This window comes from Leguminivora glycinivorella, chromosome 18 (genome assembly GCF_023078275.1).
Source record: "Leguminivora glycinivorella isolate SPB_JAAS2020 chromosome 18, LegGlyc_1.1, whole genome shotgun sequence".
In the NCBI taxonomy this organism is placed as follows: domain Eukaryota; kingdom Metazoa; phylum Arthropoda; class Insecta; order Lepidoptera; family Tortricidae; genus Leguminivora; species Leguminivora glycinivorella.
Genome location: NC_062988.1, coordinates 11,771,052 through 11,891,689, shown reverse-complemented (window position 1 = coordinate 11,891,689; position 120,638 = coordinate 11,771,052). Strand labels below are relative to the sequence as shown.

At 33.7% G+C, this 120,638-nt stretch overlaps 8 protein-coding genes across 15 annotated transcripts; 5 read left to right on the top strand and 3 right to left on the bottom strand.

Moving 5' to 3' along the window:
* Positions 1-14,774: 14,774 nt before the first annotated feature.
* On the bottom strand, positions 14,775-27,829 carry LOC125236074. 3 transcript variants are annotated; one of them, XM_048142762.1, is made up of 3 exons: positions 15,824-16,455; positions 15,538-15,616; positions 14,775-15,206 (listed from the first exon to the last, which is right to left on the bottom strand). In XM_048142762.1, the coding sequence occupies exons 2-3, from the start codon at positions 15,541-15,543 to the stop codon at positions 14,841-14,843; spliced, it is 372 nt and encodes a 123-aa protein (XP_047998719.1). In that variant the 5' UTR covers positions 15,544-15,616; positions 15,824-16,455; the 3' UTR covers positions 14,775-14,840. The 3 variants fall into 3 exon arrangements, with proteins under 3 accessions (XP_047998719.1, XP_047998721.1, XP_047998718.1); XM_048142764.1 differs by lacking the exons at positions 15,538-15,616; positions 15,824-16,455 and adding an exon at positions 27,686-27,829; XM_048142761.1 differs by having other exon boundaries at positions 15,538-16,455.
* A 4,830-nt stretch (positions 27,830-32,659) lies between these two features.
* On the top strand, positions 32,660-46,937 carry LOC125236140. Its single transcript, XM_048142840.1, has 4 exons — positions 32,660-32,894; positions 33,265-33,414; positions 33,539-33,687; positions 46,873-46,937. Coding segments are annotated over exons 1-4 (366 nt in total). The 5' UTR covers positions 32,660-32,892.
* LOC125236075 lies at positions 44,706-94,790 on the top strand. Of its 4 annotated transcripts, none has more exons than XM_048142768.1 (3): positions 44,706-44,731; positions 67,916-68,033; positions 94,359-94,790. In XM_048142768.1, exons 2-3 carry the CDS (start codon positions 68,028-68,030, stop codon positions 94,722-94,724), a joined length of 372 nt encoding a protein of 123 aa, XP_047998725.1. In that variant the 5' UTR covers positions 44,706-44,731; positions 67,916-68,027; the 3' UTR covers positions 94,725-94,790. The 4 variants fall into 4 exon arrangements, with proteins under 4 accessions (XP_047998725.1, XP_047998723.1, XP_047998722.1 ...); XM_048142766.1 differs by lacking the exons at positions 44,706-44,731; positions 67,916-68,033 and adding exons at positions 79,267-79,888; positions 80,096-80,174; XM_048142765.1 differs by lacking the exons at positions 44,706-44,731; positions 67,916-68,033 and adding an exon at positions 79,267-80,174.
* On the bottom strand, positions 48,395-66,217 carry LOC125236077. 2 transcript variants are annotated; one of them, XM_048142770.1, is made up of 2 exons: positions 66,069-66,217; positions 48,395-48,826 (listed from the first exon to the last, which is right to left on the bottom strand). In XM_048142770.1, the coding sequence occupies exons 1-2, from the start codon at positions 66,072-66,074 to the stop codon at positions 48,461-48,463; spliced, it is 372 nt and encodes a 123-aa protein (XP_047998727.1). In that variant the 5' UTR covers positions 66,075-66,217; the 3' UTR covers positions 48,395-48,460. The 2 variants fall into 2 exon arrangements, with proteins under 2 accessions (XP_047998727.1, XP_047998726.1); XM_048142769.1 differs by lacking the exon at positions 66,069-66,217 and adding an exon at positions 49,147-49,437.
* LOC125236079 (zinc finger protein 865-like) lies at positions 49,447-51,344 on the top strand. The gene is made up of 3 exons (XM_048142774.1): positions 49,447-49,690; positions 50,061-50,210; positions 50,335-51,344. Coding segments are annotated over exons 1-3 (312 nt in total). The 5' UTR covers positions 49,447-49,688; the 3' UTR covers positions 50,495-51,344.
* Positions 61,904-64,923, top strand: LOC125236080. Its single transcript, XM_048142775.1, has 2 exons — positions 61,904-62,262; positions 64,787-64,923. The coding sequence occupies exons 1-2, from the start codon at positions 62,056-62,058 to the stop codon at positions 64,832-64,834; spliced, it is 255 nt and encodes an 84-aa protein (XP_047998732.1). The 5' UTR covers positions 61,904-62,055; the 3' UTR covers positions 64,835-64,923.
* On the bottom strand, positions 89,849-93,735 carry LOC125236078. Of its 2 annotated transcripts, XM_048142772.1 has the most exons (4): positions 93,492-93,735; positions 92,973-93,121; positions 92,596-92,848; positions 89,849-91,830 (listed from the first exon to the last, which is right to left on the bottom strand). In XM_048142772.1, coding segments are annotated over exons 1-3 (363 nt in total). In that variant the 5' UTR covers positions 93,494-93,735; the 3' UTR covers positions 89,849-91,830; positions 92,596-92,636. The 2 variants fall into 2 exon arrangements, with proteins under 2 accessions (XP_047998729.1, XP_047998728.1); XM_048142771.1 differs by lacking the exon at positions 89,849-91,830 and having other exon boundaries at positions 91,839-92,848.
* A 20,463-nt stretch (positions 94,791-115,253) lies between the features above and the next one.
* On the top strand, positions 115,254-116,878 carry LOC125236024 (protein argonaute 3-like). The gene is made up of 2 exons (XM_048142708.1): positions 115,254-115,828; positions 116,061-116,878. Exons 1-2 carry the CDS (start codon positions 115,337-115,339, stop codon positions 116,064-116,066), a joined length of 498 nt encoding a protein of 165 aa, XP_047998665.1. The 5' UTR covers positions 115,254-115,336; the 3' UTR covers positions 116,067-116,878.
* Positions 116,879-120,638: the final 3,760 nt, after the last annotated feature.

Below are 120,638 nucleotides of genomic sequence, written 5' to 3'. Positions count from 1 at the left end.
AAGAATCATCTAGGGCAATAAGAAACCTTATCGATACCGTAAATAAAAACTTACGAACACTCAAATCACTTGACCTTCCCACTGAGCATTGGGATGTTCTTATCATTCAAATAGTTTCATGCAAATTAGATACAACCACTCATCATAAATGGGAATCCTATAGAAATAAGTTAAAGGAGATTCCTACACTTAAAATGTTTAACGATTTCCTCAAAGATAGGGCTGACTTTCTAGAATCGACTGAATTAAGTAATAAAAAACGTAGGTCTAGCGATACTACACATAATCGACAGAAGGCGTTCGCTGCTACTACCTCTTCTCCCTCCACGTCTCGCAAGTATGCTTGTCCGTTTTGTAATAACGACCACGCACTGTATCTTTGTCAAAGATTCAAATCATTAAACTTGCAAGCTCGCGTTGACAAAGCTAAGTCACTCAAAGTTTGTTTAAATTGTTTACGTGTTGGTCACGATGAAAAAACGTGTAGGCTGAACCCGTGTCGCTCGTGTGGAGTACGGCGTAATAGTTTATTACATGAACATACCAATAACAAACCTTCACCTTCATCAAGTGATGTCGCTCTGCACTCTGTGCCACAGACTGACGATGAAGAGCAGTTTTCTAGTCCTGCTCAAGAGATTTCAATGTCAGCCATTAATAATCATTCTATGCTGTTGTCAACGGTCATAATTAAAGTGACAGACCACAGTGGTAAAAAACACACAATACGAGCATTACTCGATAACGGTTCAACCGCGAATTATATTACTGAAAGTTTATGTGAAAAACTTAAGTTAGGGTCCCCCCACATCTAGCGTCTTGCGAGCGTCGCGTCGGGCCAACTGTATGGAAAAAGACGCCGCGTCGACGCGACGTCGACGCGGCGTCAGGCTTTGCCCATACAGTTGGCCCGACGCGACGCTCGCAAGACGCTAGATGTGGGGGGACCCTAATGCTCCGACAACAGTCGACGGATTAAATTATCAACAATCACATTTGTCTCAAAGTTGTCACGTACTAATGTCGTCAATGTTCAGCGATTATCAAACAATTGTGCCGTGCTTCTTGGCAAAACGTGTCACTCAGCCATTGCCAGTAGCCCGAATTGATCGCGAATCATTAAATCTCCCACATTTGACGTACCTGCCCCAGTGTCTACTGCTACTTGGATTAGGAATATTTTGGTCAGTACTTGGTACTCATAACATTCCGTTAGGTAAAAATAAGCCAATTTTATGGGAAACCAAACTGGGTTACTTAGTAACAGAACCATTACAAACAAACTTGCAATTAAAATCAAATACAGTCCATTGCAACCATGCTATCAATTTACACTTACAACATTATGATAATCAATTACATAATCAACTGTCTCAATTTTTTGAATTAGAATCAGTCACACCGCGTAAACAAATTTCCAAGGAGGAGCAGGAATGTGAACAGAGCTTTATAGATAATACCATTCGGCTTCCTGACGGTCGTTTTGAAGTGACGATTCCATTAAAGGAGTCGCCTGAAAACTTGGCGATTCTTATGAACGAGCTCTGTCCAGGTTCATCTCTTTGGAGCGGCGATTCAAACGCGAACCTCAGTTAAAAGACTTATATTGCAAATTTATCAAAGAATATATTGAACTAAATCACATGTCGTTAAATGAGAATCCTAAAAATGACACTCATTCGTATTTTTTTGCCCATTTTGGAATTTTTCGTGAGTCTAGCTTATCTACAAAGCTAAGAACTGTTTTTGACGGGTCTATGACAACGACATCTGGCGTATCGTTCAACCAACTTCAAATGGTCGGACCTACCATTCAAGACGATCTTATTAGCATCCTTATTCGAATGCGGCAGCATAAGTTCATTGTTACCGCAGATGTTGAAAAAATGTATCGAATGATCAATATTACACCTTCTCAACAATCACTTCAACAAATTTTATGGCGTTTTGAGCCTTACGAAAAATTACAACAATACAAATTACACACAGTTACTTATGGAACGGCGTCAGCTCCTTTTCTCGCGACAAGGTGCTTGACACAATTAGGTATTGAATGTCCTGACAAAAAAGTCTCCGAAGTCATTCAACATGACTTCTACGTTGACGACTTAATCACGGGGGCATCCACTGAATCGGATCTCATTAATATTGTTCAGCTTGAAGTTTTCGGCTTAGAATATGAATTGTTAAAAAATAAAAAGCAATTGTCTCCTAAGAATAAATTGCTACAATTCAATCCATTTTACGACGCAAATGATAACCTGTTACGAGTAGGTGGCAGACTCTGTAACTCATTCTACGACTATGACACTAAACACCCAATATTGCTTGATGCAAGGCACTACTTAGCCACATTATTATTTAGACACTATCATGTCATGTTTTTACATGCACCACCCCAACTATTACTGTCAATCTTGCGTCACAAGTTCTGCTCTCTCAGTGGTCGAAACCTTGCTAGAAAAATAGTCGAGAATTGTATTAGATGTCGACGTTATGCAGGCAAAAGTATTCAACCCATAATGGGTAATCTTCCTTCACCACGTTTACACGCTGACTACGTATTCGCAAATACCGCATGCGATTACGCTGGACCAATCATGATTCTGAACCGAAGCGGTCGAGGCAGTAGACTCATAAAGTCGTACCTCTGCATATTTGTTTGTCTGGCTGTAAAAGCAATTCACATAGAACTTGTCACCGATTTAAGTAGTAATACATTTCTCGCAGCATTGCACCGATTCATTGCCCGCAGAGGAAAGCCTCAGAATATTTTCTCAGACAATGGAACCTGTTTCACAGGCGCATGTAATGAGTTGTCTAAATTTCTAAAATCAAACAGTGACTATATCGGCTCAAAAGCATCTGAGTTGTCTATCAATTTTAAATTTTCACCGATTAGTTGAGGGTTCCGTAAAATCTGTAAAATACCACTTAAAAAAGGGTCCTAGGCTTAGCCCACTTAACATACCAAGATTTAAACACAGTTCTCATTTCCATCGAGGCTACGTTGAACTCTAGGCCTCTCACTCCATTGTCGTCTGACCCTTCAGACCTTACAGCACTTACCCCCGCTCATTTCTTAATCGGACGAACGCTAACGACTTTGCCTTCTCCTCAGAGCTCTAACCCTGCGGCGATACCCACTCTCTCACGATACATGAGAATTCAACAATTGAAAGCCCATTTCTGGTCCCGATATTATACAGAATATATTACAGAGCTCCAGAAACGACAGAAATGGCGCAAACAAGGACAGCAACTCCATTTAGGAGAGATGGTGCTGGTGAAAGATGACCGGCTGCCTCCTAACCAATGGCTGCTGGGGCGCGTGACCCGCCTCTACCCTGGCTCCGACGGCGTGACCCGCGTAGCCGACATCAAGACCACTTCGGGTACCCTCCGACGAGCGTTCAACCGACTGTGCCCTCTACCAGTCATAGACACGAACTCCGTTCCTGAGGCCGCAACATGTTAACGCCTAGCATATGTTCTTGTGAACGCACCCACACTCACACATGCGTACAGCAAGAAACCTGCTCGACCGGCGCGAGCGCGAGCGAGCTGCTTTACCGACCGAACACTCGTCCTCAAGCCACCAAACGATATCGACACCTTTTTTTTACAATTTTATTTTTACTGGTTATTAAACCAATTTTTTAAAAGTTTAAAGTAGCATCATTCCACTCCCAGCTAAAGACCTCAGCAAGAAGTACCGGCGTCTACAGTATTATTTATGTATTTTGAATTAGTGTTCTTTAAGGTAGAGCTCACATTATTGTCTGTACGTTCAATAAAGTAATTATTAAATTCATTTGCTATTTGAGTAGGGTTTTCGATAGTATGACCGTCTTTATTTATGTTAGAACCTACGTAAGTTTATTAACTATGAAGTTCGTATGTGCACCATTATAAACTCTACTGGTTGAATAGAATCGTCTTCTAGACAATGTCACACAATGTAAACATGTCAGTTTGGTTCAGTTCGTTTGCCTGTGCGGTCGGCACAAATATACATTGGAAAACTATCTAGTATTTTATTTACTGTGTCCACGGATATTTCCAACTTGGTAGCAGATCATGCAGTAAATTTGCTATGATAGTATTAATTTTCCGAAGTGTTCGCGAGAAATTTCATCAAATTATTTTCAAAAATTTTCGCAACAAAAACAAAAGATGGCATCTGCCAGTCAGAATGTTTTCATCGAAAAACTGTCTGGAATACAGAATTATTCATCTTGGAAGTTTATGATGCGGATGGTGCTTATCCACGATGATCTTTGGGAGTGTATAAGCACGCCTGAAAATAAAAATGAAGACGCGAAGAAGCAGGAGAAGGCGCTCGCGAAAATCGCCTTAAACGTACAGCCGTGTTTCCACAAATTAGAAATGCCAAGACGGCTCGCGAAGCGTGGAGCAACCTGCAAAAGGCATACGAGGACCGAGGCTTGTCACGACGGCTCGGACTGCTACGCACATTGTTCGCCATCAAACTGAGCGAATGTGGTAGCATGGAGGTTTACGTCAACAAGGTCATGGATATATCGCAACAGCTGAGCGACATCGGGAAGGCATTGGAAGATGACTTCGTGGCCGTGATTCTACTCAGTGGCTTGACAAGCGATTACGACCCGTTGATAATGGCTCTAGAAAATTCGAACACGTCACTGTCAAGCGAAAATGTCAAAGCCAAATTGCTTCTAGAAAATTCAAGACGCAATGAGAAAAGTGAGAATGCTACGGCTTTTGCAACAAGGAAAGCACGCAAACCCAATTAAATGCTTCAGGTGCAAAAAGAGTGGACACACCAAGAAGGATTTTCCAGAAAACTCTGACGGCAAGAAGAGTGGCATGAAAAGCCAGACGATGCTTACTGCATTGGCCGCAGGAGCCAACCGTGACGTTTGGTACGTCGACAGTGGTGCGGCACAGCATTTCTGCAACGATCGCAGTTTTTTATCAGATTTTACTACTGATAAACCAAAGAAGGTATACATCGCGAATGGTGAAGCCTTATTGACAGCTGGGAAAGGAACTGCTCAAGCTTTGTTAAAGGACAATAGTGTGAGATCTATAAGTAATGTATACTTAGTACCTAAATTGTCTGCAAATTTATTATCTGTTAGTGCTATGGACAGGAAAGGTTACGAAATTGTGTTTCGTTCTGGCGTGTGTAAAGTTTTAGACAAAGGGCAGGTTTTAGCTACAGCTACTTTAAGGGATGGTATTTATCAACTCGATGCCATCGAAACTCTTTCTGCTGTGTGTAGCGAGCCATCTTCGCAGGCTATGTCTTTGTCTTTGGGTACAGGTTGTCACCTGTACCCAAAGACAAAGACAAAGACTGTCGCGTAGCGGTGCCGACTGCTGCCGTGAGCGTGAAGCAAGCGCCACAGATCCCTGCTACTGGAAGCCAGTCAACACAACAAGTTTGGCATCGACGTCTATCTCATCTGAACGCCCGCAGTATGGAGTTACTGAGAAAAGGTATGGTCACTGGTATTTCTTATGACAACAATAATTTTGAGTCGTGTGTTTCCTGTATTTTAGGCAAACAGACTAAGTTGCCATTTCCGAAGAAATCTGAGACCAGGGCTAAGGAAATCCTTGGGTTAGTTCATAGTGACGTCATGGGACCACTACCGTGTCCGTCCATAGGTGGGAAAAGATATTTCCTGTTGTTCATTGATGACTTGTCAAGAAAAACATTTGTTTATTTTCTTAGGCGGAAGGATGAGGTTTTTGAGATGTTTAAAGAATTCAAAGCTCTCGTGGAAAACCAAACCAATAAGAAAATAAAAGTTCTTCGTAGTGACAATGGTGGTGAATATGTAAATTCTAAATTTCAGAAGTTCCTGAAGGCGCATGGAATTCGACATCAGACCACGGTTCCAAGGTCATCAGCTCAGAACGGAGTCGCGGAGCGCGCGATTAGAAGCGTTACGGAGAAAGCCAGGTGCATGCTTCAGGAAGCAGGCTTGAAGAAGGAATTCTGGGCAGAAGCGGTCAACACCGCCGTCTACCTTAAGAATCGCTCTCCGACTAAGGCTGTGATGGGCAGTACACCAGAAGAAAAGTGGACAGGTAAAAAGGAGAATCTTAGCTACCTGCGCATTTTTGGCTGTCAAGCTTATGCCCTTCAGCACAAACGGGACAAACTAGATCCCAAAAGTAAGAAGTATATTTTTGCCGGATACTGTGACGACACAAAAGGTTACAGATTGATAGATCCGGAGAATCCGAAGACTGTCATAAAAGCTAGAAACGTGATTTTTCTAGAACATGCTTTTTGGAATGACACTTCTTCAGATGAGTATGACAGTTCACGTTACATTCAGATTAGTAGAACAATGTAACTGTCACTGATAATACTCAGGTGCAACCCGCTTTACCCGTTTTACCCCAAGAGCCCGCAGAAATATCTGATGAAAACGCTCAAGATAACAGCGTCATTACAACAGATGATTCTGAGAGCAGCAGTGAGACCCCAGATGACCCTGCGGATGAGACATATGTCCCAGGAGATTCAACACTGGAAGACTTGGAAAACTCTACGGATGGAACGAGTGAGTTTGAGTCTGCTAATATAGCAAACACTGTTTGCAGTGACAACGGGGACCCTCTAACAGTTCGCGAGGCGCTGAGTGGCCCGGATGCGAGTAAGTGGAAAGCCGCGATGGCGGAAGAGTATAAATCCTTCATCGATAATAAGTGTTGGACTCTGACTGACCGCGATGCGAAGCAACGGCCTGTCAAATGCAAGTGGATCTTTAAAAGAAAGCTTGGCCTCGATGGGGAAATACTGAGATACAAAGCGCGCCTTGTTGCAAAAGGTTATACCCAGAAATACGGTATTGATTACGAGGAAACGTTTTCTCCTGTAGTAAGATATTCCACTATACGTACGTTACTAGCTTTAGCAACGGAACATAACATGAATATCGAGCATCTTGATGTAAAAACGGCGTTTTTGAATGGAGATTTAAAAGAAACCGTTTATATGGAGCAGCCAGAAGGCTATAAGATTAAGGGCCAAGAAGATAAAGTTTACAAGTTGAATAAGGCCATATACGGACTGAAGCAAGCTTCGAAGTCTTGGTATGAGAAAATAAATGGCGTTTTGACAAACAAAATGAAGTTCAAACGTTTATCTTCCGAACCTTGTGTTTATGTCAAGTCGAGCGGGAAATCCATTATTATAATTGCGCTCTATGTTGATGACATAATGTTGTTTTCTTCAGCGGATTGCCGAGATACGGCTGGAATCAAAGAAGAATTAAAGAAGGCCTTTGAAATCAAAGATTTAGGGCCAGCTCATCACATTCTTGGAATGAGGCTTTGCAGACAGAATGACGAGATTACTTTAGACCAGTCAAGCTATATTAAGAAGGTGCTAGAACGATTTCATATGTCGGATTGCAAACCTGCGCGAACACCTATGGAAACAGGTCTGAAGCTCGTGAAATCTACAAAGAAAGATTGTACGCACGACTACAGAGGCCTGATAGGATGTCTAATGTACATAGCGGTATGTACGCGACCAGATATTGCGCATGCTGTCAGCTCACTCAGCCAGTTCAACGACACGTACGACGAGACTCACTGGAAGGCGGCGAAACGCGTTCTTCGCTATCTGAAAGGTACGCTTAATCATTGTTTAACTTTTCAGAAGTCAGGTTTAGACATCGTCGCATATGCTGATGCTGATTTTGCGTCAAATGAGATCGATCGCCGATCTTATACCGGTTTTGTGTTCAAAATCGGAAATTCTACTATCTCATGGGAGAGTAGGAGACAAAAGACAGTCGCTCTTTCAAGCACGGAGAGTGAGTACATGTGTCTGTCAGATGCTTGTAAAGAGGCTCTCTTTCTACGCAAGTTTCTGTTCGAAATTTACGGGGTACAGTATAGGATTACTTTGTTTAATGACAATCAGTCTGCACTGAAATTGTGTGCTAATTCTATGTACCACGCCAGAACGAAGCACATCGATGTACGGCATCACTTCATCAGGGAAATCGTTGAGGAAGGTACTGTCGTTTTAAAATACCTATCAACTGATGAAATGGTGGCCGATGTTTTAACGAAACCGTTAGCAAAAGAAAAACATGATAAGTTTGTTAGTCATTTATTTGTATCATTAAATAAGTGACTTAGCTCTAAGCAATATACTATATACTTGTGAAGGTATAGTTTGTTTTAGATCCGTTTCATGTATGTTTTGACTATTTGTAGTTTTATATGTTACGGATACTTTACGAAATTTACTGATACCTTTGCTATGCCTATTTTTGTGTTGTAGGTAATGTTTTGTTTTTAGACAGCGGATGTGTCTAATGTATTTGCTTAGATTACTATGTGTTTAATGTATGTGATGTACATGAGTTTATATTGGTTCAAGGGCCAATGTTAGAACCTACGTAAGTTTATTAACTATGAAGTTCGTATGTGCACTATTATAAACTCTACTGGTTGAATAGAATCGTCTTCTAGACAATGTCACACAATGTAAACATGTCAGTTTGGTTCAGTTCGTTTGCCTGTGCGGTCGGCACAAATATACATTGGAAAACTATCTAGTATTTTATTTACTGTGTCCACGGATATTTCCAACTATTTATTGCAGTTATATGTTTCTTTGTAAGGTGTTGATTTGGATCATCATTAATAATCTTCCAACATGCTTTGCTTTTACTTGCAGATCTCTGAATGAAATTATGATTTTGTAACTTTTGGGAGGTATTTATACAGTTAGCTAGTAATTTAGAGTATGATTTGTATTTGTGTCTACTTTCTGGAGTCTTGTCTTTATAATATTGAAACCGTAGGGTGCGTTTGTATTTACAACTGAGTTTAAGACTTTTTGTTATCCATTTTGGTGTTTTATGATTAGTTGAGACTTTACATAGAACAATGGAAAACAAAGGTCGTAAAACAAACGCGTTAAGTCGTAAAATGAATTAAAAGCTTCGTTTATATCTGTTGAGCTGAATGTTTCAGAGAAACTTAAAGATTTTAAACATTCGCGGTATTATTTACTTACGTTATAGGCGAGTAGTGTAATATTGGTGCACCTGGATCAAAGAAGATCCAGGTGCCACCAATATTACACATTAGAATACTAATTTTAATCGATCGATCATTCAAATAATTACTCATTTTGATCAAAGAAGATCCAGTGTAGTGATACTACATACATTTTATATGAAAATTAACCTCAATATCACCATCGGTTTTCGATGCCGTTTTTTTCCACAGAAAACATACACCGAAGCTTAACGCCTATATAAAATCGTGGCTTACCTTCTGAACTCCCAATTTTGCATTCATTTAGGCCATATAGAAGCCCTGAACTTTAGATATGCCGCGATATAAACACTAGGCTATGTCAAACTTCTAGGACTTGGTACACAGTAATTACAAAACAGAACTAGACTTTGCGTACACCAAAATGTTCCTTTTTTAACGTAGAATTTAGTAAATCCGATCACATCCCACATCTTTTGGTATTCCCAAAAAAGTAATTAGATATTGGTTACATGAAATAGGTTAGAGAATGTACGGTAGAAATAAGTCAGAATTTGACAAATAGAAAAAGTTGGTGCGTTTCGTTTCACGTAGTTCGGAGGGGAGACACAAATAGAAAGAGGTCAAAGATTTGTTAAGAATTGCTATTAAATCCCGTGTGGTGATAACTATTATTAAATAGTATAAATAATGTCGATACGGTTTGAAGTTTAATTTATTCAAGGTTTTTTAATAGGATTGAGTCTGATATGGAGAGCGGACCGAACAAACGGAACGCAGATTTTCGTGGGTCGGCTCGGTTGACGGTTTTGACAGATGAGTACAGGATCGAGACAGGGACGTGCGCGCTCCGTTATTTTAATTATTTGATCCGGTCCCCGTCGCCGCCGCAGGCGGCTGATTGCGCCTTGACATGCTGCCAGGCGTAGTCCTTGTGTTGGTAAACTAAGAAAACGTATATCGAGTGTGAAGTGTGCGTGCGTGCAGTGTGTTGAGAGCCCGCGAGGCTCCCGAGTCCACACCGTAGAGTACAGCTGACGGGACGTGGGCTGTATGCCGAGCGCTGCCGTAACGGTAGCGCCGGCGACCTCAAGGTGCTTTACACGTCCCCCCCCATCATTTGCCGGCGTCGTCTGACCGGCGCCTTTGGCGCGGGCGCGTCAACGATGCGCTGATAGCGCTGGCGTCTTTCTCCGCAAGCTACAGCTCCCGGACCCGGGCTGTGAGTCGCGCGGCGCCTGGTCCGCCGCCGACCAAGCTAAGGACTTCACGGGTCACACTCGCGACCTGAACTACGGCGAGCTCGTCGCCCACCGCCGCCACCGACGTTCCGCCCGTACCCTGACGGTACCGGCGCTGCAAACGACGAGACCACGAGTTCGTGAGTGCACAAACATTTTCCCCCCGTTTTCTTTGGCCAAAGATACGCGTAGTCGTCTATCGTACAACACCGCGCGTGTAGACCATAAGCGGCTAGACTTTAAGATTAACCGGCCTTGAGCCCATGTAATCGGCCTTTAGGTTTTTAGTTCCAATGAATTATATTTGCATGAATTAATATTTCGGCATTATTATTCACATCAACTCTATGAAACCCACAGCGTTAGATTAGTATAGCAAGAGGACCTTGTACTACAAAAGTCCGAAGCCTTACCAGAGTTCATTCCGGCACACTTTTCATATAACACCCATTCTATTCACTACAATATGGCGCCCGAAACAATTTAATACTTTATTACCCTGTGGATTTCATAGTGTATTATTTCTTAAAAATTTAAATTTAATAAATTTGAAATTTTGTGGGCCACATTTTTTACCTGAATCTTAATCAGTCACTAAATATGACAATAGAATAAATTTATTAATTAATTTGTGAGTCCACTTGTAACAGGCTAGCAAGTTTATTTATTATTATAATTTTTTAGGCTGCGCTATGAATGAATAGCATAGCACCAGCCACTTATTATTTCTCACTCTCACTTTAAGAGTGCATTTATATTTTATTTCACATTTTCTGTAAACACAGAAGTGTCATTGATTTATTTATTGCTAGACCTGACTCAGGTGGACCCACGTCTTTGGCAACATGTCGGACGTCGATGATTATCAAGAAGTAAATACAAGAGACAATAAGTCTCCGATCCCCTCATATGTCAACACGCGACCGCGGGGTCCTGCTCATGCAGAAGCCCACCCGCCCGGCCCATCCACATCAGACAATCCTCAACCCTCAATGCCCACATTGGGGGCACCTGAACTTGTTCGCCGAGCAAACTTGGATTTGACAGGGAGACATACTACTCCCATGGTCTCTAATTTTTTCTTTCGGATTGACAACTGCAGGCGGAGTCGACATACACTCCTACCTAGCTATTATTGAATAGTATTGTAATTAATATTGTAACGAGGTATACCTACACCATTTTGTTGAAAAAAGGTCGTGAGCTATTGACGAATGGCATGCATTCCATTAGATGCATTCCAAATTCGTTACATGACCTGAAGTTGCTACAAGGTGTAAGCTCGAATTAGTTACAAATATTATTATTTGGGTAAAGTTATTATAAAAACCCACATTTTTTTTAAAAGGGATCCATACTTCCTTGGCCATAGTTGCCAAGATTTTTTTTAGTGTTCATAGAACACACTTTTTATGTGATCACATACTAATTTTGACAACTTAAGTCAAAAATTTTTTTTTGGAACGTTCCCATTAAAACCAATTACTTACATAACTGTACACCCTAAGCCGGCAGGGTAGTACAAAATCATGGACTAAAACTCAATACTTTGGGAGAAAAAACGAAAAATAAGTTTTTTTTCTTAGTATATTGAAAGCCTCAAGGCAAAACTTAGGAATTTAAACTAGAAGTGTGAGACATGAATAAGCCTCCACTATCTAAATAATTTAAAGTTGTAAATAACAAGTAATAAATAGTTACCAAGTTACTGTAGAATACTAGAACTATAGGTATAAGCATGTATATAATATTGCATGCTAAATTTAGTATTGAAATAATTAATGAATATGGTGAACTTACAACAAGTGACCCTGATCAAAGTACTTGGCACTTAAATGTTGTATAGCCATAGAAGCTTAAGGTAGCTCGTATTAAGTACCTACTGACTATAATACTTATAGCATACCATACCTATGCTATAAGTAATTATAGTCATAGTAATTAAACTATTTAATTTAAAATTATCTTTAACGAACTATAGATAAAACCTTAGGTTAAAATTTCAGAAACCATAGTGGGACGCCACTATGATTTCAAACACTTAATAATAAAATGTAGAAATAGGAATTATGGTCCAAGAGACAATAATAAGTAGCATAGGTGCATGATAATTATTCAAAAAAAAAAAAAATTGTTGATTGGATCTATATTTCTTATTTTTTTCACGGTTACCCCGGCTGTTTCGGTCGAGTAGTACTCTCCCTTTTTGCCGAGAAGGGGGATACTGTAGTGATACTACATACATTTTATATGAAAATTAACCTCAATATCACCATCGGTTTTCGATGCCGTTTTTTTCCACAGAAAACATACACCGAAGCTTAACGCCTATATAAAATCGTGGCTTACCTTCTGAACTCCCAATTTTGCATTCATTTAGGCCATATAGAAGCCCTGAACTTTAGATATGCCGCGATATAAACACTAGGCTATGTCAAACTTCTAGGACTTGGTACACAGTAATTACAAAACAGAACTAGACTTTGCGTACACCAAAATGTTCCTTTTTTAACGTAGAATTTAGTAAATCCGATCACATCCCACATCTTTTGGTATTCCCAAAAAAGTAATTAGATATTGGTTACATGAAATAGGTTAGAGAATGTACGGTAGAAATAAGTCAGAATTTGACAAATAGAAAAAGTTGGTGCGTTTCGTTTCACGTAGTTCGGAGGGGAGACACAAATAGAAAGAGGTCAAAGATTTGTTAAGAATTGCTATTAAATCCCGTGTGGTGATAACTATTATTAAATAGTATAAATAATGTCGATACGGTTTGAAGTTTAATTTATTCAAGGTTTTTTAATAGGATTGAGTCTGATATGGAGAGCGGACCGAACAAACGGAACGCAGATTTTCGTGGGTCGGCTCGGTTGACGGTTTTGACAGATGAGTACAGGATCGAGACAGGGACGTGCGCGCTCCGTTATTTTAATTATTTGATCCGGTCCCCGTCGCCGCCGCAGGCGGCTGATTGCGCCTTGACATGCTGCCAGGCGTAGTCCTTGTGTTGGTAAACTAAGAAAACGTATATCGAGTGTGAAGTGTGCGTGCGTGCAGTGTGTTGAGAGCCCGCGAGGCTCCCGAGTCCACACCGTAGAGTACAGCTGACGGGACGTGGGCTGTATGCCGAGCGCTGCCGTAACGGTAGCGCCGGCGACCTCAAGGTGCTTTACACGTCCCCCCCCATCATTTGCCGGCGTCGTCTGACCGGCGCCTTTGGCGCGGGCGCGTCAACGATGCGCTGATAGCGCTGGCGTCTTTCTCCGCAAGCTACAGCTCCCGGACCCGGGCTGTGAGTCGCGCGGCGCCTGGTCCGCCGCCGACCAAGCTAAGGACTTCACGGGTCACACTCGCGACCTGAACTACGGCGAGCTCGTCGCCCACCGCCGCCACCGACGTTCCGCCCGTACCCTGACGGTACCGGCGCTGCAAACGACGAGACCACGAGTTCGTGAGTGCACAAACATTTTCCCCCCGTTTTCTTTGGCCAAAGATACGCGTAGTCGTCTATCGTACAACACCGCGCGTGTAGACCATAAGCGGCTAGACTTTAAGATTAACCGGCCTTGAGCCCATGTAATCGGCCTTTAGGTTTTTAGTTCCAATGAATTATATTTGCATGAATTAATATTTCGGCATTATTATTCACATCAACTCTATGAAACCCACAGCGTTAGATTAGTATAGCAAGAGGACCTTGTACTACAAAAGTCCGAAGCCTTACCAGAGTTCATTCCGGCACACTTTTCATATAACACCCATTCTATTCACTACACCAGGTGCCACCAATATTACACATTAGAATACTAATTTGAATCGATCGATCATTCAAATACTCATTTTGCATCCATTCAAGATGTCACGTATTCAAGTAGTGAGGTATTATAATGCTAGTAGGTACATCTAGCTACCACCAATATTACACATTATAATAGGTACTAATTCGAATCGATCGATCATTAAAAAATTTTTCGTTCACTTAAGAAGTCTCATATTCAAGAAGTGAGGTAGCAGAATACTTGTAGATTGTAGGTAAATGTAACTGCAATAAATATTACACGTTCGAATACTTTTCAAAGCAATCCAAGAAATCATCATTCAAATATTAATTTCGTCTCCATTCAAGAAGTCATGTATTCAATGGAACTAGCGAGATAGGAGAATGCTTGTACTAGGTACATCTAGTTGACTCGTTTTACCTACCTATTCAAATATGTGCTAATTTTACATCAATTAAGGAAGTCATGTATTTAAGAGGGGGATATTTAGAATATTAGTAGGTAATTAACACGTATAACTATAATCGAGTTTTTGTATACATTGAGGTATGTAATCTGAAATCTCTAAATAGAAATGTCTACCCGATATGAGTAATGATTTTGATTTCGTACTGATGAGTTAGGTACTGTTCTCTTAATAAGATATTATTTTATAGTTTTATGTACCTACTCTAGGTAATTAACATTGAGGTAAAAGTTGGATATAGTTAAATGAAATTACGTGTACTTTTATAATGTTTATTAACTTAAGAACTATGTTCATATTACACAATCACATTAAATTGTACCCTTATTCGATGGTGTACCCATGTGGCGTATCTGAGGACAAACCTTCGTCTATCTTGTCAATTACTCTACGCGTTAATTCGTAAACTTGGTCTAATAACGTATTTTTCACTACATATTGGGCACACAGCTCGGCATTACATTTACATATATGTTCAAAGTTCTCATTCAATTTGTTACTGTCGTAAATTTCTATTTTGATGACTTTTGTACCTCCATTCCGATGTGGTTTTTTGATAAACGAGTAAACGGGTGTTGCCTTCCTCTTGACCCCCAAGGACAGACGTCTCACCCCTGACTCCCGTTCACTCTGACTTTGAGTTTGGGATGATGCCAAAGGAACGAAGTTGAATAGGTGTTCTGATGTATCCTGTAATTAATAATTAAGTTATTAGTTTAATGTTAACTACGAGTATTAACTTTTAATTAAATGAAAACTTGAAATAAGTTACATTAATAATAAAATATTTTATTGCACACAAAAAAAAAAAAAAAAAAAAAACATAAGTTACAGAGAAATCCGATGAAATTAACGAAGTAGGTGACTACAGGTGGACTTAGCGCTAAGCAGACACATACATTAAAAATTGTATTTACTTAATTATTATTTTATATCAATTACGTATGAGTAATGTAACCATTATAATTTGAAATTATTTTATAATAATAATACAAACACTCACTCTAAAAAAAATACTTACCGACATATTTTCCGTAGAACTAATCGCGTTGAATATATAAGAGTAAATAATATTTTCACTTATTTTCGGGGGTTTATATCTGAAATTATTGTGTTATTAGAGTTCAAAATCAAACGTTTAAAAAAAATGACATCACATTGTATTGAGATACGATTGGATTTACGATGTTAGCAATAATGCACTAAAGCAAATAAAATATACTAGCTCCGATCGCGACATTGTCTGTTTTTCTAAGATTAAAACCATAAAATGAATTTAATGAATAAAAAAAATATATGGTAAGTACCTTCACGTATTTGTTTTATATTATACACGGTGATCTGATTTTGCTGCGTTGTGGGATTTGCAATCGATGATTGTTTCCACCGACTAAGTGCTGAGTTGCGTTTTTCAATCACGTTGACAAATTTCATATAGGTATTGCGTTAGCTCCACGTGAATTTTCACTACTTAAGCTCCTCAGATCGATCCTCTTGATTCATTCCGCTACACAGGAAGCAAGGAAAACCCACTGTTCTCTCTACTGAAGCTACAAGGACATCATCATCATACAATGTAAGTGTGAATAAATGTATATTGTAATGTTGCTTATATAATTTTGACGACTTATCTGACCTACTGGTTAGTGACTAGCTACTAAGCCAGGGGCTTCTGGGTCGAATCTCAGTAAGGGTTTGTGTGATGAACACATATATTTGTTCCCGAGTCATGGTTGTTTTCTATGTGTTATTATGCGAGTACTCGCAACGCAAACTTACTGTAGGACTTAGTAAGAATATCCTATATTATTTATTTATTTATATTCGCAAAGTAACAAACTCGTAAAAATAATTAATCATTATTCAAATAAAACAACGTTAGAGTAATGGAGAATTATAATTATAAATGAATTATTTTAATAGCACATTATTTATTTTATTTCCAGGTCAAAACCATCGTCCCACGCTGAAGATTTATATCTCTCATCCTCCACGGAGGAAGATTCGTCGGCACCGCCGCCGCCACCGCCGAAGGTTGACGTGATCGACAAAAAGAAAAAATCCAAGCCGCCGACATCGACGAGCTCGAGCAAGAGGTAGGTGTATACATAAATATTAGATAGTTGTGTGTTCTCAAAACCATAAAATAGCCTTTACGTAGTATTCTAACGCAGATTATAAATTAATAATATTTTAATAGTAACTTATTTTTATTTCCAGGTCAAAACGTTCGTCCCATACCGATTCGTATCTCTCATCCTCCACTGAGGAAGATTTGCCAGCACCGCCACCGCTACCACCGAAGGCTGACGCGGTCGAAAAAAGAAAAAATCCAAGCCATCGACATCGTCAGCAAGCTCGAGCAAGAGGGTCAGAATAGCTCCTGTGAAGCCGCGGCACGGCACTGCAGCGGAACTATTCGGTGCCGATAGCGATGACGAGGGATTAGAAGCGAACCAACCTGCAGGGGAGGGTAAATTATTATCGTACATTTCACGACGACTTGCGAACGGTTTTGCTCGTCAGACAAATCCTGATAAAAAGGGCACCCACTTTGTTGAGGTCAAAGTGTATAAATGCGATGATATTGAAAAGGTGACACCAGTAAATCGATGGCGTCATGCTGTAGTAAATATTAAAAACCGAACCGATGATAATACTGAAGCTTGGAGACACTTGGCTAATTTTATTCACGCAACGCGAAAGGAATACCGAACATGTGCGCCGTCATTTGTTAGCAATTATTATTGATCAATTTAAGCCATCGTATATATCTCTTATTACCACACTTATTAGTGCATCTGTAATAAAATACGAGGATTATAAATAAATGACTAATAAATAACGAGCTGATATTTGTGGTATTCCTTTTACGTTCTGTGAATAATTTTAACTAAATGTTCAAACGTGTTAGAGTGAATTTATTTCTTTTTCGTACATAGAATTATTCCTTTTTGTAAAATATGGGACCAATTGCATAGATTGAACTATGCGTGGATCCAACTATCCTGAACACAACGTAAAAGTAATAGCACAGATGTGAGCCCTCATTTATTTGTTGACATCTATTAATAATGTTTTTTACCCATATTCATTTTGAATTACATTACCTATGTTATGAAATGGAATATAAGTATTATATAATACATACTTTAATTAATTATAAATGTATATCTATTGTAGTACTAATTTGGAATAAAATGATATCTATAAAGTGTGTTATTTTGTTTACAGTGGGATCACGTAACCGTCCGTTATCCAGAACTATTTTAATGAAATGTGACAAATGTCAAATTAAATTGCCTAAGAATGAATACAATGCCCATTTGAGAACTAATTTACATAAATCGAATTGCATATTGAAAACTGATTTGAATAATATTGAAATTATAGCAACAGCCTTTAAAAACAGAATAGTCACCTATCGTCTGAATGCAACACAAAATGAATACGTAACTCCTGAGACGTTTTTGTGTGATATCAAAAGTAACATTATGAAAGTTGTAGAAATGTCATTACGGGAACATAAAAGTATCAAAATAAACTATGAGCTTTTCGTTTACTTTACATTACCTCATTCAGGCAAACAACAGTTAAAGTCATTCAATACAAAATATGATGTTATTTATGAAAACACAAATATCAATGAACTGTTTGAAAATACGATTGAACATTTAAAAAATAAAGTTATAGAATTTGAGCACCGTGAATCAGGCTGGTCTTTTGTCGCAATAAGTCATTTAGAAGTTAACGTAAACAAGTATTGTCCGATGCGAGGAGGTACTTACATACCTTTACCCCCAAGTGTCAAAAATACTAAAAGCTGCATTAATATTCAAAACAACGATAATTGTTGCTTTTTATGGAGTATACTGGCTGGTCTATATCCTGCAAAGAATAATGTGTGTCGAACTAAATCATACCCGCACTATTCAGATGTTTTAAATATCGATGGAATGTCATTCCCATTATCAGTCAGCGATATACAGTTATTTGAAAAAAATAACCCTGATATAAGCATTTGTATATATGGATTGGATAATAAGTATGCAGTAACAGGTCCTCTATATAGATCCAAATCAAAGAAAAATAATCATTTTAATCTATTATATATTGAAGTCGTTGGTAAAGGACATTACTGTTTAATTAAAGACCTGGTACGATTAGTTAGAAGACAAGTAACTTTACATAGAGGCCACATGCATTTCTGTGACTCATGTTTGCAATTTTTTAAAAGCGATAATAAATTTAAAACACACCATTGTTCCGAAATTGTAACAGTTTTACCTAATGAAAATACTGTCATTCAATTTAAGAACTTCGAACGTAAACAAAAAATCAATTTTATTATATACGCTGATTTTGAAAGTATGTTAATTAATTGTAATTCAGACAGTAGTAAAAATACGCAAAACCTAAAAAAGCATGTCCCGACATGTTTCGGTTATTACATATGCTGCTCGCACGATGCAAGTTTGAATAAATATGTTTCTTACAGAGGTGAAGATTGTGTAAAAGTTTTTGTTGAATGGTTAATAAACGATATTCATGAAATTCACAACATACTAATTAAAAATAATCCTATGAATCCATTAACATATAAAGAAAAGTGTAATTATGAGAATGCTACACACTGTCATATTTGTAAGCAGTTTTTATTTGGTGACAAAGTCCGTGATCACGATCACATTACATCAGAGTACAGAGGTGCAGCTCATTCACTTTGCAATTTGAAATACAGAATCTGTTCCTTTATACCAGTTGTCTTACATAATTTGACGGGGTATGATAGTCATTTATTTATAGAAGAACTTGCAAAGTACCTCGGGTCTATCAAAATAATGCCACAGTCCAAGGAAAAATATTCAAGCATAACAAAAACTATATATTCTACTAACAAATCGAGCGCCAAACCAATTGAAATAAAGTTTATCGATTCTTTTCAATTTCTTAGTTCCAGTTTATTTGAGTTAACCAAAAGTTTGAATAAAGAGGATTTTGTTAACTTGTCTAAAGAATTTACTGATACCCACCACTTTCAGTTATTAACACGTAAAGGTGTTTATCCCTATGATTACATTGATTCCTGGTTGAAATATGAAGACAATAAACTACCGACAAAAGAAATGTTTTATAATACTCTAAAATCTAAACACATCTCAGATATTGATTATAATCATGCCGAAACTGTGTGGTCAGCTTTTAATATAATGACTTTAGGGGAATATACTGATTTATACTTAAAATGTGACGTCTTGTTGTTAAGCGATGTGTTTGAACATTTTAGAAATACAAGTTTGAAGCATTATAATCTAGACCCAGCCTATTATGTATCTGCACCTAATTTAAGTTGGGATGCTATGCTTTTGTTTACAGACGTAAAATTACAGTTAATACACGACTTAGAAGTATATCAGATGATAGAAAGAGGGATACGTGGTGGATTAGCCCAGTGTTCTCTTCGGAATTCAAAAGCAAACAATAAATACACCCCTGATTTTGATACTTCTAGACCCACCTCATATTTGATGTATCTGGATTGTAACAATCTCTATGGTTATGCTATGAGACAAAAATTACCTGTATCAGACTTTGAGTTTTTAACTTTAGATCGGGTTAGAAATTTTGACATACTGACTATACCAGAAAACGGTGAACATGGATACATTTTAGAAGTTGACATGAGTTATCCTGATCATTTACACGATCTGCATGCCGATTTGCCTTTTGCACCTGAAAGGTTTGTTCCCCCAGGTGGGAAGTCAGAAAAGTTAATTGCAAATTTATATGACAAATACAACTATATCATTCATTTCGTACATTTGAAGGAATGTTTAAAGAACGGGTTAGTGTTACAGAAAATACATCGCATTCTACGTTTTAGACAGTCTAACTTCTTACAAAAATATATTGATCTAAATACTCGATTACGACAAGAAGCTTCTACTTCATTTGAAAAAGACTTTTTTAAACTATTAAATAATGCTATATTTGGAAAAACAATTGAAAATAAGCGAAAACATTTACATGTTCAATTAGCAATAAAATGGAAAGACAATGACAATAAAACAAACAAACACTTAGGTGCAGAAAAAATATTATTAAAACCTAATGTAAAGAATGTATCCATATTTAATGAAAACTTTGTGGCTGTTCAATTAAGTCCTGAAAAAATTTGTTTAGACCGCCCGATTTATATTGGATTTACAGTTTTAGAATTGGCAAAAACACATTTATATCAATTTCATTATAATTTCATTAAAAAAACGTACAAAGAAAACGTGAAACTCTGTTATACTGATACTGATAGCCTTCTTTATAACATTATTACTGATGACTTTTACAATGATCTAAATAAAAACATATCAAAATATGATACTAGTAATTATGACCACAATAACCCTTATGGTATACCTAAACTAAATGCTAAAGTACCTGGTTTATTTAAAGATGAATTTGGTGGTACGGTAATTACTGAATTTATTGGATTAAGAGCAAAACTGTACTGTTTAAAAAATGTAAAGAAGACAATAACGAAAGCAAAAGGTGTCACAAAACCTATAACGAATAAATTAAGAATTAAACATTTTGACAAAGTTTTGCAAACAAAAAAAGTGTATACCCATAATATGAATATGATTCGATCAATCAAACATGTTTTATATTCACAGCAAGTTGATAAAGTAGTTTTAAACTGCAACGATGATAAAAGGCAGATATTGCCTGACAATATACAAACATTACCATGGGGGCACTGTAAGACTATATTTTAAATTATATAATAATGTGATACTAAAATTTGTTTTTGTTTTTTTTTTTTTTGTACCTATCTGTAATAATCTCCAGAAATTTAATAAATTTATTTACTCTGTTAATCAATTGTTTTATTTATGTTAAGACATATCCTATAAAAAGCGTTGAGATATCATATTTTTTTCATAATAACAATGAAATTCATTAAGCATACCCAAACTCTGGAAGTAAATAATATAATCGTTGAAAATGACGTGCATAAAAATACAAGACATAGTACATTATTACCTAATACAATCCGCTGTATAATATGTGGACCTTCAAACTGTGGTAAAACTAATGTAATATTAAATTTATTATTACATGAAAATGGTCTAAAGTTTAAAAATATCTATTTGTATTCAAAGACCGCTTTTCAGCCAAAATATCGCTACCTCCAACTAATTATGGAGAAAATTCCAGATGCTAACTTTTTAATATTTAATGACAATAAAGACGTTATCCATCCAAATGATGCTATGACCAATTCAATCATGATTTTCGATGATGTTGTATGTGAAAATCAAGTGAACATTAGGAATTACTTTGCTATGGGAAGACATCGACAAATTGATTGTTTTTATTTATCGCAAACTTACTCCAAAATTCCGAAGCAACTGTTAAGAGACAATGTGAATCTCTTAATTGTTTTTAAACAAGATGATACTAACTTAAAACATATATACAATGAACATGTAAACACCGATATGGATTGGATAAAATTTAAAGAACTTTGTTCAATTATATGGGATGATTGTTTTAGCTTTTTATTAATTAATAAAGATTGTACACTAGATAAAGGACGATATAGACAGGGGTTTGATACATTTATTTACTTTTAAATTTCCCATTATTTAATGTTTTAAATGTTGACGAAGGCTCACTTGAAACTGAGTGCTCGTATTAAAAGGTTGGTGTCAAGACTGCTGAAATGGATACACATTTAAAAGATCAACTTATCAAAGCAGTAGATAACATAAAAAACAAAATAAAGAAGATAAATAATGAAGAACATGAAAATAATATTAATTTAAAAAAGTTTTTAAACCTATTACTGAACCATTAGAAAACCTCGTTATGCAAAGTTCTTTTGTTAAACCAGCTATTAACATGACTACAAGTACAGATACGAGTGACAAATCTCAGAATTTAAATGATTCTATAGGATACAAAAATTTCAAAGAGATAATTGCTCCTGATCAGCATTCAGAATATTATGAATACTCTAATGTTAGTAATAAAACTTCTCAAGAACAAAATAATGATACACTTCTATCTCTAAAAAAGAAGACATGATTGATTTATATGAGGACATCAATATACCATTCGGGATTCGTAGCACGAATAAAAAGTTGATGATGGGTAATTCTGATGTATACTTGTCTTTGGTAAATAAGACTTCCGATACTGAAAAACAATATGTTATTACTATAGACAACAAAAAATTTGAATTAACCGCAGGGTTGAAAGAACTATTGATGCGAAACAAACCCAATCTCAGTCTTGTTACTGAAAAAGATAAAACTGAATACAAAGAAATGTTAACCCGTACAAACGCACATAAACGAGATTTTGATCCAAACGGAAAATTAAAAGGAGACAAAGGTATAAAATATTGCAGTATTATCAAACCTCTCTTTTCACAATTACTTGACACTAACATTAAAACAGGTGGTAACTTACCTGCATTAAAACATTATAAAAGTAACACAGATTATATTTATTGGGATGATCCAAATGAATTAATTGAAAGGCTTAAACTTTTGATTGCATCCAAAGACGCTGGAAACACCAACCATGATAATGAAATTATATCAATTATTGAAGAATTAAAGGAAGCCGGTATTGTAAAGCAATAAAATAAATTGAAATATTATGTTAATGCTCAGTGAATAAATAAACGTGTCTTAGACATGACAAATAACAATGATATTTATAATTGTAAAGCAGAATTTAATAAAGTATTAAGTATAAAGGAGGAAAATATATTATCTAATACAATAAATACAGAAATAATAAACAAAATCGATGCCTGTATGAAAAAGGTGATGAATATAGATAAAAACATTTCGGTTTTAATGAATCGAGTAACAAAAGTTGAAAAGAATATTTCTAACAAAGAATTTGAATATAATATTAATAAACATTATGAGCAAAGCGGACGTCGTAAATGAAATTCATAAAAATGCAAGGGTGAATTTTCCTCGAAGAAGCGTCATTTTAAGAGATATTGATGACCTCTGGCAAGCAGATTTAATAGATATGCAGACTTTTTCAAAACTGAATGCTGGTTATAAGTACATATTAGTGATTATTGACTGTTTCTCAAAATACGCTTGGGCATTTCCACTCAAACGTAAGACTAAAGAAACCGTATCCAAAATGTTTGAAACATTATTATCAAGAGGACGTAAACCAATCAATTTACAAACAGACAGGGGTAATGAATTTTATAATAGTAATTTCAGAAAAGTTGTTCAAAAATATAATATTAATCATTACTCTACATTTTCCACCAAAAAGGCATCAATAGTTGAAAGACTTATAAGAACTCTTAAAGCTAAGCTGTATAAGGAGTTTAGTCTGAAGGGTAATTATAAATGGGTCGATGGAACTCTTGACCAGAAAGTTTCAGAATATAATCATACTTTTCATAGGACGGTGGGAAGAGCGCCGATCACGATCAATCGTAGTAATAAAGGAGTTGTATTACAAAGATACATTAAGAATTTACTAACAAAGAAAAACCCGGTTTGCAAAAGGTTTCGTATTGGAGATTTTGTAAGAGTTAGCAAGTATAAAGGATGTTTCGAGAAACGATTTACCCCTAATTGGTCAACAGAAATATTTAAGATAACTAATGTTCGAAATACTAACCCCACTACATATTATCTAGAAGACGCCAAGCGTAGGCCTATTTTAGGAGCATTCTATGCGCAAGAAATTCAGAAAACTTTGCATCCTCAAGTTTATCTTGTTGAAAGAGTGTTAAAACGTAAAGGAAATAAAGTATATGTTAAGTGGCTCGGCCTTCCACCGAGTGAAAATAGTTGGATTGATAAGACAAATCGTTTGTAATCGGGTTTAAATTTACTTTCACTGTTTTGTACACTCATTTGTATTTCAAACTCTACACTATAGAGACCAGTACAGACATATCCAACATTTAAATCTATTTCATAAAAAATGAAACGCACGAGAAATAATTCTGAAAACGAAAATAAGAAGAAACTTAGCAATCAGAAATTTGGAGCTGGCTTAAAGAAAACTTTTAATAATCTTGTTTCACACACTAAAAGACATATCAGTAATCTAAAGCCAAAATGTAAGAACATGCTAATGGAATTAGCGTATGCTGCTGCTCAAGAATTAGCATCGGACTTGCCTATACAATTACCCAGAGTGATACCAGTACCTAAAACTGGCGGATTTCTACCATTGATTCCAATTTTAGCAGGATTATCGGCTACAGGAAGTTTAGCAGGAGGTGTTGCGGGAATAAGAAAAGCTATTAACCATTATAAATCAGCAAAACGACAACTAGCTAAATTAAAGAGACATAATATGAAAATGGAGGGTAAATGTATTGGAAAAGGAGTGCATCTTAAACCCTACAAGGGTGGACTAGGAATTTATGTTACAAATAAAAAAACTAGATGGCAGGCTACCCAATAGAGCATTGAGTAATATCGATATAATAAAACATTCGAAAAGTATTCCTTACTTTCGTGGTGTATTCATGAGAGATGAATTACCACCAAAACCATTACCGATGGAATGTGGTGTGATTAATTTAGATTCATCTGAAAATAACGGTACTCACTGGGTAGCCTATGGAAAAAATAAAAATTATATTGAATATTTTGATAGTTACGGAAATTTAAAACCTCCAAAGGAATTCATAAAATATATGGGAGCTAATATACGTTATAATTACGATAATATACAAAAAAATCATTTATTTAACTGTGGGCATTTATGTTTAAAATTTCTGAATTCATTCTGGCAGAAATATTATTAAATAAGTAAACTTATGTGTTTAATAAGACCAAAAACATAATACAACAATATTATAATAAACGATATCTTCTACCGTATCACATTCAACCTCGAACAGTGTCTAGAATCGGGTGTTAAGCATACGTTTACATAATTTTACCTTACAAAATCAAGTGATACATTATGTATGTTTTCAATAAAAGCGGAATTACAAGAATACCATCGAATATTCAACTCCCAGTCTTCAAAGGAGCAAGTCGATTAAATTCTAGCAAGAGAATTACTAAGAGCAATAAGTTATTTCTTCGTTCTCTTGGGTTTAAAATAAAATAAAATACTTATAATAAGATGTTGCATATCACAGATATTCCACAACAAGATAATTCAATTGAAAGCTATACCATCCATTCATACAATCCCTACAATCATAGCTTTAAGGAAAATGACGAAATCAGGATACCTATAAATCAACAAGATGTGTATGTATTACCATCTGCAAGCTCCATTTACATTGAAGGGTATGCAAGTGTATGGCGAGTAGATGCTGGTGGGAAAAAAATAACAAAAGATGTAAATTTTACAAATAACCCCATATTATTTTTGTTCAAAGATATAAGTTACGAACTAAATGGGATTGAAATTGACCGGAATAAAAATTGCGGGATTACTACAACGATGAAATCTCTTATTTCAATGAATGAAGGAGAAAGTAAGAACGCTGCATTGTGGGGTTGGGATCTAAGCGGGAGTATTCTAAAGCAAGGTCATTTCTCCATTATAATACCTCTGAATAAAGTGCTTGGCTTCGCGGAAGATTATAATAAGATTTTAGTCAACTGTAGGCATGAACTTGTACTAAACAGAAGTAATTCAGTTTTAAATAGTGTTGTACTTGAAGAAAATGATCAAGTTCAAATTGATATCCATAAAATCCAATGGCGGGTACCACATGTTAGAGTTTCTGACCGTAATAGATTGCCACTACTAAAGTGCTTAGAGAAAGATCGATCTATACAACTAGCATTCCGGAATTGGGATTTGTATGAATATCCACTTTTACCTAAAACAACAAAACATGCATGGTCAGTAAAAACCGCTTCCCAGTTAGAAAAGCCTAGATATGTTATATTAGCATTACAGACTGATAGAAAACTAAACAAACTAAAAAATTCTACTATATTTGATCACTGCAATATAACTAACGTCAAATTATTTTTAAATTCACAGTACTTTCCATACGATCCTCTTAATTTAAAATTTAGCGAAGACAAATTTAGTATATTATACGAAATGTATGCTAACTTTCGTCAGTCGTATTATGGGGTCGGTGTCGATCCTCTGCTTAATCTGAACACATTAAAAAAAACTCCTTTATTTGTAATAGACTGCTCAAGGCAGAACGATTCATTAAAAACTGGCCCAGTTGACGTTCGAATAGAAATCGAGTCCTCAGAAGACATACCTGATAAAACGACAGCCTATTGTTTAATTATAAACGATCGGCTTGTCGAGTATAAACCTTTGAGTAATATAGTAAGGAAATTATCATGAATGTGATTTTGGATGTTCAAGGATTTAAAAATGAAAATAATCAATTTATACCAAAAGAAGTGGCGATTATTTCTCAAAAAAGTTTTCTTGTGTTTCTGATCAGCCCTCCCCATCCGTTCTATACCTTAACAAAGAAAGAACGTTCACAAGTCTCTTGGGTGGAAAAATACAAAGGAATATTATGGAATGAAGGCTATGTATCATATTTTAATTATAAGAATTTGATTGTTGATTACTGTAAAGATAAACACATTTATACAAAAGGTTATGAAAAAGTGCAGTGGGTGAAAGAAATAACAGACAGTGATAATGTTTATAATTTAGAACATTTTGACTGCCCAAATTTAAAGACTTTATGCGAAAAATATTCAAATAAATGTGATATTCAAAATTGTATATATCATGCTAATGTCTGCGCTTTTAAAAATGTATCATGCCTGAATAAGTGGTGTATAGAAAATAATGTTTTTTTTACAAAATAAAATATAATCATGAATACCTGTGTTATTATTTTAAAATTATGATGATCTATAAAACAAAATAATATAGGTAATAAGTAATTTTAGTACCATCATAAATATCAAACCTAAAGTCACTCGAACCAATTTGCAAATAAATAATCAATTAAAAATGGACAACAATGTGGAAGACATCGATGAAGTTCTTATTTATCAATGTCATATACCGACATGGACACCATATATTATACTGGTTTTCGAGTATTGGCATGAGTAATCAGAAAAGATAAATGGTTCGTATAGACTTGGTTACAAATTTGAATGTTTGAGTGTTACTTTTAGAATTGAATCTGATAAATCAGAACTTACTAACATCCTGCTACCTCGCTACTTGAAAAGGTGACTTCTTGAATGGACACAAAATGAGTAATTATTTGAATGATCGATCGATTAAAATTAGTATTCTAATGTGTAATATTGGTGGCACCTGGATCTTCTTTGATCCAGGTGCACCAATATTACACTACTACGTAGATCAAAGAAGATGGCACCTGCGTACATATGATGTAGTAGTAGTGTAATATTGGTGCACCTGGATCAAAGAAGATCCAGGTGCCACCAATATTACACATTAGAATACTAATTTGAATCGATCGATCATTCAAATACTCATTTTGCATCCATTCAAGATGTCACGTATTCAAGTAGTGAGGTATTATAATGCTAGTAGGTACATCTAGCTACCACCAATATTACATATTATAATAGGTACTAATTCGAATCGATCGATCATTAAAAAATTTTTCGTTCACTTAAGAAGTCTCATATTCAAGAAGTGAGGTAGCAGAATACTTGTAGATTGTAGGTAAATGTAACTGCAATAAATATTACACGTTCGAATACTTTTCAAAGCAATCCAAGAAATCATCATTCAAATATTAATTTCGTCTCCATTCAAGAAGTCATGTATTCAATGGAACTAGCGAGATAGGAGAATGCTTGTACTAGGTACATCTAGTTGACTCGTTTTACCTACCTATTCAAATATGTGCTAATTTTACATCAATTAAGGAAGTCATGTATTTAAGAGGGGGATATTTAGAATATTAGTAGGTAATTAACACGTATAACTATAATCGAGTTTTTGTATACATTGAGGTATGTAATCTGAAATCTCTAAATAGAAATGTCTACCCGATATGAGTAATGATTTTGATTTCGTACTGATGAGTTAGGTACTGTTCTCTTAATAAGATATTATTTTATAGTTTTATGTACCTACTCTAGGTAATTAACATTGAGGTAAAAGTTGGATATAGTTAAATGAAATTACGTGTACTTTTATAATGTTTATTAACTTAAGAACTATGTTCATATTACACAATCACATTAAATTGTACCCTTATTCGATGGTGTACCCATGTGGCGTATCTGAGGACAAACCTTCGTCTATCTTGTCAATTACTCTACGCGTTAATTCGTAAACTTGGTCTAATAACGTATTTTTCACTACATATTGGGCACACAGCTCGGCATTACATTTACATATATGTTCAAAGTTCTCATTCAATTTGTTACTGTCGTAAATTTCTATTTTGATGACTTTTGTACCTCCATTCCGATGTGGTTTTTTGATAAACGAGTAAACGGGTGTTGCCTTCCTCTTGACCCCCAAGGACAGACGTCTCACCCCTGACTCCCGTTCACTCTGACTTTGAGTTTGGGATGATGCCAAAGGAACGAAGTTGAATAGGTGTTCTGATGTATCCTGTAATTAATAATTAAGTTATTAGTTTAATGTTAACTACGAGTATTAACTTTTAATTAAATGAAAACTTGAAATAAGTGTAGTAGTAGTGTAATATTGGTGCACCTGGATCAAAGAAGATCCAGGTGCCACCAATATTACACATTAGAATACTAATTTGAATCGATCGATCATTCAAATACTCATTTTGCATCCATTCAAGATGTCACGTATTCAAGTAGTGAGGTATTATAATGCTAGTAGGTACATCTAGCTACCACCAATATTACATATTATAATAGGTACTAATTCGAATCGATCGATCATTAAAAAATTTTTCGTTCACTTAAGAAGTCTCATATTCAAGAAGTGAGGTAGCAGAATACTTGTAGATTGTAGGTAAATGTAACTGCAATAAATATTACACGTTCGAATACTTTTCAAAGCAATCCAAGAAATCATCATTCAAATATTAATTTCGTCTCCATTCAAGAAGTCATGTATTCAATGGAACTAGCGAGATAGGAGAATGCTTGTACTAGGTACATCTAGTTGACTCGTTTTACCTACCTATTCAAATATGTGCTAATTTTACATCAATTAAGGAAGTCATGTATTTAAGAGGGGGATATTTAGAATATTAGTAGGTAATTAACACGTATAACTATAATCGAGTTTTTGTATACATTGAGGTATTTTTTAGAGTGAGTGTTTGTATTATTATTATAAAATAATTTCAAATTATAATGGTTACATTACTCATACGTAATTGATATAAAATAATAATTAAGTAAATACAATTTTTAATGTATGTGTCTGCTTAGCGCTAAGTCCACCTGTAGTCACCTACTTCGTTAATTTCATCGGATTTCTCTGTAACTTATGTTTTTTTTTTTGTGTGCAATAAAATATTTTATTATTAATGTAACTTATTTCAAGTTTTCATTTAATTAAAAGTTAATACTCGTAGTTAACATTAAACTAATAACTTAATTATTAATTACAGGATACATCAGAACACCTATTCAACTTCGTTCCTTTGGCATCATCCCAAACTCAAAGTCAGAGTGAACGGGAGTCAGGGGTGAGACGTCTGTCCTTGGGGGTCAAGAGGAAGGCAACACCCGTTTACTCGTTTATCAAAAAACCACATCGGAATGGAGGTACAAAAGTCATCAAAATAGAAATTTACGACAGTAACAAATTGAATGAGAACTTTGAACATATATGTAAATGTAATGCCGAGCTGTGTGCCCAATATGTAGTGAAAAATACGTTATTAGACCAAGTTTACGAATTAACGCGTAGAGTAATTGACAAGATAGACGAAGGTTTGTCCTCAGATACGCCACATGGGTACACCATCGAATAAGGGTACAATTTAATGTGATTGTGTAATATGAACATAGTTCTTAAGTTAATAAACATTATAAAAGTACACGTAATTTCATTTAACTATATCCAACTTTTACCTCAATGTTAATTACCTAGAGTAGGTACATAAAACTATAAAATAATATCTTATTAAGAGAACAGTACCTAACTCATCAGTACGAAATCAAAATCATTACTCATATCGGGTAGACATTTCTATTTAGAGATTTCAGATTACATACCTCAATGTATACAAAAACTCGATTATAGTTATACGTGTTAATTACCTACTAATATTCTAAATATCCCCTCTTAAATACATGACTTCCTTAATTGATGTAAAATTAGCACATATTTGAATAGGTAGGTAAAACGAGTCAACTAGATGTACCTAGTACAAGCATTCTCCTATCTCGCTAGTTGCATTGAATACATGACTTCTTGAATGGAGACGAAATTAATATTTGAATGATGATTTCTTGGATTGCTTTGAAAAGTATTCGAACGTGTAATATTTATTGCAGTTACATTTACCTACAATCTACAAGTATTCTGCTACCTCACTTCTTGAATATGAGACTTCTTAAGTGAACGAAAAATTTTTTAATGATCGATCGATTCGAATTAGTACCTATTATAATATGTAATATTGGTGGTAGCTAGATGTACCTACTAGCATTATAATACCTCACTACTTGAATACGTGACATCTTGAATGGATGCAAAATGAGTATTTGAATGATCGATCGATTCAAATTAGTATTCTAATGTGTAATATTGGTGGCACCTGGATCTTCTTTGATCCAGGTGCACCAATATTACACTACTATATGTGTGTTATTTTGTTTACAGTGGGAAATGTGATATTAGGACCTTTTACATCAATTAAGGAAGTCATGTATTTAAGAGGGGGATATTTAGAATATTAGTAGGTAATTAACACGTATAACTATAATCGAGTTTTTGTATACATTGAGGTATGTAATCTGAAATCTCTAAATAGAAATGTCTACCCGATATGAGTAATGATTTTGATTTCGTACTGATGAGTTAGGTACTGTTCTCTTAATAAGATATTATTTTATAGTTTTATGTACCTACTCTAGGTAATTAACATTGAGGTAAAAGTTGGATATAGTTAAATGAAATTACGTGTACTTTTATAATGTTTATTAACTTAAGAACTATGTTCATATTACACAATCACATTAAATTGTACCCTTATTCGATGGTGTACCCATGTGGCGTATCTGAGGACAAACCTTCGTCTATCTTGTCAATTACTCTACGCGTTAATTCGTAAACTTGGTCTAATAACGTATTTTTCACTACATATTGGGCACACAGCTCGGCATTACATTTACATATATGTTCAAAGTTCTCATTCAATTTGTTACTGTCGTAAATTTCTATTTTGATGACTTTTGTACCTCCATTCCGATGTGGTTTTTTGATAAACGAGTAAACGGGTGTTGCCTTCCTCTTGACCCCCAAGGACAGACGTCTCACCCTGACTCCCGTTCACTCTGACTTTGAGTTTGGGATGATGCCAAAGGAACGAAGTTGAATAGGTGTTCTGATGTATCCTGTAATTAATAATTAAGTTATTAGTTTAATTTTAACTACGAGTATTAACTTTTAATTAAATGAAAACTTGAAATAAGTTACATTAATAATAAAATATTTTATTGCACACAAAAAAAAAAAAAAAAAACATAAGTTACAGAGAAATCCGATGAAATTAACGAAGTAGGTGACTACAGGTGGACTTAGCGCTAAGCAGACACATACATTAAAAATTGTATTTACTTAATTATTATTTTATATCAATTACGTATGAGTAATGTAACCATTATAATTTGAAATTATTTTATAATAATAATACAAACACTCACTCTAAAAAAAATACTTACCGACATATTTTCCGTAGAACTAATCGCGTTGAATATATAAGAGTAAATAATATTTTCACTTATTTTCGGGGGTTTATATCTGAAATTATTGTGTTATTAGAGTTCAAAATCAAACGTTTAAAAAAAATGACATCACATTGTATTGAGATACGATTGGATTTACGATGTTAGCAATAATGCACTAAAGCAAATAAAATATACTAGCTCCGATCGCGACATTGTCTGTTTTTCTAAGATTAAAACCATAAAATGAATTTAATGAATAAAAAAAATATATGGTAAGTACCTTCACGTATTATACACGGTGATCTGATTTTGCTGCGTTGTGGGATTTGCAATCGATGATTGTTTCCACCGACTAAGTGCTGAGTTGCGTTTTTCAATCACGTTGACAAATTTCATATAGGTATTGCGTTAGCTCCACGTGAATTTTCACTACTTAAGCTCCTCAGATCGATCCTCTTGATTCATTCCGCTACACAGGAAGCAAGGAAAACCCACTGTTCTCTCTACTGAAGCTACAAGGACATCATCATCATACAATGTAAGTGTGAATAAATGTATATTGTAATGTTGCTTATATAATTTTGACGACTTATCTGACCTACTGGTTAGTGACTAGCTACTAAGCCAGGGGCTTCTGGGTCGAATCTCAGTAAGGGTTTGTGTGATGAACACATATATTTGTTCCCGAGTCATGGTTGTTTTCTATGTGTTATTATGCGAGTACTCGCAACGCAAACTTACTGTAGGACTTAGTAAGAATATCCTATATTATTTATTTATTTATATTCGCAAAGTAACAAACTCGTAAAAATAATTAATCATTATTCAAATAAAACAACGTTAGAGTAATGGAGAATTATAATTATAAATGAATTATTTTAATAGCACATTATTTATTTTATTTCCAGGTCAAAACCCTCGTCCCACGCTGAAGATTTATATCTCTCATCCTCCACGGAGGAAGATTCGTCGGCACCGCCGCCGCCACCGCCGAAGGTTGACGTGATCGACAAAAAGAAAAAATCCAAGCCGCCAACATCGACGAGCTCGAGCAAGAGGTAGGTGTATACATAAATATTAGATAGTTGTGTGTTCTCAAAACCATAAAATAGCCTTTACGTAGTATTCTAACGCAGATTATAAATTAATAATATTTTAATAGTAACTTATTTTTATTTCCAGGTCAAAACGTTCGTCCCATACCGATTCGTATCTCTCATCCTCCACTGAGGAAGATTTGCCAGCACCGCCACCGCTACCACCGAAGGCTGACGCGGTCGAAAAAAGAAAAATCCAAGCCATCGACATCGTCAGCAAGCTCGAGCAAGAGGGTCAGAATAGCTCCTGTGAAGCCGCGGCACGGCACTGCAGCGGAACTATTCGGTGCCGATAGCGATGACGAGGGATTAGAAGCGAACCAACCTGCAGGGGAGGGTAAATTATTATCGTACATTTCACGACGACTTGCGAACGGTTTTGCTCGTCAGACAAATCCTGATAAAAAGGGCACCCACTTTGTTGAGGTCAAAGTGTATAAATGCGATGATATTGAAAAGGTGACACCAGTAAATCGATGGCGTCATGCTGTAGTAAATATTAAAAACCGAACCGATGATAATACTGAAGCTTGGAGACACTTGGCTAATTTTATTCACGCAACGCGAAAGGAATACCGAACATGTGCGCCGTCATTTGTTAGCAATTATTATTGATCAATTTAAGCCATCGTATATATCTCTTATTACCACACTTATTAGTGCATCTGTAATAAAATACGAGGATTATAAATAAATGACTAATAAATTAATAACGAGCTGATATTTGTGGTATTCCTTTTACGTTCTGTGAATAATTTTAACTAAATGTTCAAACGTGTTAGAGTGAATTTATTTCTTTTTCGTACATAGAATTATTCCTTTTTGTAAAATATGGGACCAATTGCATAGATTGAACTATGCGTGGATCCAACTATCCTGAACACAACGTAAAAGTAATAGCACAGATGTGAGCCCTCATTTATTTGTTGACATCTATTAATAATGTTTTTTACCCATATTCATTTTGAATTACATTACCTATGTTATGAAATGGAATATAAGTATTATATAATACATACTTTAATTAATTATAAATGTATATCTATTGTAGTACTAATTTGGAATAAAATGATATCTATAAAGTGTGTTATTTTGTTTACAGTGGGATCACGTAACCGTCCGTTATCCAGAACTATTTTAATGAAATGTGACAAATGTCAAATTAAATTGCCTAAGAATGAATACAATGCCCATTTGAGAACTAATTTACATAAATCGAATTGCATATTGAAAACTGATTTGAATAATATTGAAATTATAGCAACAGCCTTTAAAAACAGAATAGTCACCTATCGTCTGAATGCAACACAAAATGAATACGTAACTCCTGAGACGTTTTTGTGTGATATCAAAAGTAACATTATGAAAGTTGTAGAAATGTCATTACGGGAACATAAAAGTATCAAAATAAACTATGAGCTTTTCGTTTACTTTACATTACCTCATTCAGGCAAACAACAGTTAAAGTCATTCAATACAAAATATGATGTTATTTATGAAAACACAAATATCAATGAACTGTTTGAAAATACGATTGAACATTTAAAAAATAAAGTTATAGAATTTGAGCACCGTGAATCAGGCTGGTCTTTTGTCGCAATAAGTCATTTAGAAGTTAACGTAAACAAGTATTGTCCGATGCGAGGAGGTACTTACATACCTTTACCCCCAAGTGTCAAAAATACTAAAAGCTGCATTAATATTCAAAACAACGATAATTGTTGCTTTTTATGGAGTATACTGGCTGGTCTATATCCTGCAAAGAATAATGTGTGTCGAACTAAATCATACCCGCACTATTCAGATGTTTTAAATATCGATGGAATGTCATTCCCATTATCAGTCAGCGATATACAGTTATTTGAAAAAAATAACCCTGATATAAGCATTTGTATATATGGATTGGATAATAAGTATGCAGTAACAGGTCCTCTATATAGATCCAAATCAAAGAAAAATAATCATTTTAATCTATTATATATTGAAGTCGTTGGTAAAGGACATTACTGTTTAATTAAAGACCTGGTACGATTAGTTAGAAGACAAGTAACTTTACATAGAGGCCACATGCATTTCTGTGACTCATGTTTGCAATTTTTTAAAAGCGATAATAAATTTAAAACACACCATTGTTCCGAAATTGTAACAGTTTTACCTAATGAAAATACTGTCATTCAATTTAAGAACTTCGAACGTAAACAAAAAATCAATTTTATTATATACGCTGATTTTGAAAGTATGTTAATTAATTGTAATTCAGACAGTAGTAAAAATACGCAAAACCTAAAAAAGCATGTCCCGACATGTTTCGGTTATTACATATGCTGCTCGCACGATGCAAGTTTGAATAAATATGTTTCTTACAGAGGTGAAGATTGTGTAAAAGTTTTTGTTGAATGGTTAATAAACGATATTCATGAAATTCACAACATACTAATTAAAAATAATCCTATGAATCCATTAACATATAAAGAAAAGTGTAATTATGAGAATGCTACACACTGTCATATTTGTAAGCAGTTTTTATTTGGTGACAAAGTCCGTGATCACGATCACATTACATCAGAGTACAGAGGTGCAGCTCATTCACTTTGCAATTTGAAATACAGAATCTGTTCCTTTATACCAGTTGTCTTACATAATTTGACGGGGTATGATAGTCATTTATTTATAGAAGAACTTGCAAAGTACCCCGGGTCTATCAAAATAATGCCACAGTCCAAGGAAAAATATTCAAGCATAACAAAAACTATATATTCTACTAACAAATCGAGCGCCAAACCAATTGAAATAAAGTTTATCGATTCTTTTCAATTTCTTAGTTCCAGTTTATTTGAGTTAACCAAAAGTTTGAATAAAGAGGATTTTGTTAACTTGTCTAAAGAATTTACTGATACCCACCACTTTCAGTTATTAACACGTAAAGGTGTTTATCCCTATGATTACATTGATTCCTGGTTGAAATATGAAGACAATAAACTACCGACAAAAGAAATGTTTTATAATACTCTAAAATCTAAACACATCTCAGATATTGATTATAATCATGCCGAAACTGTGTGGTCAGCTTTTAATATAATGACTTTAGGGGAATATACTGATTTATACTTAAAATGTGACGTCTTGTTGTTAAGCGATGTGTTTGAACATTTTAGAAATACAAGTTTGAAGCATTATAATCTAGACCCAGCCTATTATGTATCTGCACCTAATTTAAGTTGGGATGCTATGCTTTTGTTTACAGACGTAAAATTACAGTTAATACACGACTTAGAAGTATATCAGATGATAGAAAGAGGGATACGTGGTGGATTAGCCCAGTGTTCTCTTCGGAATTCAAAAGCAAACAATAAATACACCCCTGATTTTGATACTTCTAGACCCACCTCATATTTGATGTATCTGGATTGTAACAATCTCTATGGTTATGCTATGAGACAAAAATTACCTGTATCAGACTTTGAGTTTTTAACTTTAGATCGGGTTAGAAATTTTGACATACTGACTATACCAGAAAACGGTGAACATGGATACATTTTAGAAGTTGACATGAGTTATCCTGATCATTTACACGATCTGCATGCCGATTTGCCTTTTGCACCTGAAAGGTTTGTTCCCCCAGGTGGGAAGTCAGAAAAGTTAATTGCAAATTTATATGACAAATACAACTATATCATTCATTTCGTACATTTGAAGGAATGTTTAAAGAACGGGTTAGTGTTACAGAAAATACATCGCATTCTACGTTTTAGACAGTCTAACTTCTTACAAAAATATATTGATCTAAATACTCGATTACGACAAGAAGCTTCTACTTCATTTGAAAAAGACTTTTTTAAACTATTAAATAATGCTATATTTGGAAAAACAATTGAAAATAAGCGAAAACATTTACATGTTCAATTAGCAATAAAATGGAAAGACAATGACAATAAAACAAACAAACACTTAGGTGCAGAAAAAATATTATTAAAACCTAATGTAAAGAATGTATCCATATTTAATGAAAACTTTGTGGCTGTTCAATTAAGTCCTGAAAAATTTGTTTAGACCGCCCGATTTATATTGGATTTACAGTTTTAGAATTGGCAAAAACACATTTATATCAATTTCATTATAATTTCATTAAAAAAACGTACAAAGAAAACGTGAAACTCTGTTATACTGATACTGATAGCCTTCTTTATAACATTATTACTGATGACTTTTACAATGATCTAAATAAAAACATATCAAAATATGATACTAGTAATTATGACCACAATAACCCTTATGGTATACCTAAACTAAATGCTAAAGTACCTGGTTTATTTAAAGATGAATTTGGTGGTACGGTAATTACTGAATTTATTGGATTAAGAGCAAAACTGTACTGTTTAAAAAATGTAAAGAAGACAATAACGAAAGCAAAAGGTGTCACAAAACCTATAACGAATAAATTAAGAATTAAACATTTTGACAAAGTTTTGCAAACAAAAAAAGTGTATACCCATAATATGAATATGATTCGATCAATCAAACATGTTTTATATTCACAGCAAGTTGATAAAGTAGTTTTAAACTGCAACGATGATAAAAGGCAGATATTGCCTGACAATATACAAACATTACCATGGGGGCACTGTAAGACTATATTTTAAATTATATAATAATGTGATACTAAAATTTGTTTTTGTTTGTTTTTTTTGTACCTATCTGTAATAATCTCCAGAAATTTAATAAATTTATTTACTCTGTTAATCAATTGTTTTATTTATGTTAAGACATATCCTATAAAAAGCGTTGAGATATCATATTTTTTTCATAATAACAATGAAATTCATTAAGCATACCCAAACTCTGGAAGTAAATAATATAATCGTTGAAAATGACGTGCATAAAAATACAAGACATAGTACATTATTACCTAATACAATCCGCTGTATAATATGTGGACCTTCAAACTGTGGTAAAACTAATGTAATATTAAATTTATTATTACATGAAAATGGTCTAAAGTTTAAAAATATCTATTTGTATTCAAAGACCGCTTTTCAGCCAAAATATCGCTACCTCCAACTAATTATGGAGAAAATTCCAGATGCTAACTTTTTAATATTTAATGACAATAAAGACGTTATCCATCCAAATGATGCTATGACCAATTCAATCATGATTTTCGATGATGTTGTATGTGAAAATCAAGTGAACATTAGGAATTACTTTGCTATGGGAAGACATCGACAAATTGATTGTTTTTATTTATCGCAAACTTACTCCAAAATTCCGAAGCAACTGTTAAGAGACAATGTGAATCTCTTAATTGTTTTTAAACAAGATGATACTAACTTAAAACATATATACAATGAACATGTAAACACCGATATGGATTGGATAAAATTTAAAGAACTTTGTTCAATTATATGGGATGATTGTTTTAGCTTTTTATTAATTAATAAAGATTGTACACTAGATAAAGGACGATATAGACAGGGGTTTGATACATTTATTTACTTTTAAATTTCCCATTATTTAATGTTTTAAATGTTGACGAAGGCTCACTTGAAACTGAGTGCTCGTATTAAAAGGTTGGTGTCAAGACTGCTGAAATGGATACACATTTAAAAGATCAACTTATCAAAGCAGTAGATAACATAAAAAACAAAATAAAGAAGATAAATAATGAAGAACATGAAAATAATATTAATTTAAAAAAAGTTTTTAAACCTATTACTGAACCATTAGAAAACCTCGTTATGCAAAGTTCTTTTGTTAAACCAGCTATTAACATGACTACAAGTACAGATACGAGTGACAAATCTCAGAATTTAAATGATTCTATAGGATACAAAAATTTCAAAGAGATAATTGCTCCTGATCAGCATTCAGAATATTATGAATACTCTAATGTTAGTAATAAAACTTCTCAAGAACAAAATAATGATACACTTCTATCTCTAAAAAAAAGAAGACATGATTGATTTATATGAGGACATCAATATACCATTCGGGATTCGTAGCACGAATAAAAAGTTGATGATGGGTAATTCTGATGTATACTTGTCTTTGGTAAATAAGACTTCCGATACTGAAAAACAATATGTTATTACTATAGACAACAAAAAATTTGAATTAACCGCAGGGTTGAAAGAACTATTGATGCGAAACAAACCCAATCTCAGTCTTGTTACTGAAAAAGATAAAACTGAATACAAAGAAATGTTAACCCGTACAAACGCACATAAACGAGATTTTGATCCAAACGGAAAATTAAAAGGAGACAAAGGTATAAAATATTGCAGTATTATCAAACCTCTCTTTTCACAATTACTTGACACTAACATTAAAACAGGTGGTAACTTACCTGCATTAAAACACTATAAAAGTAACACAGATTATATTTATTGGGATGATCCAAATGAATTAATTGAAAGGCTTAAACTTTTGATTGCATCCAAAGACGCTGGAAACACCAACCATGATAATGAAATTATATCAATTATTGAAGAATTAAAGGAAGCCGGTATTGTAAAGCAATAAAATAAATTGAAATATTATGTTAATGCTCAGTGAATAAATAAACGTGTCTTAGACATGACAAATAACAATGATATTTATAATTGTAAAGCAGAATTTAATAAAGTATTAAGTATAAAGGAGGAAAATATATTATCTAATACAATAAATACAGAAATAATAAACAAAATCGATGCCTGTATGAAAAAGGTGATGAATATAGATAAAAACATTTCGGTTTTAATGAATCGAGTAACAAAAGTTGAAAAGAATATTTCTAACAAAGAATTTGAATATAATATTAATAAACATTATGAGCAAAGCGGACGTCGTAAATGAAATTCATAAAAATGCAAGGGTGAATTTTCCTCGAAGAAGCGTCATTTTAAGAGATATTGATGACCTCTGGCAAGCAGATTTAATAGATATGCAGACTTTTTCAAAACTGAATGCTGGTTATAAGTACATATTAGTGATTATTGACTGTTTCTCAAAATACGCTTGGGCATTTCCACTCAAACGTAAGACTAAAGAAACCGTATCCAAAATGTTTGAAACATTATTATCAAGAGGACGTAAACCAATCAATTTACAAACAGACAGGGGTAATGAATTTTATAATAGTAATTTCAGAAAAGTTGTTCAAAAATATAATATTAATCATTACTCTACATTTTCCACCAAAAAGGCATCAATAGTTGAAAGACTTATAAGAACTCTTAAAGCTAAGCTGTATAAGGAGTTTAGTCTGAAGGGTAATTATAAATGGGTCGATGGAACTCTTGACCAGAAAGTTTCAGAATATAATCATACTTTTCATAGGACGGTGGGAAGAGCGCCGATCACGATCAATCGTAGTAATAAAGGAGTTGTATTACAAAGATACATTAAGAATTTACTAACAAAGAAAAACCCGGTTTGCAAAAGGTTTCGTATTGGAGATTTTGTAAGAGTTAGCAAGTATAAAGGATGTTTCGAGAAACGATTTACCCCTAATTGGTCAACAGAAATATTTAAGATAACTAATGTTCGAAATACTAACCCCACTACATATTATCTAGAAGACGCCAAGCGTAGGCCTATTTTAGGAGCATTCTATGCGCAAGAAATTCAGAAAACTTTGCATCCTCAAGTTTATCTTGTTGAAAGAGTGTTAAAACGTAAAGGAAATAAAGTATATGTTAAGTGGCTCGGCCTTCCACCGAGTGAAAATAGTTGGATTGATAAGACAAATCGTTTGTAATCGGGTTTAAATTTACTTTCACTGTTTTGTACACTCATTTGTATTTCAAACTCTACACTATAGAGACCAGTACAGACATATCCAACATTTAAATCTATTTCATAAAAAATGAAACGCACGAGAAATAATTCTGAAAACGAAAATAAGAAGAAACTTAGCAATCAGAAATTTGGAGCTGGCTTAAAGAAAACTTTTAATAATCTTGTTTCACACACTAAAAGACATATCAGTAATCTAAAGCCAAAATGTAAGAACATGCTAATGGAATTAGCGTATGCTGCTGCTCAAGAATTAGCATCGGACTTGCCTATACAATTACCCAGAGTGATACCAGTACCTAAAACTGGCGGATTTCTACCATTGATTCCAATTTTAGCAGGATTATCGGCTACAGGAAGTTTAGCAGGAGGTGTTGCGGGAATAAGAAAAGCTATTAACCATTATAAATCAGCAAAACGACAACTAGCTAAATTAAAGAGACATAATATGAAAATGGAGGGTAAATGTATTGGAAAAGGAGTGCATCTTAAACCCTACAAGGGTGGACTAGGAATTTATGTTACAAATAAAAAAAACTAGATGGCAGGCTACCCAATAGAGCATTGAGTAATATCGATATAATAAAACATTCGAAAAGTATTCCTTACTTTCGTGGTGTATTCATGAGAGATGAATTACCACCAAAACCATTACCGATGGAATGTGGTGTTATTAATTTAGATTCATCTGAAAATAACGGTACTCACTGGGTAGCCTATGGAAAAAATAAAAATTATATTGAATATTTTGATAGTTACGGAAATTTAAAACCTCCAAAGGAATTCATAAAATATATGGGAGCTAATATACGCTATAATTACGATAATATACAAAAAAATCATTTATTTAACTGTGGGCATTTATGTTTAAAATTTCTGAATTCATTCTGGCAGAAATATTATTAAATAAGTAAACTTATGTGTTTAATAAGACCAAAAACATAATACAACAATATTATAATAAACGATATCTTCTACCGTATCACATTCAACCTCGAACAGTGTCTAGAATCGGGTGTTAAGCATACGTTTACATAATTTTACCTTACAAAATCAAGTGATACATTATGTATGTTTTCAATAAAAGCGGAATTACAAGAATACCATCGAATATTCAACTCCCAGTCTTCAAAGGAGCAAGTCGATTAAATTCTAGCAAGAGAATTACTAAGAGCAATAAGTTATTTCTTCGTTCTCTTGGGTTTAAAATAAAATAAAATACTTATAATAAGATGTTGCATATCACAGATATTCCACAACAAGATAATTCAATTGAAAGCTATACCATCCATTCATACAATCCCTACAATCATAGCTTTAAGGAAAATGACGAAATCAGGATACCTATAAATCAACAAGATGTGTATGTATTACCATCTGCAAGCTCCATTTACATTGAAGGGTATGCAAGTGTATGGCGAGTAGATGCTGGTGGGAAAAAAATAACAAAAGATGTAAATTTTACAAATAACCCCATATTATTTTTGTTCAAAGATATAAGTTACGAACTAAATGGGATTGAAATTGACCGGAATAAAAATTGCGGGATTACTACAACGATGAAATCTCTTATTTCAATGAATGAAGGAGAAAGTAAGAACGCTGCATTGTGGGGTTGGGATCTAAGCGGGAGTATTCTAAAGCAAGGTCATTTCTCCATTATAATACCTCTGAATAAAGTGCTTGGCTTCGCGGAAGATTATAATAAGATTTTAGTCAACTGTAGGCATGAACTTGTACTAAACAGAAGTAATTCAGTTTTAAATAGTGTTGTACTTGAAGAAAATGATCAAGTTCAAATTGATATCCATAAAATCCAATGGCGGGTACCACATGTTAGAGTTTCTGACCGTAATAGATTGCCACTACTAAAGTGCTTAGAGAAAGATCGATCTATACAACTAGCATTCCGGAATTGGGATTTGTATGAATATCCACTTTTACCTAAAACAACAAAACATGCATGGTCAGTAAAAACCGCTTCCCAGTTAGAAAAGCCTAGATATGTTATATTAGCATTACAGACTGATAGAAAACTAAACAAACTAAAAAATTCTACTATATTTGATCACTGCAATATAACTAACGTCAAATTATTTTTAAATTCACAGTACTTTCCATACGATCCTCTTAATTTAAAATTTAGCGAAGACAAATTTAGTATATTATACGAAATGTATGCTAACTTTCGTCAGTCGTATTATGGGGTCGGTGTCGATCCTCTGCTTAATCTGAACACATTAAAAAAACTCCTTTATTTGTAATAGACTGCTCAAGGCAGAACGATTCATTAAAAACTGGCCCAGTTGACGTTCGAATAGAAATCGAGTCCTCAGAAGACATACCTGATAAAACGACAGCCTATTGTTTAATTATAAACGATCGGCTTGTCGAGTATAAACCTTTGAGTAATATAGTAAGGAAATTATCATGAATGTGATTTTGGATGTTCAAGGATTTAAAAATGAAAATAATCAATTTATACCAAAAGAAGTGGCGATTATTTCTCAAAAAAGTTTTCTTGTGTTTCTGATCAGCCCTCCCCATCCGTTCTATACCTTAACAAAGAAAGAACGTTCACAAGTCTCTTGGGTGGAAAAATACAAAGGAATATTATGGAATGAAGGCTATGTATCATATTTTAATTATAAGAATTTGATTGTTGATTACTGTAAAGATAAACACATTTATACAAAAGGTTATGAAAAAGTGCAGTGGGTGAAAGAAATAACAGACAGTGATAATGTTTATAATTTAGAACATTTTGACTGCCCAAATTTAAAGACTTTATGCGAAAAATATTCAAATAAATGTGATATTCAAAATTGTATATATCATGCTAATGTCTGCGCTTTTAAAAATGTATCATGCCTGAATAAGTGGTGTATAGAAAATAATGTTTTTTACAAAATAAAATATAATCATGAATACCTGTGTTATTATTTTAAAATTATGATGATCTATAAAACAAAATAATATAGGTAATAAGTAATTTTAGTACCATCATAAATATCAAACCTAAAGTCACTCGAACCAATTTGCAAATAAATAATCAATTAAAAATGGACAACAATGTGGAAGACATCGATGAAGTTCTTATTTATCAATGTCATATACCGACATGGACACCATATATTATACTGGTTTTCGAGTATTGGCATGAGTAATCAGAAAAGATAAATGGTTCGTATAGACTTGGTTACAAATTTGAATGTTTGAGTGTTACTTTTAGAATTGAATCTGATAAATCAGAACTTACTAACATCCTGCTACCTCGCTACTTGAAAAGGTGACTTCTTGAATGGACACAAAATGAGTAATTATTTGAATGATCGATCGATTAAAATTAGTATTCTAATGTGTAATATTGGTGGCACCTGGATCTTCTTTGATCCAGGTGCACCAATATTACACTACTACGTAGATCAAAGAAGATGGCACCTGCGTACATATGATGTAGTAGTAGTGTAATATTGGTGCACCTGGATCAAAGAAGATCCAGGTGCCACCAATATTACACATTAGAATACTAATTTGAATCGATCGATCATTCAAATACTCATTTTGCATCCATTCAAGATGTCACGTATTCAAGTAGTGAGGTATTATAATGCTAGTAGGTACATCTAGCTACCACCAATATTACATATTATAATAGGTACTAATTCGAATCGATCGATCATTAAAAAATTTTTCGTTCACTTAAGAAGTCTCATATTCAAGAAGTGAGGTAGCAGAATACTTGTAGATTGTAGGTAAATGTAACTGCAATAAATATTACACGTTCGAATACTTTTCAAAGCAATCCAAGAAATCATCATTCAAATATTAATTTCGTCTCCATTCAAGAAGTCATGTATTCAATGGAACTAGCGAGATAGGAGAATGCTTGTACTAGGTACATCTAGTTGACTCGTTTTACCTACCTATTCAAATATGTGCTAATTTTACATCAATTAAGGAAGTCATGTATTTAAGAGGGGGATATTTAGAATATTAGTAGGTAATTAACACGTATAACTATAATCGAGTTTTTGTATACATTGAGGTATGTAATCTGAAATCTCTAAATAGAAATGTCTACCCGATATGAGTAATGATTTTGATTTCGTACTGATGAGTTAGGTACTGTTCTCTTAATAAGATATTATTTTATAGTTTTATGTACCTACTCTAGGTAATTAACATTGAGGTAAAAGTTGGATATAGTTAAATGAAATTACGTGTACTTTTATAATGTTTATTAACTTAAGAACTATGTTCATATTACACAATCACATTAAATTGTACCCTTATTCGATGGTGTACCCATGTGGCGTATCTGAGGACAAACCTTCGTCTATCTTGTCAATTACTCTACGCGTTAATTCGTAAACTTGGTCTAATAACGTATTTTTCACTACATATTGGGCACACAGCTCGGCATTACATTTACATATATGTTCAAAGTTCTCATTCAATTTGTTACTGTCGTAAATTTCTATTTTGATGACTTTTGTACCTCCATTCCGATGTGGTTTTTTGATAAACGAGTAAACGGGTGTTGCCTTCCTCTTGACCCCCAAGGACAGACGTCTCACCCCTGACTCCCGTTCACTCTGACTTTGAGTTTGGGATGATGCCAAAGGAACGAAGTTGAATAGGTGTTCTGATGTATCCTGTAATTAATAATTAAGTTATTAGTTTAATGTTAACTACGAGTATTAACTTTTAATTAAATGAAAACTTGAAATAAGTGTAGTAGTAGTGTAATATTGGTGCACCTGGATCAAAGAAGATCCAGGTGCCACCAATATTACACATTAGAATACTAATTTGAATCGATCGATCATTCAAATACTCATTTTGCATCCATTCAAGATGTCACGTATTCAAGTAGTGAGGTATTATAATGCTAGTAGGTACATCTAGCTACCACCAATATTACATATTATAATAGGTACTAATTCGAATCGATCGATCATTAAAAAATTTTTCGTTCACTTAAGAAGTCTCATATTCAAGAAGTGAGGTAGCAGAATACTTGTAGATTGTAGGTAAATGTAACTGCAATAAATATTACACGTTCGAATACTTTTCAAAGCAATCCAAGAAATCATCATTCAAATATTAATTTCGTCTCCATTCAAGAAGTCATGTATTCAATGGAACTAGCGAGATAGGAGAATGCTTGTACTAGGTACATCTAGTTGACTCGTTTTACCTACCTATTCAAATATGTGCTAATTTTACATCAATTAAGGAAGTCATGTATTTAAGAGGGGGATATTTAGAATATTAGTAGGTAATTAACACGTATAACTATAATCGAGTTTTTGTATACATTGAGGTATTTTTTAGAGTGAGTGTTTGTATTATTATTATAAAATAATTTCAAATTATAATGGTTACATTACTCATACGTAATTGATATAAAATAATAATTAAGTAAATACAATTTTTAATGTATGTGTCTGCTTAGCGCTAAGTCCACCTGTAGTCACCTACTTCGTTAATTTCATCGGATTTCTCTGTAACTTATGTTTTTTTTTTTGTGTGCAATAAAATATTTTATTATTAATGTAACTTATTTCAAGTTTTCATTTAATTAAAAGTTAATACTCGTAGTTAACATTAAACTAATAACTTAATTATTAATTACAGGATACATCAGAACACCTATTCAACTTCGTTCCTTTGGCATCATCCCAAACTCAAAGTCAGAGTGAACGGGAGTCAGGGGTGAGACGTCTGTCCTTGGGGTCAAGAGGAAGGCAACACCCGTTTACTCGTTTATCAAAAAACCACATCGGAATGGAGGTACAAAAGTCATCAAAATAGAAATTTACGACAGTAACAAATTGAATGAGAACTTTGAACATATATGTAAATGTAATGCCGAGCTGTGTGCCCAATATGTAGTGAAAAATACGTTATTAGACCAAGTTTACGAATTAACGCGTAGAGTAATTGACAAGATAGACGAAGGTTTGTCCTCAGATACGCCACATGGGTACACCATCGAATAAGGGTACAATTTAATGTGATTGTGTAATATGAACATAGTTCTTAAGTTAATAAACATTATAAAAGTACACGTAATTTCATTTAACTATATCCAACTTTTACCTCAATGTTAATTACCTAGAGTAGGTACATAAAACTATAAAATAATATCTTATTAAGAGAACAGTACCTAACTCATCAGTACGAAATCAAAATCATTACTCATATCGGGTAGACATTTCTATTTAGAGATTTCAGATTACATACCTCAATGTATACAAAAACTCGATTATAGTTATACGTGTTAATTACCTACTAATATTCTAAATATCCCCCTCTTAAATACATGACTTCCTTAATTGATGTAAAATTAGCACATATTTGAATAGGTAGGTAAAACGAGTCAACTAGATGTACCTAGTACAAGCATTCTCCTATCTCGCTAGTTGCATTGAATACATGACTTCTTGAATGGAGACGAAATTAATATTTGAATGATGATTTCTTGGATTGCTTTGAAAAGTATTCGAACGTGTAATATTTATTGCAGTTACATTTACCTACAATCTACAAGTATTCTGCTACCTCACTTCTTGAATATGAGACTTCTTAAGTGAACGAAAAATTTTTTAATGATCGATCGATTCGAATTAGTACCTATTATAATATGTAATATTGGTGGTAGCTAGATGTACCTACTAGCATTATAATACCTCACTACTTGAATACGTGACATCTTGAATGGATGCAAAATGAGTATTTGAATGATCGATCGATTCAAATTAGTATTCTAATGTGTAATATTGGTGGCACCTGGATCTTCTTTGATCCAGGTGCACCAATATTACACTACTATATGTGTGTTATTTTGTTTACAGTGGGAAATGTGATATTAGGACCTTTTACATCAATTAAGGAAGTCATGTATTTAAGAGGGGATATTTAGAATATTAGTAGGTAATTAACACGTATAACTATAATCGAGTTTTTGTATACATTGAGGTATGTAATCTGAAATCTCTAAATAGAAATGTCTACCCGATATGAGTAATGATTTTGATTTCGTACTGATGAGTTAGGTACTGTTCTCTTAATAAGATATTATTTTATAGTTTTATGTACCTACTCTAGGTAATTAACATTGAGGTAAAAGTTGGATATAGTTAAATGAAATTACGTGTACTTTTATAATGTTTATTAACTTAAGAACTATGTTCATATTACACAATCACATTAAATTGTACCCTTATTCGATGGTGTACCCATGTGGCGTATCTGAGGACAAACCTTCGTCTATCTTGTCAATTACTCTACGCGTTAATTCGTAAACTTGGTCTAATAACGTATTTTTCACTACATATTGGGCACACAGCTCGGCATTACATTTACATATATGTTCAAAGTTCTCATTCAATTTGTTACTGTCGTAAATTTCTATTTTGATGACTTTTGTACCTCCATTCCGATGTGGTTTTTTGATAAACGAGTAAACGGGTGTTGCCTTCCTCTTGACCCCCAAGGACAGACGTCTCACCCCTGACTCCCGTTCACTCTGACTTTGAGTTTGGGATGATGCCAAAGGAACGAAGTTGAATAGGTGTTCTGATGTATCCTGTAATTAATAATTAAGTTATTAGTTTAATGTTAACTACGAGTATTAACTTTTAATTAAATGAAAACTTGAAATAAGTTACATTAATAATAAAATATTTTATTGCACACAAAAAAAAAAACATAAGTTACAGAGAAATCCGATGAAATTAACGAAGTAGGTGACTACAGGTGGACTTAGCGCTAAGCAGACACATACATTAAAAATTGTATTTACTTAATTATTATTTTATATCAATTACGTATGAGTAATGTAACCATTATAATTTGAAATTATTTTATAATAATAATACAAACACTCACTCTAAAAAAAATACTTACCGACATATTTTCCGTAGAACTAATCGCGTTGAATATATAAGAGTAAATAATATTTTCACTTATTTTCGGGGGTTTATATCTGAAATTATTGTGTTATTAGAGTTCAAAATCAAACGTTTAAAAAAAATGACATCACATTGTATTGAGATACGATTGGATTTACGATGTTAGCAATAATGCACTAAAGCAAATAAAATATACTAGCTCCGATCGCGACATTGTCTGTTTTTCTAAGATTAAAACCATAAAATGAATTTAATGAATAAAAAAAATATATGGTAAGTACCTTCACGTATTATACACGGTGATCTGATTTTGCTGCGTTGTGGGATTTGCAATCGATGATTGTTTCCACCGACTAAGTGCTGAGTTGCGTTTTTCAATCACGTTGACAAATTTCATATAGGTATTGCGTTAGCTCCACGTGAATTTTCACTACTTAAGCTCCTCAGATCGATCCTCTTGATTCATTCCGCTACACAGGAAGCAAGGAAAACCCACTGTTCTCTCTACTGAAGCTACAAGGACATCATCATCATACAATGTAAGTGTGAATAAATGTATATTGTAATGTTGCTTATATAATTTTGACGACTTATCTGACCTACTGGTTAGTGACTAGCTACTAAGCCAGGGGCTTCTGGGTCGAATCTCAGTAAGGGTTTGTGTGATGAACACATATATTTGTTCCCGAGTCATGGTTGTTTTCTATGTGTTATTATGCGAGTACTCGCAACGCAAACTTACTGTAGGACTTAGTAAGAATATCCTATATTATTTATTTATTTATATTCGCAAAGTAACAAACTCGTAAAAATAATTAATCATTATTCAAATAAAACAACGTTAGAGTAATGGAGAATTATAATTATAAATGAATTATTTTAATAGCACATTATTTATTTTATTTCCAGGTCAAAACCCTCGTCCCACGCTGAAGATTTATATCTCTCATCCTCCACGGAGGAAGATTCGTCGGCACCGCCGCCGCCACCGCCGAAGGTTGACGTGATCGACAAAAAGAAAAAATCCAAGCCGCCAACATCGACGAGCTCGAGCAAGAGGTAGGTGTATACATAAATATTAGATAGTTGTGTGTTCTCAAAACCATAAAATAGCCTTTACGTAGTATTCTAACGCAGATTATAAATTAATAATATTTTAATAGTAACTTATTTTTATTTCCAGGTCAAAACGTTCGTCCCATACCGATTCGTATCTCTCATCCTCCACTGAGGAAGATTTGCCAGCACCGCCACCGCTACCACCGAAGGCTGACGCGGTCGAAAAAAGAAAAAATCCAAGCCATCGACATCGTCAGCAAGCTCGAGCAAGAGGGTCAGAATAGCTCCTGTGAAGCCGCGGCACGGCACTGCAGCGGAACTATTCGGTGCCGATAGCGATGACGAGGGATTAGAAGCGAACCAACCTGCAGGGGAGGGTAAATTATTATCGTACATTTCACGACGACTTGCGAACGGTTTTGCTCGTCAGACAAATCCTGATAAAAAGGGCACCCACTTTGTTGAGGTCAAAGTGTATAAATGCGATGATATTGAAAAGGTGACACCAGTAAATCGATGGCGTCATGCTGTAGTAAATATTAAAAACCGAACCGATGATAATACTGAAGCTTGGAGACACTTGGCTAATTTTATTCACGCAACGCGAAAGGAATACCGAACATGTGCGCCGTCATTTGTTAGCAATTATTATTGATCAATTTAAGCCATCGTATATATCTCTTATTACCACACTTATTAGTGCATCTGTAATAAAATACGAGGATTATAAATAAATGACTAATAAATTAATAACGAGCTGATATTTGTGGTATTCCTTTTACGTTCTGTGAATAATTTTAACTAAATGTTCAAACGTGTTAGAGTGAATTTATTTCTTTTTCGTACATAGAATTATTCCTTTTTGTAAAATATGGGACCAATTGCATAGATTGAACTATGCGTGGATCCAACTATCCTGAACACAACGTAAAAGTAATAGCACAGATGTGAGCCCTCATTTATTTGTTGACATCTATTAATAATGTTTTTTACCCATATTCATTTTGAATTACATTACCTATGTTATGAAATGGAATATAAGTATTATATAATACATACTTTAATTAATTATAAATGTATATCTATTGTAGTACTAATTTGGAATAAAATGATATCTATAAAGTGTGTTATTTTGTTTACAGTGGGATCACGTAACCGTCCGTTATCCAGAACTATTTTAATGAAATGTGACAAATGTCAAATTAAATTGCCTAAGAATGAATACAATGCCCATTTGAGAACTAATTTACATAAATCGAATTGCATATTGAAAACTGATTTGAATAATATTGAAATTATAGCAACAGCCTTTAAAAACAGAATAGTCACCTATCGTCTGAATGCAACACAAAATGAATACGTAACTCCTGAGACGTTTTTGTGTGATATCAAAAGTAACATTATGAAAGTTGTAGAAATGTCATTACGGGAACATAAAAGTATCAAAATAAACTATGAGCTTTTCGTTTACTTTACATTACCTCATTCAGGCAAACAACAGTTAAAGTCATTCAATACAAAATATGATGTTATTTATGAAAACACAAATATCAATGAACTGTTTGAAAATACGATTGAACATTTAAAAAATAAAGTTATAGAATTTGAGCACCGTGAATCAGGCTGGTCTTTTGTCGCAATAAGTCATTTAGAAGTTAACGTAAACAAGTATTGTCCGATGCGAGGAGGTACTTACATACCTTTACCCCCAAGTGTCAAAAATACTAAAAGCTGCATTAATATTCAAAACAACGATAATTGTTGCTTTTTATGGAGTATACTGGCTGGTCTATATCCTGCAAAGAATAATGTGTGTCGAACTAAATCATACCCGCACTATTCAGATGTTTTAAATATCGATGGAATGTCATTCCCATTATCAGTCAGCGATATACAGTTATTTGAAAAAAATAACCCTGATATAAGCATTTGTATATATGGATTGGATAATAAGTATGCAGTAACAGGTCCTCTATATAGATCCAAATCAAAGAAAAATAATCATTTTAATCTATTATATATTGAAGTCGTTGGTAAAGGACATTACTGTTTAATTAAAGACCTGGTACGATTAGTTAGAAGACAAGTAACTTTACATAGAGGCCACATGCATTTCTGTGACTCATGTTTGCAATTTTTTAAAAGCGATAATAAATTTAAAACACACCATTGTTCCGAAATTGTAACAGTTTTACCTAATGAAAATACTGTCATTCAATTTAAGAACTTCGAACGTAAACAAAAAATCAATTTTATTATATACGCTGATTTTGAAAGTATGTTAATTAATTGTAATTCAGACAGTAGTAAAAATACGCAAAACCTAAAAAAGCATGTCCCGACATGTTTCGGTTATTACATATGCTGCTCGCACGATGCAAGTTTGAATAAATATGTTTCTTACAGAGGTGAAGATTGTGTAAAAGTTTTTGTTGAATGGTTAATAAACGATATTCATGAAATTCACAACATACTAATTAAAAATAATCCTATGAATCCATTAACATATAAAGAAAAGTGTAATTATGAGAATGCTACACACTGTCATATTTGTAAGCAGTTTTTATTTGGTGACAAAGTCCGTGATCACGATCACATTACATCAGAGTACAGAGGTGCAGCTCATTCACTTTGCAATTTGAAATACAGAATCTGTTCCTTTATACCAGTTGTCTTACATAATTTGACGGGGTATGATAGTCATTTATTTATAGAAGAACTTGCAAAGTACCCCGGGTCTATCAAAATAATGCCACAGTCCAAGGAAAAATATTCAAGCATAACAAAAACTATATATTCTACTAACAAATCGAGCGCCAAACCAATTGAAATAAAGTTTATCGATTCTTTTCAATTTCTTAGTTCCAGTTTATTTGAGTTAACCAAAAGTTTGAATAAAGAGGATTTTGTTAACTTGTCTAAAGAATTTACTGATACCCACCACTTTCAGTTATTAACACGTAAAGGTGTTTATCCCTATGATTACATTGATTCCTGGTTGAAATATGAAGACAATAAACTACCGACAAAAGAAATGTTTTATAATACTCTAAAATCTAAACACATCTCAGATATTGATTATAATCATGCCGAAACTGTGTGGTCAGCTTTTAATATAATGACTTTAGGGGAATATACTGATTTATACTTAAAATGTGACGTCTTGTTGTTAAGCGATGTGTTTGAACATTTTAGAAATACAAGTTTGAAGCATTATAATCTAGACCCAGCCTATTATGTATCTGCACCTAATTTAAGTTGGGATGCTATGCTTTTGTTTACAGACGTAAAATTACAGTTAATACACGACTTAGAAGTATATCAGATGATAGAAAGAGGGATACGTGGTGGATTAGCCCAGTGTTCTCTTCGGAATTCAAAAGCAAACAATAAATACACCCCTGATTTTGATACTTCTAGACCCACCTCATATTTGATGTATCTGGATTGTAACAATCTCTATGGTTATGCTATGAGACAAAAATTACCTGTATCAGACTTTGAGTTTTTAACTTTAGATCGGGTTAGAAATTTTGACATACTGACTATACCAGAAAACGGTGAACATGGATACATTTTAGAAGTTGACATGAGTTATCCTGATCATTTACACGATCTGCATGCCGATTTGCCTTTTGCACCTGAAAGGTTTGTTCCCCCAGGTGGGAAGTCAGAAAAGTTAATTGCAAATTTATATGACAAATACAACTATATCATTCATTTCGTACATTTGAAGGAATGTTTAAAGAACGGGTTAGTGTTACAGAAAATACATCGCATTCTACGTTTTAGACAGTCTAACTTCTTACAAAAATATATTGATCTAAATACTCGATTACGACAAGAAGCTTCTACTTCATTTGAAAAAGACTTTTTAAACTATTAAATAATGCTATATTTGGAAAAACAATTGAAAATAAGCGAAAACATTTACATGTTCAATTAGCAATAAAATGGAAAGACAATGACAATAAAACAAACAAACACTTAGGTGCAGAAAAAATATTATTAAAACCTAATGTAAAGAATGTATCCATATTTAATGAAAACTTTGTGGCTGTTCAATTAAGTCCTGAAAAAATTTGTTTAGACCGCCCGATTTATATTGGATTTACAGTTTTAGAATTGGCAAAAACACATTTATATCAATTTCATTATAATTTCATTAAAAAAACGTACAAAGAAAACGTGAAACTCTGTTATACTGATACTGATAGCCTTCTTTATAACATTATTACTGATGACTTTTACAATGATCTAAATAAAAACATATCAAAATATGATACTAGTAATTATGACCACAATAACCCTTATGGTATACCTAAACTAAATGCTAAAGTACCTGGTTTATTTAAAGATGAATTTGGTGGTACGGTAATTACTGAATTTATTGGATTAAGAGCAAAACTGTACTGTTTAAAAAATGTAAAGAAGACAATAACGAAAGCAAAAGGTGTCACAAAACCTATAACGAATAAATTAAGAATTAAACATTTTGACAAAGTTTTGCAAACAAAAAAAGTGTATACCCATAATATGAATATGATTCGATCAATCAAACATGTTTTATATTCACAGCAAGTTGATAAAGTAGTTTTAAACTGCAACGATGATAAAAGGCAGATATTGCCTGACAATATACAAACATTACCATGGGGGCACTGTAAGACTATATTTTAAATTATATAATAATGTGATACTAAAATTTGTTTTTTTTTTTTTTTTTTTTTTTTGTACCTATCTGTAATAATCTCCAGAAATTTAATAAATTTATTTACTCTGTTAATCAATTGTTTTATTTATGTTAAGACATATCCTATAAAAAGCGTTGAGATATCATATTTTTTTCATAATAACAATGAAATTCATTAAGCATACCCAAACTCTGGAAGTAAATAATATAATCGTTGAAAATGACGTGCATAAAAATACAAGACATAGTACATTATTACCTAATACAATCCGCTGTATAATATGTGGACCTTCAAACTGTGGTAAAACTAATGTAATATTAAATTTATTATTACATGAAAATGGTCTAAAGTTTAAAAATATCTATTTGTATTCAAAGACCGCTTTTCAGCCAAAATATCGCTACCTCCAACTAATTATGGAGAAAATTCCAGATGCTAACTTTTTAATATTTAATGACAATAAAGACGTTATCCATCCAAATGATGCTATGACCAATTCAATCATGATTTTCGATGATGTTGTATGTGAAAATCAAGTGAACATTAGGAATTACTTTGCTATGGGAAGACATCGACAAATTGATTGTTTTTATTTATCGCAAACTTACTCCAAAATTCCGAAGCAACTGTTAAGAGACAATGTGAATCTCTTAATTGTTTTTAAACAAGATGATACTAACTTAAAACATATATACAATGAACATGTAAACACCGATATGGATTGGATAAAATTTAAAGAACTTTGTTCAATTATATGGGATGATTGTTTTAGCTTTTTATTAATTAATAAAGATTGTACACTAGATAAAGGACGATATAGACAGGGGTTTGATACATTTATTTACTTTTAAATTTCCCATTATTTAATGTTTTAAATGTTGACGAAGGCTCACTTGAAACTGAGTGCTCGTATTAAAAGGTTGGTGTCAAGACTGCTGAAATGGATACACATTTAAAAGATCAACTTATCAAAGCAGTAGATAACATAAAAAACAAAATAAAGAAGATAAATAATGAAGAACATGAAAATAATATTAATTTAAAAAAAGTTTTTAAACCTATTACTGAACCATTAGAAAACCTCGTTATGCAAAGTTCTTTTGTTAAACCAGCTATTAACATGACTACAAGTACAGATACGAGTGACAAATCTCAGAATTTAAATGATTCTATAGGATACAAAAATTTCAAAGAGATAATTGCTCCTGATCAGCATTCAGAATATTATGAATACTCTAATGTTAGTAATAAAACTTCTCAAGAACAAAATAATGATACACTTCTATCTCTAAAAAAAGAAGACATGATTGATTTATATGAGGACATCAATATACCATTCGGGATTCGTAGCACGAATAAAAAGTTGATGATGGGTAATTCTGATGTATACTTGTCTTTGGTAAATAAGACTTCCGATACTGAAAAACAATATGTTATTACTATAGACAACAAAAAATTTGAATTAACCGCAGGGTTGAAAGAACTATTGATGCGAAACAAACCCAATCTCAGTCTTGTTACTGAAAAAGATAAAACTGAATACAAAGAAATGTTAACCCGTACAAACGCACATAAACGAGATTTTGATCCAAACGGAAAATTAAAAGGAGACAAAGGTATAAAATATTGCAGTATTATCAAACCTCTCTTTTCACAATTACTTGACACTAACATTAAAACAGGTGGTAACTTACCTGCATTAAAACACTATAAAAGTAACACAGATTATATTTATTGGGATGATCCAAATGAATTAATTGAAAGGCTTAAACTTTTGATTGCATCCAAAGACGCTGGAAACACCAACCATGATAATGAAATTATATCAATTATTGAAGAATTAAAGGAAGCCGGTATTGTAAAGCAATAAAATAAATTGAAATATTATGTTAATGCTCAGTGAATAAATAAACGTGTCTTAGACATGACAAATAACAATGATATTTATAATTGTAAAGCAGAATTTAATAAAGTATTAAGTATAAAGGAGGAAAATATATTATCTAATACAATAAATACAGAAATAATAAACAAAATCGATGCCTGTATGAAAAAGGTGATGAATATAGATAAAAACATTTCGGTTTTAATGAATCGAGTAACAAAAGTTGAAAAGAATATTTCTAACAAAGAATTTGAATATAATATTAATAAACATTATGAGCAAAGCGGACGTCGTAAATGAAATTCATAAAAATGCAAGGGTGAATTTTCCTCGAAGAAGCGTCATTTTAAGAGATATTGATGACCTCTGGCAAGCAGATTTAATAGATATGCAGACTTTTTCAAAACTGAATGCTGGTTATAAGTACATATTAGTGATTATTGACTGTTTCTCAAAATACGCTTGGGCATTTCCACTCAAACGTAAGACTAAAGAAACCGTATCCAAAATGTTTGAAACATTATTATCAAGAGGACGTAAACCAATCAATTTACAAACAGACAGGGGTAATGAATTTTATAATAGTAATTTCAGAAAAGTTGTTCAAAAATATAATATTAATCATTACTCTACATTTTCCACCAAAAAGGCATCAATAGTTGAAAGACTTATAAGAACTCTTAAAGCTAAGCTGTATAAGGAGTTTAGTCTGAAGGGTAATTATAAATGGGTCGATGGAACTCTTGACCAGAAAGTTTCAGAATATAATCATACTTTTCATAGGACGGTGGGAAGAGCGCCGATCACGATCAATCGTAGTAATAAAGGAGTTGTATTACAAAGATACATTAAGAATTTACTAACAAAGAAAAACCCGGTTTGCAAAAGGTTTCGTATTGGAGATTTTGTAAGAGTTAGCAAGTATAAAGGATGTTTCGAGAAACGATTTACCCCTAATTGGTCAACAGAAATATTTAAGATAACTAATGTTCGAAATACTAACCCCACTACATATTATCTAGAAGACGCCAAGCGTAGGCCTATTTTAGGAGCATTCTATGCGCAAGAAATTCAGAAAACTTTGCATCCTCAAGTTTATCTTGTTGAAAGAGTGTTAAAACGTAAAGGAAATAAAGTATATGTTAAGTGGCTCGGCCTTCCACCGAGTGAAAATAGTTGGATTGATAAGACAAATCGTTTGTAATCGGGTTTAAATTTACTTTCACTGTTTTGTACACTCATTTGTATTTCAAACTCTACACTATAGAGACCAGTACAGACATATCCAACATTTAAATCTATTTCATAAAAAATGAAACGCACGAGAAATAATTCTGAAAACGAAAATAAGAAGAAACTTAGCAATCAGAAATTTGGAGCTGGCTTAAAGAAAACTTTTAATAATCTTGTTTCACACACTAAAAGACATATCAGTAATCTAAAGCCAAAATGTAAGAACATGCTAATGGAATTAGCGTATGCTGCTGCTCAAGAATTAGCATCGGACTTGCCTATACAATTACCCAGAGTGATACCAGTACCTAAAACTGGCGGATTTCTACCATTGATTCCAATTTTAGCAGGATTATCGGCTACAGGAAGTTTAGCAGGAGGTGTTGCGGGAATAAGAAAAGCTATTAACCATTATAAATCAGCAAAACGACAACTAGCTAAATTAAAGAGACATAATATGAAAATGGAGGGTAAATGTATTGGAAAAGGAGTGCATCTTAAACCCTACAAGGGTGGACTAGGAATTTATGTTACAAATAAAAAAAACTAGATGGCAGGCTACCCAATAGAGCATTGAGTAATATCGATATAATAAAACATTCGAAAAGTATTCCTTACTTTCGTGGTGTATTCATGAGAGATGAATTACCACCAAAACCATTACCGATGGAATGTGGTGTTATTAATTTAGATTCATCTGAAAATAACGGTACTCACTGGGTAGCCTATGGAAAAAATAAAAATTATATTGAATATTTTGATAGTTACGGAAATTTAAAACCTCCAAAGGAATTCATAAAATATATGGGAGCTAATATACGCTATAATTACGATAATATACAAAAAAATCATTTATTTAACTGTGGGCATTTATGTTTAAAATTTCTGAATTCATTCTGGCAGAAATATTATTAAATAAGTAAACTTATGTGTTTAATAAGACCAAAAACATAATACAACAATATTATAATAAACGATATCTTCTACCGTATCACATTCAACCTCGAACAGTGTCTAGAATCGGGTGTTAAGCATACGTTTACATAATTTTACCTTACAAAATCAAGTGATACATTATGTATGTTTTCAATAAAAGCGGAATTACAAGAATACCATCGAATATTCAACTCCCAGTCTTCAAAGGAGCAAGTCGATTAAATTCTAGCAAGAGAATTACTAAGAGCAATAAGTTATTTCTTCGTTCTCTTGGGTTTAAAATAAAATAAAATACTTATAATAAGATGTTGCATATCACAGATATTCCACAACAAGATAATTCAATTGAAAGCTATACCATCCATTCATACAATCCCTACAATCATAGCTTTAAGGAAAATGACGAAATCAGGATACCTATAAATCAACAAGATGTGTATGTATTACCATCAGCAAGCTCCATTTACATTGAAGGGTATGCAAGTGTATGGCGAGTAGATGCTGCTGGGAAAAAAATAACAAAAGATGTAAATTTTACAAATAACCCCATATTATTTTTGTTCAAAGATATAAGTTACGAACTAAATGGGATTGAAATTGACCGGAATAAAAATTGCGGGATTACTACAACGATGAAATCTCTTATTTCAATGAATGAAGGAGAAAGTAAGAACGCTGCATTGTGGGGTTGGGATCTAAGCGGGAGTATTCTAAAGCAAGGTCATTTCTCCATTATAATACCTCTGAATAAAGTGCTTGGCTTCGCGGAAGATTATAATAAGATTTTAGTCAACTGTAGGCACGAACTTGTACTAAACAGAAGTAATTCAGTTTTAAATAGTGTTGTACTTGAAGAAAATGATCAAGTTCAAATTGATATCCATAAAATCCAATGGCGGGTACCACATGTTAGAGTTTCTGACCGTAATAGATTGCCACTACTAAAGTGCTTAGAGAAAGATCGATCTATACAACTAGCATTCCGGAATTGGGATTTGTATGAATATCCACTTTTACCTAAAACAACAAAACATGCATGGTCAGTAAAAACCGCTTCCCAGTTAGAAAAGCCTAGATATGTTATATTAGCATTACAGACTGATAGAAAACTAAACAAACTAAAAAATTCTACTATATTTGATCACTGCAATATAACTAACGTCAAATTATTTTTAAATTCACAGTACTTTCCATACGATCCTCTTAATTTAAAATTTAGCGAAGACAAATTTAGTATATTATACGAAATGTATGCTAACTTTCGTCAGTCGTATTATGGGGTCGGTGTCGATCCTCTGCTTAATCTGAACACATTAAAAAAAACTCCTTTATTTGTAATAGACTGCTCAAGGCAGAACGATTCATTAAAAACTGGCCCAGTTGACGTTCGAATAGAAATCGAGTCCTCAGAAGACATACCTGATAAAACGACAGCCTATTGTTTAATTATAAACGATCGGCTTGTCGAGTATAAACCTTTGAGTAATATAGTAAGGAAATTATCATGAATGTGATTTTGGATGTTCAAGGATTTAAAAATGAAAATAATCAATTTATACCAAAAGAAGTGGGGATTATTTCTCAAAAAGTTTTCTTGTGTTTCTGATCAGCCCTCCCCATCCGTTCTATACCTTAACAAAGAAAGAACGTTCACAAGTCTCTTGGGTGGAAAAATACAAAGGAATATTATGGAATGAAGGCTATGTATCATATTTTAATTATAAGAATTTGATTGTTGATTACTGTAAAGATAAACACATTTATACAAAAGGTTATGAAAAAGTGCAGTGGGTGAAAGAAATAACAGACAGTGATAATGTTTATAATTTAGAACATTTTGACTGCCCAAATTTAAAGACTTTATGCGAAAAATATTCAAATAAATGTGATATTCAAAATTGTATATGGGTCAATCACTTTTTTTTTGTTGTTGTGTGGCACTACTGATTAATCTCTTTTTATTATTAAACTACTTAAAATACATGGATTTTAACATGCTAAACATAAAATTAGACCAGTTAATGACAATAGCGCAAAATAGAAAATAATAGTTTTAGTAATTTGTATAAGATTTATTGGTTTTCTAGGAGACACATTTTTCACTCCATACTAAAATTTCATGTCACTGCGTGAAAATTAAGTGTTAATACCTTTTTGGTATAAAAAAATCGCACTGCAGTATTTATTGTTATAATCCGTTTCAAAAAAACATCGCCTTTATTATCTTATAACGCTATACTAAAGCAAGAAAAGATAAATACTTTATTTAAGAATTCAGTTTCAAAAAATGTCACTGTTGACGATTAAAATACTAGTTCTCCTGACTCACCAAGTCAAAAGTAGGCAGTAAATGCCGACACGATGCATGACCTTGGCTCGACCAATAGAAAACCGACCTGAGTGTCACGTGATTCAGCCCGCCATTACAACGGTAGTTCGTAGCATCGTTCATTTCGTCTGAAGCTCTGATACAGGTAAGGTGGCTTTATTCCATTTCTCCTGACTTACTGCGATTTTACGTAATTTTTGAATGATCACAGTTTAAAACTAGGCTTTAATACATAGCCCTGAGTTCTAATATTCTTGAGCAACCTATTTATTTTTATTTTTCGTTTTGATTATGGTTTTATCTGGTCTTAACACGAATTTGTCTCCTGAGTCACCGGTCCCCTGGCTGACTTTTCCGGTGACCCATGAGACAATTTTGGTAACCCATGAGACATTTATTTGTTTTTCAAAGATTTATTTATTGATGTTCAAGATCAGAATGAAGAAATGTTATTTTCGCTTAATTTTTGTATTTTTATGACTGCCATTTAATTTTTCACTGGCAATTATAATATATTTATATGGTGGCGTACTTATTCATCATAATTAGCCTAAGATATTTTTTCTCAATTCCATAGCTAAAAGAATAAGCTCTAATTAACATACTAGCCTAATAATGCTACTGATAATTGGTGATTAATATTCCGAGCACCGAAAACTAAAAAATACGTTTAAGAATCTTCTGTTCAAATGTTGTACGCTCTAATCACCCTGCTACTATCGCTTTTGGTTGCATGTTTACTCATACTAATCAACCGTTGCAGCGAAAATGCCGCTGTCAGCCGCTGAAAAACAGAGACGCTACAAAGAAAAGTTAAAAAAAGACCCGGAGAAATATGAGGAATATAAGAAGAAAAAAAGAGAATGCTACCACGCCAAGAAGAAGTTAGTGAAGGACCTGACTCCAAAAGAACACTACAATGCTAAAATAATATGGAAGTTAAGAAAAAAGAATTTAAGAGAAAAAAGAAAAAATCTTGATCGTGTTCTCGAAATAACACCTCCGAATTCACCATTACCTGCACAAGATTACTTGGAAAACAACCCCCAAGAAATGGGTAATATAGAAAAAGAAAAAAAGAAAAGAGGCCGGAAAAAAATACGAAGAAATCGGACAAAATTATATAAAGAAAATATGAAATTAAAGGCAGAAAATAAAAAGCTGAAAATGGCGTCTGAAAAGTATAAACAGCGATATTTCAGACAAAAACGAAAACAACGTAAAATACCATCAGACGTTAGTGATGAAATGAAATACAGTATCTTAACAAACGCCATTAAAGATAGATATCAGAAAATAAAGAAAGCCAAAGAAAAGAAGTTCTTAAGAAGTATTTTTGAAAATGTCGCGAAGCCCCAAAGAAAAGATATAATGAAAGAGACTCTTGGGTTGACTGGTGGTTTAAGAGAAACCGCAAACATCAGAAGCTTAATACGTGGTGAAAAGTTGTTGAAAAATATTATTCAAGATTTTTTTCTCCGAGATGACGTGTCACGAGCAACTGCAGGAAAAAAAGAGACTATTACAAAGTCGAAGATAAAAGCCCAAAAGCGGTTTTTATTAGACAATATGAAAAACCTATTCAAAGTCTTTAAAAAAGAGAACCCAGGCACCAAATGTTCATATTACACTTTTACAAAATACAGGCCATTCTTCACAGTGAAGCCCTCTGCAGATGGACGAGAAATGTGTTTATGTAAAGTACACGTCAACCCCGTTTACAAAGCAAGAGCTCTTAAACAGAAGCGAATAATACCTTCAGATGATTTAAGCGTCCTCATTTTGTCCACAGTTTGTGACACGGAGAACCAAGCTTGCATGTATGGCACATGCGACGTGTGTTGTTATAAAGATATAACGTATAATCTACAAAATGAGACAGAAAATGTAAAATGGCAGGAATGGGTTAGACAGGAAATAGCATATGAGAAAAATGGCAGGCAAATTAAAGCTATAAAGAACATTAAAATACAGAAAGAAGATCAAGCTACAGAATTACTGAGAAACTTTAATGACGAACTGAAAACCCTAAAAAAGCATGTGTACAATATTAAAGTACAATATAAAAGTTTTCGACAGGCTGTTGATAACTTAGAGGAAACAGAGATGGTCTTAGTCGCAGATTTTAGCGAAAATTATAATTGCAAGTGTTTTCAAGAAATACAGGCACATCATTTTGGGGGCTCAAGAGAACAAGTGTCACTACACACGGTCGTAGTTTACACTACAAATAAAGTGAATAACAAACCTAATGTTAAATCCTATTGTACTGCATCTTCAAACTTGTGTCATCAGCCTGCAGCAATTTGGGCTCATCTCCAGCCCATTCTTTTAGAAATTCGCCAAGATTATCCAGGAATAAAAACCGTGCATTTTTTTTCAGACGGGCCTTTCAGTCAATACAGGCAGAAGCAAAATTTTTATTTGTGTTCCACAAAAGTTTTTGACTATGGGTTCCAGGCAATGACGTGGTCTTTTTTCGAAGCTGGACACGGAAAAGGACCAGCCGATGGCATAGGGGGCTTTTTAAAAAGAACAGCAGATAATATGGTAGCTACAGGGATGGACATTGTAAATGCAGAAGATTTTTACAATGCATTAAAAGACACAAGCAAAATCAAGCTATATCTCATTACGGAAAGAGAAATTAACAGTGTCCAGACACAACTGCCAAAAAATATAACACCCTTGAAAGGAACCATCAGTATGCATCAACTCTTCGCAACTGAAGCAGGTCGATTGCAATATCGTAACCTAAGTTGTTTTTGCGAAAGAGGATTTTGCCAGTGTCGAAGCCCGAAACATTATCAGCCTATTACTGTCAAAGACAACCCTGCACTCAATAATGCTGAGGAAGTTAATACAGGTGGTGTTAATAACGAGCCCAGTTCGGATGATGACATTTCTCTAAGTCAATTAAAAGATGCGAAAGACAGGGCTTTACAAGAAATAACTGTGTTTGATTTGTGTAAACCTCGCGAAGGAACTTTGTATGATGCAATTTACACCAACCCGGAACCATGTACTTCAGGGATTCAAGACAAAGAAAACCGACCAGTGAAGTGTGGGGATTTTTTATTGGTAAATGTTAGTGGACCCAAAAGCAAGCTATTCAGATATGTCTGCAAAGTTAACGGTTTAGATGATGATGGCGAAATGCTTGTCATGTTTTTGCGTAACGTCAAAGGAAAACAAATATTTCGACTGGATCCAAACGATTTTTCATACATTGAACCTAAAGACGTAATAAAAATACTTCAAGAACCAGTTATAACGATAAAAAGACGGCAGGAATATTTCGAATTCCAAAATGTTGTTGATATTTTAGAAAAGTAGATTTAAACTGTTGTTTTTCTATTGTGATAGATTGAAAAATCGCATAGTGTTAAGTTGTGGAGATCTCATTTTTATGTTAATTAAAAGTCTGATTAAAGAATAGTATTGAAGTTAATAAATACTCAAATAAAAATAAAAATTAAGGATAGGTACAAAGATTTATTTTTCGTTGTTGTTGATTCATGAAAATATGAATGAATACTTTCTGTAATTGTTAAGAGCAAACACTGTTTAGAATCTGTTCTTTTATTTCTTTTGATAATACTTAATGTTTTCTATTATAGAATTACAATAATTAAACATTTTGTTTCATTCTGTTCCCGATAAAGGCTCTAAAGACTAGAAAATATATCATATACTCATATTAAAACAAGTAAGTTTCCACTTTTAAAGTCTCTTGAGTCACTGATATTTGTCTCTTGGGTAACCATCTTGCACCAAAAAAGTCTCTGGGGTCACTGTTTTGTCTCTTGGGTGACCAACTTGTCACTAAAAAAGTTGACATATTTAAAAAAAAATTGTATGGAATCGTTACAGTTTTACCTGAGCTTTAAGGATAAACTATGTTAAAACAAAAAGAGAAGTAAAAGTTATGGTGTATGTTTCATTTGCATTTATTTATTACTGATTTAAAGAAAACTTTTTGTATGTTCTTGTCAACAGTGACTCAAGAGACATGAATGCATGTCGTAATTATCTACTTTGATCATATTTTGTAATAATTTAAATGAGTAATTTAAAAAAATGTGTTTATGTACACATTGCACTATTAGCACCTTTGTTAACATGCTATTTTACTGAATTATCCATGGTTACCCAGGGGATCACTTCATACCTCTAATTAAGTTTGTGGTCATATAAAATAATATAATAATCATAAAAGTCTGCGGCAACTCCTGAAATATGAAAGTTGAATATATGTCCTACGCTAAAAGCTAATAAAAATGTAAAAAGAAGTAATTTTAAAATTTGATTTGTTCTTTATCAAATTACAAAAAAAAAGTGATTGACCCATATATCATGCTAATGTCTGCGCTTTTAAAAATGTATCATGCCTGAATAAGTGGTGTATAGAAAATAATGTTTTTTTTACAAAATAAAATATAATCATGAATACCTGTGTTATTATTTTAAAATTATGATGATCTATAAAACAAAATAATATAGGTAATAAGTAATTTTAGTACCATCATAAATATCAAACCTAAAGTCACTCGAACCAATTTGCAAATAAATAATCAATTAAAAATGGACAACAATGTGGCGGACATCGATGAAGTTCTTATTTATCAATGTCATATACCGACATGGACACCATATATTATACTGGTTTTCGAGTATTGGCATGAGTAATCAGAAAAGATAAATGGTTCGTATAGACTTGGTTACAAATTTGAATGTTTGAGTGTTACTTTTAGAATTGAATCTGATAAATCAGAACTTACTAACATCCTGCTACCTCGCTACTTGAAAAGGTGACTTCTTGAATGGACACAAAATGAGTAATTATTTGAATGATCGATCGATTAAAATTAGTATTCTAATGTGTAATATTGGTGGCACCTGGATCTTCTTTGATCCAGGTGCACCAATATTACACTACTGTCTTGCTGTGAAATACAAAAGCGCTTGATGCTATTGTGCATTAAATAGTGAGCAATTGCCAACTTTTAGCATGCAATGCAACTCTCGAGCCCAATGAGGAGGCACACTGACATTTTATCCCGCCAGGCGGCGCCTGTGCAAGTGTCTATAGCAGCCGGAGCTGTAAGTTCACATTTTTGACACATGACAGCATCCACAAAACGTAAACTGGCGCTGGCAATGAAATTTTAAATAAAATCCTGTAATAATATTTAAAAATAATCAAGTACTTAGAAACCATATTTCGCTTACTTTAAACATAATCTAACACATGTTACATTTTTGCGGATCTTCGTTAATGAGTATATATTTTTTCTACTCCCGAACTGTTATACGTCATTTACACGGTCGTGCATAGATCTTTAAAACCCTACATAAAGGTCTATTCCCCAAAGCCAGTCTCCGCCGGCTTTCCGCGCATGCGCGCAGTATCGAAAAAACTGAAAACGCATTGTTTGGCTCTGTAACCATGGCAACGCCTTATAACGACACTGCGCGAGTGCGCGGAAAGGCTTTGGGCAGCTGAGCTGACAGTGCAAACCTTTGCGTCAAAATACAGGAAGCAGTGCGAATTTCACGAAAGTTATTCAAGAAAACTATTAAAAACTAAGTGCATGGTCGTAGAAAAAGTATTGTATGCAACGGTGTTTAACTGGGTCAAAAAATACTCGTGTCGTCTCAATAACAATTTTCGGCTTCGCCTCAAATTGTTACCCACGCCACTCGTCTTTTTTGACCTCCTTTAAACGCCTGTTGCATAAAATACTATTACGATATCAATTTATTACACAGGATTTACTTATTATGTCATTTATCATTCATTTTTAGGGTTCCGTAGTCAACTAGGAACCCTTATAGTTTCGCCATGTCTGTCTGTCCGTCCGTCCGGATAATCTCAGTGACCGTTAGCACTACAAAGCTGAAATTTGGTACCAATATGTATATCAATACCGCCGACAAAGTGGTAAAATAAAAAGTAGAAAAAGATGTTTTGTTAGGGTACCCCCCCTACATGTAAAGTGGGGATTGATTTTTTTTTTCATTCCAACCCCAACGTGTGATATATTGTTGGGTATTTAAAAATGAATAAGGGTTTACTAAAATCCTTTTTTGATAATGTTAATATTTTCGGAAATAATCGCTCCTAAAGGAAAAAAAAGTGTGTCCCCCCCCTCTAACTTTTGAACCATATGTTTAAAAAAATATGAAAAAAATCACAAAAGTAGAACTTTACAAAGACTTTCTAGGAAAATTATTTTGAACTTGATAGGTTTAGTAGTTTTTGAGAAAAATACGGAAAACTATGGAACCCTACACTGAGCGTGGCCCGACACGCTCTTGGCCGGTTTTTTTTATTTTTAACCTAGTGCTGTGGCAGAGTCTGTCATTTCGATTCAAATGACATTTCAGTAAGTTTATAGAAATCGTATATTTGTTTAAGCGCCTCCTTGTACATAGGGCCTAATCGATTCAACCAATTCGTAAATAATCGCTAGATTTGGCAAACGATAGGTACGTTATCGATACGTCTTAGCCACATCGCAACATACTTCAAAACAAATGTGTCAAAAATGTGAATTTACAGCTCAGGCGTGGTTCAGGCCACGTTCAGGCACTTGCTCAGGCACAATGATCAAAGAAGATCCAGGTGCCACCAATATTACACATTAGAATACTAATTTTAATCGATCGATCATTCAAATAATTACTCATTTTGTGTCCATTCAAGAAGTCACCTTTTCAAGTAGCGAGGTAGCAGGATGTTAGTAAGTTCTGATTTATCAGATTCAATTCTAAAAGTAACACTCAAACATTCAAATTTGTAACCAAGTCTATACGAACCATTTATCTTTTCTGATTACTCATGCCAATACTCGAAAACCAGTATAATATATGGTGTCCATGTCGGTATATGACATTGATAAATAAGAACTTCATCGATGTCTTCCACATTGTTGTCCATTTTTAATTGATTATTTATTTGCAAATTGGTTCGAGTGACTTTAGGTTTGATATTTATGATGGTACTAAAATTACTTATTACCTATATTATTTTGTTTTATAGATCATCATAATTTTAAAATAATAACACAGGTATTCATGATTATATTTTATTTTGTAAAAAAAACATTATTTTCTATACACCACTTATTCAGGCATGATACATTTTTAAAAGCGCAGACATTAGCATGATATATACAATTTTGAATATCACATTTATTTGAATATTTTTCGCATAGTCTTTAAATTTGGGCAGTCAAAATGTTCTAAATTATAAACATTATCACTGTCTGTTATTTCTTTCACCCACTGCACTTTTTCATAACCTTTTGTATAAATGTGTTTATCTTTACAGTAATCAACAATCAAATTCTTATAATTAAAATATGATACATAGCCTTCATTCCATAATATTCCTTTGTATTTTTCCACCCAAGAGACTTGTGAACGTTCTTTCTTTGTTAAGGTATAGAACGGATGGGGAGGGCTGATCAGAAACACAAGAAAACTTTTTTGAGAAATAATCGCCACTTCTTTTGGTATAAATTGATTATTTTCATTTTTAAATCCTTGAACATCCAAAATCACATTCATGATAATTTCCTTACTATATTACTCAAAGGTTTATACTCGACAAGCCGATCGTTTATAATTAAACAATAGGCTGTCGTTTTATCAGGTATGTCTTCTGAGGACTCGATTTCTATTCGAACGTCAACTGGGCCAGTTTTTAATGAATCGTTCTGCCTTGAGCAGTCTATTACAAATAAAGGAGTTTTTTTTAATGTGTTCAGATTAAGCAGAGGATCGACACCGACCCCATAATACGACTGACGAAAGTTAGCATACATTTCGTATAATATACTAAATTTGTCTTCGCTAAATTTTAAATTAAGAGGATCGTATGGAAAGTACTGTGAATTTAAAAATAATTTGACGTTAGTTATATTGCAGTGATCAAATATAGTAGAATTTTTTAGTTTGTTTAGTTTTCTATCAGTCTGTAATGCTAATATAACATATCTAGGCTTTTCTAACTGGGAAGCGGTTTTTACTGACCATGCATGTTTTGTTGTTTTAGGTAAAAGTGGATATTCATACAAATCCCAATTCCGGAATGCTAGTTGTATAGATCGATCTTTCTCTAAGCACTTTAGTAGTGGCAATCTATTACGGTCAGAAACTCTAACATGTGGTACCCGCCATTGGATTTTATGGATATCAATTTGAACTTGATCATTTTCTTCAAGTACAACACTATTTAAAACTGAATTACTTCTGTTTAGTACAAGTTCATGCCTACAGTTGACTAAAATCTTATTATAATCTTCCGCGAAGCCAAGCACTTTATTCAGAGGTATTATAATGGAGAAATGACCTTGCTTTAGAATACTCCCGCTTAGATCCCAACCCCACAATGCAGCGTTCTTACTTTCTCCTTCATTCATTGAAATAAGAGATTTCATCGTTGTAGTAATCCCGCAATTTTTATTCCGGTCAATTTCAATCCCATTTAGTTCGTAACTTATATCTTTGAACAAAAATAATATGGGGTTATTTGTAAAATTTACATCTTTTGTTATTTTTTTCCCACCAGCATCTACTCGCCATACACTTGCATACCCTTCAATGTAAATGGAGCTTGCAGATGGTAATACATACACATCTTGTTGATTTATAGGTATCCTGATTTCGTCATTTTCCTTAAAGCTATGATTGTAGGGATTGTATGAATGGATGGTATAGCTTTCAATTGAATTATCTTGTTGTGGAATATCTGTGATATGCAACATCTTATTATAAGTATTTTATTTTATTTTAAACCCAAGAGAACGAAGAAATAACTTATTGCTCTTAGTAATTCTCTTGCTAGAATTTAATCGACTTGCTCCTTTGAAGACTGGGAGTTGAATATTCGATGGTATTCTTGTAATTCCGCTTTTATTGAAAACATACATAATGTATCACTTGATTTTGTAAGGTAAAATTATGTAAACGTATGCTTAACACCCGATTCTAGACACTGTTCGAGGTTGAATGTGATACGGTAGAAGATATCGTTTATTATAATATTGTTGTATTATGTTTTTGGTCTTATTAAACACATAAGTTTACTTATTTAATAATATTTCTGCCAGAATGAATTCAGAAATTTTAAACATAAATGCCCACAGTTAAATAAATGATTTTTTTGTATATTATCGTAATTATAACGTATATTAGCTCCCATATATTTTATGAATTCCTTTGGAGGTTTTAAATTTCCGTAACTATCAAAATATTCAATATAATTTTTATTTTTTCCATAGGCTACCCAGTGAGTACCGTTATTTTCAGATGAATCTAAATTAATCACACCACATTCCATCGGTAATGGTTTTGGTGGTAATTCATCTCTCATGAATACACCACGAAAGTAAGGAATACTTTTCGAATGTTTTATTATATCGATATTACTCAATGCTCTATTGGGTAGCCTGCCATCTAGTTTTTTTTATTTGTAACATAAATTCCTAGTCCACCCTTGTAGGGTTTAAGATGCACTCCTTTTCCAATACATTTACCCTCCATTTTCATATTATGTCTCTTTAATTTAGCTAGTTGTCGTTTTGCTGATTTATAATGGTTAATAGCTTTTCTTATTCCCGCAACACCTCCTGCTAAACTTCCTGTAGCCGATAATCCTGCTAAAATTGGAATCAATGGTAGAAATCCGCCAGTTTTAGGTACTGGTATCACTCTGGGTAATTGTATAGGCAAGTCCGATGCTAATTCTTGAGCAGCAGCATACGCTAATTCCATTAGCATGTTCTTACATTTTGGCTTTAGATTACTGATATGTCTTTTAGTGTGTGAAACAAGATTATTAAAAGTTTTCTTTAAGCCAGCTCCAAATTTCTGATTGCTAAGTTTCTTCTTATTTTCGTTTTCAGAATTATTTCTCGTGCGTTTCATTTTTTATGAAATAGATTTAAATGTTGGATATGTCTGTACTGGTCTCTATAGTGTAGAGTTTGAAATACAAATGAGTGTACAAAACAGTGAAAGTAAATTTAAACCCGATTACAAACGATTTGTCTTATCAATCCAACTATTTTCACTCGGTGGAAGGCCGAGCCACTTAACATATACTTTATTTCCTTTACGTTTTAACACTCTTTCAACAAGATAAACTTGAGGATGCAAAGTTTTCTGAATTTCTTGCGCATAGAATGCTCCTAAAATAGGCCTACGCTTGGCGTCTTCTAGATAATATGTAGTGGGGTTAGTATTTCGAACATTAGTTATCTTAAATATTTCTGTTGACCAATTAGGGGTAAATCGTTTCTCGAAACATCCTTTATACTTGCTAACTCTTACAAAATCTCCAATACGAAACCTTTTGCAAACCGGGTTTTTCTTTGTTAGTAAATTCTTAATGTATCTTTGTAATACAACTCCTTTATTACTACGATTGATCGTGATCGGCGCTCTTCCCACCGTCCTATGAAAAGTATGATTATATTCTGAAACTTTCTGGTCAAGAGTTCCATCGACCCATTTATAATTACCCTTCAGACTAAACTCCTTATACAGCTTAGCTTTAAGAGTTCTTATAAGTCTTTCAACTATTGATGCCTTTTTGGTGGAAAATGTAGAGTAATGATTAATATTATATTTTTGAACAACTTTTCTGAAATTACTATTATAAAATTCATTACCCCTGTCTGTTTGTAAATTGATTGGTTTACGTCCTCTTGATAATAATGTTTCAAACATTTTGGATACGGTTTCTTTAGTCTTACGTTTGAGTGGAAATGCCCAAGCGTATTTTGAGAAACAGTCAATAATCACTAATATGTACTTATAACCAGCATTCAGTTTTGAAAAAGTCTGCATATCTATTAAATCTGCTTGCCAGAGGTCATCAATATCTCTTAAAATGACGCTTCTTCGAGGAAAATTCACCCTTGCATTTTTATGAATTTCATTTACGACGTCCGCTTTGCTCATAATGTTTATTAATATTATATTCAAATTCTTTGTTAGAAATATTCTTTTCAACTTTTGTTACTCGATTCATTAAAACCGAAATGTTTTTATCTATATTCATCACCTTTTTCATACAGGCATCGATTTTGTTTATTATTTCTGTATTTATTGTATTAGATAATATATTTTCCTCCTTTATACTTAATACTTTATTAAATTCTGCTTTACAATTATAAATATCATTGTTATTTGTCATGTCTAAGACACGTTTATTTATTCACTGAGCATTAACATAATATTTCAATTTATTTTATTGCTTTACAATACCGGCTTCCTTTAATTCTTCAATAATTGATATAATTTCATTATCATGGTTGGTGTTTCCAGCGTCTTTGGATGCAATCAAAAGTTTAAGCCTTTCAATTAATTCATTTGGATCATCCCAATAAATATAATCTGTGTTACTTTTATAATGTTTTAATGCAGGTAAGTTACCACCTGTTTTAATGTTAGTGTCAAGTAATTGTGAAAAGAGAGGTTTGATAATACTGCAATATTTTATACCTTTGTCTCCTTTTAATTTTCCGTTTGGATCAAAATCTCGTTTATGTGCGTTTGTACGGGTTAACATTTCTTTGTATTCAGTTTTATCTTTTTCAGTAACAAGACTGAGATTGGGTTTGTTTCGCATCAATAGTTCTTTCAACCCTGCGGTTAATTCAAATTTTTTGTTGTCTATAGTAATAACATATTGTTTTTCAGTATCGGAAGTCTTATTTACCAAAGACAAGTATACATCAGAATTACCCATCATCAACTTTTTATTCGTGCTACGAATCCCGAATGGTATATTGATGTCCTCATATAAATCAATCATGTCTTCTTTTTTTAGAGATAGAAGTGTATCATTATTTTGTTCTTGAGAAGTTTTATTACTAACATTAGAGTATTCATAATATTCTGAATGCTGATCAGGAGCAATTATCTCTTTGAAATTTTTGTATCCTATAGAATCATTTAAATTCTGAGATTTGTCACTCGTATCTGTACTTGTAGTCATGTTAATAGCTGGTTTAACAAAAGAACTTTGCATAACGAGGTTTTCTAATGGTTCAGTAATAGGTTTAAAAACTTTTTTTAAATTAATATTATTTTCATGTTCTTCATTATTTATCTTCTTTATTTTGTTTTTTATGTTATCTACTGCTTTGATAAGTTGATCTTTTAAATGTGTATCCATTTCAGCAGTCTTGACACCAACCTTTTAATACGAGCACTCAGTTTCAAGTGAGCCTTCGTCAACATTTAAAACATTAAATAATGGGAAATTTAAAAGTAAATAAATGTATCAAACCCCTGTCTATATCGTCCTTTATCTAGTGTACAATCTTTATTAATTAATAAAAAGCTAAAACAATCATCCCATATAATTGAACAAAGTTCTTTAAATTTTATCCAATCCATATCGGTGTTTACATGTTCATTGTATATATGTTTTAAGTTAGTATCATCTTGTTTAAAAACAATTAAGAGATTCACATTGTCTCTTAACAGTTGCTTCGGAATTTTGGAGTAAGTTTGCGATAAATAAAAACAATCAATTTGTCGATGTCTTCCCATAGCAAAGTAATTCCTAATGTTCACTTGATTTTCACATACAACATCATCGAAAATCATGATTGAATTGGTCATAGCATCATTTGGATGGATAACGTCTTTATTGTCATTAAATATTAAAAAGTTAGCATCTGGAATTTTCTCCATAATTAGTTGGAGGTAGCGATATTTTGGCTGAAAAGCGGTCTTTGAATACAAATAGATATTTTTAAACTTTAGACCATTTTCATGTAATAATAAATTTAATATTACATTAGTTTTACCACAGTTTGAAGGTCCACATATTATACAGCGGATTGTATTAGGTAATAATGTACTATGTCTTGTATTTTTATGCACGTCATTTTCAACGATTATATTATTTACTTCCAGAGTTTGGGTATGCTTAATGAATTTCATTGTTATTATGAAAAAAATATGATATCTCAACGCTTTTTATAGGATATGTCTTAACATAAATAAAACAATTGATTAACAGAGTAAATAAATTTATTAAATTTCTGGAGATTATTACAGATAGGTACAAAAAAAAAAAAAAAAAAAACAAATTTTAGTATCACATTATTATATAATTTAAAATATAGTCTTACAGTGCCCCCATGGTAATGTTTGTATATTGTCAGGCAATATCTGCCTTTTATCATCGTTGCAGTTTAAAACTACTTTATCAACTTGCTGTGAATATAAAACATGTTTGATTGATCGAATCATATTCATATTATGGGTATACACTTTTTTTGTTTGCAAAACTTTGTCAAAATGTTTAATTCTTAATTTATTCGTTATAGGTTTTGTGACACCTTTTGCTTTCGTTATTGTCTTCTTTACATTTTTTAAACAGTACAGTTTTGCTCTTAATCCAATAAATTCAGTAATTACCGTACCACCAAATTCATCTTTAAATAAACCAGGTACTTTAGCATTTAGTTTAGGTATACCATAAGGGTTATTGTGGTCATAATTACTAGTATCATATTTTGATATGTTTTTATTTAGATCATTGTAAAAGTCATCAGTAATAATGTTATAAAGAAGGCTATCAGTATCAGTATAACAGAGTTTCACGTTTTCTTTGTACGTTTTTTTAATGAAATTATAATGAAATTGATATAAATGTGTTTTTGCCAATTCTAAAACTGTAAATCCAATATAAATCGGGCGGTCTAAACAAATTTTTTCAGGACTTAATTGAACAGCCACAAAGTTTTCATTAAATATGGATACATTCTTTACATTAGGTTTTAATAATATTTTTTCTGCACCTAAGTGTTTGTTTGTTTTATTGTCATTGTCTTTCCATTTTATTGCTAATTGAACATGTAAATGTTTTCGCTTATTTTCAATTGTTTTTCCAAATATAGCATTATTTAATAGTTTAAAAAGTCTTTTTCAAATGAAGTAGAAGCTTCTTGTCGTAATCGAGTATTTAGATCAATATATTTTTGTAAGAAGTTAGACTGTCTAAAACGTAGAATGCGATGTATTTTCTGTAACACTAACCTGTTCTTTAAACATTCCTTCAAATGTACGAAATGAATGATATAGTTGTATTTGTCATATAAATTTGCAATTAACTTTTCTGACTTCCCACCTGGGGGAACAAACCTTTCAGGTGCAAAAGGCAAATCGGCATGCAGATCGTGTAAATGATCAGGATAACTCATGTCAACTTCTAAAATGTATCCATGTTCACCGTTTTCTGGTATAGTCAGTATGTCAAAATTTCTAACCCGATCTAAAGTTAAAAACTCAAAGTCTGATACAGGTAATTTTTGTCTCATAGCATAACCATAGAGATTGTTACAATCCAGATACATCAAATATGAGGTGGGTCTAGAAGTATCAAAATCAGGGGTGTATTTATTGTTTGCTTTTGAATTCCGAAGAGAACACTGGGCTAATCCACCACGTATCCCTCTTTCTATCATCTGATATACTTCTAAGTCGTGTATTAACTGTAATTTTACGTCTGTAAACAAAAGCATAGCATCCCAACTTAAATTAGGTGCAGATACATAATAGGCTGGGTCTAGATTATAATGCTTCAAACTTGTATTTCTAAAATGTTCAAACACATCGCTTAACAACAAGACGTCACATTTTAAGTATAAATCAGTATATTCCCTAAAGTCATTATATTAAAAGCTGACCACACAGTTTCGGCATGATTATAATCAATATCTGAGATGTGTTTAGATTTTAGAGTATTATAAAACATTTCTTTTGTCGGTAGTTTATTGTCTTCATATTTCAACCAGGAATCAATGTAATCATAGGGATAAACACCTTTACGTGTTAATAACTGAAAGTGGTGGGTATCAGTAAATTCTTTAGACAAGTTAACAAAATCCTCTTTATTCAAACTTTTGGTTAACTCAAATAAACTGGAACTAAGAAATTGAAAAGAATCGATAAACTTTATTTCAATTGGTTTGGCGCTCGATTTGTTAGTAGAATATATAGTTTTTGTTATGCTTGAATATTTTTCCTTGGACTGTGGCATTATTTTGATAGACCCGGGGTACTTTGCAAGTTCTTCTATAAATAAATGACTATCATACCCCGTCAAATTATGTAAGACAACTGGTATAAAGGAACAGATTCTGTATTTCAAATTGCAAAGTGAATGAGCTGCACCTCTGTACTCTGATGTAATGTGATCGTGATCACGGACTTTGTCACCAAATAAAAACTGCTTACAAATATGACAGTGTGTAGCATTCTCATAATTACACTTTTCTTTATATGTTAATGGATTCATAGGATTATTTTTAATTAGTATGTTGTGAATTTCATGAATATCGTTTATTAACCATTCAACAAAACTTTTACACAATCTTCACCTCTGTAAGAAACATATTTATTCAAACTTGCATCGTGCGAGCAGCATATGTAATAACCGAAACATGTCGGGACATGCTTTTTTAGGTTTTGCGTATTTTTACTACTGTCTGAATTACAATTAATTAACATACTTTCAAAATCAGCGTATATAATAAAATTGATTTTTTGTTTACGTTCGAAGTTCTTAAATTGAATGACAGTATTTTCATTAGGTAAAACTGTTACAATTTCGGAACAATGGTGTGTTTTAAATTTATTATCGCTTTTAAAAATTGCAAACATGAGTCACAGAAATGCATGTGGCCTCTATGTAAAGTTACTTGTCTTCTAACTAATCGTACCAGGTCTTTAATTAAACAGTAATGTCCTTTACCAACGACTTCAATATATAATAGATTAAAATGATTATTTTTCTTTGATTTGGATCTATATAGAGGACCTGTTACTGCATACTTATTATCCAATCCATATATACAAATGCTTATATCAGGGTTATTTTTTTCAAATAACTGTATATCGCTGACTGATAATGGGAATGACATTCCATCGATATTTAAAACATCTGAATAGTGCGGGTATGATTTAGTTCGACACACATTATTCTTTGCAGGATATAGACCAGCCAGTATACTCCATAAAAAGCAACAATTATCGTTGTTTTGAATATTAATGCAGCTTTTAGTATTTTTGACACTTGGGGGTAAAGGTATGTAAGTACCTCCTCGCATCGGACAATACTTGTTTACGTTAACTTCTAAATGACTTATTGCGACAAAAGACCAGCCTGATTCACGGTGCTCAAATTCTATAACTTTATTTTTTAAATGTTCAATCGTATTTTCAAACAGTTCATTGATATTTGTGTTTTCATAAATAACATCATATTTTGTATTGAATGACTTTAACTGTTGTTTGCCTGAATGAGGTAATGTAAAGTAAACGAAAAGCTCATAGTTTATTTTGATACTTTTATGTTCCCGTAATGACATTTCTACAACTTTCATAATGTTACTTTTGATATCACACAAAAACGTCTCAGGAGTTACGTATTCATTTTGTGTTGCATTCAGACGATAGGTGACTATTCTGTTTTTAAAGGCTGTTGCTATAATTTCAATATTATTCAAATCAGTTTTCAATATGCAATTCGATTTATGTAAATTAGTTCTCAAATGGGCATTGTATTCATTCTTAGGCAATTTAATTTGACATTTGTCACATTTCATTAAAATAGTTCTGGATAACGGACGGTTACGTGATCCCACTGTAAACAAAATAACACACTTTATAGATATCATTTTATTCCAAATTAGTACTACAATAGATATACATTTATAATTAATTAAAGTATGTATTATATAATACTTATATTCCATTTCATAACATAGGTAATGTAATTCAAAATGAATATGGGTAAAAAACATTATTAATAGATGTCAACAAATAAATGAGGGCTCACATCTGTGCTATTACTTTTACGTTGTGTTCAGGATAGTTGGATCCACGCATAGTTCAATCTATGCAATTGGTCCCATATTTTACAAAAAGGAATAATTCTATGTACGAAAAAGAAATAAATTCACTCTAACACGTTTGAACATTTAGTTAAAATTATTCACAGAACGTAAAAGGAATACCACAAATATCAGCTCGTTATTTATTAGTCATTTATTTATAATCCTCGTATTTTATTACAGATGCACTAATAAGTGTGGTAATAAGAGATATATACGATGGCTTAAATTGATCAATAATAATTGCTAACAAATGACGGCGCACATGTTCGGTATTCCTTTCGCGTTGCGTGAATAAAATTAGCCAAGTGTCTCCAAGCTTCAGTATTATCATCGGTTCGGTTTTTAATATTTACTACAGCATGACGCCATCGATTTACTGGTGTCACCTTTTCAATATCATCGCATTTATACACTTTGACCTCAACAAAGTGGGTGCCCTTTTTATCAGGATTTGTCTGACGAGCAAAACCGTTCGCAAGTCGTCGTGAAATGTACGATAATAATTTACCCTCCCCTGCAGGTTGGTTCGCTTCTAATCCTCGTCATCGCTATCGGCACCGAATAGTTCCGCTGCAGTGCCGTGCCGCGGCTTCACAGGAGCTATTCTGACCCTCTTGCTCGAGCTTGCTGACGATGTCGATGGCTTGGATTTTTCTTTTTTCGACCGCGTCAGCCTTCGGTGGTAGCGGTGGCGGTGCTGGCAAATCTTCCTCAGTGGAGGATGAGAGATACGAATCGGTATGGGACGAACGTTTTGACCTGGAAATAAAAATAAGTTACTATTAAAATATTATTAATTTATAATCTGCGTTAGAATACTACGTAAAGGCTATTTTATGGTTTTGAGAACACACAACTATCTAATATTTATGTATACACCTACCTCTTGCTCGAGCTCGTCGATGTCGGCGGCTTGGATTTTTTTTTTGTCGATCACGTCAACCTTCGGCGGTGGCGGCGGCGGTGCCGACGAATCTTCCTCCGTGGAGGATGAGAGATATAAATCTTCAGCGTGGGACGATGGTTTTGACCTGGAAATAAAATAAATAATGTGCTATTAAAATAATTCATTTATAATTATAATTCTCCATTACTCTAACGTTGTTTTATTTGAATAATGATTAATTATTTTTACGAGTTTGTTACTTTGCGAATATAAATAAATAAATAATATAGGATATTCTTACTAAGTCCTACAGTAAGTTTGCGTTGCGAGTACTCGCATAATAACACATAGAAAACAACCATGACTCGGGAACAAATATATGTGTTCATCACACAAACCCTTACTGAGATTCGACCCAGAAGCCCCTGGCTTAGTAGCTAGTCACTAACCAGTAGGTCAGATAAGTCGTCAAAATTATATAAGCAACATTACAATATACATTTATTCACACTTACATTGTATGATGATGATGTCCTTGTAGCTTCAGTAGAGAGAACAGTGGGTTTTCCTTGCTTCCTGTGTAGCGGAATGAATCAAGAGGATCGATCTGAGGAGCTTAAGTAGTGAAAATTCACGTGGAGCTAACGCAATACCTATATGAAATTTGTCAACGTGATTGAAAAACGCAACTCAGCACTTAGTCGGTGGAAACAATCATCGATTGCAAATCCCACAACGCAGCAAAATCAGATCACCGTGTATAATATAAAACAAATACGTGAAGGTACTTACCATATATTTTTTTTATTCATTAAATTCATTTTATGGTTTTAATCTTAGAAAAACAGACAATGTCGCGATCGGAGCTAGTATATTTTATTTGCTTTAGTGCATTATTGCTAACATCGTAAATCCAATCGTATCTCAATACAATGTGATGTCATTTTTTTTAAACGTTTGATTTTGAACTCTAATAACACAATAATTTCAGATATAAACCCCCGAAAATAAGTGAAAATATTATTTACTCTTATATATTCAACGCGATTAGTTCTACGGAAAATATGTCGGTAAGTATTTTTTTTAGAGTGAGTGTTTGTATTATTATTATAAAATGGGGTAGTAGTGTAATATTGGTGCACCTGGATCAAAGAAGATCCAGGTGCCACCAATATTACACATTAGAATACTAATTTGAATCGATCGATCATTCAAATACTCATTTTGCATCCATTCAAGATGTCACGTATTCAAGTAGTGAGGTATTATAATGCTAGTAGGTACATCTAGCTACCACCAATATTACACATTATAATAGGTACTAATTCGAATCGATCGATCATTAAAAAATTTTTCGTTCACTTAAGAAGTCTCATATTCAAGAAGTGAGGTAGCAGAATACTTGTAGATTGTAGGTAAATGTAACTGCAATAAATATTACACGTTCGAATACTTTTCAAAGCAATCCAAGAAATCATCATTCAAATATTAATTTCGTCTCCATTCAAGAAGTCATGTATTCAATGGAACTAGCGAGATAGGAGAATGCTTGTACTAGGTACATCTAGTTGACTCGTTTTACCTACCTATTCAAATATGTGCTAATTTTACATCAATTAAGGAAGTCATGTATTTAAGAGGGGGATATTTAGAATATTAGTAGGTAATTAACACGTATAACTATAATCGAGTTTTTGTATACATTGAGGTATGTAATCTGAAATCTCTAAATAGAAATGTCTACCCGATATGAGTAATGATTTTGATTTCGTACTGATGAGTTAGGTACTGTTCTCTTAATAAGATATTATTTTATAGTTTTATGTACCTACTCTAGGTAATTAACATTGAGGTAAAAGTTGGATATAGTTAAATGAAATTACGTGTACTTTTATAATGTTTATTAACTTAAGAACTATGTTCATATTACACAATCACATTAAATTGTACCCTTATTCGATGGTGTACCCATGTGGCGTATCTGAGGACAAACCTTCGTCTATCTTGTCAATTACTCTACGCGTTAATTCGTAAACTTGGTCTAATAACGTATTTTTCACTACATATTGGGCACACAGCTCGGCATTACATTTACATATATGTTCAAAGTTCTCATTCAATTTGTTACTGTCGTAAATTTCTATTTTGATGACTTTTGTACCTCCATTCCGATGTGGTTTTTTGATAAACGAGTAAACGGGTGTTGCCTTCCTCTTGACCCCCAAGGACAGACGTCTCACCCCTGACTCCCGTTCACTCTGACTTTGAGTTTGGGATGATGCCAAAGGAACGAAGTTGAATAGGTGTTCTGATGTATCCTGTAATTAATAATTAAGTTATTAGTTTAATGTTAACTACGAGTATTAACTTTTAATTAAATGAAAACTTGAAATAAGTTACATTAATAATAAAATATTTTATTGCACACAAAAAAAAAAAAAAAAACGTAAGTTACAGAGAAATCCGATGAAATTAACGAAGTAGGTGACTACAGGTGGACTTAGCGCTAAGCAGACACATACATTAAAAATTGTATTTACTTAATTATTATTTTATATCAATTACGTATGAGTAATGTAACCATTATAATTTGAAATTATTTTATAATAATAATACAAACACTCACTCTAAAAATACCTCAATGTATACAAAAACTCGATTATAGTTATACGTGTTAATTACCTACTAATATTCTAAATATCCCCTCTTAAATACATGACTTCCTTAATTGATGTAAAATTAGCACATATTTGAATAGGTAGGTAAAACGAGTCAACTAGATGTACCTAGTACAAGCATTCTCCTATCTCGCTAGTTCCATTGAATACATGACTTCTTGAATGGAGACGAAATTAATATTTGAATGATGATTTCTTGGATTGCTTTGAAAAGTATTCGAACGTGTAATATTTATTGCAGTTACATTTACCTACAATCTACAAGTATTCTGCTACCTCACTTCTTGAATATGAGACTTCTTAAGTGAACGAAAAATTTTTTAATGATCGATCGATTCGAATTAGTACCTATTATAATATGTAATATTGGTGGTAGCTAGATGTACCTACTAGCATTATAATACCTCACTACTTGAATACGTGACATCTTGAATGGATGCAAAATGAGTATTTGAATGATCGATCGATTCAAATTAGTATTCTAATGTGTAATATTGGTGGCACCTGGATCTTCTTTGATCCAGGTGCACCAATATTACACTACTAGTACCATACTAATATCACATTTATTTGAATATTTTTCGCATAAAGTCTTTAAATTTGGGCAGTCAAAATGTTCTAAATTATAAACATTATCACTGTCTGTTATTTCTTTCACCCACTGCACTTTTTCATAACCTTTTGTATAAATGTGTTTATCTTTACAGTAATCAACAATCAAATTCTTATAATTAAAATATGATACATAGCCTTCATTCCATAATATTCCTTTGTATTTTTCCACCCAAGAGACTTGTGAACGTTCTTTCTTTGTTAAGGTATAGAACGGATGGGGAGGGCTGATCAGAAACACAAGAAAACTTTTTTGAGAAATAATCCCCACTTCTTTTGGTATAAATTGATTATTTTCATTTTTAAATCCTTGAACATCCAAAATCACATTCATGATAATTTCCTTACTATATTACTCAAAGGTTTATACTCGACAAGCCGATCGTTTATAATTAAACAATAGGCTGTCGTTTTATCAGGTATGTCTTCTGAGGACTCGATTTCTATTCGAACGTCAACTGGGCCAGTTTTTAATGAATCGTTCTGCCTTGAGCAGTCTATTACAAATAAAGGAGTTTTTTTTAATGTGTTCAGATTAAGCAGAGGATCGACACCGACCCCATAATACGACTGACGAAAGTTAGCATACATTTCGTATAATATACTAAATTTGTCTTCGCTAAATTTTAAATTAAGAGGATCGTATGGAAAGTACTGTGAATTTAAAAATAATTTGACGTTAGTTATATTGCAGTGATCAAATATAGTAGAATTTTTTAGTTTGTTTAGTTTTCTATCAGTCTGTAATGCTAATATAACATATCTAGGCTTTTCTAACTGGGAAGCGGTTTTTACTGACCATGCATGTTTTGTTGTTTTAGGTAAAAGTGGATATTCATACAAATCCCAATTCCGGAATGCTAGTTGTATAGATCGATCTTTCTCTAAGCACTTTAGTAGTGGCAATCTATTACGGTCAGAAACTCTAACATGTGGTACCCGCCATTGGATTTTATGGATATCAATTTGAACTTGATCATTTTCTTCAAGTACAACACTATTTAAAACTGAATTACTTCTGTTTAGTACAAGTTCGTGCCTACAGTTGACTAAAATCTTATTATAATCTTCCGCGAAGCCAAGCACTTTATTCAGAGGTATTATAATGGAGAAATGACCTTGCTTTAGAATACTCCCGCTTAGATCCCAACCCCACAATGCAGCGTTCTTACTTTCTCCTTCATTCATTGAAATAAGAGATTTCATCGTTGTAGTAATCCCGCAATTTTTATTCCGGTCAATTTCAATCCCATTTAGTTCGTAACTTATATCTTTGAACAAAAATAATATGGGGTTATTTGTAAAATTTACATCTTTTGTTATTTTTTTCCCAGCAGCATCTACTCGCCATACACTTGCATACCCTTCAATGTAAATGGAGCTTGCTGATGGTAATACATACACATCTTGTTGATTTATAGGTATCCTGATTTCGTCATTTTCCTTAAAGCTATGATTGTAGGGATTGTATGAATGGATGGTATAGCTTTCAATTGAATTATCTTGTTGTGGAATATCTGTGATATGCAACATCTTATTATAAGTATTTTATTTTATTTTAAACCCAAGAGAACGAAGAAATAACTTATTGCTCTTAGTAATTCTCTTGCTAGAATTTAATCGACTTGCTCCTTTGAAGACTGGGAGTTGAATATTCGATGGTATTCTTGTAATTCCGCTTTTATTGAAAACATACATAATGTATCACTTGATTTTGTAAGGTAAAATTATGTAAACGTATGCTTAACACCCGATTCTAGACACTGTTCGAGGTTGAATGTGATACGGTAGAAGATATCGTTTATTATAATATTGTTGTATTATGTTTTTGGTCTTATTAAACACATAAGTTTACTTATTTAATAATATTTCTGCCAGAATGAATTCAGAAATTTTAAACATAAATGCCCACAGTTAAATAAATGATTTTTTTGTATATTATCGTAATTATAGCGTATATTAGCTCCCATATATTTTATGAATTCCTTTGGAGGTTTTAAATTTCCGTAACTATCAAAATATTCAATATAATTTTTATTTTTTCCATAGGCTACCCAGTGAGTACCGTTATTTTCAGATGAATCTAAATTAATAACACCACATTCCATCGGTAATGGTTTTGGTGGTAATTCATCTCTCATGAATACACCACGAAAGTAAGGAATACTTTTCGAATGTTTTATTATATCGATATTACTCAATGCTCTATTGGGTAGCCTGCCATCTAGTTTTTTTTATTTGTAACATAAATTCCTAGTCCACCCTTGTAGGGTTTAAGATGCACTCCTTTTCCAATACATTTACCCTCCATTTTCATATTATGTCTCTTTAATTTAGCTAGTTGTCGTTTTGCTGATTTATAATGGTTAATAGCTTTTCTTATTCCCGCAACACCTCCTGCTAAACTTCCTGTAGCCGATAATCCTGCTAAAATTGGAATCAATGGTAGAAATCCGCCAGTTTTAGGTACTGGTATCACTCTGGGTAATTGTATAGGCAAGTCCGATGCTAATTCTTGAGCAGCAGCATACGCTAATTCCATTAGCATGTTCTTACATTTTGGCTTTAGATTACTGATATGTCTTTTAGTGTGTGAAACAAGATTATTAAAAGTTTTCTTTAAGCCAGCTCCAAATTTCTGATTGCTAAGTTTCTTCTTATTTTCGTTTTCAGAATTATTTCTCGTGCGTTTCATTTTTTATGAAATAGATTTAAATGTTGGATATGTCTGTACTGGTCTCTATAGTGTAGAGTTTGAAATACAAATGAGTGTACAAAACAGTGAAAGTAAATTTAAACCCGATTACAAACGATTTGTCTTATCAATCCAACTATTTTCACTCGGTGGAAGGCCGAGCCACTTAACATATACTTTATTTCCTTTACGTTTTAACACTCTTTCAACAAGATAAACTTGAGGATGCAAAGTTTTCTGAATTTCTTGCGCATAGAATGCTCCTAAAATAGGCCTACGCTTGGCGTCTTCTAGATAATATGTAGTGGGGTTAGTATTTCGAACATTAGTTATCTTAAATATTTCTGTTGACCAATTAGGGGTAAATCGTTTCTCGAAACATCCTTTATACTTGCTAACTCTTACAAAATCTCCAATACGAAACCTTTTGCAAACCGGGTTTTTCTTTGTTAGTAAATTCTTAATGTATCTTTGTAATACAACTCCTTTATTACTACGATTGATCGTGATCGGCGCTCTTCCCACCGTCCTATGAAAAGTATGATTATATTCTGAAACTTTCTGGTCAAGAGTTCCATCGACCCATTTATAATTACCCTTCAGACTAAACTCCTTATACAGCTTAGCTTTAAGAGTTCTTATAAGTCTTTCAACTATTGATGCCTTTTTGGTGGAAAATGTAGAGTAATGATTAATATTATATTTTTGAACAACTTTTCTGAAATTACTATTATAAAATTCATTACCCCTGTCTGTTTGTAAATTGATTGGTTTACGTCCTCTTGATAATAATGTTTCAAACATTTTGGATACGGTTTCTTTAGTCTTACGTTTGAGTGGAAATGCCCAAGCGTATTTTGAGAAACAGTCAATAATCACTAATATGTACTTATAACCAGCATTCAGTTTTGAAAAAGTCTGCATATCTATTAAATCTGCTTGCCAGAGGTCATCAATATCTCTTAAAATGACGCTTCTTCGAGGAAAATTCACCCTTGCATTTTTATGAATTTCATTTACGACGTCCGCTTTGCTCATAATGTTTATTAATATTATATTCAAATTCTTTGTTAGAAATATTCTTTTCAACTTTTGTTACTCGATTCATTAAAACCGAAATGTTTTTATCTATATTCATCACCTTTTTCATACAGGCATCGATTTTGTTTATTATTTCTGTATTTATTGTATTAGATAATATATTTTCCTCCTTTATACTTAATACTTTATTAAATTCTGCTTTACAATTATAAATATCATTGTTATTTGTCATGTCTAAGACACGTTTATTTATTCACTGAGCATTAACATAATATTTCAATTTATTTTATTGCTTTACAATACCGGCTTCCTTTAATTCTTCAATAATTGATATAATTTCATTATCATGGTTGGTGTTTCCAGCGTCTTTGGATGCAATCAAAAGTTTAAGCCTTTCAATTAATTCATTTGGATCATCCCAATAAATATAATCTGTGTTACTTTTATAATGTTTTAATGCAGGTAAGTTACCACCTGTTTTAATGTTAGTGTCAAGTAATTGTGAAAAGAGAGGTTTGATAATACTGCAATATTTTATACCTTTGTCTCCTTTTAATTTTCCGTTTGGATCAAAATCTCGTTTATGTGCGTTTGTACGGGTTAACATTTCTTTGTATTCAGTTTTATCTTTTTCAGTAACAAGACTGAGATTGGGTTTGTTTCGCATCAATAGTTCTTTCAACCCTGCGGTTAATTCAAATTTTTTGTTGTCTATAGTAATAACATATTGTTTTTCAGTATCGGAAGTCTTATTTACCAAAGACAAGTATACATCAGAATTACCCATCATCAACTTTTTATTCGTGCTACGAATCCCGAATGGTATATTGATGTCCTCATATAAATCAATCATGTCTTCTTTTTTTAGAGATAGAAGTGTATCATTATTTTGTTCTTGAGAAGTTTTATTACTAACATTAGAGTATTCATAATATTCTGAATGCTGATCAGGAGCAATTATCTCTTTGAAATTTTTGTATCCTATAGAATCATTTAAATTCTGAGATTTGTCACTCGTATCTGTACTTGTAGTCATGTTAATAGCTGGTTTAACAAAAGAACTTTGCATAACGAGGTTTTCTAATGGTTCAGTAATAGGTTTAAAAACTTTTTTTAAATTAATATTATTTTCATGTTCTTCATTATTTATCTTCTTTATTTTGTTTTTTATGTTATCTACTGCTTTGATAAGTTGATCTTTTAAATGTGTATCCATTTCAGCAGTCTTGACACCAACCTTTTAATACGAGCACTCAGTTTCAAGTGAGCCTTCGTCAACATTTAAAACATTAAATAATGGGAAATTTAAAAGTAAATAAATGTATCAAACCCCTGTCTATATCGTCCTTTATCTAGTGTACAATCTTTATTAATTAATAAAAAGCTAAAACAATCATCCCATATAATTGAACAAAGTTCTTTAAATTTTATCCAATCCATATCGGTGTTTACATGTTCATTGTATATATGTTTTAAGTTAGTATCATCTTGTTTAAAAACAATTAAGAGATTCACATTGTCTCTTAACAGTTGCTTCGGAATTTTGGAGTAAGTTTGCGATAAATAAAAACAATCAATTTGTCGATGTCTTCCCATAGCAAAGTAATTCCTAATGTTCACTTGATTTTCACATACAACATCATCGAAAATCATGATTGAATTGGTCATAGCATCATTTGGATGGATAACGTCTTTATTGTCATTAAATATTAAAAAGTTAGCATCTGGAATTTTCTCCATAATTAGTTGGAGGTAGCGATATTTTGGCTGAAAAGCGGTCTTTGAATACAAATAGATATTTTTAAACTTTAGACCATTTTCATGTAATAATAAATTTAATATTACATTAGTTTTACCACAGTTTGAAGGTCCACATATTATACAGCGGATTGTATTAGGTAATAATGTACTATGTCTTGTATTTTTATGCACGTCATTTTCAACGATTATATTATTTACTTCCAGAGTTTGGGTATGCTTAATGAATTTCATTGTTATTATGAAAAAAATATGATATCTCAACGCTTTTTATAGGATATGTCTTAACATAAATAAAACAATTGATTAACAGAGTAAATAAATTTATTAAATTTCTGGAGATTATTACAGATAGGTACAAAAAAAACAAACAAAAACAAATTTTAGTATCACATTATTATATAATTTAAAATATAGTCTTACAGTGCCCCCATGGTAATGTTTGTATATTGTCAGGCAATATCTGCCTTTTATCATCGTTGCAGTTTAAAACTACTTTATCAACTTGCTGTGAATATAAAACATGTTTGATTGATCGAATCATATTCATATTATGGGTATACACTTTTTTTGTTTGCAAAACTTTGTCAAAATGTTTAATTTTAATTTATTCGTTATAGGTTTTGTGACACCTTTTGCTTTCGTTATTGTCTTCTTTACATTTTTTAAACAGTACAGTTTTGCTCTTAATCCAATAAATTCAGTAATTACCGTACCACCAAATTCATCTTTAAATAAACCAGGTACTTTAGCATTTAGTTTAGGTATACCATAAGGGTTATTGTGGTCATAATTACTAGTATCATATTTTGATATGTTTTTATTTAGATCATTGTAAAAGTCATCAGTAATAATGTTATAAAGAAGGCTATCAGTATCAGTATAACAGAGTTTCACGTTTTCTTTGTACGTTTTTTTAATGAAATTATAATGAAATTGATATAAATGTGTTTTTGCCAATTCTAAAACTGTAAATCCAATATAAATCGGGCGGTCTAAACAAATTTTTTCAGGACTTAATTGAACAGCCACAAAGTTTTCATTAAATATGGATACATTCTTTACATTAGGTTTTAATAATATTTTTTCTGCACCTAAGTGTTTGTTTGTTTTATTGTCATTGTCTTTCCATTTTATTGCTAATTGAACATGTAAATGTTTTCGCTTATTTTCAATTGTTTTTCCAAATATAGCATTATTTAATAGTTTAAAAAGTCTTTTTCAAATGAAGTAGAAGCTTCTTGTCGTAATCGAGTATTTAGATCAATATATTTTTGTAAGAAGTTAGACTGTCTAAAACGTAGAATGCGATGTATTTTCTGTAACACTAACCCGTTCTTTAAACATTCCTTCAAATGTACGAAATGAATGATATAGTTGTATTTGTCATATAAATTTGCAATTAACTTTTCTGACTTCCCACCTGGGGGAACAAACCTTTCAGGTGCAAAAGGCAAATCGGCATGCAGATCGTGTAAATGATCAGGATAACTCATGTCAACTTCTAAAATGTATCCATGTTCACCGTTTTCTGGTATAGTCAGTATGTCAAAATTTCTAACCCGATCTAAAGTTAAAAACTCAAAGTCTGATACAGGTAATTTTTGTCTCATAGCATAACCATAGAGATTGTTACAATCCAGATACATCAAATATGAGGTGGGTCTAGAAGTATCAAAATCAGGGGTGTATTTATTGTTTGCTTTTGAATTCCGAAGAGAACACTGGGCTAATCCACCACGTATCCCTCTTTCTATCATCTGATATACTTCTAAGTCGTGTATTAACTGTAATTTTACGTCTGTAAACAAAAGCATAGCATCCCAACTTAAATTAGGTGCAGATACATAATAGGCTGGGTCTAGATTATAATGCTTCAAACTTGTATTTCTAAAATGTTCAAACACATCGCTTAACAACAAGACGTCACATTTTAAGTATAAATCAGTATATTCCCTAAAGTCATTATATTAAAAGCTGACCACACAGTTTCGGCATGATTATAATCAATATCTGAGATGTGTTTAGATTTTAGAGTATTATAAAACATTTCTTTTGTCGGTAGTTTATTGTCTTCATATTTCAACCAGGAATCAATGTAATCATAGGGATAAACACCTTTACGTGTTAATAACTGAAAGTGGTGGGTATCAGTAAATTCTTTAGACAAGTTAACAAAATCCTCTTTATTCAAACTTTTGGTTAACTCAAATAAACTGGAACTAAGAAATTGAAAAGAATCGATAAACTTTATTTCAATTGGTTTGGCGCTCGATTTGTTAGTAGAATATATAGTTTTTGTTATGCTTGAATATTTTTCCTTGGACTGTGGCATTATTTTGATAGACCCGGGGTACTTTGCAAGTTCTTCTATAAATAAATGACTATCATACCCCGTCAAATTATGTAAGACAACTGGTATAAAGGAACAGATTCTGTATTTCAAATTGCAAAGTGAATGAGCTGCACCTCTGTACTCTGATGTAATGTGATCGTGATCACGGACTTTGTCACCAAATAAAAACTGCTTACAAATATGACAGTGTGTAGCATTCTCATAATTACACTTTTCTTTATATGTTAATGGATTCATAGGATTATTTTTAATTAGTATGTTGTGAATTTCATGAATATCGTTTATTAACCATTCAACAAAAACTTTTACACAATCTTCACCTCTGTAAGAAACATATTTATTCAAACTTGCATCGTGCGAGCAGCATATGTAATAACCGAAACATGTCGGGACATGCTTTTTTAGGTTTTGCGTATTTTTACTACTGTCTGAATTACAATTAATTAACATACTTTCAAAATCAGCGTATATAATAAAATTGATTTTTTGTTTACGTTCGAAGTTCTTAAATTGAATGACAGTATTTTCATTAGGTAAAACTGTTACAATTTCGGAACAATGGTGTGTTTTAAATTTATTATCGCTTTTAAAAAATTGCAAACATGAGTCACAGAAATGCATGTGGCCTCTATGTAAAGTTACTTGTCTTCTAACTAATCGTACCAGGTCTTTAATTAAACAGTAATGTCCTTTACCAACGACTTCAATATATAATAGATTAAAATGATTATTTTTCTTTGATTTGGATCTATATAGAGGACCTGTTACTGCATACTTATTATCCAATCCATATATACAAATGCTTATATCAGGGTTATTTTTTTCAAATAACTGTATATCGCTGACTGATAATGGGAATGACATTCCATCGATATTTAAAACATCTGAATAGTGCGGGTATGATTTAGTTCGACACACATTATTCTTTGCAGGATATAGACCAGCCAGTATACTCCATAAAAAGCAACAATTATCGTTGTTTTGAATATTAATGCAGCTTTTAGTATTTTTGACACTTGGGGGTAAAGGTATGTAAGTACCTCCTCGCATCGGACAATACTTGTTTACGTTAACTTCTAAATGACTTATTGCGACAAAAGACCAGCCTGATTCACGGTGCTCAAATTCTATAACTTTATTTTTTAAATGTTCAATCGTATTTTCAAACAGTTCATTGATATTTGTGTTTTCATAAATAACATCATATTTTGTATTGAATGACTTTAACTGTTGTTTGCCTGAATGAGGTAATGTAAAGTAAACGAAAAGCTCATAGTTTATTTTGATACTTTTATGTTCCCGTAATGACATTTCTACAACTTTCATAATGTTACTTTTGATATCACACAAAAACGTCTCAGGAGTTACGTATTCATTTTGTGTTGCATTCAGACGATAGGTGACTATTCTGTTTTTAAAGGCTGTTGCTATAATTTCAATATTATTCAAATCAGTTTTCAATATGCAATTCGATTTATGTAAATTAGTTCTCAAATGGGCATTGTATTCATTCTTAGGCAATTTAATTTGACATTTGTCACATTTCATTAAAATAGTTCTGGATAACGGACGGTTACGTGATCCCACTGTAAACAAAATAACACACTTTATAGATATCATTTTATTCCAAATTAGTACTACAATAGATATACATTTATAATTAATTAAAGTATGTATTATATAATACTTATATTCCATTTCATAACATAGGTAATGTAATTCAAAATGAATATGGGTAAAAAACATTATTAATAGATGTCAACAAATAAATGAGGGCTCACATCTGTGCTATTACTTTTACGTTGTGTTCAGGATAGTTGGATCCACGCATAGTTCAATCTATGCAATTGGTCCCATATTTTACAAAAAGGAATAATTCTATGTACGAAAAAGAAATAAATTCACTCTAACACGTTTGAACATTTAGTTAAAATTATTCACAGAACGTAAAAGGAATACCACAAATATCAGCTCGTTATTAATTTATTAGTCATTTATTTATAATCCTCGTATTTTATTACAGATGCACTAATAAGTGTGGTAATAAGAGATATATACGATGGCTTAAATTGATCAATAATAATTGCTAACAAATGACGGCGCACATGTTCGGTATTCCTTTCGCGTTGCGTGAATAAAATTAGCCAAGTGTCTCCAAGCTTCAGTATTATCATCGGTTCGGTTTTTAATATTTACTACAGCATGACGCCATCGATTTACTGGTGTCACCTTTTCAATATCATCGCATTTATACACTTTGACCTCAACAAAGTGGGTGCCCTTTTTATCAGGATTTGTCTGACGAGCAAAACCGTTCGCAAGTCGTCGTGAAATGTACGATAATAATTTACCCTCCCCTGCAGGTTGGTTCGCTTCTAATCCCTCGTCATCGCTATCGGCACCGAATAGTTCCGCTGCAGTGCCGTGCCGCGGCTTCACAGGAGCTATTCTGACCCTCTTGCTCGAGCTTGCTGACGATGTCGATGGCTTGGATTTTTTCTTTTTTCGACCGCGTCAGCCTTCGGTGGTAGCGGTGGCGGTGCTGGCAAATCTTCCTCAGTGGAGGATGAGAGATACGAATCGGTATGGGACGAACGTTTTGACCTGGAAATAAAAATAAGTTACTATTAAAATATTATTAATTTATAATCTGCGTTAGAATACTACGTAAAGGCTATTTTATGGTTTTGAGAACACACAACTATCTAATATTTATGTATACACCTACCTCTTGCTCGAGCTCGTCGATGTTGGCGGCTTGGATTTTTTCTTTTGTCGATCACGTCAACCTTCGGCGGTGGCGGCGGCGGTGCCGACGAATCTTCCTCCGTGGAGGATGAGAGATATAAATCTTCAGCGTGGGACGAGGGTTTTGACCTGGAAATAAAATAAATAATGTGCTATTAAAATAATTCATTTATAATTATAATTCTCCATTACTCTAACGTTGTTTTATTTGAATAATGATTAATTATTTTTACGAGTTTGTTACTTTGCGAATATAAATAAATAAATAATATAGGATATTCTTACTAAGTCCTACAGTAAGTTTGCGTTGCGAGTACTCGCATAATAACACATAGAAAACAACCATGACTCGGGAACAAATATATGTGTTCATCACACAAACCCTTACTGAGATTCGACCCAGAAGCCCCTGGCTTAGTAGCTAGTCACTAACCAGTAGGTCAGATAAGTCGTCAAAATTATATAAGCAACATTACAATATACATTTATTCACACTTACATTGTATGATGATGATGTCCTTGTAGCTTCAGTAGAGAGAACAGTGGGTTTTCCTTGCTTCCTGTGTAGCGGAATGAATCAAGAGGATCGATCTGAGGAGCTTAAGTAGTGAAAATTCACGTGGAGCTAACGCAATACCTATATGAAATTTGTCAACGTGATTGAAAAACGCAACTCAGCACTTAGTCGGTGGAAACAATCATCGATTGCAAATCCCACAACGCAGCAAAATCAGATCACCGTGTATAATACGTGAAGGTACTTACCATATATTTTTTTTATTCATTAAATTCATTTTATGGTTTTAATCTTAGAAAAACAGACAATGTCGCGATCGGAGCTAGTATATTTTATTTGCTTTAGTGCATTATTGCTAACATCGTAAATCCAATCGTATCTCAATACAATGTGATGTCATTTTTTTTAAACGTTTGATTTTGAACTCTAATAACACAATAATTTCAGATATAAACCCCGAAAATAAGTGAAAATATTATTTACTCTTATATATTCAACGCGATTAGTTCTACGGAAAATATGTCGGTAAGTATTTTTTTTAGAGTGAGTGTTTGTATTATTATTATAAAATAATTTCAAATTATAATGGTTACATTACTCATACGTAATTGATATAAAATAATAATTAAGTAAATACAATTTTTAATGTATGTGTCTGCTTAGCGCTAAGTCCACCTGTAGTCACCTACTTCGTTAATTTCATCGGATTTCTCTGTAACTTATGTTTTTTTTTTTTTTTGTGTGCAATAAAATATTTTATTATTAATGTAACTTATTTCAAGTTTTCATTTAATTAAAAGTTAATACTCGTAGTTAACATTAAACTAATAACTTAATTATTAATTACAGGATACATCAGAACACCTATTCAACTTCGTTCCTTTGGCATCATCCCAAACTCAAAGTCAGAGTGAACGGGAGTCAGGGGTGAGACGTCTGTCCTTGGGGGTCAAGAGGAAGGCAACACCCGTTTACTCGTTTATCAAAAAACCACATCGGAATGGAGGTACAAAAGTCATCAAAATAGAAATTTACGACAGTAACAAATTGAATGAGAACTTTGAACATATATGTAAATGTAATGCCGAGCTGTGTGCCCAATATGTAGTGAAAAATACGTTATTAGACCAAGTTTACGAATTAACGCGTAGAGTAATTGACAAGATAGACGAAGGTTTGTCCTCAGATACGCCACATGGGTACACCATCGAATAAGGGTACAATTTAATGTGATTGTGTAATATGAACATAGTTCTTAAGTTAATAAACATTATAAAAGTACACGTAATTTCATTTAACTATATCCAACTTTTACCTCAATGTTAATTACCTAGAGTAGGTACATAAAACTATAAAATAATATCTTATTAAGAGAATAGTACCTAACTCATCAGTACGAAATCAAAATCATTACTCATATCGGGTAGACATTTCTATTTAGAGATTTCAGATTACATACCTCAATGTATACAAAAACTCGATTATAGTTATACGTGTTAATTACCTACTAATATTCTAAATATCCCCCTCTTAAATACATGACTTCCTTAATTGATGTAAAATTAGCACATATTTGAATAGGTAGGTAAAACGAGTCAACTAGATGTACCTAGTACAAGCATTCTCCTATCTCGCTAGTTCCATTGAATACATGACTTCTTGAATGGAGACGAAATTAATATTTGAATGATGATTTCTTGGATTGCTTTGAAAAGTATTCGAACGTGTAATATTTATTGCAGTTACATTTACCTACAATCTACAAGTATTCTGCTACCTCACTTCTTGAATATGAGACTTCTTAAGTGAACGAAAAATTTTTTAATGATCGATCGATTCGAATTAGTACCTATTATAATGTGTAATATTGGTGGTAGCTAGATGTACCTACTAGCATTATAATACCTCACTACTTGAATACGTGACATCTTGAATGGATGCAAAATGAGTATTTGAATGATCGATCGATTCAAATTAGTATTCTAATGTGTAATATTGGTGGCACCTGGATCTTCTTTGATCCAGGTGCACCAATATTACACTACTTAGGCGCTGTAGTCTCTTTTAATTATATATTTTACAATCGGCTGTAAACATTTTTTTTCTATTGGAATATTTAAGGTTTGCGCTGTCTCGTGATCCGACAGACCTAACGGAAGAAGTTCACCTTCTGCATTTTCGATGTTGCTTATAACATGGTCAATACATGAGTTGGCTCTAGTAGGCTTTGTAATGTGGCTCTTTAAATTATACATTTTTATAATATCATTGAGTTGGGTGGTAATTTTATTTTGTACGATTGTGTTTATGTTAAAGTCAGGTTGTTTAAGATTATCCAGTTCTTCGAAGAATACATTAACATCTGAGTTTGGGGTACGATACAGGCCAATTATGATTAGTTGACTGTAAGGTATCTCTATCGCACAACATTCAAAACTATTTTCACGGGCATGATTATTGATGAAAGGTAGTTCCTTAGATTCTACTCCTATTTTAGTCATAATACAAACTCCTCCTCTGTTTTTTTTTTCTAGAAAAGTTAGAGGCTAGTTTATAACCCTTTAACATCCCTTTTTTACGAATGTCTCGGTTAAACAAATTATATCTGGGTCTTTTCCGTTATTTCGCATCTCTGACAAGGTTATTTCTAGTAATTCACGTTTTTGTAGTATGCTTGCAATATTTTGGTGAAGTAATAGAAAATTTGCAGGTTGATCTTTAGGGACGAAAAAAAATATGGTTATTTTGCCCTTGTTCGGTGTCTTCTAGGTAGTTTTCAACAGTTAACTTCTTTTCCTTTTGTGTTTTCGAGCTGTGACAGTTAGACATCGAACAGTCTATATCTGCAATAAGTGTATTTAAGTTTCTTATGATAGTTGTCATTCCGCATTTATTTCTTTTTCCGGTGATCACTGAGAACATTTTTTGATTATAGTCTAGATACTTATTGCTATCTAATATGTATGCATACTGATATGTAAGGTTGTCCAGATACAAACGATTATTGAATGCCTCGACGCGTTTGTTAAATATACTTGCAAATCTGTTTATTTTAAATATAGGGAGGCATAAAATAATATTTGTATGCTGTACGGTTTCTAATTTGTTTCTTAGCTTTTCAATTATACATGTATAGTCCTGCGTAGTTTTGAAATCCGATTCGCCTATAAACAATACGCAGTAGTCATTCAATGTGAAGTTTGCCACTTTATTTTCTAGTCCGTTAAGTAATGTGGTGATGTTTCCTCCGTTTAAGATATAATGGCAGGCTTGGTCGTTGTCGAAGTTGTTCATTATTAAACTTCGCGTATGCTTCTCACTATTGCCACTAATAACGCATATCTGTCTGGTGTTTGCTGTTGTGTAAGTAGTACTATTTTCGAGAACTGTAGTCGTCGGCTTGGTAATCTGTACTTGCTGCATCAAGCTATCTAACTGACACATTAGCTCAGTGTTCGATTCTCTTGCTTCGTGAAGTTGGTTTTCTAGTCGTGCTATTTCTTTCTGTAAGTCTTGTATTCTTGTGTTGTAGAGTTACATAGACATTTTAAAACAGTATTTTCTTAGGTAACAATAGAATAAAACATCAGTCTTTGACCTATCTTACTAAGACGAAACAAAAATGTGGCCTTCTTGCCAGTAATAAAATGCCACCTTGGCTACATACATGTCAAACGTATCTACTACATGTATCTACTTATTGTGAAAATATAAAAACAATTTCTCTTACGTACTAGACACAGCCTCAAGTTACATTTAGTGCAACGTACGTCCGTCTTATTATTTTTGCAGTATTTGCACCGTCCTTGGGTAGTAAAGGCCTACCGCTCAGTTTTTAAAAAAAAGCCGTAAACCACCTTTAAAGGAAATTGAACTGCCTGACTTATGTCAGCCTCGACAAGAAAACTGGTATAATAATGTTTATCATACCCCAGAGGGATCTGATAACGAACCTGCTTTGGAGCTTCAACAAATTTGTTCTTCAATACAACCCTCTAACAACAAGGAAAACAGGCCTGTTAAATGTGGTGATTTTTTACTGGTAAAAGTACCAGCGATACGCATGTATCGTAAATGATTTACATGATGACGGAGAAGTTAGAGTCACATTTTTGCGTTCCGTCAAAAATAAAAAAGTATTTCGCCTTGAAAAAAGTGATATATCTGATATTGACTACGCGGACATTGTTGATATTCTTCCTGAACCCGAGGTTAAAACGAAACGGGGACAAACATATTACGATTTTCCGATTGATGTTGCCGTTTCAGAGAAGTAATATTCTATTTGTTACGCTTATTTTGTTAATTTAGTTTGCTACGATATCACTATCACTTCACTACATAGTATAAAACAAAGTCACTTTTTCTGTCCCTATGTCCCTATGTCCCTTTGTATGCTTAAATCTTTGAAACTACGCAACGGATTTTGATGCGGTTTTTTTTAATAGATAGAGTGATTCAAGAGGAAGGTTTATATGTATAATAACATCCATTAAATAGTGGAGAAGTACTGTTATTTTTGAGGTTTCTAATGTGATGTCGTAAATAATTACATGCGGGTAGATTATATTTATTTGTCTTGTGTAAATTCGTAAATAAACTTAAAAATAAACTTATGCTTGAAGCGTATTACACTGTTGACGAATTTTTCAACGACGTGCACTCTTGAACTGGTTCACTATACCAACCACTTTGAATTATAAAATTGAAATGTATCTTCGACAGCATGTTTGCATTAACTATGTAAGTTATAAGTGCCGACTGTAGACACTTAATAACAAAAAATAACAAAGAAGAATGTATTTATATGTAACTAGCTTTTACCCGCGGCTTCGCCCGCGTAATAAAAGTATTCTTATTGAAACGTTTACAAAAAATAAGATTTTCATTTGGATCCGTAGGTTTCTTTGTAGGTACATCTGTCCGCGATTATTTCGATTAAGGTAAAGCGGGGCAATTCTCGACTGGAGGGCCATTGTAACTGATCTATTTGCTGTACGGTCCGGTTTTGGCTGACTGTACCTTACACATATTAATATTGTTTTAAAAGAAATTCTTGCAATGATTGTAGAATTGTTACACAGCGACCACAGCGTAGGTGCGAATATGTATGTATTTTACCTATATAAATATTTATACTGGGGAAACTTCATACAACCCACATAGCCAGTATCTCGACGCTATGGTCGGTAGGGTAAAAAGTACTTCCTTGCATTATCGCTTACAATTTTTTCCATTTTGCTGATACTTATTGCAAACGTAAACATATAAAAGGCAAGCAAACAACGATCTTCTTACAGCACATTGAATGTAATAGTTTACGGATGCAGGATACTCGCCGATGCCTACTTACTAATACCTTCCCACTGGGCCACCTGCATTTTACACTGCCTAAATATCGATTGCCGACCGATTATTCCAACCCCAATCCCTATTCTTATCCCCGTCCCTATCTCTATCTTTGTCCCCGTCCCCGTTCCGTCCCTGTCCCCGTCCCTCCCCTATCCCTATCCCCGTCCCCTATTTTTATCCCTATTTCTATCCCTATCCCTATCCCGATCCCTATCCCGATCCCGATCCCGATCCCTATCCCTATCCCTATCCCCACCCCTACCCCTACCCCTACCCCTACCCCTATCCTTATCCCAATCCCAATCCCTATTCCTATCCCTATCCCTATCCCTATCCCTATCCCTATCCCTATCCCTATTCCTATCCCTATCCCTATCCCTATCCATATCCCTATCCCTATCCCTATCCCTATCCCTATCCATATCCCAATGCCTATCCCTAACCCTATCCCTATCCCTATCCCTATCCCTATCCCTATCCCTATCCCTATCCCAATCCCAATCCCTATCCCTATACCTATCCCTATCCCTAACCCTATCCCTATCCCTATCCCAATCCCAATCCCAATCCCAATCCCAATCCCAATCCCAATCCCAATCCCAATGCCTATGCCTATGCCTATGCCTATGCCTATCCCTATCCATATCCATATCCATATCCATATCCCTATCCCTATCCCTATCCCTATCCCTATCCCTATCCCTATCCCTATCCCTATCCCTATCCCTATCCCAATCCCAATCCCTATCCCTATCCCTATCCCTATCCCTATCCCTATCCCTAACCCTATCCCGTTCCTGTCCCTGTCCCTGTCCCTGACCCTGTCTCTGTCCCTGTCCCTGTCCCTGTCCCTGTCCCTGTCCCTGTCCCTGTCCCTGTCCCTGTCCCTGTCCCTGTCCCTGGCCCTGTCCCTGTCCTTGCCCCTGTCAAATTATCATGCTAGGAGGTGAACTTTGAAAAATCCTTTCTTAGTGCTCCTCTAAGGAACTTCCGTGTCAATTTGAAATCTCTTGAACCAGAAGTAAAGATAAAAACTAAAGCTATACTTATGGCTATTTTGGATATTTTAACCCCATTGCACAATAACAGGGGAGAAAATTTCTTTTCCACCTCATTAGATTTAAAAATCGTTGTATTTATCGTGATCAGCGACCCGATAAACCATAAAAACGATACCCATATTGTGTTTTTGACTTTACCCCCTTTGCGGGGTGCAAAGGCTTTAGGGGTCAAATTTTCAAAAAACCTGAAACATGTATTTAGTCATATGTCTTTAGGAATCCTCCTGTGAAGTTTCGAATAAAATAGTCAAACTAATCTTGTTTCCCCATACAAACTTTGAACCCCCATTTCACCCTTTTAAGAGGAGAATTTTGAAAAATCCTTTCTTAGTGCTCCTCTACGCCATATAAGGAACCTATGTGCCAAATTTGAAATCTCTAGGACCAGCGGTTTCGGCTGTGTGTTGATATGTCAGTCAGTCAGTCAATATCTTCTTTTATATATTTTTTTGATATTTAAACCCCATTGCACCACAACAGGGGAGAAGGTATTTCACTTCCGCCTCGTTAGATTTTAAAAATGTTGTATTTATCGTGATCAGCGACCCGATAAACCATAAAAACGATACCCATATTGATTTTTTGACTTTATCACCCCCTTTTCACCCTTTTAGGGGTTAAATTTTCAAAAAACCTGAAACACGTATTCAGTCATATGTCTTAAGGAATCTTCCTGTGAAGTTTCGAATAAAATAGTCAAACTAATCTTGTTTCCCCATACAAACTTTGAACCCCCATTTGACCTCCTTAGGAGGTGAATTTTGGAAAATCCTTTCTTAGTGCTCCTCTACACTATATAAGGAACCTATGTGCAAAATTTGAAATCTCTAGGACCAGCGGTTTCGGCTGTGTGTTGATATGTCAGTCAGTCAGTCAATATCTTCTTTTATATATTTTTTTGATATTTAAACCCCATTGCACCACAACAGGGGAGAAGGTATTTCACTTCCGCCTCGTTAGATTTTAAAAACGTTGTATTTATCGTGATCAGCGACCCGATAAACCATAAAAACGATACCCATATTGATTTTTTGACTTTATCACCCCTTTTCACCCTTTTAGGGGTTAAATTTTCAAAAAACCTGAAACACGTATTCAGTCATATGTCTTAAGGAATCTTCCTGTGAAGTTTCGAATAAAATAGTCAAACTAATCTTGTTTCCCCATACAAACTTTGAACCCCCATTTGACCCCCTTAGGAGATGAATTTTGGAAAATCCTTTCTTAGTGCTCCTCTACACTATATAAGAAACCTACGTGCCAAATTTGAAATCTCTAGGACCAGCGGTTTCGGCTGTGCGTTGATATGTCAGTCAGTCAGTCAGTCAGTCAGTCAGTCAGTCAGCTTTGAGTAATTATGTTAACTAGAGAGGGCACCTCAACTTGATTTTGTGTAACAACACTTAGAGCTGATCAGCACAAACGCGCTTAGTCTGTGCCGAACGGCTGTGGTAGATTGACGTATCGCAATGAAAAATATTTCGTCTAAATAATGCCGTCATGTGTAGTGAGGTACTGCACAAACTACTCAGGAAAATCTAACAAAAGCTAAGGAGTGACTTTTCATACGTAGGTTTACTGCATTTTTGTTTAAACACGCTTACTTTTAAAAAAATGTATCAATATAAACTCATGCCGAAGCGCCATGTTGCGGCGGCCATGTTTCGTTGAAACCAAAGAGTAAAAAATGCAACAAAAGCAGACGTGACAATATCGCAAGTTAGTTCAAGTTTCCTATCATACATTAAATTATATATATTTATCGAGGCAAAAAGGTTATTTAATTATTATTGTCAGAATTGCACAGTTTTCCGACATGTCGGTCTATAACAGATTCTCAATACGCGTGTCGAATTTCATGTGAGTATGTAAATGTAAGTGCAGTACCTAACCTGCCTGAATGAATTTGGGTAGGTAGACGGTCAAGCAAATTATGAGAGTATAAAAACGCGCGAAATTCAAATTTTCTATGGGACGATAAACCCGCGCCCATACATACATGGATGTAGATAAAGTTATATGTGTATAATTAGGCATTAAAACACTCATGTTATCTTATTAACACAACAAAAACAACACTCATCTTTTAATGCCTACCATTATGCAAATGTCACATAAATAACTAATATCCAGTTGCGGCTACGTGTACCTACACATGTACGCTCAGTCCGTATACAGCTTTAAAAAATGTGGGCATTTGAAAAAATTGGAACTCACAGAGTTGTTAAAAAAAAGTTAAATCGCTGTCGGTTTTGCAACGATAATTAAGCATGGAATTTCAATAAAAACATCGTGAATTATACTAAGCTATAATCTAAATTCAGAACGTGAAAAAAGTTTAGTTTTAAATACAGATTTCAAGCTTGATTATCATTACAAAACTAACAGCGATTTATGTTTTTTGTTAACAACTCACGCTAATTGAAAGTCATAAATTAAAAAATGCCCATGTAAACCCATGTCACTTCTATACTACGACTTCTAATCTATGCACTCTATGTAGGGCTCATCATCGCGACCGAAAGGTCGTAAGCGCCGAGTAAAATCGTAGCGCTTGCGACGTTACGGAAGCAGGCCATTGGTTCACACCCCGCCCCCTCGCCCCGCCTTCAGCTTACAGGCTGTGACACGTTCGTTGTTTGCTATAGCTCCTCTATACGAAGTAATAATTACTCAATGTCAGTCAGTCAGTCAGTCAGCTTCTTCTTTTATATATTTAGATTTCGTTGACATGTAAAACTATGTTTGATAAAGGAATAAATGAATGAATGAATGAATGAATGATAGGGATAGCGATAGGGATAGCGATGTCACTACATAGTATAAAACAAAGTCGCTTTCTCTGTCCCTATGTCCCTTTGTATGCTTAAATCTTTGAAACTACGCAACGGATTTTGATGCGGTTTTTTTAATAGATAGAGTGATTCAAGAGGAAGGTTTATATGTATAATAACATCCATTAAATAGTGGAGAAGTACTGTTATTTTTGAGGTTTCTAATGTGATGTCGTAAATAATTACATGCGGGTAAATTATATTTATTTGTCTACCCCGAACATTTATATAAATTAATATCGGGTAGTTTTGTGTTGTTTACATCTCCGGTGACATTTTGCTGGGACGTCAGTCTTCCGCGACCACGGCCAGTGCAACCTGGCCGAAACGTTGGGAAAAACCGGCCAAGTGCGAGTCGGGCTCGCGCACAAAGGGTTCCGTAGCAGCAAATATAATAAACCAATAACTTAACCAAAATTACAGTTAAATCAACCTATCTCAAAAACTATAAGAGATACTTTGATCAAACCAAAAATCGTTGAAAGAGTTAATTAGCATGCATCACCTCTATTTTTTTTAGAATTTTATACCCCGTAGTTATAAAAATAGAGGGGGGGGACATACTTTTTACGACTTTGAGAGCTGATATCTCAAAAACCGTTCACTTTAAGAAAAATGTTTTTTAGAAAACTTTATATCATTTTAAAAGACCTTTCCATTGATACCCCACACGGGTATGTACATCGAAAAAAAAATTTTCATCCCTCAGTTACATGTATGGGGGGCCCCACCCCCAATTCTTTTTTTTACTATTTAGTGTCATAATTTTGTAGCGGTTCATACAACACATATTCCCATCAAATTTCATCACTGTAGTACTTATAGTTTCCGAGTAAATCGGCTGTGACAGACGGACAGACGGACAGACGGACAGACGGACAGACGGACATGACGAAACTATCCCTATCCCGATCCCTATCCCGATCCCGATCCCGATCCCGATCCCTATCCCTATCCCCACCCCTACCCCTACCCCTACCCCTATCCTTATCCCAATCCCAATCCCAATCCCTATTCCTATCCCTATCCCTATCCCTATCCCTATCCCTATCCCTATCCCTATTCCTATCCCTATCCCTATCCCTATCCCTATCCATATCCCTATCCCTATCCCTATCCCTATCCCTATCCATATCCCTATCCCTATCCCTATCCCTATCCCAATCCCAATCCCAATGCCTATCCCTAACCCTATCCCTATCCCTATCCATATCCCTATCCCTATCCCTATCCCTATCCCTATCCCAATCCCTATCCCTATACCTATCCCTATCCCTAACCCTATCCCTATCCCTATCCCAATCCCAATCCCAATCCCAATCCCAATCCCAATCCCAATGCCTATGCCTATGCCTATGCCTATCCCTATCCATATCCATATCCATATCCCTATCCCTATCCCTATCCCTATCCCTATCCCTATCCCTATCCCTATCCCTATCCCTATCCCAATCCCTATCCCTATCCCTATCCCTATCCCTATCCCTATCCCTATCCCTAACCCTATCCCGTTCCTGTCCCTGTCCCTGTCCCTGACCCTGTCTCTGTCCCTGTCCCTGTCCCTGTCCCTGTCCCTGTCCCTGTCCCTGTCCCTGTCCCTGTCCCTGTCCCTGTCCCTGTCCCTGTCCCTGGCCCTGTCCCTGTCCTTGCCCCTGTCAAATTATCATGCTAGGAGGTGAACTTTGAAAAATCCTTTCTTAGTGCTCCTCTAAGGAACTTCCGTGTCAATTTGAAATCTCTTGAACCAGAAGTAAAGATAAAAACTAAAGCTATACTTATGGCTATTTTGGATATTTTAACCCCATTGCACAATAACAGGGGAGAAAATTTCTTTTCCACCTCATTAGATTTAAAAATCGTTGTATTTATCGTGATCAGCGACCCGATAAACCATAAAAACGATACCCATATTGTGTTTTTGACTTTACCCCCTTTGCGGGGTGCAAAGGCTTTAGGGGTCAAATTTTCAAAAAACCTGAAACATGTATTTAGTCATATGTCTTTAGGAATCCTCCTGTGAAGTTTCGAATAAAATAGTCAAACTAATCTTGTTTCCCCATACAAACTTTGAACCCCCATTTCACCCTTTTAAGAGGAGAATTTTGAAAAATCCTTTCTTAGTGCTCCTCTACGCCATATAAGGAACCTATGTGCCAAATTTGAAATCTCTAGGACCAGCGGTTTCGGCTGTGTGTTGATATGTCAGTCAGTCAGTCAATATCTTCTTTTATATATTTTTTTGATATTTAAACCCCATTGCACCACAACAGGGGAGAAGGTATTTCACTTCCGCCTCGTTAGATTTTAAAAATGTTGTATTTATCGTGATCAGCGACCCGATAAACCATAAAAACGATACCCATATTGATTTTTTGACTTTATCACCCCCTTTTCACCCTTTTAGGGGTTAAATTTTCAAAAAACCTGAAACACGTATTCAGTCATATGTCTTAAGGAATCTTCCTGTGAAGTTTCGAATAAAATAGTCAAACTAATCTTGTTTCCCCATACAAACTTTGAACCCCCATTTGACCTCCTTAGGAGGTGAATTTTGGAAAATCCTTTCTTAGTGCTCCTCTACACTATATAAGGAACCTATGTGCCAAATTTGAAATCTCTAGGACCAGCGGTTTCGGCTGTGTGTTGATATGTCAGTCAGTCAGTCAATATCTTCTTTTATATATTTTTTTGATATTTAAACCCCATTGCACCACAACAGGGGAGAAGGTATTTCACTTCCGCCTCGTTAGATTTTAAAAACGTTGTATTTATCGTGATCAGCGACCCGATAAACCATAAAAACGATACGCATATTGATTTTTTGACTTTATCACCCCCTTTTCACCCTTTTAGGGGTTAAATTTTCAAAAAACCTGAAACACGTATTCAGTCATATGTCTTAAGGAATCTTCCTGTGAAGTTTCGAATAAAATAGTCAAACTAATCTTGTTTCCCCATACAAACTTTGAACCCCCATTTGACCCCCTTAGGAGATGAATTTTGGAAAATCCTTTCTTAGTGCTCCTCTACACTATATAAGAAACCTACGTGCCAAATTTGAAATCTCTAGGACCAGCGGTTTCGGCTGTGCGTTGATATGTCAGTCAGTCAGTCAGTCAGTCAGTCAGTCAGCTTTGAGTAATTATGTTAACTAGAGAGGGCACCTCAACTTGATTTTGTGTAACAACACTTAGAGCTGATCAGCACAAACGCGCTTAGTCTGTGCCGAACGGCTGTGGTAGATTGACGTATCGCAATGAAAAATATTTCGTCTAAATAATGCCGTCATGTGTAGTGAGGTACTGCACAAACTACTCAGGAAAATCTAACAAAAGCTAAGGAGTGACTTTTCATACGTAGGTTTACTGCATTTTTGTTTAAACACGCTTACTTTTAAAAAAATGTATCAATATAAACTCATGCCGAAGCGCCATGTTGCGGCGGCCATGTTTCGTTGAAACCAAAGAGTAAAAAATGCAACAAAAGCAGACGTGACAATATCGCAAGTTAGTTCAAGTTTCCTATCATACATTAAATTATATATATTTATCGAGGCAAAAAAGGTTATTTAATTATTATTGTCAGAATTGCACAGTTTTCCGACATGTCGGTCTATAACAGATTCTCAATACGCGTGTCGAATTTCATGTGAGTATGTAAATGTAAGTGCAGTACCTAACCTGCCTGAATGAATTTGGGTAGGTAGACGGTCAAGCAAATTATGAGAGTATAAAAACGCGCGAAATTCAAATTTTCTATGGGACGATAAACCCGCGCCCATACATACATGGATGTAGATAAAGTTATATGTGTATAATTAGGCATTAAAACACTCATGTTATCTTATTAACACAACAAAAACAACACTCATCTTTTAATGCCTACCATTATGCAAATGTCACATAAATAACTAATATCCAGTTGCGGCTACGTGTACCTACACATGTACGCTCAGTCCGTATACAGCTTTAAAAAATGTGGGCATTTGAAAAAATTGGAACTCACAGAGTTGTTAAAAAAAAAGTTAAATCGCTGTCGGTTTTGCAACGATAATTAAGCATGGAATTTCAATAAAAACATCGTGAATTATACTAAGCTATAATCTAAATTCAGAACGTGAAAAAAGTTTAGTTTTAAATACAGATTTCAAGCTTGATTATCATTACAAAACTAACAGCGATTTATGTTTTTTGTTAACAACTCACGCTAATTGAAAGTCATAAATTAAAAAATGCCCATGTAAACCCATGTCACTTCTATACTACGACTTCTAATCTATGCACTCTATGTAGGGCTCATCATCGCGACCGAAAGGTCGTAAGCGCCGAGTAAAATCGTAGCGCTTGCGACGTTACGGAAGCAGGCCATTGGTTCACACCCCGCCCCCTCGCCCCGCCTTCAGCTTACAGGCTGTGACACGTTCGTTGTTTGCTATAGCTCCTCTATACGAAGTAATAATTACTCAATGTCAGTCAGTCAGTCAGTCAGCTTCTTCTTTTATATATTTAGATTTCGTTGACATGTAAAACTATGTTTGATAAAGGAATAAATGAATGAATGAATGAATGAATGAATGATAGGGATAGCGATAGGGATAGCGATGTCACTACATAGTATAAAACAAAGTCGCTTTCTCTGTCCCTATGTCCCTTTGTATGCTTAAATCTTTGAAACTACGCAACGGATTTTGATGCGGTTTTTTTAATAGATAGAGTGATTCAAGAGGAAGGTTTATATGTATAATAACATCCATTAAATAGTGGAGAAGTACTGTTATTTTTGAGGTTTCTAATGTGATGTCGTAAATAATTACATGCGGGTAAATTATATTTATTTGTCTACCCCGAACATTTATATAAATTAATATCGGGTAGTTTTGTGTTGTTTACATCTCCGGTGACATTTTGCTGGGACGTCAGTCTTCCGCGACCACGGCCAGTGCAACCTGGCCGAAACGTTGGGAAAACCGGCCAAGTGCGAGTCGGGCTCGCGCACAAAGGGTTCCGTAGCAGCAAATATAATAAACCAATAACTTAACCAAAATTACAGTTAAATCAACCTATCTCAAAAACTATAAGAGATACTTTGATCAAACCAAAAATCGTTGAAAGAGTTAATTAGCATGCATCACCTCTATTTTTTTTAGAATTTTATACCCCGTAGTTATAAAAATAGAGGGGGGGGACATACTTTTTACGACTTTGAGAGCTGATATCTCAAAAACCGTTCACTTTAAGAAAAATGTTTTTTAGAAAACTTTATATCATTTTAAAAGACCTTTCCATTGATACCCCACACGGGTATGTACATCGAAAAAAAAATTTTCATCCCTCAGTTACATGTATGGGGGGCCCCACCCCCAATTCTTTTTTTTACTATTTAGTGTCATAATTTTGTAGCGGTTCATACAACACATATTCCCATCAAATTTCATCACTGTAGTACTTATAGTTTCCGAGTAAATCGGCTGTGACAGACGGACAGACGGACAGACGGACAGACGGACAGACGGACATGACGAAACTATAAGGGTTCCGTTTTTGCCATTTTGGCTACGGAACCCTAAAAAGGTAAAAATAATGTTAATTAATCGCTTTCGACCTGTATGTGACTTTAAATATGTGTACAAAGCGCGAGAACTTAGTGTTATCTTGATAAGGGATAGGGATAGCGATAGGGATAGCGATAGGGATAGCGATAGCCATAGCGTTAGCGATAGCGATAGGGATAGAGATAGGGATACGGATAGGGATACGGATACGGATACGGAAACGGATACGGATACGGATAATATGGGTATCGTTAGAGGGATACGGATAATCGGTCGGCGGTCTCTTACAATCAAAGTGCTCTAAGACGATCGTTGTTTGCTTGCTTGAAGATTACGTTTGCGATAAGTATAAGCAAAATGTAAAAAATTGTAAGGGATAATAGAAAAAAGTACTTTTTACCCACCGATCATATAGTGTCGAAATACGGGCTATGTGGGATGTTTATAAAGGTTTCCCCAGCGTATATAGAATTACCTACGCTGTGGTCGATGTGTAATATTTCTACAATCATTGCAAGCAAAAGTATTATGTGCAATCGAAATAATCGCAGATAAATATACCAGAGAAACCTAAGGATCCAAATGAAAATCTTAATGAATACTTTTATTACGCGGGCGAAGCCGCGGGTAAAAGCTAGTTCAGTATAAAATACTCATTGTTTAAGATATCAATATTATCAATCCTACAAGGATTTTTTCTAGTAAACTACTGAGCAATGTTATTATAAGTGTTTTTAGGACTTTAAACAAGACATCAAAGTACAAATTTGTAATAAGTGTTAAATAGTAATAAGTGTTGCCGTTTGAAAGTTTTGAAACTTGTGAAATTGTAGCTTGTAAATTCGTGCAAAGTGGCCGATGTGATTTTTGAGTTTTTTTTTTGTTATAAGTGTAATATGACTATATGTGTGACATCTTCAAGCAAACAAATAACACATTGTCGACAGTTATTTGCGTCAAATTCTGGTTGCATTTCCACCTCTGCCGTTGTTATTTCTCTGAAGGTTACATCCTTACATCTTGCTTGAAAATGCCATATACTTACTTACATTCAATAATGTTTGAGGTTTTGGACTGTATATTTTTTTGATCTCGTATAAAGGCTGTTTGTTAAGATTAATAATGTTGAAAATAAATGTTACTTACTTAAATTAATATTACTGCAAGCATATTCTTGTCTCTGGAGTCACAAATTGTATCTCTTGAGTCACTGAGTCACAACGGTTTTCTCTAGAGTCACGTTTTTTTTTCTCTGGGGTCACAATGTGTCCCTTTTGTTAATGACGATCTTTTAATTTTTTCTAAGACATTTTTTAAAGGAAAACGTTTTTTTATGTTTATACAAGTGAGTTGATTTATGGCGCTCATCAGGAAATGTTTGATTATTATTTTGTTACAAAGTTAACTAAATATTAATCGGCTTGTTTCTTGTGACGTGTGACCCAAGAGAAACAATATCTATCAAAATAATGTTTTTGATAGTATATTTTGATTCCAAAACAACTATTTCATATTAATATTGTCGTTGTTCAACAATTAAAATAATTACTTTTATATTACATTTTGTTTTATTCGCATTAAGAGAAAACATTTCGTAGTGACCCAGTGGAACTTTTGCCTGGTCGATTTCCCATTGAAGATCTAAATACCACACTAATACGTAAAATAAATCGGTGCTGATGTCAGCACATCTAAATTCAATATATTTCTTACAAGTTTATCACATAAAATCAGCAAGTTTCCCTATTTTTATTTTAAGCAAAATATTTTCATCGAGGGCAAAGAATAGTTGATTCACCCATAGGTGAGTTTAAAAATAAAATGAAATTAATATTAGAGGAAATATAATTTCATTATTCAGTGATCATCGTTTTGGGCCCAGTAAATATGTGCGGACGGCCCATATTTACTGGGCCCAAAATGATACGGGTTAAATAGTCAAAACTCAAAACTGAGTTCAAAGTTCGATGAGTTCTAATTAAATTTAGGTTTACTGATCAGTATTTTTTTCGTTTCGAACGTTTTACGAGCCCAATACAACAACGCTTTTAGGATGCTGTTGGAGCTGTCGCGCTAGTGCAGCGCTAGCGGTATGTTCGCGGAAGCGCGCACCGACGGCTTCCACGCGGCGCGAACGCGGCAGCACCAACAGTCAGCACTATTTGTAAGTGCGATAGGGACGGCCTGATATTTTATCGTCTATCGCGCGACCATGTTTCCCGTGCTGGCCCCAGTTGTACAGGGTAGATGGGGTTTTTCAGGCAGTACTGGAATAGCCTACATGTTCCAAGTTAAATCATTTAATAGGTATACATATACGGCCTTATTCATAAAAAATCCTTAAATCGTTGATGATCTACGTTTTAGTTAAACAACTGTTTAGGCTTATTGCACGGTTGTTGTGAGGTGGTATTCATAAACGCATTTTAGCGGTAGTTTAACTAATTTGCACTTGATGAACTGTTTAGGCTTATTGTGTTGGCATTATTGACAAATCATAGACAAAAACGTGGCTGAACTTTAAATTAAAAAAAAGTTTGACAGCCATTTGACAGCCGCTCTAGAAGGGAAATCGTAAATTTAGAAACTAGATGGATGGTTTTATTGTTTTATTTGACCTGTGATCTGAATTCATATTAATATTTCAATAGGAATAGCGTCTGTAGCACATTCATAAATAAAGATCGTGTGGCGGGCGATTTTATTTTAACCTTGGCGACCGGCGACCGGCGACCACCATACAATAGGCTAGTTTCCTAGTAGTCAAATCAGCTTCTTTTTATGAACTGTCAAAACGATTTGCTAATATGGAATTATAAATAAATACTGAGGAGTGACGTCACGGTCAATTCATTTACTTTATATGTTTCTCTTTGACTTATTTTTATTTTATTTATTTATTCGTATGGCTTAATTGTTCAGTCGTTTATAAAGGTATTCTAAGGTTCTGGATCCATTGGATTACGTCATTATGCAGGGTGAACAAGTCCGCAGGGTTTCCACTGTATTTGCTGATAGGGCAGTGCTGAATGATGTGCTCGATGTCCTGCGCGGGAGCCCCGCAACTGCACCCTGGAGATTCTATCCATCCACATTTGTGCAGGAATGCTCGGGTACGGTCGCAGCCGGTTCTCAACAGGATTTAGTTGGCACCATTCTTTTCTAGGCAGCGAGAAGCCAGGTGGTCTTACTGTAGGATTTATAGCTATCCCTATCCCACAGGGGAGGTTATCGTTCCATTCCTTTTTCCAGCTGTCCAACAGGTTGAAGTTCTCTTCCATGAGTTTTCTCGCGGTTCGGTGAGGAGGGTGTCGGGATTTTAACCGGTGTGGTGGAGGGTCTTTAAATTCAGCATGAGCGGCTAGATCCGGATGGGAATATTATATTGTAGAATTAAATAATTACCGGAGTAATATAAAGGACAGTTGAGTGGCAGTAAAAACTACAAATGTACTTACCTATGTTATTTGTGATGGTCGGCGGGGTGGTTTCATACTGATATGATAAATTAGTAGGAAAATAGCTAACCTCTGGCGATGAGATATGGGAAAAAATTGGTATTCCGTATCTAATTTAGTGCTTATATATTTCAACATGTTTAAATCATGATTATGAATAGGTAAGTAATACAAACATTTTACCTGTGATGACTTTTCTTCACTCGATGGCCAAATTGGACACAACTTTTCCAGTAACATGCCAGCATAGGTTGCATTGCTTCATTAAAAGTTTCATTACTGCCATACAACATTTTTACCTGAAAGTAAATTATAAACTGATAAAAATATAATTATAATAAAATAATTTGATTTGTCCCTATATTGAAAGTAAATTGTTATTTTTAATTTACTTAAACATGAGATATTATATTTAATTAAACATGAGATATTATATATTTCAACATTATAATTTTGCAGCATGGTAATCAAACAAACACTGAAGTATATCTACAGGTGTAAATAACATGAGGGTGACTGTAACCCATACAACCATTTTGGTCGCAAAATCTTCAAATCAGTAACTAACTGTCAAATGTGACATAACGCGTGGTAATGTCGTGCAAACAATGCGACCGTATTGATACAATAACAAAATGTAGTCGGCGTGTGCACTTGTTACGGTAACAAAAAGTGTACGAATCTGTGGCTGTCAATGTCACTGTCAGAACGACTTTTAACGACACTTATTAGTCGACGCATGCACACATAACGGTAGCAACATGTGGACGAATTTGTGGCTGTCATTGTCACTGTCAGAACGGTTTCTGACAGTGACACTGACAGAATTTGTACACACATGTGTAGGTCTGATTACCGAACTGCTCCTAAACCACTGTATCCGCAAATGACAATCTGAAATACGAAGGTTTCTCAAACTGTTTTGTGAAGTTGTGGACTGGTTGCTTTGAATCATTTAAATATGAGCGAATTAAATAATAATAAACAACGACAACCATTTAAGCACTCTTCGACATTTTATAGAAATGTGGGAAAGTTAAGAAAAGTACATAACGATAATACAAATAGATAAGCACTTTATAGGGTTACTAATGTATTACCGAAAGTTATTTGCCAGATTTTCACATCCCAAACAATGTTTCCCAAAAATTTAAAAGGCAACTCATCATTTCCCAACTTATCGTGTGACATATGCATATTTGCCAAAATAATGATATCCAAATAAATATTTAGACATTTCCTTACTTTGGCAATGTTCATTTTACCAAACTTCAATTAATCAAAATGATTAATTGCCAACCAATATTATCCCAAAAGAAAAAATGCCAAATCAAACATTTGGTAAAACATTTTTTGGGCATTTTTTATTTTAACAAACCTTGTTTACTCAAACTGAGTAGTTGACAAAAATATAAATAAACATCATTTACTTTGACATTTTTTTATTTTACCAAATCTTAATTTATTCGAAATGACTATTTACTAAATAATTAAAAATCCAAATCAAAACATGGCATTTTTAACATTTAAGGCATTCATGCAAATTGAACACTTCAAAAATGTTATCTTTATGTTGGTATGCATTGGACTTTATTTAATATTGTAATAAGTGGGTAGACGATCGAGGTATTCGTATACGCGTAGAATTACGGTCGATATTTATTTATTCATTAAGTTTGTGTGGTGCATACTTGTATAATAGAAACTGTTTTACTTAATATCGGATATTACTTAAGTATTTAAGTATAATCATGAGTGAATCAAGTGATACAGATGACGAATGTGAGACATTTACTTCCACAAAAGGTGGTATCAAGTTATTTAAGAACGGTTTTAGCTATGAAAAAGTTAAATCAGTGAATGAAATTTCTTACTGGTATTGCGAAATGAGAAAAAATAAATTGTACTCATGCAGAGCATCTGTAAGTGCTACATTAAGGGATGAAGTTTATAAAATAAAGAAATTGAATGAAGACCACAATCATGACCCTGATCCGGGCAGAAAGTGTACTAGCGATTTGATAAAAAAAATGAAAAGTGATGTTGCATCTGGGATGAAAATATGCAAAGTTATACAGAGTAATAAAGCAAATGCTCCGTTAAATGTTGCAGAAAACTTGCCGTCCACTTCTGCTCTAAAACAAAACATGTATCGCCATAAAAAAAAAGGGCAATTAGTATCAGAACCGACTGACATACTTTTTGAACCAGATAAATTGTACACTTCTATTGAAGGTGTCAATTTCATTATAAAAGACCAAGTATTTGACAAAAGCAAACGGATAATAATTATGTCAACATTGGAATTAATGACGGCATTAAGTAACAGTTCCTTCTGGATCTTAGATGGTACCTTTAAAGTGGTACCATGCATTTTTCAACAGCTGTACACAATACACGGAAATATCTTAAGTGATGACAAAAAAACATTTCCATTGTGCTTTTGTTTATGTACAAACAAAGATAAACGAACTTATGACATTATGTTCGAATTGATTGTACAGTATGGACAAGAGAATAATATTCATATCAACCCAAAAGTGTGTGTCATCGACTTTGAAAAAGCTGTCATATCAAGCATAAAATCGTGTTTTGAAGATGTTCTACTACAAGGCTGTTTTTTCCACTTGGGCCAAATTATAAACAGGTACTTATTTTGCAATGATACTACAATTGTCTACCTACTTATTTCACTATAAACCAAAAAAAAATACTAAGGAAAGGCAATGTGTTTGTAGCAGTTCGTATCACCCAGTAGGACTTTGATAGTAATAATGTACAATTTTATAATTACCTAATTTTTTTTTTCAGACAACTTCAAGATATGAAATTATCTGTTAAAAGTGCAACTCAAACACTCCTCGATGATCTATGGTGTAATTCTATATTATCTATGGTCGCCCCTCTCCGCCATGATCCTTAGAACTAGCAATGTTTCTGTGTAATGTTTTAATTCATTTAAATAGTAATAAACAGTGTTATAAAATAAAAGAATGTTTAATTGACTAGAAGAAACTCAGATCCACCAGACCTCACATTAGTTATGGGACCAGTTGTCGTGAAAAAACAAGGAATAGTGAAATTAAGAGACGGCGTCAGGGCGTCACTGCGAAAAAATAAAAATGGCGAATGGAAAAGAGAATTTTCATCGTTTCAATATAGAGCAATTTAATGGAGAAGGATTTAACAATTGGTCTTTTAGAGTTAAAAGTATTTTAAAGGAAAATTCGTGTCTCGAAGCAATTCAACAAGATAAGTATGCGGCTGATAAGGAAAACGTAAAATTAGAGGCGAGGGCACAAGCTATTTTGATTGCCGCTGTAGCAGATAGCCATTTAGAATACATAAGAAAAGATACGGCATACGAGATGTTCAAGAACCTTGAAACGAGTTTCAAAGACAAAGGCGTAAGAAGCAAACTGTTTTTAAGAAGACAGCTAAGTGAAATGAAATATAAAGATACAATGTCATTAATGCAACACTAACAACAATTCAGGAAATATGCACGCAGCTGAGAGAGGCCGGCTCCACCTTGTCTGACGAGGAACAAATAAATTATATACTACTGTCCATGCCAAAGACATATGAATCTGTAGTGACAGCGTTAGAAACAATAGGGGATTTGAAATTAAATATAGTGAAAGACCGACTTTTAGCAGAAGAAGAAAAACAGAAGAAGTATTATAATAAATATCCGGATAATCGAGGTCAATCAACATCATTTAATTGTTTCGTTTGTGGTAAACCAGGACATAAAAAATATCAGTGCCGAGGAAATGGAAGAGGAAATATACAAGGACACAGAGGTTACCAAGGACAAAGAGATTATCATGGACAAGGACAGAGAAATTATCAAGGACAAGAACATAGAGGATATCAAGAACAAGGACATGGATCTGGAAGCTGGAATCGGGGGAGAAGTTTTAATAGAGGACAAGGAGGATATAATGGACCGAACAGAGGAACTGGATATAACCAAGGACGTGGACATAGCAGCACAGGAAGACCGGGCCAGAGTACCAACTTTGTAGAAGATGAATCGGCAGCTTTCTATTGTGGAAATGTGAGTAATGAACCAAATTTAAAGTTTTATGTAGATTCAGGTTGTTCAGATCATTTAGTGTACTCCCTAGACCATTTTACAGAATATATTGAGTTGAAAGTGCCAAGAAAAATAGCAGTAGCAAAAAATAAGATAAGTCTAGATGCTTTTGGAATAGGAAATATTGAAGTAATGTTCAGAGTAGGCAAAACTTTAAATAAATGTGTAATTAAAAACGTATATTATGTTCCAGATTTAAGAAAAAATTTGTTATCAGTGTCAAAAATGGATGATGTCGGATTGAGAATTCAGTTTGCAAATGGAAAAATAAGAGTTTATAAATACAATTACTTGTTAATGATCGGAAACAAAGAGGGAACACTATACTCAGTAGAATGCCAGGTGAATAAAAACTCATGTCAATTAACTAATACAGTAGATACAGAATTAGATTTATGGCACAGACGTTATGGCCACTTGGGCTCACAAAATTTAAATATTCTTGTACGTAATAATTTAGTAGATGGTTTATCCGAACTAAAAAATAAATTTGTTAAAGATGGTATATGTGAAGCATGTGTTTTGGGAAAAAGTCGTAGACAACCGTTTAATAGAATAGGGACTAGAGCTAAGAAACCTTTAGAATTGGTACATTCAGATGTCTGCGGACCAATCACTCCTATGACTTGGGACGGTAATAAATATTTTGTAACATTCATTGATGATTACACCCACTTCACAATGGTATTCTTAATAAAAAATAAATCAGAGGTTTTCAAAAAGTTTGAGACATATTATAATATTGTAACAAGACATTTTAATTTAAATTTGCTAAAGCTGAGAATCGATAATGGTCGTGAATATCTATCAGATGAATTTAGGGAATTTTGTAATAGGAATGGAATCATCATGCAACATACAGTACCTTACAATCCAGAGATGAACGGAGTGGCTGAAAAAATGAATAATACCCTTATGGACAAAGCGAGGACTATATTGATAGATTCAGGCATGAAAAAAGAATTTTGGGGCGAAGCAGTCTTATATGCGACATATGTAACAAATAGAAGTCCAGTTTCAGGAAGAGAGAAAACACCTTATGAAGTATGGGAAGGTAGAAAGCCTAATGTATCAAATTTAAGAGTATTTGGATGTGCAGCCTATAATCATATACCAAAAGAATTGAGAAGAAAACTTGATGACAAAAGTAAGAAGATGATTATGATAGGATACAATGTAGGAGGATATAAACTTTTTGATGAAGAAAAACAAGTAGCTGTGACAGCAAGAAATGTAGTTTTTGACGAGAGACCCATAAAATCGAACAAGACAGTTAACATACCGGCTTATGACACTCAGGAAGAAATAGAAAATAGACCTAGACAGGAAAATGAGAATATGGAAATAGAAACGGCTGAAAATAAGATAGAGGAAAATAAAAGTATAGAGACAGCAAATAATATACAAGAACGTGAACCAGAAAATGAGGTAAGAAGCAAAGAAAGAGGAAGAGAGAAGAGGAATATTCAAAAACCAAAATGGCAAGAAGATTATGTACTGGATTTAGAAGAAAATAATGATGAAGCACTGATTGCTCTACTTAGTAGTAACTATGAAGATGTTCCAACAACATATGGTGATATTCAAGAAAGAGAAGACAAAAGAGACTGGGAAAAGGCAGTAATAGAAGAACTGAAAGTATTAGAAGAAAGTGAGACTTTTGAGATAGTACCAAGACCAAATGAAAAATTGTTAGATGCAAAATGGGTTTTTACAAGGAAAGATACAGGAAATAATACTATATGTAAGGCAAGACTAGTAGTTCGAGGTTATCAACAGCAAGAAAAATTTGAAGATGTATACTCACCAGTTTTAAGACTACAGACACTTCGGACATTATTATCAGTTGCGGCTAGGAGAGATTACCATATACATCAGATGGATGTTAAAGGGGCATTTCTATATGGAAGAATTGATGAGGATGTGTATCTTAAACCTCCAGAAGGAATGAATATACAGGATGGCTATGTACTAAAGCTTAAAAAATCTTTATATGGGTTGAAAAAGTCACCGAAATATTGGTATGAAAAATTTAATGAGACAATCATATCATATGGTTTTAAAAGATCAGATAATGACTATTGCTTATTCACGAAAGGAAACTTGTACTTACTTTTATACGTAGACGATTTATTGATACTCAGTGATAACTTAAAAGATGTAGAGTCAGTAAAAAAGTTTTTGAAAACCAAATTCCGCATGAAAGATATGGGAAATTATAATTTAATGTATTTAGGTATATCCATTAAAAAACACTCAGAAGGCATCTCAATAGACCAATCTAAATATTTACAGAATGTACTTAAGAAATTCAATATGGAAAATTGTAAAGGTTGTGATACACCAATGGACATTAATTTTAAATTTGATGAAAATGAACCTGTAGATATGTCATATGAACATAAATGTAGATCATTAATAGGATCACTTATGTATGCAACTGTTGGCTCAAGGCCTGATTTAGCAGCTTCTGTGTATTACTTAAGTAGATTTCAATCTAAGCCCAATTCAGGGCTATGGCGTGCTTTGAAAAGATTACTAAGATATGTAAGAAAAACTGTAAATTTATCATTACTGTATACGAAAGATGTGTCAAGTGAACCTTTGGTAGGATATGCAGACGCTGATTTTGCTAGAACTGATGACAGAAAATCAACATCTGGGTATCTTTTCAAAATATTTAATAATAGTGTAGTTTGGAAATCAAGAAAGCAGACTACTGTTACTTTAAGCACAACGGAGGCTGAATTTGTAGCCCTTTGTGAAGCTATTATGGAGGCTTCTTTTATGTTAAAATTGTTAGCGGATCTAAATATTAAAATTAAAAATGTAACCATTTATGAGGATAATCAAAGCACAATTAAAGCTATTAAAAATTCAGATCAGAAAAGATTAAAACATGTTGATGTAAAGTATAATTATATTAAACAAAAAGTTGAACAGAATATTGTCAGTGTAAAATACATAAATACTAAAGAACAGATTGCAGATATTTTCACTAAACCGCTTGGTAAAACAATTTTTGTTAATCTTTTAAATAAACTTGGTATGATCGAGGACTGTTGTGTTGAGGAAGAGTGTTAAAAGTGCAACTCAAACACTCCTCGATGATCTATGGTGTAATTCTATATTATCTATGGTCGCCCCTCTCCGCCATGATCCTTAGAACTAGCAATGTTTCTGTGTAATGTTTTAATTCATTTAAATAGTAATAAACAGTGTTATAAAATAAAAGAATGTTTAATTGACTAGAAGAAACTCAGATCCACCAGACCTCACATTATTATCAAAAAGGTACGGCTCTGATATTACATTTAACAATCAGGTTAAGTGTCTATTGGCACTGGCTTTTTTGCCAGAAGCTGACATTATCGCATATTTTAATAAATTGTTACAAACTATCAATGACCCCGACTGGAAGACCCTCGCTAATTGGTTCGAGGAAAATTATGTCAGTGGAACATGGAAAACGCAGGCTAGATATCCGCCGAGTTTTTGGAGCTGCGATGCCGTTGACAAAATGAAAATACCACGAACTTCAAACTCAGCTGAGGCATGGCATCGTAAAATAAATATTCTAATTGACAGATACCACCCTGGATTTTACCGATTGATTAAGGAATTAATGGAAGAGACATTGGCTAACGTCTGCGATATACAGATGAAATTATTAGGTACGCCACCACAAACGAAAAAAAGAAAGTATTTAGATAAAGACGAACGAATTGAGAGAATTTTGAATCTGAAATCAGAATATTCCGAAATTAAATTACTAATGTGTATCGCAAAAAATTTGAAATTATAAGAAACGCGCGCGTTTATAAACACTGTATTTTTTGTAGTTGATTATAAACATTTCTAATCATTTTTTTTAAGTAACTGTCATAAATTTGCTTAAAAACATTGTTGGAAGTAATCCAAGTTTGGTTATTCTACTTATTTATGTTGTCGAGTCACTATCTAAATATATAAAAGAAGAAGCTGACTGACTGACTGACTGACTGACTGACTGACTGACTGACTGACTGACTGACTGACATATCAACGCACAGCCGAAACCGCTGGTCCTAGAGATTTCAAATTTGGCACGTAGGTTCCTTATGTAGTGTAGAGGAGCACTAAGAGAGGATTTTCCAAAATTCACCTCCTAAGGGGGTCAAATGGGGGTTCAAAGTTTGTATGGGGAAACAAGATTAGTTTGACTATTTTATTCGAAACTTCACAGGAAGATACCTTAAAACATATGACTGAATACGTATTTCAGGTTTTTTGAAAATTTAACCCCTAAAAGGGTGAAAAGGGGGTGATAAAGTCAAAAAATCAATATGGGTATCGTTTTTATGGTTTATCGGGTCGCTGATCACGATAAATACAACGCTTTTAAAATCTAACGAGGCGGAAGTGAAATACCTTCTACCCTGTTGTGGTGCAATGGGGTTTAAATATCAAAAATATATATAAAAGAAGATATTGACTGACTGACTGACATATCAACGCACAGCCGAAACCGCTGGTCCTAGAGATATCAAATTTGGCACGTTGGTTCCTTATATAGTGTAGAGGAGCACTAAGAAAGGATTTTTCAAAATTCGCCTCCTAAGGGACTCAAATGGGGGTTCAAAGTTTGTATGGGGAAACAAGATTAGTTTGACTATTTTATACGAAACTTCACAGGAGGATTCCTAAAGACATATGACTAAATACATGTTTCATGTTTTTTGAAAATTTGACCCCTAAAGGGGGTAAAGTCAAAAACACAATATGGGTATAG

Bases quoted from the DNA above. Each gene is read 5' to 3' on its own strand.
- LOC125236078 (XM_048142772.1), bottom strand. The intron at 92,849-92,972 runs GTAGGTGTATAC...TTTTATTTCCAG, and splicing joins TCGACGAGCTCGAGCAAGAG to GTCAAAACGTTCGTCCCATA.
- LOC125236079 (XM_048142774.1), top strand. The intron at 50,211-50,334 runs GTAGGTGTATAC...TTTTATTTCCAG, and splicing joins TCGACGAGCTCGAGCAAGAG to GTCAAAACGTTCGTCCCATA.
- LOC125236024 (XM_048142708.1), top strand. From the start codon at position 115,337: ATGCCAAAGACATATGAATCTGTAGTGACAGCGTTAGAAACAATAGGG.
- LOC125236140 (XM_048142840.1), top strand. The intron at 33,415-33,538 runs GTAGGTGTATAC...TTTTATTTCCAG, and splicing joins TCGACGAGCTCGAGCAAGAG to GTCAAAACGTTCGTCCCATA. The intron at 33,688-46,872 runs GTCAGAATAGCT...TATTAATTACAG, and splicing joins CAGCAAGCTCGAGCAAGAGG to GATACATCAGAACACCTATT.
- LOC125236080 (XM_048142775.1), top strand. From the start codon at position 62,056: ATGCCGCTGTCAGCCGCTGAAAAACAGAGACGCTACAAAGAAAAGTTA. The intron at 62,263-64,786 runs CTTGATCGTGTT...ACAAAGATTTAT, and splicing joins TAAGAGAAAAAAGAAAAAAT to TTTTCGTTGTTGTTGATTCA.